The sequence below is a fragment of the Ambystoma mexicanum genome, chromosome 7q, assembly GCF_040938575.1.
Source record: "Ambystoma mexicanum isolate Mex_15411 chromosome 7q, UKY_AmexF1_1, whole genome shotgun sequence".
NCBI classification, from domain to species: domain Eukaryota; kingdom Metazoa; phylum Chordata; class Amphibia; order Caudata; family Ambystomatidae; genus Ambystoma; species Ambystoma mexicanum.
The window spans coordinates 214,351,828-214,496,006 of NC_090941.1; positions in this window are offsets into that span (position 1 = coordinate 214,351,828).

Genomic DNA, 144,179 nt, shown 5'->3' on the forward strand with positions numbered 1-144,179 from the left:
ACGCACAGGCCTAAACATGACACACGAAGGCAGGCGGTAGCGTCCCTGCGCATTACAAAAGTGTGCGGAAACAAAAAACATGTATATACAGCTACAATGAATGTCTCATTCAGTGGCCCCCTAGAATAAATGATGTGTCACACAACGCACAGGCATCCCCGAAAAGCAAGAAAAAGAGATAAGCGACCCCTGTTGCCTACACGCGTGTATAAAAACACATGCAGTACGCTGTTGCAGCCAGGAGCCAGAAAAATACAGATGCGATCAACATGCAGGCTAGTATGCCCGTGAAAAAAAGGGTATGCGACAAACATGGACACCCCCAGTGTGAAAAATAGCATGTGCGACTCACCGTCTGCCTTGCGTGTAGATGAAGAACGCGTAGCCAACACCCACCCGCTGTGAAGTAATCGCGTGTAAAACTCCCTGCGCTCCCCTCGGAATACACGTACCCCGCTCGCGCTAGGCTCATCGTGTGTAAGACTCCCCGCACACCCCTCGGAATACACGTGCCCCGTTCGCGCTAGGCCAATCGCATGTAAAACTCCCTGCGCACCCCTCGGAATACACGTACCCCCCTCGCGCTAGGCCAATCGCGTGTAAAACTTCCCGTGCACCCCCCATATTTGTGCAGGCAGCCCATCCACCGTGGCCATGCCCCGCAGGCAGCCCACTCTACAGGGAGGACTTTTACCATGTTTTACACACGATTGGGCTGGGTACATGTATTTCGGGGGTGCGTGTGGAGTTTTACACGCAATTGGCCTAGCGCGAACGGGGTACCTGTATTTCGAATGGTGCGCGGGGACTTTTACACGCGATTGGCCTAGCGCGAGCGGGGTACGTGTATTCCAAGGGGTGCACAGGGAGTTTTACATGCGTTTTCGTGGTTGGGGGGCTGTATGCTGGTCCACTGGCCTTTGCGCCATGTACTGGATTTGTGCAATGTTTTTGGGGCACGGGGCGGGGCTGGGGACGTAACTGGCACTGCTGCAGGGTCGCTGCGCCACTCTGGGCCACGGCTGCTTATGGATGTATAAATCCATGAATACGCTTTGTGCCTAAATGTGTTTTGGCGCAAACGGCTGGCGCATACTGCCGCACGTGCACGCTGTGCGCCAGCCACGTCGCCACTTGTGCGCCGAGTTCTATGAATTACCCCCAGAATTAGTTGAAAACTTGTTAAAGAGTCAAAGTCTAGGGAGTGGGTCTGAAATACCTGACTCTCTAGCAAATGTGGAAAGTATTGAGGATGATACTATGTCTATTAATGATGAGTTGGAAGAGGAAGATGTGTCTCTTAATGTAGGCCTCCCTGGCCCCTTGCCTGCTCAGCAACCTCAACCCTTGTCCACTGGGACCCCCACAGGTCCTACACTCAGTCCTGAATTCATTGCTCTAGGAAAATGAGGCTTGAACTGGAATTCAAATGTTTAAATGCTCAAACTGAACAAAAACACCTAGAACTTAAGCTCAGAGAAATGGAGTTGAATCATGAACTTGAAATGAAAAGATTGCCTCTTGAAAATGCTTCTCTCCAGAGTCTTCTAGGTCTTCCAGTCCTAAGAGACCCTCTATGCCTAAATAAATTGTGGGCATGTATGAAGTTAAGCTTGACATTTTAGATTGGTTGGCAATGTTTGAATATAACCATGGTATTCAAGGTCTCACAGGGAATTAATTGCTTCCCTGGCTCTTCTCTAGGCTACCCACTGTTGCATCTGATGTTGTGATGGAGTTGGGGGAGGTGGATAGGATGGATTATGAGTGTGTGAAGCTATCTTTAATTGCTACATTCAGGAAGACCCCCTTCCCAGTACCTTAAGAGGTTTAGGACCCTCAGAAAGCATGATGGTACCCCTTGGGCTACCTGGGTATGTGAATGTTTGAAAAACTTAGATGGTTGGATTAAGGTTTGCAGAGTAAACACTTTGAAGGAATGATAAATCTTGTTATGTTGGAGTCTATTTTTGATGTCTGCTCTCCTGAGCACAGACAGCACTTGGCTGATTCTAAGGAGATAGATCCAAAGAAGCTAGCTAAGGCTGCTGACGTGTGGGTTGCCAACAGGGCTACTCACAAGGATTCTGGGGCTACTCAGAAAAAGAATGAGGGGAACCAACCAAAGAAAGACAACAAAGAGAATTCTAATACCTCCAATCGAAAAGAGGGCCACAAACATCAACATAAGGGTAAACCACCAGGGAAACCAAATCAGGCTAGTGCACCATCTGTACCCAAACCAGATGGATGTCAGAACAAACCCCCATTCATGAAAACATTTGGGAAATGTTATGTTTGTGGGTCAACTGACCATGTGAATGGGGATCCCAGATGTAAGGGTAAACCTTCAGGGGTCCACACTGTCTCCTTAGCCTTCTCCCCAGAGGAAGAAGTACCTATGGCAAGTGGAAATTTTCACCTACTGGCTGATGAGCCCATGAGAGTCTCAGCCAGTGTTTCTTTAGTGTCCCTGGGCTTGTGTGAACAACAGAATTTAGATGTCTATAATTCCATCCCAGATAATACTAAAGAGTATTATCAAGATAGTGTTCTTGTGAATGGTCAGGAAACCCCTGCCATCAGAGACACTGGAGCCAGCATAACTGTGTGGATGAATCATTTTTCAATGTGGAGGATGTTGCTAAGGCACCCAGACGCCTCACCAAGTTAGCTGGAGGCCCTGTGCAAATTCTTCCCCCGTTACCAGCTCTCATCCAGTGTAATAATATGACTGTCAAGATACCTGTGAGTGTGCAGAGTGAAGTGCCTGGGAGAGTCCTGTTGGGTAATGACCTTAAAACTCTTGGAGTTGTGTCAAGCACTCCCAGGCCTCCCAGTAAAAGCAAACAGGAGCTCACAAGATCTGCAAGGGAGAGAACCTTGAGAGGCTCTCCAGAGGAGATGATGGAAGAACATATTGCTCCCACTTCACAGGAGTTGCTCACTGCCGTTTCTAGAAAAACAGAGGCAATGGGGAAACTCCACCTGTGAGGCAGAGTGTGAGGTGCAACCTTGTGTGGTTGAACCAGCATTTGAAGAATCATATCTGGAAGAAGACCCTGTCTTAGTTCGAGATCTTGACCCTGTTGAACATCCTGAGCTGCAGTTTTTACTGGCAGAAGGTGGACCCAACAGGGCAGACTTTTAGCAAAGGACAGAGAGAGTGTCCTACTCTTGAAAGTCTTCGACAGCACACTGCTAACCAACTTGATCGGCAAGAAGTTGGAAAGCACAGGTTAAGCTGGGAAGATGGCCTCTTCTACAGTGAACCAACTGAGTCGACCCCTGGGGACTACAAAAGAATTGTAGTGCCCCTTGCCAACAGACTCCAGTTCCTTAAATTAGCCCACTAGATACCTTTGGCTGGTCACTTGAGTTTCAAGAAGACCAAGGAAAGGCTCTCTCTCTACTTCTATTGGCCTAAAATGGGTTCAGAAGTGGACACATTCTGTAGGAGTTGTCACACTTGCCAAACGTCTGGCAAGAGTGGAGCCAACAATGTGGCATCCCTGGTGCCTCTCCCAGTGGTGGGAGTTCCTTTTGAGAGGGTGGAATAGACATTGCCGGTCCCCTTGATCCTCCAACATCTTCAGGGAACAGGTTTATCCTGGTTTTAGTAGACCATGCTACAAGATACCCAGAAGCCATACCTATGAGAACTGTTACTGCTCAGGCTGTGGCTAAGGCTCTACTTGGTATTTTTACCAGAGTAGGGTTTCCTAAGGAAGTGATATCCGACAGGGGATCCAATGTTATGTCCCACTACATGCAAGCCATGTGGAAAAACTTATGTCACTTACAAGTTCTCTACAGCGTACCATCCACATACAAATGGACTGGTAAAGAGGTTTAATCGTACTATGAAGAGCATGATAGGTGCTTTAGAGGAACCCCTTAAGAAAAAGTGGGACCTTCTACGGCCATGCCTTCTCTTTGCATATAGAGAAGTCCCTCAGGAGGGAGTTGGTTACAGTCCCTTTGAGCTTCTCTATGGCCATCCAGTCAGAGGTGTATTGGACCTGATCAAGGAGTGGTTGGAGAGTGCTCCTTCCCCCAAGTCAGTCAGAGTGACTGACTATGCGATAGGTCTCCGGAGGAGAATGTCACACATGATGGCAGAAGCAAGCGATAACTTGAAAGCAGGTCAGGCTCTGGTCAAACATTGGCATGACCAGAATGCCAGCATGGTTGAGTTTACTCAAGACTAGCTTGTACTAGTTTGTTTGTTTGTTTGTTTGTTTGTTTGTTTATTATTTATAATGCGCAATCATACCCTCGGGTAACAGGGCGCAGCAGTTACATGAATATGCAAAGCTTGGTTACAACAGCGAAAATATATACATACATACATACAGGTAAAGCAAGAATTATATCCATAGGTACAGTTAATGGTATAATCCTACATTTTCAGACATAGGATAACGTTGGTCCGGAAGTTGTGGTAGGGGAGGTCCATTCTCAGAGTGGGAGGAAGGAAGTTCCACAGTTTAGCGGATTTCACTGGGAAGCTGTTGCCCCCTATAGTGGAACGATTGAAGTTGGGAATGGAGAGGTAGTCTTTGTATGCTATTCTTATGGGTCTCAGGGAGGTTTGTCTGTGGAATATATTGATCAAGTAAGTGGGGGCAGCGTTGTTAAGGGATTTGTGAGTGAGTGACAAGGTTTTTAGCAGGATTTTGTCGTTGATAGAGAGCCAATTATTCTTTTGGCTGTATGCAGAGATGTGGTCTCGTCTAGAGATGCCTAGTGCCGCGCTGAGGGCGTTATTTTGTAAGGTTTGTATTTTACTGGTAATAGCTTTGGTAGACCCTAGGTAGAGGGCATTGCAGTAGTCCAAGCAAGACAGAATAAGGGCTCTAGCAACGGTTGTGCAACTGGTATCAGATAGAAATGGCTTGGCTGCATGTATCAGTTTACACGTAAAGACAGTAGAGGATGCTAAGGAATTCACCTGTTTCTTAAAAGATAGGTTTGAATCCAGGTAAACACCCAGTGTCTTGACCTCTTGACCTACCTTGATACTGTTACCATCGATTATAAATGAAGAATAGACATGGCCTAGTTTCTTTAAGCTAGAAGGGGTGCCCAGGATGATGAGTTCAGTCTTGTCGTCATTCAGGCATAGTCCGTGAATGGCCATCCATGCCTGGATGATGATGTACACTCTATTCACCAAGGCCAAATCCTTTTCATAATCCCCACAAAGCGGAAGGAGGATCTGAGCATCATCTGCATAATTAGTGTAGGTGATACCAAGATGATCCAGATCATCGAAGAGGGGCTTGGTAAATATATTGTACAGTGTGGGCGAGACACAAGAGCCCTGTGGGACACCGCAGGAGATAGCTATGGGGTCTGCCACTGCTAAAGGCGAGAAGACCCTCATGATTCTGCCATTAAGGAAGTATCTAATCCAGGTGATGGCATTGTTGGAGAAATGAGTGGCTGTGCCAAGGTGAGTGCATAGGATAGTATGGTCAACGAGGTCAAAAGCAGCCGAGAGGTCTAAGAGGAGCAGTAGGGAGGCTTTACCGTTGTCTCTAAGTTCATCGACTTGTGTCTTAAGGTCAATGAGGGCCGTCTCGATCCCATGTTGGGGGCGGAAGCCTGATTGTCTAGCTCCTAAGAGGTGGTGTGCTTCCAAGTGCTTCTGTATTTGTACATAGGCAACCTTGTCCAGAATTTTTAGAAGAAAGGTTACAGTCGAAATCGGTCTATAATTTGTTGCCGTGGATGGGTCAAGGGTGGTTTTTTTAGGAGTGGGAGTACCCAGGATTGTTTGAGGTTGGTGGGGATGGTGCCGGAGGAGAAGGATGCATTGATTAGCTTTGTGATGAAGGGGGAGAGGTTTCAGGCAGCATCCTTGATAAGCTGCGCGGGGCAAACATCACCCTGGCAGTTGGAGGGTTTCAGTGACAGGATGATTCTTTCTACTTCGAGTATGGAGATTTTTTTAAAGTTGAAGCGGGTAGATTCAGTGTCTATAGTACTCTCAATTGGTTTGGGTGGGTGGGGTAATTTAGTGAGGCTCTTTTGCATGAGATTTTGTTTTGTAAAGTAGAAATCTTGTTGGCTAATGCGTTTTGGATCTCTGAGCACCACATTTTATCTTTGGTGCACGTGTCAAGCGCTGCTATAGGAGTCTCTATTTCTTTGAGGATAGAAAATAATTCCTTCATACTAGATTTAGCTTGGGATATGCACAGGTTGAAAGAGATTAGTTTTGCTATGCATATTTCTTTTTGTATAGAAGGCTGAGAGTTTAGTGAATTTAAGTTTATTGGCTGCTGATGGTAGTTTTTTTCCAAATAGCCTTGCAGTTTCTTTTTTGCTGTCTTAGGTTTTTGAGGAATGGTGTAAACCATTTGTTCAGGTTTGTTTTGGGCTTACTTGGTCTGAGTTTGAGGGGGGCAATTAGGTCCAGCGAGTGAGACATAATTTTGTTGTATTCTTCAACCAAGGTTTCAGGATCGGAGTTGTCAGGGAGCGTATTAAGTGTGGGGAGTAAGGTTGGGATAAGTCTCTCCACGGTAATACTCTTTTTATTTCTAGGTAGCGTGGGTGGGGCTCTGATGGCTAGTGGGAGTGGAGGTCTGGTGGTAGAGAGCGTGAAGGACACAAGGTGGTGGTCCGTCCAAGCTAAAGGTGAAATAGCGAGGATATTGGCTAGACAATTGTAGTCGGCCACCCAGTTAAGTATTCTACCTTTGTCGTGTGTAGGTGCATTACTTCTTTGAGTAAATCCTATTTCTGAAAAGGTATTGGAGGTGGTGCTGGCAAGCTGGTCAGTGGGTATTTGAATCCCATGTTGAGGTCCCCAAAAATAAGTACTTGAGTTGAGTTTTTGAGGTTGCTGGAAAAAATGGTATTACTATCCTCATCAAATGTTCTGTTGGGCCAGGGGGGCAGTAGATCAGGTGGATGTTGAGGGTTTGAGCAGTAGTGAGTGGAACTTTAACAGAGATCAATTCACATGAAAGGACATTAATGGGGTAGCTAATCTCATGGAGAGACTACATTTATGAATAATAGCAATTCCCCCTCCTCTGGAATTTGGTCTGTCTTGTCTTAATATGGAGTATCTATCCGTGATTGCTAACATGAACATAAGGCCTGCTGCCGGATGTAGCCATGTCTCTGTGATGGCAAGTAAGTCAAGGTCTTCTCTGAGGATAAGGTCTGCAATTTCCATAGCATGAGCTACTAAAGATCTGGTGTTAATTAGCGCTCCTTTGATCTGTGGGTTTATGGGAGTTATGTGCGGGTGTTGGACTTGTATCTTTTTAGGTTTGTTATGCTTGGGTTGGCTATTTGGGAGTCTGGAATCAGAATTATGGAATGGGTTTGAGTTTAGGTTAGTTTGGTCAGGCTGGGTTGGCAAGGTCTTTACTCTAGATGTAGTAGGCATTGAACGGATTGGAGGTTCATATATTTTGGCTAATCTGGCTCTGAGTCTTGAATTCCTAGCTAGAGTTGGGCAAGGATTGTTTATTAATAGGGGTTGTGTATCATTTATATTTGAAGGTAAGCTAGAGATTGGCGTGTTGAGTGAGTATGTAGAGATGGGTGAGTATGGTAGCATGCTTTAAAGCATGAAATTGCTTATAAGGAACAAGAGACAGGCAGTCTGGCTGGTGGCCAGGGGGAACATGCTAGTTGGCTGGAGGTAGATATTTCTTATGTGGCTAATTAGTCATCCTATCATAAGGATAGGTGATCAATGGAGCGAGCCTGGTCTGCTTAGAAAAGACTAGGTCAAGCAGATATCTACAGGTTGAGACATGCCGGAATACAGGATATCTGTCAGATGCAGGTTGGTAGAGGCAGCAAGCTAATAGGGACTAACCACAAGCTTATGCAACTGGTCAAGTAGTCTCTAGCAAAGCAGTTCCTGCAGGCATAGGACAACAAGGAACACGTTAGGGCCAGCGAGTCATTCAGGTTCTTAGTCGCATGCAAAGACATATGGTCGATAAAAGGGTGATTGCAAGACAGATTAGGGCAGGCAGGCCAGTAGCGGCAGTGGACTCAGGCTAGCTGGCAGTAAGGTCCAACTGGTCAGTATGGTTTCAGGCGATTACAGGTCGGTAAGGTGGAGGCACAGGGGCAAATGCCACATACTAATATACTATTATACCGTGCTAGTGAACTAGTTGATGCAGTTTGCTACCGAAAAACAATAAGGCAGGGTAGGTTCAATACAGTTTGCTACCAAAACACAATAAGGCAGGGTAGGCTAAATGCAGTTTGCTACCAGAAGACAATAGGCAGGGTAGGCTAAATGCAGTTTGCTACCAAAACACAATAAGGCAGGGTAGGCTAAATGCAGTTTGCTACCAAAACACAATATGGCAGGGTAGGTTCAATGCAGTTTGCTACCAAAACACAATAAGGCAGGGTAGGCTCAATGCAGTTTGCTACCAAAACACAATAAGGCAGGGTAGGCTAAATGCAGTTTGCGACCAAAACACAATAAGGCAGGGTAGGCTAAATGCAGTTTGCTACCAAAACACAATAAGGCAGGGTAGGCTAAATGCAGTTTGCTACCAAAACACAATAAGGCAGGGTAGGTTCAATGCAGTTTGCTAGCAAAACACAATACGGCAGGGTAGGCCAAATGCAGTTTGCTACCAAAACACAATAAGGCAGGGTAGGTTCAATGCAGTTTGCTACCAAAACACAATAAGGCAGGGTAGGCTCAATGCAGTTTGCTACCAAAATAAGCATATGCACATATGGTGAGTTAAATCATAGCGATGACTGATGTGCGCGTGGAATAGACATAGTTGTTGTAGATGTGGAGAGTAGTTACAGAGGTTTGTAGTGCTTCCTTCTTGTGGTTGTGAAGTACAAGCACAGATAGAGGGTGTGTGGATCAGATTCAGTCGGATCGTGACTATGGAGTGCGGGATAGCATTATAATAATGTACTTACAGTAGTCAGCAGAGGAGCAAGGGGTCTGCTCGACCGTCCGCGAACCGTCGTGGTCAGGTGCAGTCAGGGCCTTAATCGCGGCCCTTACGAGGACGGCACAGCTTCTGCCTCACAGTCGTGGGTGTGGATGAAAATAGGCGGCTGCAGCCAATCAGCAGCATGCGTAGTCCGATAAGGGCAGTGCGGATGAAAAGGCTATTGCAAGCCTTGCGCCGCCATAGAGCATGTTGCGGCTAATGGCGGATGGCCCAATATGGATTTACCCTGGTGGTTAAAGGGATCAGGCTGCTGTACAAATGCTTCCAATATGAATGAAATGCTCTTACAAGAGCTGGAGGCAAATTGTAGTGTGCAATAATGAAATATATCATTAAACAGGTTTCGATGTTAGCAGCATAGTTATGGTGCCACCAAGGCAGAGGACCTTGCAGGACAAGTGGATAGGACCCTTCAAGGTTGTGGGAAAACTTAGAGAGGTGAACTATCTGGTGGACTTAGGAAGACCTAAGGAGGCTCCCAGAGTCTTTCACACCAACAGTTTAAAGGATTATGTCTCGAGATCGGATGTAGGAGCTTAGCTCCTAGCTTCAGCTCAAGAGGAAGAGGAGAGTGAACCTCTACCTGACCTCCTCAGAGGCCATCCTTTAGATGAACAGATAGAAGGAGTTAATCGCTCTTCTCAGCTGACATCTGAACAACAGGAGGAATGCAACGTTCTATTGAATCAGTTTGCCTCCCTGATTTCACTATCACCAGGCTTGACCCCTTGGGGCCAGCATGAGATTCTCAGTGATGACTGTTTACCTGTCAAAAGCAGGGGTTACAGAATGTCAGAACATGTGAGATCCCTCATCAAAGGAGAAGTCAACAAGAAGCTTAATCATGGGGTTCTAGAGTCCCCTACCAGTCCATGGTCTAGTCCAGTTGTTCTAGTACCAAAGGCAGGATCCAAGGAGTAGAGATTCTTTGTGGACTATAGAGCTCTAAATACAGTCACTAAGACTGATGCCCATCCTTTGCCAAGTACAGAGGAGCTGGTGGATAGACTTAGTTCAGCCAAGTGCCCCAGTACATTTGACCTAACCTCAGGCTATTGGCAAATAGTACTGACAGACCATGCCAAGGAGAAAACTGCATTTTCTACCCCAGCAGGCCTCTACCAGTTTAAGGTAATGCCTTTTGGACTAAAGAATGCACTAACTACATTTCAAAGGATGGTTAATCAAGTTATGAATGGGATGGAGACTTCTGCATGGCATACTTGGATGACATTGTAGTGTTCAACCCTACATGGAAAGAACATATTGATCAACTTGGATATGTTTTGCAGGCTCTTGAGCAGGCCCATCTGACCATAAAGGCAAGTAAATGTCAAACTGGTCAGAGTAAAGTGATCTACCTTGCTCATGAGGTAGGAGGTGATGAGATAAGGCTGTTGCCCAGCTAAGTACAAGCTGTGCAAAACTGGGCCACCCCTACTACTCAAACCCAAGTGAGAGCTTTCCTAGGTCTCACTGGGTACTACAGGAATTTCATAGAGAACTATGGCACCATAGCTTCTCCCTTGAATGTGATCTCCTCTCCAAAATTCCCTAAAACGAGTAGATGGAATGAGGAGTGCACTTAAGCCTTTGAAAGCCTGTGAAAGCCCTTTGTCAAGCTCCAGTCCTAAGAGCTCCTGATTATCACCAACCCTTCATTGTGCAGACAGATGCCTCCAATATAGGTATAGGTGCAGTCCTTAGTCAACTGCATGAGAAAGGTAGGGAGCACCCATTTGCTTCATCAGTAGGAAACTGAAGGAACCAGAAACAAGGTGGGCAACCATAGAGCGTGAATGCTTTGCCATTGTGTGGAGTCTGAAGAAGTTTAGACCATACTTGTATGGATCTACTTTTGTGATTCAAACTGACCACCAACCCTTGAGATGGTTAATGCAATTGAAAGGGGAAAACCCAAAACTGCTAAAATGGTCAATCTGCCTGCAAGGGTTTGATTTTACCATTGAGCACAGATCAGGATGTCACCACCAAAATGCTGATGGTCTCTCTAGGATGTTTATAACCGACTAGAGGTAGAGATTCATCCAGGAGTGGATTAAATCCTCCTGTCCCTTAGTCTGGGGGGGCAAATGTTAGGGAGAATTCTCATAAATGGTTGATTTCCCTTACCTAAAGAGTCCCCCAGCAGCTTTGCTGGATTTCTAGGATTTATTGTTTTCAGCTGGTAAAAGTGTGAGCCTTTTTTCCCACTATTACATGTGTTTTGCTATGTGTATTACTACTTTCTGTGTGATCTTGGGCATTGGACCCTCACCTACTCCATGTGCACCACTTTTTCAGTGTGTTACACAGCACCTTCAGTGCAGTGACACAGGGTTGTCTTTGAGACTTCCCACTGACTCCATTTTTCTGGGGCTGACTACTGTCCCCCAGAAACAGGTAAAGTTGCCATTAACTTGATATAGTTACTTTAAACCACAGACCGAGTACACCCCATCTTACATGGAGTATCGGAAAGGTTTAACTCTTACCCCTTTTTGTCTGTGCCTCTTGGAGCCTTGTTTCGCTCCCTTAACAGTAAGACTTGGCTGGTGGAAATGGCATCTACCCTAACTTTTCTATCGCGGTTATCTTACATAATGTGGTAATGTTTTAGGCTATTATATTAGCCTCGAGCATAAAAGCTGCTTGACCATATATGTTTTATTTTGGCTCCGGCTGGGTTTAGTCGCCATTTCTTTTTGTTATATTCTTTCTCGTGTTTTTCTCTGTGCGCCAAACCGGGGATGACTCCTTTGTTCGCTATCTTTTTGCGGGCTTCTGCACAGAAGTTCTCCTTAAGGCGCTTGATATTCTAGGTAGGCAGGATGTGAGGGAGGGATCTTCGGGCCCCTGCCATGGGTTCCCTTGGTGACCCACGTCGCACTCTTGTATGATTGGCTAAGGGGACTGGCCTTGTCAGGCCAGCCACCCTGCTGTGTGATTGAAAGCCAGGCTGTATGAATGGGGGAAAAATGCATTAAAAACAGGTCTCTGGGACTGGAAGAGCAGAGTCGCAACTGGAATGAAAGAACCAATGAGGAACTGGAAGAAGAGGACCCCTACAACGACTGAACTGCCTGGTGAAGCCTTGCTGCAGGTCCGAATCTCTAAATCCGACGACAGAGAAGATCCTCCAGGAAACTTCTTCCCTTGAGCTGGTGGGACCAACCAGTTTGCCCAAACTACAAGCCAGGACCGCTCCTCTGGTCGAATTCGCAGTACAGAGCTACAGTGGGCCGGATAGCCCGGAATGTCAGACCCTGCTTGGGTTTTAAGGATCGGACCTTTTATTTGTTGTTTGCCGCTGCTGCTGGTTTCGTCCCTGGGTAGTGTAGGACCCTCCAGTCTTCCTACTTCTGATCAGTCCAACAGTTGCTTCAGGAACCGTGAGCCTGCAGGAACTCCCAGGTACGTCTGCCTCAGCTACAGCCCCCTCTCTGTTTTAAGGCACTGTGCAAATCCAGTTGTGCATTTCGCTCAGCTGCGGTGAAAGTGTTTGAAATCTTTCTCCAATCTGAGGGCTTGTCCTTCTCTTCTCTTTGAACTAACTTTTCTACCAACCAACCTCATCCGGAATCTGTGCAACGAACTGTACCGCGAACTACCCTGAACTGTGTGATCTTGAGCAAAAGACTTTTGACCTATTGACTTTGGCCCTTAGCCTTTTCTAGCTGATCTCCTCACTGTAGTCTCTCTTGTTCAACTGCTCAGAATACTTACCTGTTGGTTTTGCCTAGTTTCTAATAACTTTGTCTTTCCCTCCCTTTTAAATTGCTCGAGTGCCATTTTGCTCCCACTTCATTTATGAGCTTAACTTGTCTGGAATTTAAGGGAAGTGGAGTGGCGTATTTATGATTGTGATTTTGATCTTGCTTAGAATAGAGAAATGTTATACAACTGTTGAGTAAATAAATATATATATTCTTTTACTTAGAATCCTTGAGTCAGTGTTTGACTGAATCATAGTAATTGCTGTCCTTTGTGTAACTATTTGTACTGCTCACTTACTCTTGAGATAGGTCTGGCTGCTCCACTACTGCTACCACTATAACTGTGTAGTACAGGCTTGTACCAAAGGTGGAATTGTACTGTCACTTGTAGTCTTAATTGTGTGTAGTGTTCGCAAAGGGTACTTCATATAGTTCTGCCTAACAGGTACCACTTTGAACTTCAGGTGGCAATGCCGTGCCTAAGGTGGGTGGCGGATTGTCATGGTTAAACACACCAGCCCGTTGCTGTGTCTATGTGCAATCCTCAAAAGACCAATCACTCCATTTTTCCCTGTAGCTGCAGTCCTCTCATATGGCCTCATTACAACCCAGGCGTTAAGGGGTTAACGGCGCCGTAAAAGGTGTTGGCGCCGTTAAACCCTTAACGCCTGATTACGAGGTCCCTTTGCGGGTTGCACTTCAACGCCTGCTTTTAGCAGGCGTTAAAAAACCAACCCGCAAAGGGACCTAGGAGCTAATTACGGCACCGTAATTTACGGTGCCGTAATTAGCGCCTTCCCCATTCCCATTGAGCCCTATGGGGCAAAAATGGGAATGGGGAAGGGCCATGGCGGCATGGGGAATTACCGCCCCACCAACCTTGGAATGCGGTGGTAATTCCCCATTCCGCCATGGCGGACTCCGGCATGGACCATGGTGCTAATAGCACCATGGTTTAGCGCCGGAGTCCTAATGAGGCCCATAGTCTTGGATATCACACGTCCATGGACACTCAACGTGCCATTTGACTGTATAAAGCTGTGGCTGCACACAGTACCACTTTGAATCGTGGGTAGGAACGCTGCACAACAGTTGGGTGCTAAATAGTCGCAGGTAAAAACCCCAGTCATTGATCCTCAATGCACCAATCCCTCCCTTTTTTGTATAGCCACGGCTATAAGATATATATATTTTTTTCTATCTGAGCATGCAATATAAATGACAAAAGAGACAGTAGTGATACAGGTACCAATAAAATAAATGACTGCTTATGATGTTATTTAACCCCTTAAGTGCCATGGGTATTTCTCCCAGGGCCAGGGCCTTTTTTGGTGATTTCGGTATGTGGCCATTCAATGGCTTGTCGCTTTTTTGTTACATGAGGTATCTCGGCCAAATTTGGCTCCTTTTTTTCCCACAAGTAGGCTGTCGTAACCCCACCCAGGAATCCTTGGTTGCTGTAGGGGGGTGAGAGAAAATAAGCAAAAAGGGCGAAAATGTTGGGTTTTTTTCAAAAAATGCCAATAAAATGATGTACAAAGAAGCCTGTGGTTGTTTCCTTGTAAGAGCTAGGAACGAATGGTTTGCTGTGCTGAATTCCCCAATTTCCTGGCTTTCAAGAACAGGTTGAGTGGAAATGAAAAAAAAACAATTTTGATGTGGTTATCAACCGTTTTGTGAGAGGTAGGCGATTTTGGCCATTTTTGCCAATTGGACATGCATGGACGGAATGGAAGAAAAGGGTAGGAAAGCCGAATTGGAGGACAGAAAGGCAAGTATTTCTGAAAAGTAGACAAAATTCCAAGTTTTGGAAGGGGTGATTTGCGTAGGTCAGGCAACAACTATGTAGGGGAAACTGCCATAGATTGGGGGAAAAGCGGGAAAATGACCAAAAAAAAAAGGTATGTGTTGGACATCGTTGGCTTGGTACGGCAATGGCTTCTATGAATTTTGAGAAAAGCAATGCTCCGCTACATTCCCCCAACTCTTGCAATTAGGAGAGGAAACATTTTTTGTAGTGTTTTACAAAACAAGCAAAACCACAAGCCAAACACTGAGCCATGGTACACAGGAGTTTTTGCGCTCACGGCCTGAACAGACGCACTTAGCATGTGTAAATCGGGAAAACCAATGTGGTGAGGAACAGCAAGCATACATTTTCTAAAAGAGCATAGGCAGACCTTTTCAAGGGTAGGTGACTTGTGCAGGTTACAAAAGTGTATGGTGGCTAAAGCAGTGACTAAATGTAGGTCACATTTGGGAAATGAAAGGGTTGTGTGACAAAGGCCACCAGCAAATGGGTCAAAACGTTATGAATACCACACAAACAGAACAAATGGCCTACTGTCCCGTGTTCCCACTGGTGTCCCGATGAAAATGGTACCTCACATGTGTGGGTGAACCTACCTGGCCGCCAAGGGAAAAGCCTAAAACACAAGTAACCCCAAGTCTGTTTTCAGACCGGAATTTGAGACGCTCTGCCGACCGGCACAACATACAGATATGGGCCTCGGGTGTCCAAGCCACCAAGAAAAACAGGGACCCCCATGCATTTCCGAAAAGAAGACACCTGTGGGAATCCACAGAGGTATGATTTGTGCAAATCGCCCCAGAAATTATTACCCAGACACCCCTGCAAAGTCTGAAATGTGGGGGAAAAAATGCATTTTCCGCAAATTTTGCTCGGCTCACCCATCGAAACGGGCCCCCAACGAAACATTGGCCTACAGTCCAGCATTCCCACAGGTGCCCCGATGAAAACGGTACCTCACATGTGTGGGTGCACCTACCTGGCCGCCAAGGGGAAAGTCTAAAACACAAGTAACCCCAAGTCTGTTTTCAGACCGGAATTTAAGACGCTCTGCCGACCGGCACAACATACAGATATGGGCCTCGGGTGTCCAAGACACCAGGGAACCCCATGCATTTCCGAAAAGAGGACACCCATGGGAATCCGCAGAGGTATGATATGCCCAAATCGCCCCAGAATTTATTACCCAGACCCCCCGCAAAATCCAAAATGTGGAAAAAAAAATGTATTTTCCGCACATTTTGCTCGGCTCACCCATCGAAACACGCCCCCAACAACACATGGCCTACCGTCCCGCGTTCCCACAGGTGTCCTGATGAAAACAGTACCTCACATGTGTGGGTGCACCTACCTGGCCACCAAGGGGAAAGCCTAAAACACAAGTAACCCCAAGTCTGTTTTCAGACCGGAATTTGAGACGCTCTGTCGACCGGCACAACATACAGATATGGGCCTCGGGTGTCCAAGCCACCGGGGAAAACAGGGAACCCCATGCATTTCCGAAAAGAGGACACCCGTGGGAATCCGCAGAGGTATGATATGCCCAAATCGCCCCAGAATTTATTACTCAGACACCCCTGCAAAGTCCGAAATGTGGGAAAAAAACACATTTTTTTCCGCACATTTCGCTCGGCTCACCCATCGAAACACACCCCCAACAACACATGGCCTACTGTCCCGCGTTCCCACAGGTGTCCCGATGAAAACGGTACCTCACATGTGCGGGTGCACCTACCTGGCCGCAAAGGAATAAGGCTAAACCACTGCTATCCCCCCAAAGGTTTTGGGGAGCCAACCTACAGATTTAGGCCTGGGATGTTGCAGCCACCAAGAAAAACAGGAACCCCCTTACATTTCTGAAAAGAAGACACCTGTGGGAATCCACAGAGGTATGATTTGTGCAAATCGCCCCAGAATTTATTACACAGACACCACCGCAAAGTCCGAAATGTGGGAAAATAAACACATTTTTCGTACATTTCGCTCGGCTCACCCTTCGAAACACGCCCCCAACAACACATGGCCTATTGTTCTGCATTCCCACAGGTGTCCCAATGAAAACGGTACCTCACATGTGTGGATGCACCTACCTGGCCGCCAAGGGGAAAGCCTAAAACACAAGTAACCCCAAGTCTGTTTTCAGACCGGAATTTGAGACGCTCTGCCGACCGGTACAACATACAGATATGGGCCTCGGGTGTCCAAGCCACCAGAGAAAACCGGGAACCCCATGCATTTCCGAATAGAGGACACCGACGGGAATCCGCAGAGGTATGATATGCCCAAATCGCCCCAGAATCGCCCCAGAAAACCCTGCAAAGTCCGAAATGTGGGAAAAAAATGCATTTTGCACACATTTCGCTCGGCTCACCCATCGAAACACCCCCTCAACAACACATGGCCTACTGTCCCGCGTTCCCACAGGTGTCCCGATGAAAATGGTACATCACATGTAGGAAAAGGGTAACCCACTGGTAACCCCAAGACTTTCGCCACTGCCCATTTTGTTCATGTAGGCAACCTACAGATTTGGGCCGAAGCCCGCAAGGAAAACAGGGAACCCCATGCATTTTCCAAAAGAGGACACCAGCGGGAATCCACCAGTTTTTATTAGCCACAATCCCTGACAAAGTGTGATATTTGGTGGGGAAAAAACACAATGTTCACTTTGTCTGGGGTCTGGGTAATACATTCTGGCCCGCTTCGCGCAAGTCAGTCCTCTGTGCATTCCCACGGGTGTCCTCTTTTGGGAAATGCATGGAGTTCCCTGTTTTCCTTGCTGGCTTCGACACCCTAGGCCCAAATCTGGAGGTTGCCCACATGAATAAACTGTGCTGTGGCGAAAGGCTTGGGGTTACCAGCGGGTTACCCTTTTCCTTTTGCGCCCCCGGTAGGTGCACCCACACATGTGAGGTACCTTTTTTGTCGGGATACCTGTGGGAACGCGAGAAGGTTTGATATCTGTTGTTGGCGACGTGTTTCGGTGAGTGGACACAGGGAAATATCTCTGAAATTGGCTGGAAATGCAGACAGTTCTCAGACATTTCTCTCTGGCTACCCACCGAAACACACCGCCAACAACACGTGGCCTACATTCCCGTGTCCCCACACGTGTCCAGATGAAAACGGTACCTCACATGTGACTTTTCCACACAAATCCTAAAATGGCTGTTTGACCTAGAATGGTGACCTACATGGATTAAAGGTCAGGACCTTGCAACGCAGATTTTCTCGCAAGCGACTTTCAAGCAGCTTGGCGTAGGCCAATATTAAATATATTTTCCAAAATAGGAGGCACGATATATTTTCTATTCTGACAAACCCTCCTTTTGGCCTATGCCAAGTGCTAAAAACTCCTCTGGGTCTCCTTGCGAATAATTCCATGCATCAGTATCCATATACCCTGAATCATTATCTGAAATATCTATTGCCGTTAGGTCTTTTACTAATATTTCTTTTAACACATATTCTTTGGAAGTTTTATCTGAGGCATACACCTTATGTCCTATCGAATCTATTGCTTGTGCGCAACATCCCCCTAGCATTGAACACATACCAGGCAGACACTGAATACAGCAACAAAGGCACAACATAATTCCTAAAATAGTTAATAAGACCGAAAGTACCTTCCAACGCCAAGATCGCAAGAAGTCCCAGAACCAAGCGCTGATATCCCAATTTCCCTCGGGAACGTGCACTTCGGAACTAAGAATGTGCAGATTCTGTATTGCCTTGAAGATAGTTGGGGAGGAATCTGGTCCGAAAACACAGCAAGTGGACCCCACTAATTTGCATACTCCAGCCGGCTCAGCTAAAATGACATCTAATGCCATACGATTTTGGAGTGCTACTAATCTTATTGCTTTCTGCTCTAATGTCATATTGTAGAGTATATCTGTGGTCCGGTTGATGGTTCTCTCCAGTACTCTCGCTAGTCTCCTGGTATCCTCTGAATTCGCTATCTGCCCCCAAAATGGCACAATTGATTTCGCTATATCTCCCAAAACTTTTGCTCGGGTGTCACCATTCTCGTCCCGTCGTGGACGAGCTTTTGAAATTTCTATAGTACTTGCTATGAACACCCCAGGTAACAGGATCCCTAAATAACAAGTACCCTGCCAATCCCTGGGCAACCATGGAAATGCTACATTACCGCAAACAAAATAGACAGGTTCATCTACATACAAAGGTCTGTCTTCCCCAGTCAAATTTGCAACGTTGGCACAACCTTTAAAAACTCCCATTGACCGAGTGCCATTCCTCTGTATGCAGAAAGAAACTGAATCGGGGCTATGGTTAACAGTGTAAGAAGGAGGCATGGCATCCTTACTGCCTATCAGAGCCATTTTAAAGGAAATCAAAGATTGAAAGGGATGAGACAGTCTATCAGAAGGCCTAATAGAAGCAACATTCAGTTTACTTCTATTTGCAAAAAGAGAGCATCCCAGGGGAGTCAAAACACGTTTCTCAAAACTATTCAAATTGGTGCCATCAAAGTTCCCTGAGACGCTATCATTCCATCGGCAAAAGAACAGTGCTCTAAGAGAAGCATAGCAAGCAGTTGTCAACGGTAAAGGATGAATATACCAACCTAGCCCCTTATCCCCGTTTTGCGGTAAATGTGAACAGACCCAACAATTGGACCTATTAAAAATGGCATGTGTAGCGTTCATAATAAGTAACAGTGTATTATTAGGATACCTTTGTCTGTGCTGGGAATCTCTAGGAGACAAAGTATGCAAATGCACAAAAGGTGTATGGACAGTGGGTACATTTTTAGTCGGTAGTGAAAACTCTAAAGGATAAGCTTCTTCTAAATACCAGACGCCTACAACAGTGCCTATTATAAAACCAAATATTATTACAAAAATACAGCAATACGTTTTCGGGGCCCAGGCATTTTGTCCATCGTCCCGGTTGGTCACCCCCTTATTTACAAGTCCAATATGAGCAGCGGCGGTCGCAGGCATTGCAGTCTTCAAATGGAAACCCCAAAGTTCGCTGCTGGCGACCCCCCCGGTCGCACGATTTCTGTGTCCTTCCAAAACCCTAGCCAACAGAATCCCCTTTCTCAAATTTGGGCAAACGCAAGCCCTTGATGACACTTTTACTTCCTTGTATGCACAGCCGAACCGTGCCGTATGTATGTCTACTTTCTCGGACGCAAGTGATATCTGGCTGTTCCTGGTACTGATTGATCCAGAAACAATGTGTCGTCACTTCCCGTTGGAAGCAACGTATCAGGAACAGATGAAGAGGCTGAATTTAAAACAGCCGTTTCCGGGTGCAAAATTTGTTGGGAGTGTGGAAACAAAATGGCAGCTTCCCCAAGCCTGTCGGGCTTAAAGATATTCTCCGACTCACTCTCAGTGCTGCTTACTGCTTTGGGATCATCAATTGCAGTATCAGCGAGGGGTACTGCTTCTTCTGTAACGTGTGGCACAGGGAGAGGAAGTTTCTTGATGTGTGACACGTGGATCCAATTCTTTCGGCCAGCTACCCGCACCGCTGTTTGGGTGACCAACAGGACCTGGAATGGCCCACGCCAGCGAGGCGCGAGGCAGGAGGTGTGCTCAAATGATTTAATGAGCACCCAGCTCCCCGGTCGTATGCCGTGGCCCGGGCCTTCGTACTGCACAGGTAAGGCCTCTCGTACCTGGTGGTAAATCAAATACAGGTTTTTAGTCAATTGGCTACAATAATCTGAAAGTAGTACATTTTCAATATTTCTCAAATTTTGACATTTTGGCAAATTCCAGATAGTGGCAGGTCTCCCCATTAACACCTCAAATGGAGTGAGCCCAGTCTTAGTTTGAGGGGTTGTACGCATAGCTAGTAACACGATCGGTAAGGCGTCCGGCCATTTTAGTTTGGTGCCGGCACGCGTCTTAGCGAGCTTGTTCTTGATGATACCGTTGTGTATTTCTACTAGTCTGGCGCTCTGAGGATGTCTGGCCGAATGGAACCGTTTGTCAATTCGTAACGCTGTACATATCTGTAGGATTACAGCGGCGACAAAGTGTGTACCATTGTCCGACCAGATAACTATCGGCAACCGAAACCGGGGAAAGTACTCCTTTAACATAGTTTTCGCAGTGGTCATAGCTGTAGCATCTTTAACAGGGAAAGCCTCAACCCACTTACTAAAGGCACAAATGACTACCAATACATATTTTAAATTGTTGCATCGCTCCATTTTAATGAAATCAAAGTGAATTACTTCAAATGGGATAGAGGGTGGCCCAAAACTTCCCCTCGGGGTTGCTGTCCCCTTTCCCACATTATGTTGTATGCAAATCATACAATTCTGGACGTAGTGCTGAGCAATTTTTGAAATTTTGTCATTTACCCAAACTTTTTCTAACATTTTCGTCATCTGTTGGGCACACACATGCGTAGGACCGTGTGCCATTACAACCATCATCATCACGTAAGCATCGGGAAGTAACCATTTTCCATCCACCGTGTCCACCCAACACCCATCATCATCAAGTTTTCCCTAGCCCTCAGCACACCCCTTAGCTTCTTCTATTGTGGCATCAGCTTGGATATCCCGTACAGACCCCACACCCTCATCCATCACATTAGCATTTTCAGTCTCCCAGGAAACATATATCTCTGTGAAGAGATCAGTGGCAGTTTGTCTAGCTATTTGATCAGTGAAAGCATTCCCTTTTACAATGTTATCTACAATCTTGCGATGTGCTGCACATTTTACAACTGCTAACTGAGTAGGGAGCGCAAGTGCTGAGAGTAGTTGCACTATTAGGGTGCCATGTTGGATCTTGGTACCATGCGAGGTTAGGAATCCTCTTTCCAACCAAAGTCTCCCAAAGTTTTGAACCACCCCAAAGGCATACTGACTATCAGTATATATATTTACTACAAGCCCTTCAGAAAGTTCACAAGCTCGGGTTAATGCTATAATCTCTGTGGCTTGTGCAGAATTATGCATAATTCTCTTAGTTTCCACAACCGTGCTCAAGGTAGTGATTGCATAAGCGGCTGTGGATGTACCATCCAGAAGTTTAAAGAAGGAGCCATCAAAAAACAGCTTTCCTTGCGGATTATCCAAAGGGGTATCTTTCAAATCAATCCTGCCATTTGTTTCTTGTTCGGTCGTATACAAACAATCATGTGAGTCTTCATCGCCGCAAGTAATATCTTGCGGGAAAGGTAGGAGTTCAGCCGGATTAAGGACACAACACCTCTTAATTTGAATGTGAGGGGCAAACAAGATCAATTTATATCTCGTCAACCGTGTGGAAGTGAGGTGTTGCGTTTGAGTTTGGTTCAATAGAACATCTACAGACTGAGGCACCATCAGGGTCAAATCATGGCCTAGGACCATTCCCTCACTCTGCTTTACAGATGCAGCAGCAGCAGCGACAGCGCGCAAACATCTTGGCAAAGCGCATGCTGCAGGATCAAGGTCAGAGGAATAGTAACCGCACGGCCTATTCTTCCCTCCATGCTCCTGCGTTACTACAGCCAAAGCACATCCATCACATTCATGCACAAACAATACGAAGGCCTTTTCATAGTTTGGTTTGCCCAAAACTGGTGCAGAGCATAATGCAGTCTTAAGCAAGTCAAACGATTGCTGGTGTTCCGAGGTCCATGGCAACGGTGAAGAAATGCCCTTCTTCGTCAAGGCCAACATCGGTTTTATCACTAGTGAAAAATGTGGGATCCACAACCTACAGTAAGAAGCCATACCTATCAAGGCCCTAACTTCCTCCTGCGTATTTGGGACAGACATGCCAGAAATGTGTTTTATTCTTTCAGGTGTCAATCTTCTTCCCTCCTTTGACAGGAGATAGCCTAAATAGGTGACCTCCTCACAACAATATTGAAATTTCTTAAGCAAAGCTTTGTGACCATGCTTAGCTAGATGAATAAGTAGTAACACAGTGCCCTCCTTACAGGTACTCTGGAGTCAGCAGCCAGAAGCAAATCGTCAACGTACTGAAGCAAAGTACAGGTAGAGGGCAATTCAAGGCTATCAAGTTGTTCTTTCAAAGCCCTACTATAAATACTAGGACTCTCTGTGTACCCTTGAGGTGCACAAGTAAATGTAAACGAGCGTCCCCCTAAGGTAAATGCGAACGAATATCTACTATCCTTGTGTATAGGAATACTAAAGAACGCATTCTTTAGGTCTACAACACTAAACTAAGTAGCTGTAGCTGGAATCATGGTTAGGATTGTCGTTACATCAGGCACAATTGGAAATTGCGGTGCCACAACTTTATTAATGGCACATAAATCAATTATAAAACGAAATGGAATTACATTATCGCCTTTCTTGGACACGGGTAAAATCGGACTATTACACAAACTTCCTGAAATTTCTTCAATCACACCGCGGTGCACAAAATCGGAAACAATACATTTCAAAGCTTGCTTGCCCTCAACCGAAATTTTATACTGGGGAATGCGAGGCAGCTCAATTCCATGTTTCAAAACTATCTTAACAGGCTCAATCTGCAAAACACCGACATCATTGTCGTCAAGAGCCCACAAGTTCTCTGGTACATCAATGAATTCTGGAGCCAAAGGTCTAGTCAGAAATTGCGAGGCAGAAGATTGCTTCGGTGAAATCGTCAAGCTCACTCCATCAGAAGAACAATAAATCACTGCATTCAATTCTTTTAACAAATTCAACCCCAGCAAGTTTTCCCTGCAATCCGAGGTCAATAGAAAAGGACACTGGTCCGTAAAGGGACCCAAAGAAATAGGTACCGGCATAGAGACCGGACAAACAACTGGTGTACCGGAAAACCCTACAAAAACATTGGTTTGCCCTGACAGTGGAATGTTTGGAACCTGTGAATGATCAATGGAACACTTCTGTGCTCCAGTATCTATCAAAAACGGATGTTTCCTATTTCTCACTATCAACGCAGGGACCTTTCTGATTGACGGGAATAGGTGTAGGTTCCAAACCCTGCTTCGGGCAATCCTAACAAAAACAGAATATTATGAACGGGAAGCTCTTCAGATAAATATGCAGCGGAAGGATGATCGAATTTGTTCCTAGTGTCCGCACACAGAGTCTGATTGTCCTGTGAAAAAGGCTGTTGAGGGTCCTGTGTAAACTGACCTCTACCAGGGCCCCCTACGCCCGGGTGACCTCTGGATCGCCTACCCATATTATTATTCGTCCTCTGTTGAAGGACGGGGCATTGTGCTCGCCAATGACCCTCTCGTCGACAATAAGCACATTGATTAATACTCAGAGGACCCAAGGGCACATTCCCCTGTGGGACATACTGACCTCTACCCTAAGAGTTACCCCCTCTGGGGCCTCTGCCAATTTGCTGCAATAGCACCTTAGTTTTGAAATCACCTTTCCGTTTTTCAATCCTATCTTTTTCATTATTTACACGATTCTCATAGTACTGAGCCATGTGTAGTACTTCTGATTGTGATTTCGCCTGCCAAGTCCTCTCAGAGGACATAATCTGTGACTGGATGTCAGGCAGCAATCCACATACAAATTTGTCCACAAATAATCTTTTCCCAGACTCTGTGCCTAAGTCTTGTCCACTGAAATCTGAAAATACCTGTTCGAACCGATTAAAACAGGCCGTAAGTTTGTCCCAAATAATTCTTTTTTCGGGAATTATGGTTTATAATTTAGCAATAATTCTATCAGGCAGAGTTAATATCACCTGTTGTGGTCTTTCGCCAGCTGGCCTTTCCCCATCGGGCCTAGTTAAATTTGCCCATGTATCTCCCAACCCGGGTACATCGTCAATAGTTCTAACTTGTTTCCATAAATCTATGGGCAGGAGTACTGGAAACAATAAATCAATGTCACCTAAGGTGAACACTGAGGATTGCAAAACAGATTCCATCTCTTTATAGAACCCTGTCGTATTTTTCCTAATATCAGGAATAGACTGTCTAATGGTGTTCACTTCCTGTCGTGAAAACAGGACGTGAACAAACTGTGATACATAATGTGCGGGAATGTCCACAACGGCTATACCTTGAGCAGCATTGGCCGCAACCTCAACCTTCGGGACAAATGTCGGAGGAACCTGTATCATAGGCAACTTAGATGTTGGCTACTCCGAACGCTTATTAAGCAACAGACCCAAGTCAAGCGCTAAAGCAGTCGAAGAAGTGTCAAGTGAAAAAGCTCTTTTATAAATATTCAATAACTCTGTGGGACAACTAATCTTCCTCTTTACACATTCATCCTGCAGGTACTCTACCATTACCTGTATCACTTTCCTCTGCATTTCCAACGTATATTGACTAGATGTGTCATATACCTCAACTGGAGTTATCGATATGTCTGAAATCCATCTAATCGCATCTTTCTTACAAATTCGCATTTCCTCCGATATCGGTTTACGACACGGAAGGTACCGTTTCTGTACATACATACTTTCCTCATCATCATTCTCATTCCGTATCCTTTCTAACTCCTTTCTATACTCAAATAACCTCTCAACATGCTCATTTACCTTCTTCACAGTGTCACTGGAAAGTGCTTAAGTATTTAGATCCCTTAACCCTTGCGGAACATCCGCATTATTCAATCTTCCCCACATTATACATAACTGAATCCCCAAACCTTCAATAAAAACATTTTTCTCAGGAAAATTATCCGTATTAAAAAGTGTGGAAAAAACACTAGCCTGATCATCCTTCTCCATACAATGCTTAGCCCATGCAATTACATCATGTGTCTTCTCCGCTGGTACAGTACTGCGAGTGACAACCTTTGAACCTGCACCATGATCGATTACAAGCGGCCCAAGACCACTTGGAAGAGGGGGGGGCAGGCAAATTCGATGGAGGAGCTATAACTGGTGTGACAAAAAGAGGCGGAGGAGCAGGTGGAGGGACAAAAGCCGGAGGAGTAGGAACAACAGGTTGAGCAGGAAGAGCAGGAATAACAACAGGAAAGGTACAGCAGCGGGAAGAGGAACATACGGAGGTGGCGCAGAGGCACCAGGCCTTCATTAATTTAATATTTTCTCAAAAAACTCATCAGAATCATGACAATCTATGGACGGATAGATTTTCGAAATATCAAGTGAGAAATCCCTTTCCATATTTTTAGCCGATTCAGACTGTTTATCCTGGTCATATAATAACGCTTTTTCGGCAATCGTTTTATGACGGCGCGCATGTTTCTCTCTACTCTTAAGATGTTGTAACACTTCTTTTTTCCAATTCTGCAAAACATCAAATGCTGCAGGTCTAGCCTTTTTCTTTAACAATACTGACTCCAAATATTCAATGCGAGGGATCTCAAAACTACCATTGATTGGCCACTGAAGTTCGGAGGCATGTCTGGTTTGTCTGTGCCAAATATCATTAAATACTATACTTCCAATGCCATGCTTACAGTACATAGTACATGCCGCGATCCCTCCTGTGGTGTGGGACGGCTAAATTCCAAAGATTGTCTATCACTGCGGAATAATGATCTAAAGCAGGTAGACAATTTCCCAGGCATATCTCAAATTCTTGGTGTTACCTGGTCAATAATTGTGTCTGCAGATACAATGCGCCAAAATTCAAATTGCCGGGGTTAAATTAAGAGTCGGGTCACGACTCACCTGGCCAAACCTAAGGAGGACCGATCGGTACTTCTAAGAATCTTACCTAACTAATCTTACCTTGTGTATGGTGATTTCGGCAAATCTGCCCGCCTCGATAAGTGGACCCTCGTCAAGATGCCGTCTCAGATCACAGGCTAGTCGTCCAGGGATCGGATTGTGCAGCGCTGCTGAGGTGTCGCGTCTCATCCAGGGGACCCTTACTTTTTGTCACACCGTCCGATCCCGGTCCGATAGCGTGTGTCAACCTTCAACAATCCAGCATCAATCTTGAGGGTCCCTATTCGGGTGCCAACTGTGAAAACAGAAACAAAATATCGAGGCTGAGTACCCCAAAAGGAAATACACCGAACACGGGTTACAATAGAACATACAAAGTACTTTATTCTCTACTGAATTCAATTGCAAAAACAGTGCAAAGTCAGATAGCTATCGGCCCTCAGTACCACACAACGAACTCCAGCGTGGTTCAGTGTGTTCAGTGAGAGACGGTGTAAATTAGAATTCATTCGCCTTTTATACATTTTGTGGGCACTATGTCCAGCCCCACTTCGGGTTAATATTCCACTTTATACATCACCAATTCTAGGGTTCGTTGCCGGATCCCAAATAACCGCATCTAACTGGTTTGTTTTTATTACATGTAACAATAAGCGGATGCATTAACTGCGTATTCTAAAGTTTCGCATGGCAGGTCTTCTTAAACATTAATACAATGTAGTAAAACAGATGTTCTTTGTTCAACATGTAAATACATTATCATAATATATACTCGTGGATTGGTTTCATTGCGCAAGTAATCTTTTTACACATAGGTCAACGTAGGACGAGGTCTTAGTACATGACCTCAACAAGTAGCCTGCATGCAGATTACACATTATCGATGTACAGAGGTCAAGATGGCCATGTTGTATTTTGCAATGACATCGTCCACCATTTTAGCCCACAGGGTGACTTTTCCACACAAATCCTAAAATGGCGGTTTGACCTAAAATGGCGAGCTACATGGATTAAAGGTCAGGACCTTGCAACGCAGATTTTCTCGCAAGCGACTTTCAAGCAGCTTGCCGTAGGCCAATATTAAATATATTTTCCAAAATAGGAGGCACGATATATTTTCGATTCCGACATGGGGTTCTGGGTAATAAATTCTGGGCCGCTTCGCACAAGTCACACCTCTGCGCATTCCCACAGGTGTCCTCTTTTGGGAAATGCATGGGGTTCGCTGTTTTCCTTGCTGGCTTCGACACCCTAGGCCCAAATCTGTAGGTTGCCCACATGAACAAATTGTGCTGTTGCGAAAGGCTTGGGGTTACCAGCGGGTTACCCTTTTTCTTTTGCGCCCCCAGTAGGTGCACCCACACATGTGAGGTACCTTTTTCATCGGGAGACCTGTGGGAACGCGAGAAGGTATGACATCTGTTGTTGGCGACGTGTTTCGGTGAGTGGACACAGGCAAATGTCTCTGATATTGGCCGAAAATTAAGACAATTCTCAGACATTTCGCTCTGGCCACTCCCCGAAACACACCACCAACAACACATGGCCTACCTTCTCGCGTTCCCACAGGTGTCCCGATGAAAACGGTATCTCACATGTGTGGGTGCACCTACCGGGGGCGCAAAAGGAAAAGGGTAACCCACGGGGAACCGCAAGCCTTTCGCCACTGCCCATTATGTTCATGTGGGCAACCTACAGATTTGGGCCTAGGGTGTCGAAGCCAGCAAGGAAAACTGGGAACCCCATGCATTTTCCAAAAGAGGACACCCGTGGGAACCCACACATGGCCAAATTGGAGGGGTGGCCCATCTCATGTATCCCTCCCCAGGGGGAAATAATGGGGGGGCTGTCCTGCACTCCTCCCTGGCCTCAGGCGTCCTTTCCTAGGAGCGGATATCGGGTCCCAGGGAGGGCTGCATGACATGGCACCCACTCCATTGTGGCTGGGGGGAGGGGGTCAATGCCCCATCCCATTAGAAACTTCCCAGACCCTTTGGGGTGCCCCACAGCCCCCCTAAAAAGCGTTCCACCATTTTCCATTTTTTTCTTTGTTTACGAAACTTGCCTTGGTGCAGAGGGGCACATTGGTGTGCCAATATGGCCCCGGGGTGCCCAAACCTTACTGCCCCACCCACTGGAGGGCCTGATGCCACCATTTTTGGGGGCCCTCTCCCCCCTAACCCCAAATGGCTGGGGAGGACACATCATGCAGCCATCCCTGAGCCTCCTATTAGCAAATGTTGTACTGCAACGGGGGGTGGCACTCTCCCCCCCACCCCAAATGGAGGTCCCCACCTCATGCATCTCTCCCTGGCATCAGATAGGGGAGGCCCCACCTCATGCATCCCTCCCTGGGGTCAGATGCCCCTTCCTAGGAGCAGATATCTGCCCCCAGGGAAGGTTACAAGGGGTGCCCCCCTTTCTACTTCGGTTGGGGGGGGCACCCCCCTTTCAATCAGTAAAAATCCATGGTGGCTAGTGGCAAACTAGAGTAGGGTGGCTCCTTTTTGTATGTTTTTTTAAAACAATTATCTTCTTTTTTTCTTCACAGTCTCAGATGTAAAAACATCTGAAATCACACAGCCAAAGTAGACTCCCAAATACCTAGCGTGCCACTGGCCCTAGGCTTTGGCCATGGACAATGATTTTCCACCAGACATCAGTATACCTATATAAAGAACTTTTAAAAAGAAATAAAATACATACACCCCAAAATGTATAGGTGCAGGCACGAAACTACTTTTATCCGTGGGTATCTGTAGTCCTTTCTAGCCTCGGATATAGCTGTGATTATCGGCAAAATGGATGAAAACAAATAAAATGTGTTCCTGCCCCCCAGGCCTTCACCATGCAGCCCTCTCACCTGTACCAGTAAACCCCAATCCCCAGATTGCCTCCTCACCTCCTCTGCTCTCTCTCTTCCCCCACAATTCATGCTGTTTCTGTGACACAGTTTGCCCTGAGATGTTAGCTATTTAAGGCTATAGCCAAAGCTACAGAAAGCTTTGTGTTGCAAACTCAGTCCCTAGACCTCCCTCAACTCACCAATTTCACTTGGTGACCTCTAGCCACCCTCCACCCCCACCTCTAGCCTCATGCCATTTGCATGTTTTTTACCTGAAATAAGCTTGTTCCTACGTTTAATTCTCCCATATCCTCGGCTATAGCCGCAGATATCTTTCGCATCGAGAGATAAACAGGACGGCTTTCATTTAATTTCTAAAAAAACATGGGTTTTGGGTAAATCCCAGAGATATAGCTACCTATTTTAAAGAAGGGGTACCTCCTTCTCCGTCAAATATTTAAGTAAATACTGCATGGAATAACCCCAAACAACACATGGATCGGGAGTCAACGCTTCATACCCAAGTTGTTTTGGAACTGGTCCAAATCCGTCCAGCGGTTTGGGCTGTGCGCTTTGTCAAAAATTGACCTTGTTTATCTATGGGAAAATGAATGGGAAGTAGACTGCACTTTTGGAAAACACATTTCTTTTTGTCTTCTTCATAACTTTTTACATTTTTTAACAAATCTTAATGACACTTTGCAGTATGGGGGGGCCGGCCGATCCTTAATCACTTTTGAAATTTCAGTTAAATCGTTTACTCGAATCAAAAGCTATTAACAATAGAATTTTGAGGGGTTCCAATGGGAGTCTGATTCACCTTAACTATACGGTGGCTATTGCTGCCCTGTACTTAAAGGTCAACACATTAGTTGCAGGCACATTCAGATGAGAACATAACGCAGCAGAACCCCTGAAATTCAGCTAAAGCCACCGTAACTTTCTGCCCCCTGTTGTGCAGCCTATGACCACAATGATGACATCACAGATCACGGCCACTCTATATTTTAAAACACTTGCAACTCATAGCTCAAAGACGTTCATCAATCACAAGCTGATTTTGTTCTGTTTTGACAGTGGTATTGTTATGTGTAAAAGATTGCATGCTTTGAGAACTCACAATATTTTACGCTATGCGCAATGAGATTACATTATTTGCTATGGCCCACATACTCGGTTTGCTCAAAGCCCCTTGTTTTATGGCCGGTCTCTTGGTGAATGTTGTGATACATCGCATGACCCTAACTAACCACATTTAAGCAGCACCGAAACGGAAAAGAAATGACCAGCTGCAAGAATAACATATGCCGAGGTACTTTCTGTACCCATGGTGAAAATCAAAAGATGTCACCCATGAATATATGCACAGTAAGTGAACATATATCTTAAAGTGAAATAATGTCGTTTATTTGACCTTCCCCTTAGAAGAAAGTGCGTGAGACAAAATAGCATTAAAGTAATGAACAGCAGAAAAATAACCTGAGAGAGGAAATGTTACAATAAATATGCTAGTAAAGTATAAAAGGTGCTCACCTTTTAAACCCAGCAATCTGTAATGAAATATTCCCTGGAAAACGAAATCCCAATACAAAACGAAAAACTGCTTATGGTGGTAATCATCTGCACTGGGAACATGACAACGTGAGTAAAATCTTAGTAGCCAAATACTTGAGCAAGCTTGCCAACCTCAAAAAAACTGGGGGTTGTGTCCGCCCTCTGAAAGAAAGTTATGCTAACCACCCACATGTGTGCTATAATTGTGTCCTGAAAAGCAACCACAATCAGGGGGAAATAACGGCACCAGTGTCCAGGATTGCAAACTCTCTTGCCACATTGTGGGCAAATACTCATGACTTACTTGCCCTCTCATAATTTTCCATCCTCACTCTCATGTTGGCTTTCAACAATACTTAGCATCATTAAGATTACTTGAAAACTACACATAACATAGTGTCACTCAAATATAAAAATACTTATAGAGCTATGTTAGGCAAAAAAGTGTACACTTGTTGCATTATTCGCCCCATCTTGACTGGGAGACTACAAATACCAGAATGCAATTCAGCAAAAGGCAAAAAATAGTATCTGAGTGCAAATCTTTCAAGGATTGACAGTAGCAGGATTTTTAAAAAAATAATGTGGATACCATGTGTTATTAGATATTTAAAACTAGGAAAACACGCAGCATTTGGGACTGTGAACTGTCTCCCATCCATGCAGTAACCAGGACTGACCCTGATTAGCTTTCAAGAGATGAATGATCCAGCCCCTTCAGGCCATGTTGCTCTAACTGATCTTGTAACATGGATTCATTTTATGAGGCAACATGGCCTTATGGGCCTGACCCTTTCCTTGCTTTGAAGCTAAGCATGGTTTGTCCCAATTACTGAATGGACGGGAAAATGACAGTGGCTGCCAAAATATCTGTTTTTATAATTACTGATTGGGAGACTAACAATACCAGAATGCAATTCAGCAAATGGCAAACAGAATTATCTGAGTGTAAAGCCTACAAGGACTAACAGTAGCCCAGTATAAAAAAAAAGAAAAAAGTGGGTTGCCCATCCAAGCAGTAATCGGGACTGACCCTGCTTAGCTTAAAAGCAAGGAAAGGACCTACCCATTTACTAAGTGGTATTGTAACATTGCTCATTAAACATGCAACATGGCTTGGGGGCGTTGGTGACATGATCCCAGTCAGTGAGCATAATTCCCATTCAGGCATGCAGGAGAGACAAGGGGCAACACATCAGTCAGCAGGTCAAAAGTGGGAGCAAGCCTGGCAAACATGGCATTTGCACCATTCAAAGCATATGCTTCCATAGTCTCTCATAGTGCTTACAGTGGTCTCATACACTAAACATGGCCGCCACAAGATCGATTGGTAACCTGCAGCACGCTCTATACATATTGCAGCGGAGCTACTTAAGCCCGGTCTCCGCTGGAGTGCTCATTTCTCATCTGCTTCGCTGACAGTGGCTAACGCTATAGGCGTCTCTGCTCACAAGAGAGAAAATAGAGACATTAGTTTTACAGAAAAAAATAACAGAATTCCATAGTCATAGAAAAGATTTACCGAACAGAAGTTATTTCCGAAGCGGTGCCTCATCAGCAGCATTTGTTCCTAGCCAAAGCATCTTCTGTCAGAAGTTCTCTCACAGCCTCAGCATCTTCCGTCAGACGTTCGCTCGCAGCCTCAGCATCTTCAAGCAGCAGTCTTTGCTTGCAGTCGCAATATCTTCAGTCAGAAGTTTCATCCGCACCCTCTGCATCTTCCGAAGATATTTCTGCAGCTTTCCAAAAAACCTGCAGACAAAAGGTATTTTCATTAACGAACAAACTGAAATAAAACAAAAGAAGTTTAAATAAGTTTACCTACCTGAATGTTCTTCAAGTTTTCACCACACAGTAGTTACCGCTCTCTTCCCTGAAGGCTGCAGTTACTCCATTTAGATGAACTTACGTTTGTTAAACGTTTCTTCATTCTGAGTAACGTTGCAGTCATTCCACAGCCATTAATCTTTCTGAATTTATTGTTTTCAGCTGGTAAAGGTGTGAGCCTTTTCCCCCACTATTACATGTGTTTTGCTATGTGTATTACTACTTTCTGTGTGATCTTGGGCATTGGACCCTCACCTACTCCATGTGCACCACTTTTTCAGTGTGTTACACAGCACCTTCAGTGCAGTGACACAGGGTTGTCTTTGAGACTTCCCACTGACTCCATTTTTCTGGGGCTGACTACTGTACCCCAGAAACAGGTAAAATTGCCATTAACTTGATATAGTTACTTTAAACCACAGACCCAGTACACCCCATCTTACATGGAGTATTGGAAAGGTTTAACTCTTACCCCTTTTTGTCTGTGCCTCTTGGAGCCTTGTTTCGCTCCCTTAACAGTAAGACTTGGCTGGTGGAAATGGTATCTACCCTAACTTTTCTATCGCGGTTATCTTACATAACGTGGTAATGTTTTAGGCTATTATATTAGCCTCGAGCATAAAAGCTGCTTGACCATATATGTTTTATTTTGGTTCCGGCTGGGTTTAGTCGCCATTTCTTTTTGTTATATTCTTTCTCGTGTTTTTCTCTGTGCGCCAAACCGGGGATGACTCCTTTGTTCGCTATCTTTTTGCGGGCTTCTGCACAGAAGTTCTCCTTAACGCGCTTGATATTCTAGGTAGGCAGGATGTGAGGGAGGGATCTTCGGGCCCCTGCCATGGGTTCCCTTGGTGACCCAAGTCGCACTCTTGTATGATTGGCTAAGGGGACTGGCCTTGTCAGGCCAGCCACCCTGCTGTGTGTTTGAAAGCCAGGCTGTATGAATGGGGGAAAAATGCATTAAAAACAGGTCTCTGGGACTGGAAGAGCATAGTCGCAACTGGAATGAAAGAACCAATGAGGAACTGGAAGAAGAGGACCCCTACAACGACTGAACCGCCCGGTGAAGCCTTGCTGCAGGTCTGAATCTCCAAATCCGACGACAGAGAAGATCCTCCAGGAAACATCTTCCCTTGAGCTGGTGGGACCAACCAGTTTGCCCAAACTACAAGCCAGGACCGCTCCTCTGGTCGAATTCGCAGTACAGAGCTACAGTGGGCCGGATAGCCAGGAAGGTCAGACCCTGCTTGGGTTTTAAGGAGCAGACCTTTTATTTGTTGTTTGCCGCTGCTGCTGGTTTCGTCCCTGGGTAGTGTAAGACCCTCCAGTCTTCCTACTTCTGATCAGTCCAACAGTTGCTTCAGGAACCGTGAGCCTGCAGGAACTCCCAGGTACGTCTGCCTCAGCTACAGCCCCCTCTCTGTTTTAAGGCACTGTGCAAATCCAGTTGTGCATTTCGCTCAGCTGCGGTGAAAGTGTTTGAAATCTTTCTCCAATCTGAGGGCTTGTCCTTCTCTTCTCTTTGAACTAACTTTTCTACCAACCAACCTCATCCGGAATCTGTGCAACGAACTGTACCGCGAACTACCCTGAACTGTGTGATCTTGAGCAAAAGACTTTTGACCTATTGACTTTGGCCCTTAGCCTTTTCTAGCTGATCTCCTCACTGTAGTCTCTCTTGTTCAACTGCTCAGAATACTTACCTGTTGGTTTTGCCTAATTTCTAATAACTTTGTCTTTCCCTCCCTTTTAAATTGCTTGAGTGCCATTTTGCTCCCACTTCATTTATGAGCTTAACTTGTCTGGAATTTAAGGGAAGTGGTGGGGCGTATTTATGATTGTGATTTTGATCTTGCTTAGAATAGTGAAATGTTATACAACTGTTGAGTAAATAAATATATATATTCTTTTACTTAGAAACCTTGAGTCAGTGTTTGACTGAATCATAGGGCCTCATTACACGGAAGGCGGTAATGGTTAACGGCCACCGTTAATGGTAAAGGTGGCCGTTAACCATTACCGCCTTACTACGAGGTCCCTTAGCGGGTTGGTGTTTTAACGCCTGCTTTTTGCAGGCGTTAAAAACCAACCCGCTAAGGGACCTCGGAGCTAATTACGGCACCGCAAAATTGCGGTGCCGTAATTAGCGCCTTCCCCATTCCCATAGAGCCCTATGGGGCAGAAATGGGAATGGGGAAGGGCAATGGCGGAAGGGGGATTTACCGCCCCACCAACCTTGGAATGGGGCGGTAAATCCCCTTTCCGCCAAGGCGGTGCCGGTAATTTACCGGCATGGTCCAGGGTGCTAACAGCACCCTGGACCACCGCCTTCCGTGTAATGAGGCCCATAGTAATTGCTGTCCTTTGTGTAACTATTTGTACTGCTCACTTACTCTTGAGATAGGTCTGGCTGCTCCACTACTGCTACCACTATAACTGTGAAGTACAGGCTTGTACCAAAGGTGGAATTGTACTGTCACTTGTAGTCTTAATTGTGTGTAGTGTTCGCAAAGGGTACTTCATATAATTCTGCCTAACAGGTACCACTTTGAACTTCAGGTGGCAATGCCGTGCCTAAGGTGGGTGGCGGATTGTCATGGTTAAACACACCAGCCCGTTGCTGTGTCTATGTGCAATCCTCAAAAGACCAATCACTCCCTTTTTCCCTGTAGCTGCAGTCCTCTCATATGGCCTCATTACAACCCAGGCGTTAAGGGGTTAACGGCGCCGTAAAAGGTGTTGGCGCCGTTAAACCCTTAACGCCTGATTACGAGGTCCCTTTGCGGGTTGCACTTCAACTCCTGCTTTTAGCAGGCGTTAAAAAACCAACCCGCAAAGGGACCTAGGAGCTAATTACGGCACCGTAATTTACGGTGCCGTAATTAGCGCCTTCCCCATTCCCATTGAGCCCTATGGGGCAAAAATGGGAATGGGGAAGGGCCATGGCGGCATGGGGAATTACCGCCCCACCAACCTTGGAATGGGGTGGTAATTCCCCATTCCGCCATGGCGGACTCCGGCATGGACCATGGTGCTAATAGCACCATGGTTTAGCGCCGGAGTCCTAATGAGGCCCATAGTCTTGGATATCACACGTCCATGGACACTCGACGTGCCATTTGACTGTATAAAGCTGTGGCTGCACACAGTACCACTTTGAATCGTGGGTAGGAACGCTGCACAACAGTTGGGTTCTAAATAGTCGCAGGTAAAAACCCCAGTCATTGATCCTCAATGCACCAATCCCTCCCTTTTTTGTATAGCCACGGCTATAAGATATATATATTTTTTTCTATCTGAGCAGGCAATATAAATGACAAAAGAGACAGTAGTGATACAGGTGCCAATAAAATAAATGACTGCTCATGATGTTATTTAACCCCTTAAGTGCCATGGGTATTTCTCCCAGGGCCAGGGCCTTTTTTGGTGATTTCGGTATGTGGCCATTCAATGGCTTGTAGCTTTTTTGTTACATGAGGTATCTCAGCCAAATTTGGCTCCTTTTTTTCCCACAAGTAGGCTGTCGTAACCCCACCCAGGAATCCTAGGTTGCTGTAGGGGGGTGAGAGAAAATAAGCAAAAAGGGCGAAAATGTTGGTTTTTTTCAAAAAATGCCAATAAAATGATGTACAAAGAAGCCTGTGGTTGTTTCCTTGTAAGAGCTAGGAACGAATGGTTTGCTGTGCTGAATTCCCCAATTTCCTGGCTTTCAAGAACAGGTTGAGTGGAAACGAAAAAAAACAATTTTGATGTGGTTATCAACCGTTTTGTGAGAGGTAGGCGATTTTGGCCATTTTTGCCAATTGGACATGCATGGACGGAATGGAAGAAAAGGGTAGGAAAGCCGAATTGGAGTATTGAAGTATTTCTGAAAAGTAGACAAAATTCCAAGTTTTGGAAGGGGTGATTTGCGTAGGTCAGGCAACAACTTTGTAGGGGAAACTGCCATAGATTTTTGGAAAAGCGGGAAAATGACCAAAAAAAAAAGGTATGTGTTGGACATCGTTGGCTTGGTACGGCAATGGCTTCTATGAATTTTGAGAAAAGCAATGCTCCGCTACATTCCCCCAACTCTTGCAATTAGGAGAGGAAACATTTTTTGTAGTGTTTTACAAAACAAGCAAAACCACAAGCCAAACACTGAGCCATGGTACACAGGAGTTTTACGCTCACGGCATGAACAGACGCACTTAGCATGTGTAAATCGGGAAAACCAATGTGGTGAGGAACAGCAAGCATACATTTTCTGAAAGAGCACAGGCAGACCTTTTCAAGGGTAGGTGACTTGTGCAGGTTACAAAAGTGTATGGTGCCTAAAGCAGCGACTAAATGTCACATTTGGGAAATGAAAGGGTTGTGTGACAAAGGCCACCAGCAAATGGGTCAAAACGTTATGAATACCACACAAACAGAACAAATGGCCTACTGTCCCGTGTTCCCACTGGTGTCCCGATGAAAATGGTACCTCACATGTGTGGGTGAACCTACCTGGCCGCCAAGTGAAAAGCCTAAAACACAAGTAACCCCAAGTCTGTTTTCAGACCGGAATTTGAGACGCTCTGCCGACCGGCACAACATACAGATATGGGCCTCGGGTGTCCAAGCCACCAAGAAAAACAGGGACCCCCATGCATTTCCGAAAAGAAGACACCTGTGGGAATCCACAGAGGTATGATTTGTGCAAATCGCCCCAGAAATTATTACCCAGACACCCCTGCAAAGTCTGAAATGTGGAAAAAAAAATGCATTTTCCGCACATTTTGCTCGGCTCACCCATCGAAACACGCCCCCAACAACACATGGCCTACCGTCCCGCGTTCCCACAGGTGTCCTGATGAAAACAGTACCTCACATGTGTGGGTGCACCTACCTGGCCACCAAGGGGAAAGACTAAAACACAAGTAACCCCAAGTCTGTTTTCAGACCGGAATTTGAGACGCTCTGTCGACCGGCACAACATACAGATATGGGCCTCGGGTGTCCAAGCCACCGGGGAAAACAGGGAACCCCATGCATTTCCGAAAATAGGACACCCGTGGGAATCCGCAGAGGTATGATATGCCCAAATCGCCCCAGAATTTATTACTCAGACACCCCTGCAAAGTCCGAAATGTGGGAAAAAAACACATTCTTTTCCGCACATTTCGCTCGGCTCACCCATCGAAACACACCCCCAACAACACATGGCCTACTGTCCCGCGTTCCCACAGGTGTCCCGATGAAAACGGTACCTCACATGTGTGGGTGCACCTACCTGGCCGCGAAGGAATAAGGCTAAACCACTGCTATCCCCCCAAAGGTTTTGGGGAGCCAACCTACAGATTTAGGCCTGGGGTGTTGCAGCCACCAAGAAAAACAGGGACCCCCTTGCATTTCCGAAAAGAAGACACCTGTGGGAATCCACAGAGGTATGATTTGTGCAAATCGCCCCAGAATTTATTACCCAGACACCACCGCAAAGTCCGAAATGTGGGAAAATAAACACATTTTTCGCACATTTCGCTCGGCTCACCCTTCGAAACACGACCCCAACAACACATGGCCTATTGTTATGCGTTCCCACAGGTGTCCCAAGGAAAACGGTACCTCACATGTGTGGATGCACCTACCTGGCCGCCAAGGGGAAAGCCTAAAACACAAGTAACCCCAAGTCTGTTTTCAGACCGGAATTTGAGACGCTCTGCCGACCGGCACAACATACAGATATAGGCCTCGGGTGTCCAAGCCACCAGAGAAAACCAGGAACCCCATGCATTTCCGAATAGAGGACACCGACGGGAATCCGCAGAGGTATGATATGCCCAAATCGCCCCAGAATCGCCCCAGAAAACCCTGCAAAGTCCGAAATGTGGGAAAAAAATGCATTTTGCACACATTTCGCTCGGCTCACCCATCGAAACACCCCACCAACAACACATGGCCTACTGTCCCGCATTCCCACAGGTGTCCCGATGAAAATGGTACATCATATGTAGGAAAAGGGTAACCCACAGGTAACCCCAAGCCTTTCGCCACTGCCCATTTTGTTCATGTAGGCAACCTACAGATTTGGGCCTATGGTGTCGAAGCCCGCAAGGAAAACAGGGAACCCCATGCATTTTCCAAAAGAGGACACCCGCGGGAATCCACCAGTTTTTATTAGCCACAATCCCTGACAAAGTGTGATATTTGGTGGGGAAAAAACACAATGTTCACTTTGTCTGGGGTTCTGGGTAATACATTCTGGCCCGCTTCGCGCAAGTCGGTCCTCTGTGCATTCCCACGGGTGTCCTCTTTTGGGAAATGCATGGAGTTCCCTGTTTTCCTTGCTGGCTTCGACACCCTAGGCCCAAATCTGGAGGTTGCCCACATGAACAAACTGTGCTGTGGCGAAAGGCTTGGGGTTACCAGCGGGTTACCCTTTTCCTTTTGCGCCCCCGGTAGGTGCACCCACACATGTGAGGTACCTTTTTTGTCGGGACACGTGTGGGAACGCGAGAAGGTTTGATATCTGTTGTTGGCGACGTGTTTCGGTGAGTGGACACAGGGAAATATCTCTGAAATTGGCTGGAAATGCAGACAGTTCTCAGACATTTCTCTCTGGCTACCCACCGAAACACACCGCCAACAACACGTGGCCTACATTCCCGCATCCCCACACGTGTCCCGATGAAAACGGTACCTCACATGTGACTTTTCCACACAAATCCTAAAATGGCTGTTTGACCTAGAATGGCGACCTACATGGATTAAAGGTCAGGACCTTGCAACGCAGATTTTCTCGCAAGCGACTTTCAAGCAGCTTGGCGTAGGCCAATATTAAATATATTTTCCAAAATAGGAGGCACGATATATTTTCTATTCTGACAAACCCTCCTTTTGGCCTATGCCAAGTGCTAAAAACTCCTCTGGGTCTCCTTGCGAATAATTCCATGCATCAGTATCCATATACCCTGAATCATTATCTGAAATATCTATTGCCGTTAGGTCTTTTACTAATATTTCTTTTAACACATATTCTTTGGAAGTTTTATCTGAGGCATGCACCTTATGTCCTATCGAATCTATTGCTTGTGCGCAACATCCCCCTAGCATTGAACACATACCAGGCAGACACTGAATACAGCAACAAAGGCACAACATAATTCCTAAAATAGTTAATAAGACCGAAAGTACCTTCCAACACCAAGATCGCAAGAAGTCCCAGAACCAAGCGCTGATATCCCAATTTCCCTCGGGAACGTGCACTTCGGAACTAAGAATGTGCAGATTCTGTATTGCCTTGAAGATAGTTGGGGAGGAATCTGGTCCGAAAACACAGCAAGTGGACCCCACTAATTTGCATACTCCAGCCGGCTCAGCTAAAATGACATCTAATGCCATACGATTTTGGAGTGCTACTAATCTTATTGCTTTCTGCTCTAATGTCATATTGTAGAGTATATCTGTGGTCCGGTTGATGGTTCTCTCCAATACTCTCGCTAGTCTCCTGGTATCCTCTGAATTCGCTATCTGCCCCCAAAATGGCACAATTGATTTTGCTATATCTCCCAAAACTTTTGCTCGGGTGTCACCATTCTCGTCCCGTCGTGGACGAGCTTTTGAAAATTCTATAGTACTTGCTATGAACACCCCAGGTAACAGGATCCCTAAATAACAGGTACCCTGCCAATCCCTGGGCAACCATGGAAATGCTACATTACCGCAAACAAAATAGACAGGTTCATCTACATACAAAGGTCTGTCTTCCCCAGTCAAATTTGCAACGTTGGCACAACCTTTAAAAACTCCCATTGACCGAGTGCCATTCCTCTGTATGCAGAAAGAAACTGAATCGGGGCTATGGTTAACAGTGTAAGAAGGAGGCATGGCATCCTTACTGCCTATCAGAGCCATTTTAAAGGAAATCAAAGATTGAAAGGGATGAGACAGTCTATCAGAAGGCCTAATAGAAGCAACATTCAGTTTACTCCTATTTGCAAAAAGAGAGCATCCCAGGGGAGTCAAAACACGTTTCTCAAAACTATTCAAATTGGTGCCATCAAAGTTCCCTGAGACGCTATCATTCCATCGGCAAAAGAACAGTGCTCTAAGAGAAGCATAGCAAGCAGTTGTCAACAGTAAAGGATGAATATACCAACCTAGCCCCTTATCCCCGTTTTGCGGTAAATGTGAACAGACCCAACAATTGGACCTATTAAAAATGGCATGTGTAGCGTTCATAATAAGTAACAGTGTATTATTATGATACCTTTGTCTGTGCTGGGAATCTCTAGGAGACAAAGTATGCAAATGCACAAAAGGTGTATGGACAGTGGGTAAAGTTTTAGTCGGTAGTGAAAACTCTAAAGGATAAGCTTCTTCTAAATACCAGAGGCCTACAACAGTGCCTATTATAAAACCAAATATTATTACAAAAATACAGCAATACGTTTTCGGGGCCCAGGCATTTTGTCCATCGTCCCGGTTGGTCACCCCCTTATTTACAAGTCCAATATGAGCAGCGGCGGTCGCAGGCATTGCAGTCTTCAAATGGAAACCCCAATGTTCGCTGCTGGCGACCCCCCGGTCGCACGATTTCTGTGTCCTTCCAAAACCCTAGCCAACAGAATCCCCTTTCTCAAATTTGGGCAAACGCAAGCCCTCGATGACACTTTTACTTCCTTGTATGCACAGCCGAACCGTGCCGTATGTATGTCTACTTTCTCGGACGCAAGTGATATCTGGCTGTTCCTGGTACTGATTGATCCGGAAACAATGTGTCGTCACTTCCCGTTGGAAGCAACGTATCAGGAACAGATGAAGAGGCTGAATTTAAAACAGCCGTTTCCGGGTGCAAAATTTGTTGAGAGTGTGGAAACAAAATGGCAGCTTCCCCAAGCCTGTCGGGCTTAAAGATATTCTCCGACTCACTCTCAGTGCTGCTTACTGCTTTGGGATCATCAATTGCAGTATCAGCGAGGGGTACTGCTTCTTCTGTAACGTGTGGCACAGGGAGAGGAAGTTTCTTGATGTGTGACACGTGGATCCAATTCTTTCGGCCAGCTACCCGCACCGCTGTTTGGGTGACCAACAGGACCTGGAATGGCCCACGCCAGCGAGGCACGAGGCAGGAGGTGTGCTCAAATGATTTAATGAGCACCCAGCTCCCCGGTCGTATGCCGTGGCCCGGGCCTTCGTACTGCACAGGTAAGGCCTCTCGTACCTGGTGGTAAATCAAATACAGGTTTTTAGTCAATTGGCTACAATAATCTGAAAGTAGTACATTTTCAATATTTCTCAAATTTCGACATTTTGGCAAATTCCAGATATTGGCAGGTCTCCCCATTACCACCTCAAATGGAGTGAGCCCAGTCTTAGTTTGAGGGGTTGTACGCATAGCTAGTAACACGATCGGTAAGGCGTATGGCCATTTTAGTTTGGTGCCGGCACGCGTCTTATCGAGCTTGTTCTTGATGATACCGTTGTGTATTTCTACTAGTCTGGCGCTCTGAGGATGTCTGGCCGAATGGAACCGTTTGTCAATTCGTAACGCTGTACATATCTGTAGGATTACAGCGGCGACAAAGTGTGTACCATTGTCCGACCAGATAACTATCGGCAACCCGAACCGGGGAAAGTACTCCTTTAACATAGTTTTCGCAGTGGTCATAGCTGTAGCATCTTTAACAGGGAAAGCCTCAACCCACTTACTAAAGGCACAAATGACTACCAATACATATTTTAAATTGTTGCATCGCTCCATTTTAATGAAATCAAAGTGAATTACTTCAAATGGGACAGAGGGTGGCCCAAAACTTCCCCTCGGGGTTGCTGTCCCCTTTCCCACATTATGTTGTAAGCAAATCATACAATTCTGGACGTAGTGCTGAGCAATTTTTGAAATTTTGTCATTTACCCAAACTTTTTCTAACATTTTCGTCATCTGTTGGGCACACACATGCGTAGGACCGTGTGCCATTACAACCATCATCATCACGTAAGCATCGGGAAGTAACCATTTTCCATCCACCGTGTCCACCCAACACCCATCATCATCAAGTTTTCCCTAGCCCTCAGCACACCCCTTAGCTTCTTCTATTGTGGCATCAGCTTGGATATCCCGTACAGACCCCACACCCTCATCCATCACATTAGCATTTTCAGTCTCCCTGGAAACATATATCTCTGTAAAGAGATCAGTGGCAGTTTGTCTAGCTATTTGATCAGTGAAAGCATTCCCTTTTCCAATGTTATCTACAACCTTCGATGTGCTGCACATTTTACAACTGCTAACTGAGTAGGGAGCGCAAGTGCTGAGAGTAGTTGCACTATTAGGGTGCCATGTTGGATCTTGGTACCATGCGAGGTTAGGAATCCTCTTTCCAACCAAAGTCTCCCAAAGTTGTGAACCACCCCAAAGGCATACTGACTATCAGTATATATATTTACTACAAGCCCTTCAGAAAGTTCACAAGCTCGGGTTAATGCTATAATCTCTGTGGCTTGTGCAGAATTATGCGTAATTCTCTTAGTTTCCACAACCGTGCTCAAGGTAGTGATTGCATAAGCGGCTGTGGATGTACCATCCAGAAGTTTAAAGCAGGAGCCATCACAAAACAGCTTTCCTTGCGGATTATCCAAAGGGGTATCTTTCAAATCAATCCTGCCATTTGTTTCTTGTTCGGTCGTATACAAACAATCATGTGAGTCTTCATCGCCGCAAGTAATATCTTGCGGGAAAGGTAGGAGTTCAGCCGGATTAAGGACACAACACCTCTTAATTTGAATGTGAGGGGCAAACAAGATCAATTTATATCTCGTCAACCGTGCGGAAGTGAGGTGTTGCGTTTGAGTTTGGTTCAATAGAACATCTACAGAGTGAGGCACCATCAGGGTCAAATCATGGCCTAGGACCATTCCCTCACTCTGCTTTACAGATGCAGCAGCAGCAGCGACAGCGCACAAACATCTTGGCAAAGCGCATGCTACAGGATCAAGGTCAGAGGAATAGTAACCGCACGGCCTATTCTTCCCTCCATGCTCCTGCGTTACTACAGCCAAAGCACATCCATCACATTCATGCACAAACAATACGAAGGCCTTTTCATAGTTTGGTTTGCCCAAAACTGGTGCAGAGCATAATGCAGTCTTAAGCAAGTCAAACGATTGCTGGTGTTCCGAGGTCCATGGCAACGGTGAAGAAATGCCCTTCTTCGTCAAGGCCAACATCGGTTTTATCACTAGTGAAAAATGTGGGATCCACAACCTACAGTAAGAAGCCATACCTATCAAGGCCCTAACTTCCTCCTGCGTATTTGGGACAGACATGCCAGAAATGTGTTTTATTCTTTCAGGTGTCAATCTTCTTCCCTCCTTTGACAGGAGATAGCCTAAATAGGTGACCTCCTCATAACAATATTGAAATTTCTTAAGCGAAGCTTTGTGACCATGCTTAGCTAGATGAATAAGTAGTAACACAGTGCCCTCCTTACAGGTACTCTGGAGTCAGCAGCCAGAAGCAAATCGTCAACGTACTGAAGCAAAGTACAGGTAGAGGGCAATTCAAGGCTATCAAGTTGTTCTTTCAAAGCCCTACTATAAATACTAGGACTCTCTGTGTACCCTTGAGGTGCACGAGTAAATGTAAACGAGCGTCCCCCTAAGGTAAACGCGAACGAATATCTATTATCCTTGTGTATAGGAATACTAAAGAACGCATTCTTTAGGTCCACAACACTAAAGTAAGTAGCTGTAGCTGGAATCATGGTTAGGATTGTCGTTACATCAGGCACAATTGGAAATTGCGGTGCCACAACTTTATTAATGGCACATAAATCAATTATAAAACGAAATGGAATTACATTATCGCCTTTCTTGTACACGGGTAAAATCGGACTATTACACAAACTTCCTGAAATTTCTTCAATCACACCGCGGTGCACAAAATCGAAAACAATACATTTCAAAGCTTGCTTGCCCTCAACCGAAATTTTATACTGGGGAATGCGTGGCAGCTCAATTCCATGTTTCAAAACTATCTTAACAGGCTCAATCTGCAAAACACCGACATCATTGTCGTCAAGAGCCCACAAGTTCTCTGGTACATCAATGAATTCTGGTGCCAAAGGTCTAGTCAGAAATTGCGAGGAAGAAGATTGCTGCGGTGAAATCGTCAAGCTCACTCCATCAGAAGAACAATAAATCACTGCATTCAATTCTTTTAACAAATTCAACCCCAGCATGTTTTCCCTGCAATCCGAGATCAATAGAAAAGGACACTGGTCCGTAAAGGGACCCAAAGAAATAGGTACCAGCATAGAGACCGGACAAACAACTGGTGTACCGGAAAACCCTACAAAAACATTGGTTTGCCCTGACAGTGGAATGTTTGGAACCTGTGAACGATCAATGGAACACTTCTGTGCTCCAGTATCTATCAAAAACGGATGTTTCCTATTTCTCACTATCAACGCCGGGACCTTTCTGATTGACGGGAATAGGTGTAGGTTCCAAACCCTGCTTCGGGCAATCCTAACGAAACAGAATATTATCAACGGGAAGCTCTTCAGATAAATATGCAGCGGAAGAATGATCAAATTTGTTCCTAGTGTCCGCACACAGAGTCTGATTGTCCTGTGAAAAAGGCTGTTGAGGGTCCTGTGTAAACTGACCTCTACCAGGGCCCCCTACGCCCGGGTGACCTCTGGATCGCCTACCCATATTATTATTCGTCCTCTGTTGAAGGACGGGGCATTGTGCTCGCCAATGACCCTCTCGTCGACAATAAGCACATTGATTAATACTCACAGGACCCAAGGGCACATTCCCCTGTGGGACATACTGACCTCTACCCTAAGAGTTACCCCCTCTGGGGCCTCTGCCAATTTGCTGCAATAGCACCTTAGTTTTGAAATCACCTTTCCGTTTTTCAATCCTATCTTTTTCATTATTTACACGATTCTCATAGTACTGAGCCATGTGTAGTACTTCTGATTGTGATTTCGCCTGCCAAGTGCTCTCAGAGGACATAATCTGTGACTGGATGTCAGGCAGCAATCTACATACAAATTTGTCCACAAATAATCTTTTCCCAGACTCTGTGCCTAAGTCTTGTCCACTGAAATCTGAAAATACCTGTTCGAACCGATTAAAAAACTCGGTAGCACCCTCAGACTTTCTTTGCACACAGGCCGTAAGTTTGTCCCAAATAATTCTTTTTTCGGGAATTATGGTTTATAATTTAGCAATAATTCTATCAGGCAGAGTTAATATCACCTGTTGTGGTCTTTCGCCAGCTGGCCTTTCCCCATCGAGCCTAGTTAAATTTGCCCATGTATCTCCCAACCCGGGTACATCGTCAATAGTTCTAACTTGTTTCCATAAATCTATGGGCAGGAGTACTGGAAACAATAAATCAATGTCACCTAAGGTGAACACTGAGGATTGCAAAACAGATGCAAAACAGATTCATCTCTTTATAGAACCCTGTCGGATTTTTCCTACTATCAGGACTGTCTAATGGTTTTCACTTCCTGTCGTGAAAACAGGACGTGAACAAACTGTGATACATAATGTGCGGGAATGTCCACAACGGCTATACCTTGAGCAGCATTCACCGCAACCTCAACCTTCGGGACAAATGTCGGAGGAACCTGTATCATAGGCAACTTAGATGTTGGCTACTCCGAACGCTTATTAAGCAACAGACCCAAGTCAAGCGCTAAAGCAGTCGAAGAAGTGTCAAGTGAAAAAGCTCTTTTATAAATATTCAATAACTCTGTGGGACAACTAATCTTCCTCTTTACACATTCATCCTGCAGGTACTCTACCATTACCTGTATCACTTTCCTCTGCATTTCCAACGTATATTGACTAGATGTGTCATATACCTCAACTGGAGTTATCGATATGTCTGAAATCCATCTAATCGCATCTTTCTTACAAATTCGCATTTCCTCCGATATCGGTTTACGACACGGAAGGTACCGTTTCTGTACATACATACTTTCCTCATCATCATTCTCATTCCGTATCCTTTCTAACTCCTTTCTATACTCAAATAACCTCTCAACATGCTCATTTACCTTCTTCACAGTGTCACTGGAAAGTGCTTAAGTATTTAGATCCCTTAACCCTTGCGGAACATCCGCATTATTCAATCTTCCCCACATTATACATAACTGAATCCCCAAACCTTCAATAAAAACATTTTTCTCAGGAAAATTATCCGTATTAAAAAGTGTGGAAAAAACACTAGCCTGATCATCCTTCTCCATACAATGCTTAGCCCATGCAATTACATCATGTGTCTTCTCCGCTGGTACAGTACTGCGAGTGACAACCTTTGAACCTGCACCATGATCGATTACAAGCGGCCCAAGACCACTTGGAAGAGGGGGGGGCAGGCAAATTCGATGGAGGAGCTATAACTGGTGTGACAAAAAGAGGCATAGGAGCAGGTGGAGGGACAAAAGCCAGAGGAGTAGGAACAACAGGTTGAGCAGGAAGAGCAGGAATAACAACAGGAAAGGTACAGCAGCGGGAAGAGGAACATACGGAGGTGGCGCAGAGGCACCAGGCCTTCGTTCATTTAATATTTTCTCAACAAGCTCATCAGAATCATGAAGATCTTTGGAAGGATAGATTTTCAAAATATCAAGTGAGAAAACCCTTTCCATATTTTTAGCCGATTCAGACTGTTTATCCTGGTCATATAATAACGCTTTTTCGGCAATCGTTTTATGACGGCGCGCATGTTTCTCTCTACTCTTAAGATGTTGTAACGCTTCTTTTTTCCAATTCTGCAAAACATCAAATGCTGCAGGTCTAGCCTTTTTCTTTAACAATACTGACTCCAAATATTCAATGCGAGGGATCTCAAAACTACTATTGATTGGCCACTGAAGTTCGGAGGCATGTCTGGTTTGTCTGTGCCAAATATCATTAAATACTATACTTCCAATGCCATGCTTACAGTACATAGTACATGCCGCGATCCCTCCTGTGGTGTGGGACGGCTAAATTCCAAAGATTGTCTATCACTGCGGAATAATGACCTAAAGCAGGTAGACAATTTCCCAGGCATATCTCAAATTCTTGGTGTTACCTGGTCAATAATTGTGTCTGCAGATACAATGCGCCAAAATTCAAATTGCCGGGGTTAAATTAAGAGTCGGGTCACGACTCACCTGGCCAAACCTAAGGGGGACCGATCGGTACTTCTAAGAATCTTACCTAACTAATCTTACCTTGTGTATGGTGATTTCGGCAAATCTGCCCGCCTCGATAAGTGGACCCTCGTCAAGATGCCGTCTCAGATCACAGGCTAGTCGTCCAGGGATCGGATTGTGCAGCGCTGCTGAGGTGTCGCGTCTCATCCAGGGGACCCTTACTTTTTGTCACACCGTCCGATCCCGGTCCGATAGCGTGTGTCAACCTTCAACAATCCGGCATCAATCTTGAGGGTCCCTATTCGGGTGCCAACTGTGAAAACAGAAACAAAATATCGAGGCTGAGTACCCCAAAAGGAAATACACCGAACACGGGTTACAATAGAACATACAAAGTACTTTATTCTCTACTGAATTCAATTACAAAAACAGTGCAAAGTCAGATAGCTATCGGCCCTCAGTACCACACAACGAACTCCAGCGTGGTTCAGTGTGTTCAGTGAGAGACGGTGTACATTAGAATTCATTTGCCTTTTATACATTTTGTGGGCACTATGTCCAGCCCCACTTCGGGTTAATATTCCACTTTATACATCATCAATTCTAGGGTTTGTTGCCGGATCCCAAATAACCGCATCTAACTGGTTTGTTTTTATTACATGTAACAATAAGCGTAACATATTCTAAAGTTTCGCATTGCAGGTCTTCTTAAACATTAATACAATGTAGTAAAACAGATGTTCTTTGTTCAACATGTAAATACATTATCATAATATATACTCGTGGATTGGTTTCATTGCGCAAGTAATCTTTTTACACATAGGTCAACGTAGGACGAGGTCTTAGTACATGACCTCAACAAGTAGCCTGCATGCAGATTACACATTATCGATGTACAGAGGTCAAGATGGCCATGTTGTATTTTGCAATGACATCGTCCACCATTTTAGCTCACAGGGTGACTTTTCCACACAAATCCTAAAATGGCGGTTTGACCTAAAATGGCGAGCTACATGGATTAAAGGTCAGGACCTTGCAACGCAGATTTTCTCGCAAGCGACTTTCAAGCAGCTTGGCGTAGGCCAATATTAAATATATTTTCCAAAATAGGAGGCACAATATATTTTCTATTCCGACATGGGGTTCTGGGTAATAAATTCTGGCCCGCTTCGCACAAGTCACACCTCTGCACATTCCCACAGGTGTCCTCTTTTGGGAAATGCATGGGGTTCGCTGTTTTCCTTGCTGGCTTCGACACCCTAGGCCCAAATCTGTAGGTTGCCCACATGAACAAATTGTGCTGTTGCGAAAGCCTTGGGGTTACCAGCGGGTTACCCTTTTTCTTTTGCGCCCCCAGTAGGTGCACCCACACATGTGAGGTACCTTTTTCATCGGGAGACCTGTGGGAATGCGAGAAGGTATGACATCTGTTGTTGGCGACGTGTTTCGGTGAGTGGACACAGGCAAATGTCTCTGAAATTGGGTGAAAATTAAGACAATTCTCAGACATTTCGCTATGGCCACTCCGCGAAACACACCACCAACAACACATGGCCTACCTTCTCGCATTCCCACAGGTGTCCCGATGAAAACAGTATCTCACATGTGTGGGTGCACCTACCGGGGACGCAAAAGGAAAAGGGTAACCCACTGGTAACCGCAAGCCTTTCGCCACTGCCCATTATGTTCATGTGGGCAACCTACAGATTTGGGCCTAGGGTGTCGAAGCCAGCAAGGAAAACTGGGAACCCCATGCATTTTCCAAAAGAGGACACCCGTGGGAACCCACACATGGCCAAATTGGAGGGGTGGCCCATCTCATGTAGCCCTCCCCAGGGGCAAATAATGGGGGGGCTGTCCTGCACTCCTCCCTGGGCTCAGGCGTCCTTTCCTAGGAGCGGATATCGGGTCCCAGGGAGGGCTGCATGACATGGCACCCACTCCATTGTGGCTGGGGGGGAGGGGGTCAATGCCCCATCCCATTAGAAACTTCCCAGACCCTTTGGGGTGCCCCACAGCCCCCCTAAAAAGCGTTCCACCATTTTCCATTTTTTTCTTTGTTTACGAAACTTGCCTTGGTGCAGAGGGGCACATTGGTGTGCCAATATGGCCCCGGGGTGCCCAAACCTTACTGCCCCACCCACTGGGGGGCCTGATGCCACCATTTTTGGGGGCCCTCTCCCCCCTAACTCCAAATGGCTGGGGAGGACACATCATGCAGCCATCCCTGAGCCTCCTATTAGCAAATGTTGTACTGCAACGGGGGGTGGCACTCTCCCCCCCACCCCAAATGGAGGTCCCCACCTCATGCATCTCTCCCTGGCATCAGATAGGGGAGGCCCCACCTCATGCATCCCTCCCTGGGGTCAGATGCCCCTTCCTAGGAGCAGATATCTGCCCCCAGGGAAGGTTACAAGGGGTGCCCCCCTTTCTACTTCGGTTGGGGGGGCACCCCCCTTTCAATCAGTAAAAATCCATGGTGGCTAGTGGCAAACTAGAGTAGGGTGGCTCCTTTTTGTATGTTTTTTTAAAACAATTATCTTCTTTTTTTCTTCACAGTCTCACATGTAAAAACATCTGAAATCACACAGCCAAAATAGACTCCCAAATACCTAGCGTGCCACTTGCCCTAGGCTTTGGCCATGGACAATGATTTTCCACCCGACATCAGTATACCTATATGAAGAACTTTTAAAAAGAAATAAAATACATACACCCCAAAATGTATAGGTGCAGGCACGAAACTACTTTTATCCGTGGGTATCTGTAGTCCTTTCTAGCCTCGGATATAGCTGTGATTATCGGCAAAATGGATGAAAACAAATAAAATGTTTTCCTGCCCCCCAGGCCTTCACCATGCAGCCCTCTCACCTGTACCAGTAAACCCCAATCCCCAGATTGCCTCCTCACCTCCTCTGCTCTCTCTCTTCCCCCACAATTCATGCTGTTTCTGTGACACAGTTTGCCCTGAGATGTTAGCTATTTAAGGCTATAGCCAAAGCTACAGAAAGCTTTGTGTTGCAAACTCAGGCCCTAGACCTCCCTCAACTCACCAATTTCACTTGGTGACCTCTAGCCACCCTCCACTCCCACCTCTAGCCTCATGCCATTTGCATGTTTTTTACCTGAAAATAGCTTGTTCCTACGTTTAATTCTCCCATATCCTCGGCTATAGCTGCAGATATCTTTCGCATCGAGAGATAAACAGGATGGCTTTCATTTAATTTCTAAAAAAACATGGGTTTTGGGTAAATCCCAGAGATATAGCTACCTATTTTAAAGAAGGGGTACCTACTTCTCCGTCAAATATTTAAGTAAATACTGCATGGAATAACCCCAAACAACACATGGATCGGGAGTCAACGCTTCATACCCAAGTTGTTTTGGAACTGGTCCAAATCCGTCCAGCGGTTTGGGCTGTGCGCTTTGTCAAAAATTGACCTTGTTTATCTATGGGAAAATGAATGGGAAGTAGACTGCACTTTTGGAAAACACATTTCTTTTTGTCTTCTTCATAACTTTTTACATTTTTTAACAAATCTTAATGACACTTTGCAGTATGGGGAGGCCGGCCGATCCTTAATCACTTTTGAAATTTCAGTTAAATCGTTTACTCGAATCAAAAGCTATTAACAATAGAATTTTGAGGGGTTCCAATGGGAGTCTGATTCACCTTAACTATACGGTGGCTATTGCTGCCCTGTACTTAAAGGTCAACACATTAGTTGCAGGCACATTCAGGTGAGAACATAACGCAGCAGAACCCCTGAAATTCAGCTAAAGCCACCGTAACTTTCTGCCCCCTGTTGTGCAGCCTATGACCACAATGATGACATCACAGATCACGGCCACTCTATATTTTAAAACACTTGCAACTCATAGCTCAAAGACGTTCATCAATCACAAGCTGATTTTGTTCTGTTTTGACAGTGGTATTGTTATGTGTAAAAGATTGCATGCTTTGAGAACTGTAAGGATATTTGGCGTGTTACAGTACACAGTACAGCAATACTGCACAAGTAGCACAATTTTTTTGCAGCACCACCACCACAAGGGTGCGGTGCATTGCTATATGGGTTAGCAGATTAACAAGGAAAGACAGGCTATTCAGTCAAAAACGATTTTAACATATAAGATGCAAAGCTATTTTTACAGTTAAAAGCACACGTGTTCATTTAAAAATGCACACTATTTTTCACCTGAAATGCCTATATTGCTAGAGACACATTTGAAAATTAACAGCTAACCTATTAACCATTAACCTGACTAATAAAACCTTATTTTAATATAACCCACTAATAAAATGTGTTCTCTACTGCAGAATTAGGCATACTCTGAAAACCATTTAAATGAGTGTGCAGATTTTTTTTCTTCTCTTCTCTGCCTGATTATCCGTGTTGTTGTGCACAGTAACGGCAGGAAGGAGGAAGTCAGATTTGCAACAATTGCAAATGTATAAGCGAAGCTATTGTTGAAGAGTAGGAGGATGAGAGATGATGGATTTCATTGGGACACGTCATAAAGAGGGCTGAGAGGAAAGTTTTAGTGGGCAGTAGCAGGGAAAAAGACAGGCAGACATCTTTCTGCACTACTGGGGAGAAGACCTGGCTGTGGGGTCTTGACTGAATGCAGATTCCTGTGTCCTGCTGCAGTCGACATTGGGGAGAGCTGGAAGAAAAACCTTTCCACTGGCTGAGGCAGTCCTATCTGAAAAAGCTGAGAATTCCAGGCAATGACCCCGGCTTGAGAAGGCAAGCGTTCCTTTTTGCTGGAGTTAAGCCAAGAGAGCCACATTCACAGAGAGAAGCCTCTGAACAGATAAGGTAATTACCTAACTGGGGGAGATGTGTGTGTGCACGGAAATATGCAGTCAGTGTAGAAAAATGAAAGTCCCGTGCGTGTCTTAATCAAGTGCTAATGTTGCAATTTAAGTTCTGTTCTCCGCCACTATAATTGCAGTGTGTCATAGAAAATGCTTTTACTGTACCATTTTATTTATTTCTGTAAAGAATGAGATCATGTCTAAATGCAACTTTTATAATACAGAAAATATTTGAAAACAGACGGGTGGTTTATTTTCTATTTACCATTACAATGCCAATGATGTGGGGAGATTTTTAAACAGTGCAATGGTCATTTTAAGACAGATGTGTGCATGTCAGAATCAGTATGAATAATTGTGAGTGACTGTAGTATAACTTGTTGGAGGTACATGAGCCAACGGGAAGAGAGACTCTCTGAACATAGCTCCCTACCGTATATAAGGTAGTGGAAATTACCACAAGACTACCACATATAGCTCTCTGTCGTAAATAAGTCAGTGAGTTTGCCCATGGTGGCGCACCAACACTATCACTGGAAATTGTGGTATCCCTAGAATGCAGGTCTGAGGTCTCTCTAGTGATCACATGAAAAATCTAAGCGAAGATAAGGGATTCTGGACATTGGGGCCACAAATAAAACAAGGGAATTATGCTCACCAAAATACCACCAACCACGTATACCAAATATGCAGGTCTGGGTGCTGAAATAATGCATGTCCATTGTATTATTGTTGCACATGGCCAAATCTGAATACAAAGAGTGATTATTGCTAAGTTATTTTTCGGCGGTAATAAAATACCGTCAGGCCCCAAATCTCCACAAAATACCCTACATATTTATGGTGCGTTGCAGGCCGGGAAAGTGATCACAGAATACCTACTGGGCGTGGCAAGCGTGTCTCACACTGCCATTTGCACATTAAAGGGAACCCATTTTATAATAGCAGTGTACCACTAAAAACGAATTTCAGAATGTCACAAAGGGAAACCACATTCTCAGATCTAGTGCAATATTTAGAGGCAAAGTTATTTGCACATGGGAATTGGTCTTCGAACAGTACCTTAGAATGGAGTAACCGCATTCAGGGTGAGGTGCAGAAAGAAAAACTAGACAATATTTTTGCAGAAGGCAGCATAATTCAGGTCTGCCTTACAAGATTATTGAATGCAGCCGATAAAAGTGCAGAGAAAGACTGTTTAATACGGCTATGCGGCAAAATATGGTTTATTTTAAACAAGTCCCTGCGAATGCAAGAGAATGATACTCAGCTAATTAACAGGTTAAAGACTGAATTAGATGGGGCAAGTAAAAATCAGGAAATGTTGAGAGCAGAATTGGATGTATGCCAAAAAGACATGCAATTAAAATGCAGAGACTTTGATACTCAGTTATCCAAAAGCAAGAAACAATTTGAAGATAGTGAGCAAGAATTGACACACTTAAAAGCCTTAGTGGATCACATTAGGCAGGATAAAGATGAGGTTGTTTCAGAAATGCAGATTTTACAAAAAGAACATTGCGAAAAAGAAGGTGATCTCCAGAGTGCAGAACAAGAAATGATTAAAATGATCCAAGAAAGAGACAAGAGAAATAAAGAGTTCAATGAATGCCAAATGCAAATGTGCGATATGCAGGAGGCAATTAATAAAATGAGTGATGAAAATAATTATTTGCATGATGAAGCAAACAGACTCCTTAAAAAGTGTAGGGACTTAGAACAGCAAATGTGCATTCCCAGGTCCCAGGAGAGGCGGCAGGGTACCACATTCAATGGAGTGGAGGTGAATTCTAGCTCTGCCCAAAGAGCTAGTGCCCCAGTGACAGGGCCGGTGACTGAACTTGGTTGCAGCGCCCTTGGGGGATTTGATACTCCCATTGGGGGCAGTCACCAATCTCATACACCTGAAAACAGGATTGACTCACAAAATAGTGCAATTCCATGCATTGCAACAAGTAGCCCCATAAAAATAATGAAATCCATTAAAGCCCTGATCAAACCATTTAAAAAGGGAGGTGAATGCTGCATTGAGGATCACTTAGAAGCGGTGCATGACATTTTTAAAGCACTCCAGATACCTAAGGAACAGTACAGACAATATTTTCATTTAACTTTAGATGCCCCGACGGCCAGCATCATAAGGGGATTAAATGAACAGCAGAATATGACATGGCTGGAGTTTGAAAAAGAAATTAGGCGTCATTTTTCTCCTTTTCAGTCATTGCAGGAGGCAAAGAAAGTCGCGTACACTATTACTGCTGGACCTAATACATCACCTCGCCAATTTTTACAAGACTTAAAAAGAGCATTCTCTCGCTTTGATGTATCTTTTGACTCAAATTCCAATGAGTTTAAAACCGCATACTTCTATGGGCTACAGAAAGACATCATATCCCAATTGGTCCGTGAATTTGACCGTGACAAGTCCCTTGAATGGATTGTACATCAAAGCACCAAGCTATATGAGGTACTCTATTGTCAGGGTAGAGAAAGTGATAAAATGAAAGATACTAGGCATAAATCTAAAGAACCCTCAGCCACAGTAATGGAAATCAGGTCAGCCAAAATGTCCCTTGAGTCTGCTCAAAGCCAAGGTAAAAATAATGTGACACCTGAACAAAGGGGTAATCAACAAAGATTGCCATTTCCTGTACCAATGTTCCAATCACATGATCCTAGTAATAGAGAGAGCTACATCAGCCCTAGATATTTAGGAGATAGACCCCGGGTAAGATACCGGTCTGATATGGCAGGTATGAACAATAACCAGAGACAAAATCAAGATCAGAGAAATGATGGTCCCTACCAGTCATTGGGGACACAGAGCAGATTTGATCCCAGCACCATGATATATGGTAATCAGGATAGGCCCCGATATGTGGATCGATTTACTGATAATGGAAATCAATATAGGGGCCAGTACCCACAATCTGAGAGACAGGACATGAGGCAAAACGTGAACTACAGTCCACGCCAGTACGATGATTCCCCACCAAGGGACTATAATCAAAGGATGGGTGCAACCCGCTCCCCTCCACAAATGAATCAAGAGTTCAGAAACCATCCCAACCGGTATCAATCACCTGAGAGGTATCAGAATAGATCCAATCAGGGGGAAAACAACCAATATCGACCTAGGCCACAGAAAGAGGATCCTAGAGAGGTGGAAAGGTTCCAATGCCTTGAGGCCCAAGTGAAAATGTTAGCTGAGCAAATAGGAAAGCTCTATACAGCGCAAAAACAACCTTCCAAAGAGGGGGCTGATGGCCATAGCAATGACCGGGGGGCTTCCGAAAAGTGACTAAGTACTCATGATAACTGCAGTGCCAAAATGACAGATTGCTCTGATATAATTTTGCATGACAACTCTGAGGGGACTAATGGATTAAAAATGAAAGTACCAGTAAATGAAATTGTGATAGAAAGTGTAAATACTTCTAAAAAAGAGGTACGGTTTAACTTAGAGCTAAATAAAACAGTAAAGATTTGCACAAATGAAAAAGAAACATTAGGAATTCCAAAAGAACAAAGGGACAGATTTAAGAAAAATGACTCATGCATGGGGAATACCAGTGAACAGGGAGTAAGTGGGGATGCCATAGCTCCTTCCCTGGGCAAGCAAAACAATGACCAAACACAGACAGAAAAAGGAAATACTCACAAGGAGGGTACAAGTCAATCACCTGAAAAATTCTTTGAGCCACATATTTTTGAAGAGGCTGAAAGGGCTGGTATTACACTAAATGATCACAAATGCACAGAATTAAAAAATGACAAATTGCTGAATGATGTTGTTACACATGTTCAGTTGGAAGGTTGTAATGTGGTCTCTGATGTTACCCAGATGGATGGGCGAACGGTGGCCACACTCCAAAAAACCTCTGAACATGGAGAAATGAATAAAATATCTCGCACAGAAATGGGTAAAAAGGAGGGAAAAATGTCTTTTCATTTACCAATGTGCTTAGCCAAAAGTGAAAAAGACCTGAGAAAGGTGAGCCCTGAAATCAGTAAGAATTCACATTTCTTATGTGTATTAGAGGAAGTTGAGGACAGATATTATGCACCCATCACTGTAGAAGAAAAATGCCACACCTTTGCTATGATTGACACTGGCGCACAGGCCACAATTATGTCCAAGGAGCTGGTAAAGAGTATCAATGAAGGGAGGCCTCCACAGAGTCAGATCACAGTGAAGGCAAATCAAGGCCCAGTGCATAACTTTAATGGGGAGGAGGTGCCCATCATAGGTGTAACTGAGGTTGACATAAAAATAGGAAAGCACAGAATGAAACAAGAGGTATTGATCACATCTATTTGTGAAATTCCATTTCTGATGGGGACAGATTGCCTGAAAAGATTGTCTCCTCTCATAGATGGGGTGAATGGAGTGCTGTGGTCCTTAACCAAAAAACCATTGAGGCCTAAGAAACTAAAATCACAAAACAGCAATATAAAAGAATGTCACACCGTTGCCAAAACAAATGATGCTGTGGAGGTATATCTCCAGAATAGCTGCATACCTAGTGTCACTGTTATATTAATGTGTCAAGACAAAGATCAGAGCGACAATGAAAAACTACCTGTACAAATATACTTGGACCCAAGGAAAGATTGGCAGACTGCTATAGATGAGCACACATTACGTTTTTACTTAAAAGAGAATACATGCAAACAGAATATTGTTCCTAAAACAGATTCAGAAAAACACATTACCACTCTGGCAGAGATACACATGGAAGATGAGCAACCATGGGTTCACGTTGGTATAAATGATTATCTTAAAACAATAAAAGCCACTTTAGCGCTTGAACATGAAAGGAGTTTCATTAATGAGAAATTGTTGCAAAAAATTATGGAGAGGGAAGAAATCCCGAAATTTAGGATTAAAAACCAATATGTTTCTGGGTTGGACAGTCCAGACTTTGAAAACCGAATTACAGGCAGATGCATGCTTAAAATTAGCATTGGGCAGAAAACAATTTACCATAATGTATGGATAGTGAGTGGAGCACAAAATGAATTTTACATGGGCAATGACATCATGCACAGAATGTGTATGGTGTTAGATTTCCTTAATCAAAAAATATGGTCACGCCTAGGTGGGCCGGCGCCTGAATTTGAAGACAAAAGAAGGGCTTATCATTGTGCACAACTAGTTCCTTATGCAGTCGAATTACAGATGAGGAAAAATACTATTGTTCCTGCATTTACAAAACAGTTTGCAATAACACTGAAATGCAAAAATGGACAGCAGATGAAAGGCTCTGATGCATTTGTATGCCTGAATGAATCCATAAAACAGCAAGGCCTGGATTATGAATACATTCCATTGGTAGACATTGGTGAGGGATCTGTAAAAATCATGGTAAATAATAAAGGTTGTCAGGATATTCATTTAGAGGAAAACTCCCCATTAGGAATGGCCATACAAAAATCACATTATACGGCAGATTTAAATAACATGGTGATTGGGAATATTCCTGAAAAATATGTAGATGCCAAGGGCGAGTTGCCAGAACACCTGGACTCTCAGCCCAAAGGAATATTTAAAATTCATTCTGTGTATCCTTATGATTCAAATGAGACAGTGTGCTGCCATCAAGAGGATTGCATAATATTTAATTTAAATGAAAATGAAACAGGAAATCAGCCCATTGAAGTGGAAGCTGATCTGCCAAAATATTTGAAAGTGGCAGCTCTACAAAAAGACACAGCCACACAGTTAGAGGAAAGCGCTGAGATTCCTTTACCAGAAGAGTTTCCAGAATTTTCCAGAATGGTAGAAGAGCAGATCTCCTTAGCGGATGCATGTGACAGCGATGAGGATCGACGCAATCTGAGGGAAATATTTATGGAGTTTAAGGATGTATTTGCAAAAGATGCTTATGATTGTGGTTTAACTGATTTACATGTGGCCACACTACCAGAAGGTTGTAGCAGAAATCCAGTGTTTGTACGCCAGTATAGACTACCGCTGGCATGTTTAGAATCATTGGCAGAGATTATTAAAAATTTGGAATCACGGGGAATAATTAGGCCCATTCATAGCACATCCAATACGCCTATTTTAGGTGTGTTAAAGCCAAATGGTCAATGGCGGCTGTGTGCAGACTTAAGAGAGTTAAATAAAAGAGTACCAGTATCTAGATGGCCACTACCATTCATTGATCAGGGCCTAGCTCAGATACATGGTTCAAATGTATTTACCACGTTAGATCTCACATCTGGATATTGGTGTGTGCCATTGGCAGAGGAGATACAACACCTATTTTCCTTTACATTTGACAGGACTCAATATGCCTGGCTTAGAGCTCCGTTCGGGTACATCAATAGTGGGAGTGAATTTGGCATATTTTTGAGAAAGGCCATGCCAGATGCAGCGGAAAGAGGAACAATAGTTTATGTGGATGATGTCTTGATAAAAAATGAAAACCTTAAAAGCCATTTTGATGAAATAAGACATGTGCTTGGCCAATTGCAGAAAGCAGGCGCCAAAGTATCTTTGCAAAAAGCACAATGGTGCAAGAAAAAAGTGAACTTTCTAGGGCATGAAGTGACTGAACATGGGCTAAATCCACAAAGGAAGAAAATAGAGGCCATACAAAGATTAAAAGATCCTAAAAATGTGAAAGGAGTAAAAAGTTTATTAGGGATGACAGGCTATAACAGAAAGTTCATTGAGAATTATGCAGAAATCACTCAACCATTGACTAAACTGCTTAAACTAAATACTCCCTGGAGATGGGAAAGAGAGCAGTCTGATGCAGTGGCTAGATTGAAGGAATGTCTTGTAAAGGCACCATGTTTAGCATACCCCATAAAGGACAGGGATTTCTTTATAGAAATAGGCTTTTCTGAACATTGTATGTCAGCAGTGTTATCACAAAAACACGATTTGAATCACAAAACCATTGCATATGCAAGTAAGGCATTTTCCCAAGTTGAAATGAAATTTAATGAATGCGAAAAGGCCCTATTAACCACTGTGTGGGCGCTACAACATTTCCGCCCCATTGTTCAGGGAGAAAAGGTGATTATTGAAACAAATCATCAACCTTTGCAATTTTTAGAGAGTAAAAGAATTAGATCAGGCAATCTAGCGCAATCCAGAATCACTTCATGGACGCTGGCATTACAAGGTTTTCCCGTAGAAGTAAGATATGGACAAAATAAAAAGAGCCCAATTGCTCAAGGGTTAGCTGACTTACATGACTGTGCAGCTGAACAAATAACAAATGAAATGGATGTGGAAGCTAGTTTACAGGGATTTGAACAATCACCACACAAAGCTTTTGATGAAAAAACATGCAAGGATTTGCCAACTGTATATGTGGATGGTTGTGCTTTTCACATTGAAAATGACAGTAATAAACAATTAGTGGCAGGAATAGGAAATGTCTGGTTGAAATGTGAAGGCGTTCCTAGTATAGGGATGAGGATTGGAGATAGGAGCAGTCAGGTGGCGGAATTGGCAGCCATCTATAAAGCAATTGCTACTGCAGTTGATAAAAAGTTCAGTGAAATTGTCCTGGTGACTGATTCTGACTATGCACGGAATAGCTTTGTGGAGTATTTGCCTGGTTGGAAAGCAAGAGGCAGGGTTACATACAACAAAAAGCCACTTAAACATGGAAAAATGATACAAGCCATAGACAAATTGGTGTCAGAAAATAATTTAACAATATACTGGAGAAAAATTCGTGGGCATTTAAAAACACCAGGAGAGGATAAGGAGGGAAATGATAAGGCAGACCATCTGGCTAAGATTGGGGCTGTGATGGGAGAATTGCTACCTATTGATTATTTAATGGGTGAAATACAAATTGATGCAGTCACACGTTCTAAAGCACCAAAGGAGGTAGATCAACCAGTGGTGCAGTGGAGTCATGACACGCCAGACCAAGATTTGATTGAGGCACAAAAGAATGATCAAATTTTGGGAATCTATTATAATCATTTGATAGATCCTGAACAAAATCCTTTAACAGAAAATGATTGTATGGGAAAAGAAGAGTTGAGGGTGTTATTAAAGAACAAAACACGAATTAGATTACAGGATGGACTCATGATTAGAGAGTCCATAACAGGGCAAATACAGTGGGTAGTACCCCTTTCATTCAGAGGACTAATGCTACACCATGCACATGATGCCATAACTGCAGGCCATAGGGGTTCACAAAAGACATTAGAAATACTAAAAGATTATGCTTACTGGCCACATATGTCCCAAGATGTGGAATTATATACTAGAGGATGTCTAGTATGCGCCCAATTTAAACCTGCTTCACCAATGCATAGAGCACCATTGATGAAAAGAGGCCTAACTCTCCCATGGTCAGATTTGCAAATAGACTATGTAGGTCCTTTAAAAAGGTCGAGCAGGGGACACCGCTATATTTTGAGTGTGGTATGTTTGATGTCAAAGTGGATTGAGTGCATTCCCGCACCAGATTGTAGTGCGCAAACAGCAGCCACATTGCTGGTGAACCATGTGTTCTCAAGGTTTGGGTTGCCACAAAGAATTGAGTCAGACAGAGGAAGTCATTTCACAAGTACTCTAATGAGTAAGGTATGGCAAATACTAGGTGTGAAAAGGAAACTACATATCGCATATCGGGCGGCGTCTTCAGGTACAGTTGAAAGAAGCAATAGGTCTGTTGTGGATATTTTAAAGAAATTTGTGGCAGAAGCAGGTTCCAGCTGGGATTTGCGTTTACCATTGGTTCTGATGGCAATCAGGTCGACTCCTGCCAAAGCAACAGGTGTTAGCCCCCATGAGGTCTTAACAGGTAGGAAAATGGTGTTACCACAACACCTACTATACAGAACACATGAGCAAACTCTAGTGAGTGCATCCACAGTTCATGAATATATTGATGAACTGAGGAGGCATTTGCAACATGCATTTGCTTTTGTGCAGAGAAATCTGGAAAGAGCTGCTGACAGTGCTAAGTCATATTATGACAAAAAGACATCAGTAAAGGAATACAATGTAGGGGATCAGGTGTACAAGTTTCATTTTGGAAAAAGTAAACAGAAAAATTCTAAATTTCTGGCAGCCTGGCAGGGGCCATTTCGAATTATAGATAAAGTCTCTCCTGTAGTGTATAAAATTTTGAAAAATGAAGGCGAAACAGCAATAGAGCAGTTTGTCCATGTAAATCAAATCAAACCATGCCATCCCAGACATGAGATCAGGCAGCTTGAGCATGTGGAAACGGATAGAGTCCCTTGAGAAAATAAATGGGTGTAATCAGGAGGCAGTGACAAAGAAGTTAAAAAAAAAAAGTTGATTGTTATGATGGCACATAAACACTGTAATATATGTAAAAATATATAATATGAATAAATAAATAAATAAATAAATAAATAAATAAATAAATGCACATATAACGGAAGCTCGTGGTTGGTGTGCAGAGAGAAAGTGTATTAAATATTGAATGCTGTTTTATATATGCTTGTTTTCTTTTAACTTGTGTTTAATTTCAGAAAAAAAAAAAGAAAAGAAATATTTTTACCAAGCATGTTTTATTTTTGGCAAAAGGATGAAGTTAGTATTGTGCTATGTACTTAATCTGTTTATTTTCTATTTTGATTTAGACAATTAACATTATTTGGTCGGAGGTTCCGGGATCAGAGGCCACGGGAGACGATGGAGTCCTGGAGTCCCCTGGATGAAGACCAAAAGATGCCTGCCTCCAGGTGGAGGTGAAGACAAAATAACCGGAATGCCAAAAGAGATGACTACTGTGAATTCAAGATTGCCAAGATGAAAGAGTACTCGAATGAACCGAATAACATCGCTGGTCGGGACATACCAAAAGAGACAAAGCAAAAGTTCCGGCATATGAAGTTCCACGTATTTATTATTTTAATTATTTATTTTAACTTGTTATATTACTTATTTGTTTTAGTTAGTTGTTTTATTTCATTGTTTCTAATTGACTTGGAAAATTTAAACTTAAAGTAATGCCACTTCCACTGAGAAGGCAAATGTGGAACATTTTATGAACTGATGGACTCAGATGAAATGTTGATTGCAAATTTTCATTGATGCACATGAATATTCATTTTGTTGGATTGCTATATTGTAAAAAAAATAGAACAAGTTGTTTTTAGGAATTGGCTTGGATTATAGCCAAGTTCTAAAAACAAAAGGAGGGTATATGTAAGGATATTTGGCGTGTTACAGTACACAGTACAGCAATACTGCACAAGTAGCACAATTTTTTTGCAGCACCACCACCACAAGGGTGCGGTGCATTGCTATATGGGTTAGCAGATTAACAAGGAAAGACAGGCTATTCAGTCAAAAACGATTTTAACATATAAGATGCAAAGCTATTTTTACAGTTAAAAGCACACGTGTTCATTTAAAAATGCACACTATTTTTCACCTGAAATGCCTATATTGCTAGAGACACATTTGAAAATTAACAGCTAACCTATTAACCATTAACCTGACTAATAAAACCTTATTTTAATATAACCCACTAATAAAATGTGTTCTCTACTGCAGAATTAGGCATACTCTGAAAACCATTTAAATGAGTGTGCAGATTTTTTTTCTTCTCTTCTCTGCCTGATTATCCGTGTTGTTGTGCACAGTAACGGCAGGAAGGAGGAAGTCAGATTTGCAACAATTGCAAATGTATAAGCGAAGCTATTGTTGAAGAGTAGGAGGATGAGAGATGATGGATTTCATTGGGACACGTCATAAAGAGGGCTGAGAGGAAAGTTTTAGTGGGCAGTAGCAGGGAAAAAGACAGGCAGACATCTTTCTGCACTACTGGGGAGAAGACCTGGCTGTGGGGTCTTGACTGAATGCAGATTCCTGTGTCCTGCTGCAGTCGACATTGGGGAGAGCTGGAAGAAAAACCTTTCCACTGGCTGAGGCAGTCCTATCTGAAAAAGCTGAGAATTCCAGGCAATGACCCCGGCTTGAGAAGGCAAGCGTTCCTTTTTGCTGGAGTTAAGCCAAGAGAGCCACATTCACAGAGAGAAGCCTCTGAACAGATAAGGTAATTACCTAACTGGGGGAGATGTGTGTGTGCACGGAAATATGCAGTCAGTGTAGAAAAATGAAAGTCCCGTGCGTGTCTTAATCAAGTGCTAATGTTGCAATTTAAGTTCTGTTCTCCGCCACTATAATTGCAGTGTGTCATAGAAAATGCTTTTACTGTACCATTTTATTTATTTCTGTAAAGAATGAGATCATGTCTAAATGCAACTTTTATAATACAGAAAATATTTGAAAACAGACGGGTGGTTTATTTTCTATTTACCATTACAATGCCAATGATGTGGGGAGATTTTTAAACAGTGCAATGGTCATTTTAAGACAGATGTGTGCATGTCAGAATCAGTATGAATAATTGTGAGTGACTGTAGTATAACTTGTTGGAGGTACATGAGCCAACGGGAAGAGAGACTCTCTGAACATAGCTCCCTACCGTATATAAGGTAGTGGAAATTACCACAAGACTACCACATATAGCTCTCTGTCGTAAATAAGTCAGTGAGTTTGCCCATGGTGGCGCACCAACACTATCACTGGAAATTGTGGTATCCCTAGAATGCAGGTCTGAGGTCTCTCTAGTGATCACACGAAAAATCTAAGCGAAGATAAGGGATTCTGGACATTGGGGCCACAAATAAAACAAGGGAATTATGCTCACCAAAATACCACCAACCACGTATACCAAATATGCAGGTCTGGGTGCTGAAATAATGCATGTCCATTGTATTATTGTTGCACATGGCCAAATCTGAATACAAAGAGTGATTATTGCTAAGTTATTTTTCGGCGGTAATAAAATACCGTCAGGCCCCAAATCTCCACAAAATACCCTACAGAACTCACAATATTTTACGCTATGCGCAATGAGATTACATTATTTGCTATGGCCCACATACTCGGTTTGCTCAAAGCCCCTTGTTTTATGGCCGGTCTCTTGGTGAATGTTGTGATACATCGCATGACCCTAACTAACCACATTTAAGCAGCACCGAAACGGAAAAGAAATGACCAGCTGCAAGAATAACATATGCCGAGGTACTTTCTGTACCCATGGCGAAAATCAAAAGATGTCACCCATGAATATATGCACAGTAAGTGAACATATATCTTAAAGTGAAATAATGTCGTTTATTTGACCTTCCCCTTAGAAGAAAGTGCGTGAGACAAAATAGCATTAAAGTAATGAACAGCAGAAAAATAACCTGAGAGAGGAAATGTTACAATAAATATGCTAGTAAAGTATAAAAGGTGCTCACCTTTTAAACCCAGCAATCTGTAATGAAATATTCCCTGGAAAACGAAATCCCAATACAAAACGAAAAACTGCTTATGGTGGTAATCATCTGCACTGGGAACATGACAACGTGAGTAAAATCTTAGTAGCCAAATACTTGAGCAAGCTTGCCAACCTCAAAAAAACTGGGGGTTGTGTCCGCCCTCTGAAAGAAAGTTATGCTAACCACCCACATGTGTGCTATAATTGTGCCCTGAAAAGCAACCACAATCAGGGGGAAATAACGGCACCAGTGTCCAGAATTGCAAACTCTCTTGCCACATTGTGGGCAAATACTCATGACTTACTTGCCCTCTCATAATTTTCCATCCTCACTCTCATGTTGGCTTTCAACAATACTTTGCATCATTAAGATTACTTGAAAACTACACATAACATAGTGTCACTCAAATATAAAAATACTTATAGAGCTATGTTAGGCAAAAATGTGTACACTTGTTGCATTATTCGCCCCATCTTGACTGGGAGACTACAAATACCAGAATGCAATTCAGCAAAAGGCAAAAAATAGTATCTGAGTGCAAATCTTTCAAGGATTGACAGTAGCAGGATTTTTAAAAAAATAATGTGGATGCCATGTGTTATTAGATATTTAAAACTAGGAAAACACGCAGCATTTGGGACTGTGAACTGTCTCCCATCCATGCAGTAACCAGGACTGACCCTGATTAGCTTTCAAGAGATGAATGATCCAGCCCCTTCAGGCCATGTTGCTCTAACTGATCTTGTAACATGGGTTCATTTTATGAGGCAACATGGCCTTATGGGCCTGACCCTTTCCTTGCTTTGAAGCTAAGCATGGTTTGTTCCAATTACTGAATGGACGGGAAAATGACAGTGGCTGCAAAAATAACTGTTTTTATAATTACTGATTGGGAGACTAAAAATACCAGAATGCAATTCAGCAAATGGCAAACAGAATTATCTGAGTGTAAAGCCTACAAGGACTGACAGTAGCCCAGTATAAAAAAAGAAAAAAGTGGGTTGCCCATCCAAGCAGTAATCGGGACTGACCCTGCTTAGCTTAAAAGCAAGGAAAGGACCTACCCATTTACTAAGTGGTATTGTAACATTGCTCATTAAACATGCAACATGGCCTGGGGGGGTTGGTGACATGATCCCAGTCAGTGAGCATAATTCCCATTCAGGCATGCAGGAGAGACAAGGGGCAACACATCAGTCAGCAGGTGGGAGCAAGCCTGGCAAAACATGGCATTTGCACCATTCAAAGCATATGCTTCCATAGTCTCTCATAGTGCTTACAGTGCTTACAGTGGTCTCATACACTAAACATGGCCGCCACAAGATCGATTGGTAACCTGCAGCATGCTCTATACATATTGCAGAGGGAGCTACTTAAGCCCGGTGTCCGCTGGAGTGCTCATTTCTCATCTGCTTCGCTGACAGCGGCTAACGCTACAGGCGTCTCTGCTCACAGAATCTATCAAGAGAGAAAATAGAGACATTAGTTTTACAGAAAAAAATAACAGAATTCCATAGTCATAGAAAAGATTTACCGAACAGAAGTTATTTCCGAAGCGGTGCCTCATCAGCAGCATTTGTTCCTAGCCAAAGCATCTTCTGTCAGAAGTTCTCTCACAGCCTCAGCATCTTCCGTCAGACGTTCGCTCGCAGCCACAGCATCTTCAAGCAGCAGTCTTTGCTTGCAGTCGCAATATCTTCAGTCAGAAGTTTCGTCCGCACCCTCTGCATCTTCCGAAGATATTTCTGCAGCTTTCCAAAAAACCTGCAGACAAAAGGTATTTTCATTAACGAACAAACTGAAATAAAACAAAAGAAGTTTAAATAAGTTTACCTACCTGAATGTTCTTCAAGTTTTCACCACACAGTAGTTACCGCTCTCTTCCCTGAAGGCTGCAGTTACTCCATTTAGATGAACTTACGTTTGTTAAACGTTTCTTCATTCTGAGTAACGTTGCAGTCGTTCCACAGCCATTCATCTTTCTGAATTCCGAGAATCTGCAAGTAAAAGGGAAAATATTAGAAAGAGAGATCTTTCCAACGTAGGAACTTTTCAAGATCTAAAAGACTATAGTATATTCTCCAGATACTTATCCAAAGACCAATTCTGGGTAGGCAAGACATTGTTAAGACAAGAATCCGCAGAACACATCAGCCTTCCAAAGTTCATTGTTTCTTCTTTCCAACGCACCCTATAGAATAGCAGGATGGAGAGCTCCTAAAAAAAAAAACACATGCGTGAAGGGAGGGATCACTAAAGTACACAGTTATACAGTAACCTGTCAGAAAATAGATGTTATAGCAGTTCTATTGTTGTAGTTGTTGTTTACACAGAAAAGGAATCCAAAAAGTGCCCAAGTAACAGGTCCACAGGCTGAGAGGCATTACGCTCCTGAGGAGTCCAGGTAAGCGTTACAGCTGGCCCTTCCTCACCTTGAAGCTAAGAACGGTGTGTTCTGGTTACTGCATGGCCTTTGGACATGGCTAGTGATTTTTTACCCCCAATGTCACTATAGCTGTAAAAATATCTTCCACAACAAAAATTAGCTGCGGGTAATGAACTACACATACCCTTAGATATCTGTAGTCCTTTATATCCTTAAATATCAGTAAAATAACCCACAAAAAAAAATGCTTTCCAGCCTCCCGGCCCTCACCAAGGGCCCCTCTCATTTGTGCCAGCTCCCTTCAACCCCCAGATGGCCTCAGGCCCTCTCCCTTCCCCACCCAACACACACTGTTACTGTGACACAGTTTGCTTTGAGATGTCTGCTATTCGCGGCTATAGCTGAGTTTATGGAAGGTATGTGTTGCAAATTCAGTCCCTAGTCCCCCACCCACTTCCAAATTTCACTTGTTGCCCCCCAGTCACCTCAAGCCTGATGGCATTTGCAAGTTTCTTGACCTGCAAATGGCTTTTTTCCTATGTTTCATTTTCCCATAACCTAGGCTATAACCTCGGCTATCTCTTGCATTGAGAGAAAAACAAGATGGCAGCGTTTTCTTTTCTAAAAACACCCAGTTTTGGCATTTTAACCAAGATATAGCTATCTATTTTGGAGAAGGGGCTACCTTACCTTGTATCTTTTTTTTATCCTATATCCATATTAATATTCTATGTTATATGTTTTGTTTATGTGTAGTAGCGCTCTGAGGCCAATGTGCGAGTTGGCGCTTTTAAATAACAATAATAATAGTACCCACCACAGCAACAGAGATCTAGTCTTTCTCCACTTCCTGTCAATAATACCATCCATTCTTCCCCTCTTGGAACTCATCAACAATTCAAGCCTCACATCGTTCTACTATGCACAAAATGCCCAAATGATCTCCAAGCTTACCATTAATTGTTCAGCAAACAATCCACCAACACTGGTTGTAAACCTTGTACTCATCATGGACAGCACCCTCTCACTGAAAACTACAGTTTCAGGCCATTGCACAACGATTCTTCTACCAAATCCAATGATACAATGCACCATGTATTTGATGACCAGAACCATGCAGTTGTTCATCTTGTACTCTTAAGACTAAACTATGCAAAGAACCTATATACTAACGGTATACTGTCCTTTGATCGCAGGACTTTTCATCGCAGGGTTTTTTACCCCGAAATTATTTTCGAAAAAAAACTTGTTTTTTTGGGGGGGGGGGGTTAAAAAATTTAAAAAATGTGTGTAAGGGAATAAAAAAAATAATAAAGTGGACAGGGGGTTTGGGGGGTAACCCTCCGCCAAAAAAAAGAATAACAATTCAATGGGTTTTTTTTCGAAAAAAAAATTTGCAGTAAAAAACCCTGCGATGAAAAGTCCCGCGATTAAATAACGTAGAACCATACTAACCAGCCTGAATCCTTGTTGAAAAATGTATGTGAGTAAAAAATACCAGCTGCAAAAATTCCTTCTTAGTCTTAGACCCATAAATACATACATACTTTCAGCTCAGCAAATGCTCCACGGTCACAACATAAAATACAAAGTAGAATATACAGTTCTTTGCATCACTCATCATGCATAAGATGTCAGTGGGAAAGTGGCAACCATAAGGAAATGCATACATTACAAACCAACCAGAACTGTATGAGCTAGTATTGCCAGCCTCAATTGAAAATGTCACAGAGGCCGGGTTGTCTCCATATTTTCTCTCAACCAAACTGGCACGCAGATCAAAAAATGAACTCACCTACTTAAATTCCTTGAGAACTTGGCTATTCAACTGAAACACTAACAGAGAATAATTAAAGATGTTACAAAATCCAACCACATTTGACAAACTACAAACATTGACTCCCTTCACATTTCCAGAGACTTATTCCAGTCTGAAAATTCTCTGCTTTCTCTTACCACCATGCTATGTGCCAAAACAGCTTTGGGATATAGACTCTGTTTTGTTAGTTACCCAGACCATTACCTTAAGCCAGAAAGATAAGAACCATTCAGCAGAGTTAAATTCAAAATATTTCAGCACATCTGGAACAATAATTCAGAAGCAAGAAGTGCATTATCTCTAACCGAAGCGACCATCCTTTGCCCCCATTAATTTACTCAAACCTCTTTCTTACCTACTTATGCTACTCACACAATCAACCTGATTTTAAACAAACAAAATCTCAGTAGGTTCCCTGTCAAAATCAGACCACACACATGTGTTTGACTAAGCACAGTACAACTCCTAAAATACGACTCCCTAAAATAAGTTATCCACAAGAGTTGTATTCACATATTTATAGATGTACCACTGGTTGGGCCTTATGTCTCTGAATTTCTCTAAGACTTCTGAGGACTACATATAACTAAGGATGACTCTCCAGTAGTATTCAGCTACCTACTCTACTCTGAATGTATCCTGAATAACTGCACCAGATAAAAATGCACTCAACAATATCCATCCCCATTATAAGGTGGTACATTAAGGCGATTCCAAATGTGCCCTCGTACCACCACTCTGATATGCTCACTAGGGAAAACTTCTCCATTCCTTTGGGTTTGCTAATTCACACTATATAGCTTGGTGTCCCTCTCCTGACTAGCTGACTCACTGGCTAGCAGGATTGTACCTAGCTCAGACCTCATGGCCTGCTTGCTTTGAGAAACCCCTTTATATTTGCATGACATTCTTAGATCTGGCAAAGATGCCACTGTACAAAAAAAGTACTATGCAGTATTTCTAGTGTTGCCTAAACATGTTTTGTTTTGTTTGGCTGACTAAGCTGCAGGCACAGTCTATGCTACATCCAACCGCATGGAACTAGGATGACAAAAAGACTTCTTCTCTTCAGAAGTTCAATTATGAATAGCAAAATGAAAATCCTTCTCAGCCCCTCATTAATAATAAACCAGCAGTGATCTGAATCATAAAAGGCAAACAAGCACAGCATAAACGGTGCCTCTACATCGTCAGAAGGACGGCTATACTCTTCTTGAGGGGATGTGAGTTACCATAGAAATCTACAATGACAGTACTGCGAGACAAAATAAAAAAAAATGTCCAACCAAGGTTCTTTAAAAATAGCAGCAGGGGTCAAGTCCTAACAAAAAAAGTGGGCAGACTCATCAACATACGCAGTGGGATGTGACGTCACCATAGATTAGCATATCAAGGTGAAATATGCACATTTCATTCAACTGACTCAGCAGAACCATACAAATTGCACCAGGTGAATGACATTTCCCTTTCATAAAATCAACACACACAAAAAACCAAGAAAGGATATTTTCTTCTAATAGTGTTTTGAAAACATTAAACGTGTGCATGTTTTAAACTCCAAGAATCAATAACAATGTTTTCCCTGGAACATGCAGTCTCAAAATGTGACATTTCACCTTCAGTTGTTTACTACTTTTCATCAGCTCGTCTGGTGCAGTGGCGCAGTGGTGAAGTGCTCCACCCTGCAAACCTGGCAACTGTGATTTGAGTCCCAAAGACAGCATAATTTCATAAGTGCAAAAAAGGAGGTCAATCATTTTACACATGGACTCTAAAATACCCAGGTGGACGCTGTCTGCCCTCTGAAAAAGTGTACGGGTGCCATCTCCCTGCGTGTACCCTCGACTTGAGCCCTTAATAGGAGTCTCAAGTCAACAAAAAAAAATACTAATAAAAATACAAATACAAAAATACAAATAGCCCAGCCTTGTAAGAGAAGACACACAAATTCAGGCTTTGGAATAAAAGGGGGCAATCTGGATCTGAAGAGATGGGTAGCCAGGAAACACTGATAGCAGCAGTGTTCAGTTTCAATAAATACGTCTTTAAAGAGGTAGGAAGTGAAGTCTTAATGTCACTACAGGCCTTAAAGGTAGGCCAAAAAAACCGAACTAATACAAATAACTTATAGGCTGGTTCTATGGACCCGATAATGTCTTGCCTACCGGGCCAACACATGATATGTTTCAAAACACATGATATGGTTCAAAATGTGGCAACAGCATGTTGTAGAAAGAAGCTTGAGACAGACTCCTAAAAGCTCTCAGCGAACATCACCTTCCCCACACTTACTCCACCATCCACCACCTACTTATGCAAGGAACGCATGCCACCTCTGTACGCAACACAAGTAACTGAACGTCCATGCAAGCTAACTTTGTAACGATTGTAACCTATCAATATGTAACTCCACTCTGCAACTTATGCAAACAATGCATGTTATCTATGTAGCAATATATGTAACTGAATTGCTTGCTAGCTAAATATTGTAACGTTTGTAACCTATCACAATTACAAACAAGGACTGTAACCAACTCTCTTAAGAAAAAAGGCTAGATGCCTCTGGCTTGATGCGCTATACAAGTGATAACATAAATAAATAAATAAGAAGGTAACATCTTGTTCGGTGTAGCTTACAAAAAATTCCAGAAAAGAACCACAGCCCAGAGATGTTCTTCTATTCCTGAATTGCTGTGAGACCAAGTCCAGGGTCTCACATGATAATGCATGCCCTTCTTCTGCCCTGTTGCCAGAGAGCACTTGCAGGACTGCCTCCTTCAGTAGTCAGAGTCCTGGGTAGAAGTGTCTCAGCAGGTAGATAGGCTTGGTCCAAACTGCGGGTCACTCCAAATGTTCCCCTGGATTGGCTGGAGAAATGGCGTCACTGTCCTTGGTATCTTCATAACCATCCCTATGGAGAAGGATTGTTGGGTGGGCTCAATCCCCATTAACATTTCAGCAAAATCCTTCTTTTTCTGAAGCCCAAAGATGATTAAACTAAGGGCACTGGCTCACCCCTTGAATAGGTAAACTGCAACGGTGAATTTGTCCCATTCTTGCCTTTAGCAAGGGTCCAGTCTCAGCTGCTGTGTGCAAAGTCGTATGCCTGGTAATGTCATATCCAGAAGGCTTTTTCTTCTGGAACAGATGAGAGGGTTTCTGAGTAACCTAAAAAAATTAACATGGAAGAAAAACATTTCTGTGTGTTACAGCCCTCAAGGCTACCCTGCATCCTCCCTCTTTCTGGCTGTCACACATCAAAGGGTCTCCAGTAATGACTGCCATGGTAAGATTTCCACATGGCTGACAGAGCTCACTCTTTTAATCCTGGTATGTCTCCCTAACCCATTGGGGCATGCTGGTACCTGGTTAAGGTGACAAAGCTTCCCAGGCATTAACAAGGTGTTTTCGGGCTGCTGTGAAGAGATCCCAGACTGACAAATCCACAATCTTCAACATTTGAATGTGTCACCAGAAAGCATGCTGACAATAAAATGACATCAAATAGCTTTGGCACGCATAACTGTAGCTTTTCAAAGGACACAATATCTAAAACCATATGTTTTTATATGCATTTTTTTCGAACGAAAACTGCCACCATTCCCCTGGTAGTTACAATTTTAAAAATCGTATACTGCTTGTTTACTTTCGAAGGGATTCCTATTTGCATCAAAAAAAGACAATGTAAACTGTAAAATAACTTTGGTTCTATAGATGCCAGTACGGAATACGTTGGAGAACGTCCTCCTGATGTTGCTGTGAATGATTCCTGCAATGTGTCGACCTCTTTCCCTTTAGAAGTAGACTTGGCACTTTCTTAAAGTGAAGCCCCATTTGTGCTAACTTGCTGTCATACCATTTACCAGAGGCCCAGCAACCAGTGCACAGGTTGTGTTTTATATATGGCTGTTGGTATAAGTACAATTATACACCTAACGGCCACCAGGCCCATCTAGTTCAAGCCCATAAACACCAGCTTGTAAAACAGAGAGCGCTGTCTGAAAGTCTGTTTCACAGATTTGACTTTCATGGAAGAATCAATTTACTAGAGCTCGTACGTAAAATTAAAACAAAAACATCTGGCAGAATCTCTCTAGCAGATGGAAATCTGTCACACAGACACTCCTTTTCAGACATTGCAGAGTACAGCAAAGGAAATGGTTTCCTCATAATTGATCATACATTTACAATTGTAGTCAACTAACATAATTACATTGGTGTTCAGAAAGGATGTACACGCTCTTCAGTGCATAAATAAACGCCCTTCCTCGATTTAGCGGTGTAAAATCGCATCACATGTGTGTGGCTCCATAAGGATGTTAACAGTTTTCAAAGAGCATTTTGGACTCTTCTATTTTAGATATGGCATACCCGTCTTTGCATCCAAAGTGTTATTAGCAAAAATCCAGGAATGGTCTGTTGGTTTTACTGCATTGAATTAATATGTAAATACAATCCAACGTGTATATTGTACCTATGCATATATGATTCCACACCATACTTTCAAATTGTAAGGACAGAATCCCTCCCTCTCAATAAACAGACACAGCACAAAAAATACATTTGTAAACTGGGCTGATTTTTTTCCCTTTTTGAAAATAGTTATGTGGGCCTACGAAGATTGGAGGAAGGAATTCCCCATTACATGGTTCCCAGTAGGAGAAATAAAATATGACTGCTGTTTGCCAGAGTCCGTTCCGAGTGTGATTTTCCAGAACAGTGCAAACTGATGGAGATGGAAACTTTAGCCTGAAAATGGGATTCATTTAGATCCGTTGAAATTTTACTTTTTTCAATGGTTCTTGATGAGGAAGCAAGTCCATCCAGAGTTAAAAGAATCAACTAGGGTATGTCGGCCATAGATCTGGGTGGCATCCACATAAGAATGTTATTGTAAATTAAATTGTGTGAAAGTATGAAACAGAGGACGCATATAAATATTGAAGAGAATGGGAGGCAATAACACTGGGGTACTCCAAGGTGAACCGTAAGGAAATCAGTAACAAAAGAACCCAGTTTGACACATTGAACACTGTCCGATAAAAAGGAAGCAAATAATCTAAGGGACTTGCTGGAGAGCTGAGCGACTGAAGTCAGTCTCCCTAGAAAATATACCAAGATCAAAAGGCTGCTGATTGGTTTAGCAAAACTAGCATGCAGATATCACCCCCATCAGCAGCCCTCAAAATATTGTCCGACACTGAGAACAGTGCGGTCTCAGTCCTATGCTTGGGTCTGAAACTTGACTGAAAAGTATCAAGAATATTGTATTCCTCAAAAAAGTTCTGCAACTGTCGAGTAACAACTTTTTCCAGAATCTTACCAACCCACAAAAGGTCTGCAATAGGCCCATAGAATACCAGCAGTGAACAAAGAGACTGGACCTGGATGGCTGCAGCCTTGGCGGGTCGAAGTTCCAATTAATGTCGGGAATCCTTACAAAGAACAAGTAAAAACCTTGGCATCTGGAACACCAGAGGTTTTGCTCATCTATTCAATATGGCTTGGACCTGGATGGATGAATTGGACATCTTGTGCCTAAAGGAAACTTGTTTAGATGTATGCCCGTTGGTAGATCATTTTGAAGTAGTAATTAATCCGGCCATAAAAATAAACAAGGGAAGGTCGATGGCTGGACTGCAGACAATGGTACGGAAGGAATCAGGGTTCCGTATATCTGAATCTTGGAACAAATCTCTGTATATTCAAATAAGTAGACTTGTTTGTGATGGTACCAATAAATGGGAGTTAACCAACATCTATCTAATAAATGAATACTGGCAACATCTGGCAACGGATTCCTAAACAGTAACTGAAACCATAGCCCAGGTCATTGACATCTTAAACGAGCGTTATGAGACACCTAACATCACTAAATGCAGAGATTAAAATATTAACTGCATTGACCGTGATCATGGTACAGTTGGAAACAAAAGAAAAGATTGCGGAGATGAATTATCTGTTAGATGGTTTGAAGAGATGGAAACAAGAGAACTCTATCTGATGAATAGGAATACCACAGGAGATATATCAGCTCAACCCACTTGGGAAAGAGACCATCAACGATCAGTCCTTGATTATTTCTTTTTGTCTTCCAATCTTGCTAAACGTGCCATAAAAATGCAAATCATAGACACACCGCAGAGTGATCATAACCTGGTCACGATAAACTTAGCAAGTACACAACCCATTAAAATTATCAGTAGAAGGCCTGAACTCATGCTCGACTCTATTAGGATTCGACTAAAATTAAGAGAATCGGAAGTGAACACCTTGGTCGACACGCACAGATCCCAAGTTAACAACAGTATGTGAATTTGTTAAAACAATTAACTGTGTGCAACCAAGGGCTGTGAAATCTCGCATTTAAACCAAAACACGTGTTTGATGTCACAATTGCGCACAGGAAAAGAGCACTCGGATAAGAGCTCAAGCAATGTGTACACCTAGAGCTGCCCAAACGACTCATACAAGCAAGAGTTGCTAAACAGAAATATAAGAACTGGTTGAAAGCCCACAAACCGCAGCTTGAACAACAAGATGCCGAAGCCATGCTGACGAGACTTGCAAGCAAAGATGCTCGCGTATTTTGGAGGATCATAAAGGAAGAGTCCTGGTCTGACTCTGCGGTGCAACTCAACATGGTAACTGCAAGTGACTGGGAACAACACTATACTGAGCTCTATGCCAGGAGGGCCATCTAGCTGACTGTGCTGATTTAACAACTGACAAATGGGATCTATCGTTTGATGAACACGATATTTAGGTATCATCAACAGGGCAAGTTCTTCAAGAGTCCCAGGCCCTGATGGTTTGACAAACTTTACCCTTAAACAACATCCGGAAAAATGGGCTGAGCTGTGTGTTCTAATAATTGCCAGGATTGTGAGAGAAAAATCAACTCCAGCATCAAGGAAGTCTGCTACAATTGTCCCAATATTCAAAAAGGGCAACAGGTCGAATCCCAAGGATTACAGACCAATTGCTCTTCTGGACATTTTGGGCAAGGTCTATGCCACACTGCTACAACAGAAATTGTTGGCTTGGATTAAATCTACCGGGAGGTTTGACGTTAGACACATCTGTTTTGTGAAAGGGGTAGGCTGTGGGCTCAACCTTCTCATCCTGAACATCATGAAAATGGAAGCTATAAGGGCAGGAAAATGTGTCTATCTAGCATTCATTGATCTCTCCCATGCGTTCAACAGCATCAACTGTGAGCTCTTATGGGAGAAGATGCGCAAGTGGAACTGTCCTGGTAGCCTGCTGGCGGCAATTAAAGATCTACACACCAATACCAACATAAATATCAGGCTGGATCGGAGAGGCACCCTATCTAATCTAATTAAAACATACTGTGGGGTTAAACAAGGATGCCCTTTGGCCGCTATCGTATTTGACCTCTTTATATCCGACATAGGGGATGAGTTTGATACCATCTCCGGATTCCATCCAAAAATTGGCACTAAAGAAATAAGCTGGATCCTCTATGCGGATGATTTGGTTTTGCTGGACTCTATGCCAATAGGTTTACAGCGATAACTACATTTAACTGAAAAATACATAGCTAAAAATGGCCTAACTATTAACACCAAGAAATCTGAAATCCTGACACTGCAAAATCTGGTAACACACAAATCCACTGCAAGAAAAAAAATATATTAATGGTATTTGGGAAAGGAACAGGTGAGATTGGCCTCAAATACTAGATACTTAGGTATGCAAATCAGTGCCAGCCGTAATGATATGATGTGGGTCAACTCTATTAAAGCCAAATGTCGCCAACTAGCCGTACAGGCAGCAGCCCTACAGAAAAAATATGGGAAGTTCTCTCTGCTGCCAGCCATACGATTTTACAAACAAAAAGCAGTACCTGCGATGCTACATGGTGCGGATTGTACCTTGGGATGTCCTGACGCAATATGGAACACACTGGAAAACATGTTTTGGTCGAAGGTTCTGTGATTGCCTGAAGGGATTCCAACGGTGTGCATAAGACACAAACTAAACTTGACATCCCTAAGTTCGAGAGTATCTTGGAACATGTTGGCTCTCTATCGCAAAATAACCATCAAGCCGACCCTACCCCAATTTGAGATACTGCAGTTTTCAGATGGCCTAGACAAATCCAATATGCTTGCACAGTGGATGATACGATATGAGCAAGTAATGGAACACTACGACTTAGAGATGGAAACGCTTCACACAAACCCAAATAAAGTTAATGAAAAACTTTTTCAACAAGACTGGTATGAAACTGGCGAGCTTAGACGCAAACAAAACTAGATGCTTTTGTCTCCACCAGAAGCCAAAAAACTTAACGAAATCCAGAAATATCAAGTAAAATTTCAGGATAAACGCCGGAGAGACTTATTTCTGAAATTTCGTTTGAATGCATTTAAAACTAAGGAAGTTCTGGCACTTTGGGACAAGGGCTCACCAAAAGATAACAAATGTCATCTATGTAATATCGAAATAGAGCCTATAATGCAGTTGACTCTATATTGTTTTTCATTGCCAGAAGCGAGAACTATTTACTTGGGCAGGGTTCCGGGTGATCATCAAACAATGAGTGTCGACGACTTGTGGGCTCTATGTTTTGAAGACTCAAAAAGAAAACTAACGATCGCATTAACATCTTTCTTAGAATTTATTGTTAAGAGATTTAATAAAAAATCAATTGTCATCTAAGAAATCTTAATTCTATGTAAAGTGAGTAGAACCTCAGATTGTTTTATTTCTGTTTGAGATCACTTGTGATTGTTGTTTTAGCTGAAATAAGTGTGAAATAATTGTTGTGTATATATATATATATATACCTTTTTTAAAAGGTTTGTAACAAACCATATACACATTTTTTTTTAAATTAAAACAAAAAATAAAATACGCCCATAGTTGGCCAATATTTCATGGTCCAGAGTAGATTTCTCCAAAAGAGGCGTGAGGTGTGATTTCTTAGCTCTGTTGGGACAATACCTTGGGCAAGAGATGAATTAATAAAAAAATTAAAAGCTTCACTGAGAGCAGCAGCATGCTGTTTAGCCACAGTGCCAGGAATTGAATCATGAGTTACATTTCAGGGTTTTCTGCAATTTCTCAACAAAAGCTGAATCAACCGGAGAAAATGAAAATGTACAAATTGATGGATCAGGCACAGATAATGTGTCACACACAGACAGGGCCAAACAATTAGCAAGCTCAAGATCAATGTTGTTCCAAGTGGAGTCAATTTTGTCAATGCAAAACACATTAAAATCATTGGCAAGCTGAAGAGTGGGGAAAAGCTGAGAGGCAAAGCATTGTGGGGCAACAAAATTCCTAATAGCCGAGAACAAGGCTTTAAGATTGCTTTCTGAAGAATCAATCTGTTGTTGCAAATACTGAGATTGGGCCAGGATTTTATCTTTCTCATAGATCTTGAGGGCTGACGTAGCCTCAAGGCAAGGAGACTCATCTTTATATTTTAACCATTGCTTTTCCCTCCCAAGATATGCTCTCTTAAGAGCTCGTAATTGATTGTTATACCAACGATTATTCCCATTGATGAGCTTATGAGATTTGAAAGATACTACAGTGTCACAGTTTTATTGGAGTCCATATATAATACTATCCTATGTGGTCACACAATCGGACTTGGAATAAAGTGAGGGCTGTCCATCCAGCAGCATCAAACCTGAAATACAATCAAAATCCTTCCTTGAACAACAAGAATATGATTGTTGCTCCGAGGTTGGAAAGGGGTGGCAGAAGTGACTAAAACGGATAAGAAGAATGCTTAATGGTCAGGCAGTGATCTCCAGAATGAGTTGGCATCTTAAAATTGCAAAATTATGTGTTTGTAGAATGTCCAAAATATGATTGCAATCAGCATCACCAGACACATTACACCAGATATCCAGGTCACTGAGAATGACAAGATTGGAATACAAGATTGGAATACAAAAGAGCTTCCATCCCCAAGTGACTGTGCAGACAATTAAGAAAAGGTCCATAACAGATTAGCCGATAACAGAAAATAAAATGATAGACTTCCACCCAAGTAAATGCAAACACCTGGGAGCCTACATCCCAGTTTAAGGATTGGAAATTCAAAGATTCCATGGAAGCTCTGAAAATTATGGCAACGCCACCACCTTTGTCAGAATCTCTGCTTAGCAATTTAGTATGAAAAAATATCTGGCACTAAAAAATGAAACTAAGTGGAGCAAGAATCGGAACACCATGATTCTGTAAGAAAATAAATATTCAACTTAGGTGACATAATCAACTAATTTAGTACCACAGCATTTTTAATGGCCAATCTAGAATTAATATGTGCTATATTATTTGAGAATGAACTGGATTCCAAGGCAGCAGAGGCTCTCGCAATGCCCAGTTGTCAAATTTGAATCAATGCTCGCAAAGGCCCCATTAGTACACAATCTCAGCGAGAGCAGGAAATCATAAAAATACATCGTAGTAGCATAGGACGAATAATGCAAAAGGAATTGGAGCTGTTAATCTGGCAAATAGCAAAAATATCCAGAGGCGATTGAACAGAAACAAAACCATATATAGCCCACTTACTAAATCAACTAACAGAGTGGCACACCTTGCATCGGATGCCACAAACCGATACAGACAGGCTTGGCACTGATGCTCCAGCGCAGATGCGCCTTAGGAAAGATAAATACGGCAATGGACTACATTGCTTCTGGGAACTGTAGTTGCATCAGCATCAATACGAAACACAGCTTTAAATGGGCAACCAACGGGCTGACACTGCTGTGAAAGGCTGAACAATAAACAGTAAGGCAATAAGTCAGCAAGACAGAACGTTGTTCAATAATTTCACAGGAAAAATTAATAAAACAGAAAAAGAGTTTAAAAACCTTTTAAAAAACATTGTGCTGTGCAAAGTAGCAAGGAGTACCTACAATGGCAGCTGGGTGCGAGCAGGGACCGATTAAACAGCTGCAACTAACCGGCTTGACCCTATCACACCCGAAGAAGCTGAATACGGCAATAGACTACAGTGCTGCTTGGAACTGTAGTTCCATCAGCATCAATACAAAACACAGCTTGAAAGGGGCAACCAACAGGCTGACTCTGCTGTGAAAGGCCGAACAATAAACAGTAAGGCAATAAATCAGCAAGATAGAATGTTATTCAATAATTTCAAAGATAAAATGCGTAAAACAGAAAAACCTTTCATAAAACATTTAACAAAGCAATGTGCTGTGCAAACTAGCAAGGAGTACCTACAATGGCCAGTTGCCTACAGTGGCTAGTTATTCTAGGATAAAGAAAAATAATCTCAAAGGAGGACACTTTGGGTCCCCAGCAACAATGCCCATAAGGAGCTGTGTGATGCAATAGTAAAATACAGATGCATTTAAGAGTTATCGAGGGAAATAGACTCCATAGGATAGGTACAATACAAAGAATAGAGTTCCAAAAGACAGAGGCCAAAAAAATAGAATGTGCAGAAAAAGGCTCCACTCATTCAGGATTTCAGAAAAAGGTCCAGATGGCCAGCAAAAAAATGCAGAGGGTCTCACTAGGAAAGGGAATGAAGCACACAAATGATACATCTCCCTAACACTCGCCCTCCTTCCTCCCCCAGAATAGGGACAGGAGATGTAAATGGAGGAGTGCTTTATTTATTTATTTTATTTCTTGTTTACGCGCCACATGCCCATGGACCTCAGGTCGCACATAAAACACAGAAAACACAAGGAAAACAGACAGGATCAGTGAACCAGGGACGTCAACAGGGCGCTGGTTATTGAATAAATAGATATGTTTTCACCGCCCTCTAAAAGACAGGGAGTACATTTGCTGCTCTTATTGCCAATGGAAGCACATTCCATTCCTTGGGAGCTTGTACTGGAAAGCTGTTACCACCAAACATTGCCAATTTAAACAAGGGACAGAAAGCGATCTACAAAGGTTTCTGACCTGGATAAATACTCAAGACAGATTCCTTGCTTTTTTCTTGCTTTTACATCTACCTACAGTAGAACCAACTTGAATTTCCTAGATATTACTATCTCAGGGAATGAGGCATCGAATGTACTATTTGTCAAACCATACAATAAATCCACTGACAGGTAGATATTGGTCTTCCTTCCCCCTGGAAACAGATTAAACACACAAAATGTAACTCGGCAATGGTAATCTACGCCATCTGGTGTCCATGCCAAAAGGTCTACATTGAAAAAACAGAAAGAAGAGTGACACTACGGATTGGGGAACACAGAGGTTGCCTCAAAAATAGAACCAGCAATGCCCCGATGGTATACCACTGGGTTGAAAACCAACATTTTGCTGATGATATCAAATGGACAGTGCTGTACACATTGTTACCCAGTATGGATTTGAACAGAGATAAATGTACTATGTCTTGCAAGGAGCAACAGTGAGCAACTTTTTCCTCACCAACAGTGCGGTAACTGGTCTAAATGAAAAAATCGACTGGCTCCTAGTATAACACATGTGTATTATACTCTCCCATTCACTAATGGGACTAGTCTGGGAATCTGTACAGCTAGCCTAACTTTTAGGTAGCTGTAGATTATCTTTCTGGCCCCCAGTATTACACCTCGGATAAAACTTAAATGAGGGCTCAGAGGTGACTCAGGAGCATGCGTGCATTAAGCTCATCCACGAAGTGCTAGCTCTCAACAATCGGCCTGTTTCCAATTTACTCGGCTGTGCCGTTACCATTCGAATACAGGATCCAGGGATCACATTCCCCACCGCACTGATGGGAGTGGCCACACCTCTTGTTCTTCTCTAGTACAGCCCACACTCCTATGTGGTCCAATGAAAAGGCACGCCATCACACACCTTGCCTCACTTTAAGGAGAACAGCGTGTCACATGACCGCAATTCTCCGGACCCATGGGCTGTGGAGTTTTCAGCCGTGCAGCACCGCGTACTTTCAACAAGTAAGTCAACAACTTTGTCCCTATCCTGCAGGAATATAACACACGTCCTACCGCCTCTAGACCCATATTTTCTTTAATGTTTGGGCTTCCCAATGCGGTTGAGACTGCAAGTCTCCAGTCTATCCAGGGCGAGCATTTTTGCTCCCATAGACGCACGCCTACAGTTATGGCGTCCATGGCGTTCTGATTCACCATGCAAGTACTGAACCCCCTTGCAAGCCTCTAGAAGGCAATATGCCATGTTTATTAGGGTGCCGTTGAACCTTTACTCTTTGTTTCGTTCCCTCAGCGGCATGTGAATATACCGTCATTTCCAACAGTATCTCCAGCCACACTTTTGGCAACCCCAGCGCCATACCGTGACTCCATAGGACGGTTCTAAACCCACCCGCTCTCCTGCAACAGCACCAGCCTATACTCACGAATGAGTATGACCATAGAAACGTAAGTCTAATGAATGCAAGGATGCATTGTAGCCCTGTGATACCGTTACCATTCTTTGTTAGCCAGCTACACTGATAACCAGATATCAACCCTTGTGACTACAATTTTGTTTCCCTTTTTTTCTTTTCCCAACGCAACTATCAGCTCGACTGGGGAGAACCGTGGTAAACACCCAGCCTAGGCATTCCACTTGACCATGGGCACCTCTCAGCGACAGGACGCCTAATTGCATCCCGCGGTCCCGCACTACAGCATCTTCATATGCTGACCTGTTACCATCAACGGTCAGAGACGCATACTCATTTGCATCAGAGAAAGTGACGGTGCTTTTTGTAAATCCTTTTGAGGATTGGCTTCAAGAAGCTCCTAGTAGCCTTGGTTTCACTATGTTGCATCATTCACTCTTGGCTTTCTCCGGTGGTTTTAAATTAGTAGCTGATCAACACAGACGCGGTTGGTGTATGTGTACTTTCCCTTTCAACTGCTGGATTTTGACACATGAGGTAGTCAGCGGTTGTCTCTATTCGTACTTTGTAAGATCGACCTGTTTCCGCGTTTGCAATGCGTGTGTACACTCCACCAACAATAGCCCAAAGGTTTTTTAGTTTCCCCTGTAGTGGAAGGCACAGTATTAACACCACCATTAGCAATCATATGTTAGTTAAATTACATGATTGTATTAGACATAGGGTAATTTACTCCGTTGTTTTACTGTTTTCAGGTATTCCATGGTGCAATCTAGCGGCCATACTTTGGACACATCACCAACCGGACATTCAGCATCCTGAGGCCATGATGACTCTTTCAGCAACACTCTTATGAGTGTTTATGTCAAAATAATATTGTTCTATTTAGTGACAGGATATTTACCTTGTCGCATGTTTTCAACATTTGGACATCTTCTAAAACAGTGTTCTGTTTGTGAGTTGATGTTGACAGTCCCTGACGAATTTCCATGCGCAATTTTTGCACTTTATTCTGGAAAGAAACATGTTGGAATGATATGTATGTAAGTGGATGAATGAGTAATGGTGAGTTTGTATGGAGTGTTGGATTCAGTTTACATGTGTATTTGCACAGCACATGACACTTTCAAAACACCACTGACATTCTTGAGGCCATCTGACCTAATATGTGTGACCTCTTGTTTTACTGTCTGCAACTTTCCCTTTGCACTGTTCTTTACTGTTTTTTTATTGTCTTTTTACTATTGTCACAATTGTGTATGTCCACCTTGTGTTGAAGCTTTTAAGTGCATTCAAGCACTGCGTTATGATTACCTATATATGTAATTTCGTCTGGGGTACTTTATCGTGAAAACAGTATCTTGCTCCCACCTAACCCTAGTGTGTGTTGCTAAAGGTATACAACCTGAATGAGGGTCGGTTAGTAGTGGGCAGTGCCACTCCCTCAGCTTCTTTTTGTGTGTATTGTTTAAGTTTATGGCAGTCACTGTATGGTAAGGGGTGGGAAGGGGCAGGGAGATCTATGATCAGTTGTTTTGTCAAGTACAAAGGTGCAGTAAGTGTCCAGCACTTGTAGGTTAATGAAATGATGTTGTGTAGTATTCTGTGTTTAACGTGTAGCCAATGTACCCTTCTGGACTCTGTAACATGGTCCTGGCCATGCAGCTCGAAGACTGCACGCAGTGCCCCATTCTGAGCTGCCTGTAGGGATTATATGTTAGCCTGTGTTTTTCCTGATAGCAGGCTGTTGCAATAATCTATTCTTGAGTTTACCAGAGCACAGCCAAGAATAGATCTGTTTTCAAGGGATAAGGAGGGTCTAATTTGGTTCAGCAGTCTTACCACATAACCACATGAGGAGCGCGTGTGGGATACATGACCTTCATGTTCAATTCTGTGTCCAGGTAAACACCCAGTGTTTTGATGCAGTATAATGCTAAAAAAGTGTTCCCTTCGGCATTCACAGCAAGTGGAATCCAGCTCATGATGGTGATATTGTTTTCCTTTATCCTTCTAACAGCTTCCTCATCCTCCATGCTACTGATTTTTGGCTAAAAGGTCCAAGGCTCGGTAGGTGGAAAGTTTCATGGTCAAAACAAGAGGACAGGGCCATGCAAACCAGTGAATTAGTGGCAAAGATCCCACACCTCAGTTACCTGGCACTCCGTGCAGAATTACCACTGCTGCCCGGAGCTTCAAGGGGCCTCAGTTTTTCTTTGCCCATCATGACTATGAACTTAAGGGAGACCACTTGAACTGTTCTGCACTGGGGGACCAGTGTATTAGGGAGGACTTAATGAAAATACAAATGTCTGAAGACCGTTGCCACCTGTTCATTATTTCTTGAATTATCTGAACCCACTCCCATAACAGGAATCACATTTATTAGTTATTAGTCATTGTTGCTTTTGGAAATGTAGCTGTATATTTGCATGGATGTTCTCTCTCAATGGTGCCAGGATAAAGGGATTATAATAACTAGTCATTGACTGCATTTAAGAGACTGCTGATCATGTGTCCAGGCTCTACCTCTCAGCTGCTCCACCTACCACCAGGTTTCACACTTTCCAGGCAGCCAGTTCAAGCTAGACAGCATTGAGGATGCTGCTGGTCACTTAAGCAAGCCTCATTCAAAGCTGCTCTGCCCAACACCAGGTTTTTCACCTTTCAGCAGCTACTTAATGTCTCTTTGCAGACAGTATTGTGGATGCTGCAGGTCAAGTGCCCTGCCCTGACACTCAGCTGCACCGCCCACCACCAGATTCTGTGACTTACTTGCACCTATGTAAGTTCTCCAAGTCACCTGTGAGCAGCCAGCATTGAGAAGGATTCTGGTGACATGAACAGGCACTGCCACCCAGCGGCTCCACCCACCACTAGCTTTTGTGCCTTCCAGGAAGCTACTTAAAGACTCCAGGCCACCTCCAGCCAAACATCATTGAGGATGCTGCTGGTCATGTGACTAGGCCCTGGTGCTCCACCCACAACCTATTTCTCCTGTCCTCCTTAAGCATCCTCATCACCGGCACCCTCAGCAAAGGACAAAGATAAGGTCCTCAACTGTTTGTGCCTGTTGGGGCCTGATTTGGCCACGGGCCAGACCCTCTTTCCTGCATTTCACCCACAAAGTAGTTGCTACTATGAATACCCAACTAATGTCACCATCATCTGTCCCCTCCCTCCAAAGCTATCACCTCCCTTGCTAGGGTTTGAATGGCTAAGCACCCTGGTCAGCCCCAGCAAGCCACACTAGCAAACCACATCAATATACCGTTTGCCTCCATCCAACACACACGCATGGATGGCCAAATAATCTTGTAAATCAACCTCGTGACCCTCTTTATCACCGAAACATGGTTTACCCCATCCTCCCCCTATGTTTTTCACATCCTCCTCTGGCCAGACTACAGCAACCAACATGCTAATGGACCATGAAGAGCAGGAGGTGTGTCAATCATCCACAGGACTGATTGTCCATGTTCCATCATACCCACTCCCAGAGCAAGCTTGTTTAAATCACTTGCCTGTCTGTTCCATTCCCTTTATCTGACATGGAATCCATCACTTTCCAGCTCACCTACAGACCACCTGAATGGAGGGACTCTTTCATCAATGAATCTCCAACTTACTCTCCTCTGCCAAATTAGCAAACACTAATAATGTCTTTCTTGAAGATGTTAATGTCCCTGAGTCTCACGTCCTGTAGCAAAACAAATGAGGTATTGGCTGGAAGGTGTTTACAATTAATATTTACCTCTGGCATTGCTCTGGGCACCCATCCAGACCATCGTTTTTTGCCTGCCAAGCCATTACAAAAGGGAACAAAAAATATGCAAATTAGGATTGGTCCTACCCCAAAAGGGGCAGTCCAGTCCAAACTGCTTTGTCACGTCCATTCTGCATGAGACACCACACATCCCCAGACATGTTTAGCATATTGGGTCTCATTAGTGAGGATCAGCTTGGGTCTCTAATACCAGCATGCATGGAGCACACGTCTGGGCATGCCAGTCCCACTTGGGGTGATTATAGCAAAACAAATGAGGTGATGGTTGGGAGGAATAGTTTATTTTTTTAAAAATGTATTGATTTTGAGTATATTATTGACACAGTAACAAACAGTATAATGCCAGATAAGGCAAATATTTCAACCATTCAGTACAAGCAAATTGAGTACAGTTGACGTTTTCCCACATATCAAAACATTTTCACAAGATCAGCAATACATTATAAACAAAACAAAACAATAACGACTCTAAAAGGGAGTAACCAAATCTTGGATAGTGTACATACTCTGAGGGCAGGCCCATAGCTAGGCAGTGATTTTAAAATGTGGTAAACAGGTTTCAAATAAACCTTTGTGTCCGGTTTGGGCCGGAAATCTCATGTCACAACGAGATACTTTTTCAAATTTTAAAGGCCTTCCCAGATTGTCCCCCTGCCATTAATGCTTCCCACATTAATTTGAAGAAACTGATTCAAGGATTCCCGCATATGTTCCCCAAAAGGAAACATCAGTAATGCATCACGTCGGTATAGGTGACCTAGGCTCTCTGCTCCCCCATGTAACCAGTAGCAGAAAATGGTCAGATATCGATCGCCCATATACTCTGATCAATAAATTCTGTAAGGTTCTCAACCCCAATAAACAAATAATCTATTCTGCTGTGCAACCCATGGCAAGTCAGATAAACTGAATATTCCTTGGTGTTCTGGTGCAGTTCCCACCAAGGGCTAGATTACAGAAGCTTTGCACTGGTGCAAGTGCACATTTTGCATGGTATTAGCACTAGGTCAAAGTTTGCCCTATTTCTAAAAACACTTGCAAATATTAGAAAACCCTTCAACCGTGACAAGTGCATTTGGGCATGTTATAATCAGTAGTGCAAAGGAATAATGCATACCGTCTTTAAGGCATCAGGTCACACAGGGAGGACACGTTAGCCGGGATCGAATGCTTAGGAAAGTAAGAATTCAAAATACACAGCTCATGATGACCCACATAACCGTACACCATCACGTACCTTCCCTCTGTGTCCACCTTAAACTCTAATAATTGGAATGGGACCCCTTTATCTATCCATATGAGTACACCCCTTGCAAACCTAGAATATCTAGAGCCATAAACTGACTCCCCCATCTACCTGCTACCATCTCCTGGTCTGCAGGCAACGACTGGGTTGCCTGCAATAAAGCAATGGCCACCTTCTTTTGACGTAAGTAAGAGCGGTCTCAATTTTTGCGCATGTATGAACCCAAGCCTCTTAAATTCCAAATCATAATTCTAAGTAATACCATACGTGGGATACAGTACCCCCTCAAGTGATCCCAGCTAGCATATGCAGTGCACTCTCTAATTTGCCACTACCCCCCTGTACTCTCACCCCCCCTATCCCCACCCACTCAAACAGACATTCGCTCCCTAGCATGAACCCATCTCGTCCCTTCATTCCCTCACTAGACCCCGCCCAGTGTTCAAGCAACAGTACATCCCAAGCACACCATAACAAACCGCCCTCAAACCTGGCTCCAAAACTAGACCCAAAGGTTTCACACCATGCAGGTCTACCAGCACCTCCAAAACCCTTTTGGGACCATTGAGCACTGGAACAGGAAACCAGCAACAGGCCAGTGTCCAATCCAATTATATCGGGGGATGCAGAGTCCCACCCTATGGTTAGCAATGCCTAGTTGTCACCTCCTTGATTTCTATAATATGCGGGTAGCAAAGCAACCATACCATATGTGGTGTCCTTAACTGCAACTGTTAATGTGTGATGGAAAATACTCTAACTCCCTGACAGAGCAATCTCACCCATGTGTCAGCTCGGCCCACCAAAACAGCTGGATCACATCAAAGTGTCAATTTGAGCCGCAGTAGACATCGCTGGTGATCAGCGTTCCATTCGTAAGCAAGAACTGTTCCTTCAAAAGGGTGAATGGTTCCAACATCGTCCTTAGGTACTAAGAAGTTGCATCTTCATCAGTTTGAGGCATATTAGCTCCTTCAGCCAATATTTCGTTGTGGTCCATCCATTTGTTCACTGCCTCTGGACTATCAAAAAAGTGTGTCTTACCATTGTGCATTACTTTAAGTCTAGCTGGGTACATGAGCTTATATTTAATGCCCATTTGATGCAACCTTGCCTTAGTGGGGACACACGTATTCCTCTTCTGTTGCACGATAGGTTCATAATCGGTATACACAGCAGTCTTGGAATTACCCCTCCAAATGTTTCCCCCGTCCCTGTAGAACTGCAGCACTATCTCTCTGTCCCTGAAGTTCAAAACCTTGGCAATAACAGGATGGGGATACGACCCTGGGGGGTCTCCCCTGAAGGGATTGATGAGCTCTCTCAATCGCAAAACCCTGCAATAGTTTCTCAGTGACCATTTCCTGTAGTAGTAGTGTCTCAATGTAAATGGTTGGGTCTGCACCCTAAATACCTTCTGGCAAGCCAAGTATGCAAATGTTGTTCCTGCATGACCTGCCCTACGTGTCCTCAGCACAGAGTTTCAGTGTGGCTTTTTACGACTCTAAAGTCCTCAGTCTTCCAAATCCACGATTGTTGTAGAAGTCTCCTTCAGGAGTGTTTCGGCACTTGGGACTCTGCCAATGAGCATACGTCTTGTCGCAGGAGTTGTACGTCCACCTACACTTCATCAATCCTGTTTTCCAGTACGGTCCATAAAGCAGCAATAGCTGTCAGAATTTTACCCTCCTGAGAATCTGGAATCGCCTCCGTGCCCATCGCACCCTCCGAGGACACAGTTGGGGTAGAGTCTTGTTGCCTCCCCTGGTTTGTAAAGGAGTCCTTGATCGTGCCCTTGTTTTTCTGTTTGTGGATGGCATGGCAGAGAGAGTGTCTGGGGTGTAGGTCACAACTCCTCGATCAATGTCGTAGATGATGGGGCAAGTGTATTTCTAATGAAGACTGTCACAAAGAAATGTCTGCTCCCTCCCAAACAGTAGCTTATAAAGTGGTGATGTCACAGCAACCACAAAAAGTCCAGTGCAATCTGCCAAGAGAGTGCCACTTATACCGACACAAACTCCAGTCCCACAGGGTCACACAAGGGTAAAGGTGCAAGCAGTTTCCCCCATGGTCGCCCAAATAGGTAACCCAGCTCTATTCTACCTGCAAGCCAGCCAGGCCACTCCCCCACACCACTGCAGGTGATGCCAGAGTAAATGTCAATCAGTGGCTAAACTTCGGATATACATATACCTCTAGGTGTCTGTCCATGTATGCCTACATTTAACTCACAGGTCACAATAATTTGATTCTCCCATTCTGGCAAAGCTAATCTTTAGTTCATGCCCCAGCCAATGCGTGTCCAGCTGCATTGCACACTGCTATGAGTGTAACTTAAAAATTACTCCAGCCGGCACTGTGTTTCTCTCCTGGGGCCCACATATACATCCCTCACCTCGGTCCCCGGCTCCTACCAGGGCTCCCAGCCCACAAAGTAAACAGTGTCCGTGTGGCTAGCCCCCCGCCACAAGAGACCAGCAATTTACAGACTCAATCCAGGGCTTTAGCATCAGTCCGATGCAGCGAATAGGCTGAGGAGCTCCCTCACCGCTGGCACGGGTGTCATTTTACTCTGCAGCAGCCCATTCTTCACTTAGTAATCGCCCAGTCCTGAATGTCCACTGCCTACCTCAAACTTAACCCATCCAATAATTAATGCATCCTCATTGGTCTTCCCCCTAATCAACGGCTCAATGATATGCACATAGAAATATTTAAACTGCAACTCTCAGATTCAGCAACATGTTTAAGCTTCACCATTGATAGCAGTCTATCCTTTTAAAAAAACACATATCCAAACCTCCCTGCCTCCGAATATCCAACCAATGCAAATCCTTCACTGCACATCAGGAACAAAGTGCAGGCCTGTGTGCTCTTGCACATCAATGTAGGAAATGCCCTAACTAAATCAGAATTTACCAGCAAACATAAATAACACTGACCAGCGGAGTCCATGTAAAGCCATGAGGGGAGGGGATTTTACCCTTCAAGCCGTGAACTTTGTTCTTAATTCTCTGGTCAAAGTGTTTGAATTTATGAAAGGGGCATACAAACACACACCGGCATCCTCATGGAGATGGCGAAGGACATTGAACAGTTCAAATTTACTGTTGTGGGACTGAGCAAATTGTACGGTTGTACCCATCTTAAAGAAGCTTGATGAAGGATTCTCAAAACAAAGTGGAGAGCTGATGGGGATACATGATCTTTTAACTGTACTGCTGAAGGAAGACAAGGAGACTAAGAAGTCTCTTGAGTATCTCATACAGCAACATACAAAAGACAAAACCAAGGACCAGGAAATGGACTCTATAACTGAGGGACCCTTACCTACAATAGTTGAAATAGCAGATGAGACCCCCCTTTCTTAGTCAGTTATGGAAGAGTTTTGTCACGTGGCCCAAGCTGCGGATTGCATAATTGAAACACCCATAGCATCATCAGATGAAATAACTGAGGCACCTGTACAGGAATCCACTGACAATACAATACCATGGAGAGACAGCTCACAGCAGACATTTAAGAGACAGAGAAGGGCAAGAGGCAGAAAACAAAGGCTTAGCCTGCCTGCATCCAACTCAGTGGGTTCCAAGGAGAAGAAGTCGAAAAATATGAAGGGGAAAAAAGCAAACAAATCTAAAGTCAACAAGTTTGTGAAGGGGCTCAGTGGACAGGGAAAACTGACTGAGGGAAATGTTGACCATCAGATAGAGGAGTAACAAATCAAACCCCTGGATTCCACAGCCCTGGTTGTAGCCAAACCAAAGAAAAACAGAAAGAAAAAAGCACTTATGATGCCAGAGGAATGCAGTGTGCTCAAAGTCACTATAGGTATCCAGACTGACGCTGGGTGCGGCACGGAAACAAGTCGTAGACCTTTGCACCAACAAGAGGGTCTGAGATCTGTGACAATGGGGAAATTACTCAAATGGGCTCCGATTGTTTTACCTCATCACAAATTGGTTCCAAAAGCAATTCCTCATCAAGACCCTGGTCTAAAAATAGCTCAATTTTTAATATGACAAGGAAAATATGTCATTATCCTCAGGAACACCTGAAATTCAAACTGAATCCCTTAGTGACTAAAATAAGAATGTATCATCGCAAGCAGAATCTGAAAAGCAAGGCCAACCTGAAATAAGCCAGGAAGAAAGGAATCTGGCTATCTCTTCAATGGCGGAACGTCCTAGAAACCTGACTCTGGAGGGGGGCCGCAATATGAACAGCGGGGGGTACAGTCAAGAGATCTTAGCACCCTATGCAGTGCTCAGACTCTGGTTCACATGTGATACCAATACACAAACTAAAAAACCATTGAACAGGGGGACATTACTTTCAATATTTAAAAAGATACCATACCTTTACTTATTCTCTACTAGAGATATTGAGTATGTCGAATTCCCAGAGTCTGGTTTGACAAGTTTTGCAGATTTAGGGTTTGCCTCCCACATTGGTGCAAAAGCCATATTAAATGTTGCTGACAAGTTGCGCCTTTAAGGCTTAGAAGTGCTGGAAACTAGACCTGGCATTGAAGTTGGTGCAGTGGGCACAGGCGGCAAGGAAGGGGTCCTTCTCAAACAAGTGTCTGTACAAAATAAGTGGCAAAAGAGTCAAGATGTGGAATCTAAGGGTGGGGCAGATTTAATGGTGTGGCCAATGCTATCTGATAAAATAATGCAAGTATGCCAGAAATTGGGAGTAAGACAGACCTCTCTTTAGTTGGGAGAATATAAAGATTACCAGTTGGAATACGCAGGCTTCCAGTTCATTCAGGAACAATGAGATGAGAGCTTTGCTATTTGGTGGAAGTGACCTGATATTACTGCAGGTTCCTGGCTAGTGAATATACCTGAAATAGAGGGCTTTAATTTAACAATACAACCAGCAACGTTTGAAGCAAAAGAAAGACCGATGAGAGACCTTTTAATAGCCTGCAGATGGGTTCTATTTGAAGATATAACAATTCTTCCTTGTAAACAAGAAGGTATCCTCGGAGTGAAGGCGGTCACATCCTCAAGCAATGGTCACATAAAGGTTGTAGTTATAAATCTATACTGGAACCCTGCTCATGAAAAATTGGGGTAATTCTTAGACTCAATTTCAAACATCCTTACTGATATTAAGCTCTCCTATCCCGATGCATTTGTTGTGGTAGGGGGAGATTTGAACTCTCAATGTGTCCAAATTATCCAAAGGAATTAGCAAAGAAATAGCAACGAATGGAAGAAGGTGGTTGAATTTCTTCAATGAATGGGATCTTAAGATTTTGAATGGCTCAATAGAGAGGGATCTTCCACCCGCTACTACATGGTGTCGGGGACAATAGAATCAATACTAGATTATAATTTTCTATCTAGGGATCTATTTGAAAGATGTGTATATTTCTCTGTAAAAGAAGGTGGCACGAGTGACCATAAGCGACTTGAAGCTCTTATAACCTGGAATACCCATAAGAAAGTAGTTCAATGGCAAAATTCTGTTGCCGTTAACACCCACAAAAATCGACTAGTAAAATATCCCCCATCATGGAAGTTGGCCATTATAGTGCATATCTTTAAGAAGGGAATCGGAAAAACCAATCCAGTTATCGACCTATAGCGTTATTAGACGCGGAGAGCAAGCTATTTACTGGTCTTGTGCTGAGAGAACTGGAAGCTTGGACAAAGGAGAGTAACATACTCCCAAAGCAACAGACAGGATTCAGACGTGGCCATTCAACATAATTAAATGGTATTATACTGGCTTCCCTGACAAATAATAAAGACAAAACAAATGTAGGCAAGCTTTATGGAGCATTTATAGAGCTATGGAGCGCATTCAATCTTGTTAACCAAGATCAGATATGGTCTAAGCTGGTGAATCGGGGAGCCTTGAAGGGACTTGTGGATATTCTTATAAGTCTTCATGAAGGAAACACAGTGAGAGTTAGACTCAGTTTAGATGGCCACTTGTCAGAATACATCACAGTGAATAGAGGGGTTAGACAAGGCTGGATGGTGGCACCCTTCCTTTTTACCTTCTATCTCGCAGAATTCGGACAGGAGATAGATTCCTCAGCACTGGCCAGTGTTAGGTTGGGCTCGACACCTATTAAGTGGCTCATGTATGCGGACAACATTGTCTTGTTAGACAAGACACCCATTGGTCTGCAAATACTTCTTAGAGCATTAGATCACTACATGAAAGTAAATGACTTTGCTGTTAACCCAGAGAAATCTAGGGTTGTACATTTTGGAGATAAGGGAGCACGAGGAGTTAGATTTCCTTGGTCAATAGGTGATCAATTAATCCCTGTGGTAAACACTCTATATGCGGCTCCAACAATTGGGTTAAGGTTAACGGACACATTGGCCAAGAGTACATAGTTAACATCACAGATGAAAAAGATATCTGGCTTATATTGCAAATTCTCCATTATACCGTTAATTAGATTCTATGTGGCAAAGGTGGTACCAGTCTTACTTTATGGTCTAGAGGCTAAACCATTATTATGGTCCATTGACTGGCAAAAAATTTAAGCTGTGATCTGGAAGCAGGTGTTGGGTCTGCCATAAAGCCTACAAATGGCTACATTGAGGTACGAGTTGGGTTTAAGATCCCTTAAGACGCGAATGTATTGGAAACTGCTTTCTTTGTTTAGGTCAATTGTGGACCCTATGGAAAACACTCTTTTTGGAGATCTTTTAGTCCATTGAAATCTAGACTCTTTGTATACTTTAAGTGATCTTAGAAAAAAAGTAAAGGAGATCCTACTTTATTGTGACCATGATGAACATACACTGATCACAAATCCTATGAAGGTTAAAAAAGCCATTACATTAAGCGACTGGATTACAACAAGTAATAATATGAGGGCTTCTTCTTTCCCTCCCTCATTCTCGAACTATGGTAAAAAAAACAGGGTTATTTGGCTAGATACCTTACAAAGTCAACTGATGTTAAAACTAGGCAGAACTTCCTCAGATTGCGTCTCAACCTGATAAGGACGGGCTTGGTTTTGAGTAAGTGAGGGTGTAGTTGTTGTGACACACACCTTATGTCCTGAATGTATCAATTCTAGAGATCAGACCTTTGAATACATATTGAGGTTTTGCCGGGGGACCTGGGACAGTAGGGTAAAACATCTGGCCACTTTCGTCAGGTCTAGTGACCATCTTTCATCAAATACGTTCTGGAATTATCTCAGGACATGAGACAAAATTAACACTGAGGTTGGTAAGAGTTTTGCAGCAGACCGGGTTTATTGCACATGAATTCTGGTAAATTGCTCTCCTTGAGGAAATCAGACTCTACTTTCTCTCCCCTTTCTCAAATTTGCTCTTATGGGATATTTTATTTGTCTTTTTCTGCTAGTGAATGAATTGTTCAAATTCTCTTTTATTTCTTTGATTATATGCATTGTTCTAAATGTATGACATAATTTGTTTTAAGTGTGGTTGAAATCTGAAGTGAAATGATAGTATTACATGTTTATATTTTGTCATGTTGATATAATGTGTAAAAAAAACATGATTTGGTTATATCACAATAAAAAAATTCATTACAAAAATGATCTGCACATAAAGTCCCATTAGGTACCTTGAAATTATAAAAATTCCTAAATGATGATGTCAATAGAGGGGCATTACTCTTACCCTGTGTGTACCTCTGGAGGGTCCACTAAGTCTGACTTGTACCCTGATAGGACTGAGGTCCTTCCCTGCACCTGCTGACCCCTTTGCTAGTTGTTGACCCACACTTTCTTTCACCACCCTTTCATTGGCATGCTGCTCCTCCTGCCTTTCCAACCTTCCACTCCTTCATTATCCTCCTCCCTTTCATCCTCAAATGTTCCTGATCATTTCATTATCATCACCATCATTGCCCCCACTGCAATAAGCACTAGTGCCAAAAACCAGTCCCACTCTCAATCCCAGCAGCTGCAACATATGCTGGATAAGACAGATTGTCCATGTGCCTAATCAAACCAAACACATTATATACCTCTGCCTCCCACTCTTCGGATATGATATGATATGATGTGGCATTTATAACGTGCCTGTACACAAGTGTTTCTAGGTGCAACAAGACAAGGAGGGGGAAACGAAGGAGGAAAAAATAACGATCTTACTAGGCCTTGTGTAATTCAGATAGCACAAAAGGGAAGGGGAGAAGTGCCAGGGGGATGGGTAAGTCCAGTTAACTCACAAGTGCAGCCAGCGGGTGGCTCATAAGTGCAGACAGAAGGGACTGTAGGGTTGCATATTCAGACCCTTAAGTGCTGGGGAGCCCGGAGGCAGTGCAAGGGCAACTGAACATGCAGGAGCCTGAGCCCGAGTTCAAATGGTGACCAGTGCACAGAGCAGTCAGGTGCATCAGCAGGGGAGAGGAAGAGAGAAAGCGGAAGCAAAAAGGAAGGTCTTGAGCTGCTTCCGGAACCAGGGGTGGTTCTGCTCAAGTTTGAGAGAGGCAGGGAGGCTGTTCCAGAAGGAGGCCCCAGCCAAGGAGATTGATCTGCCCCTCAGAGAGTTGGAGGTGGATGAGCGGAGAGCCCGAGAAGGAAGATGCTTTGGAAGAGAAAGTTTGAGGTAGAGCAGTCCCAGGCCACAGAAAGCCTTGTGGACAATGCAGAGGGTCTTGAAGTTCATCCTTGCAGCCACAGGGAGCCAGTGAAGAGATCTCAGAGCTGAAGAGATACGATCCTTGGGCTTGATGCCAAGGACAAGTCTTGCAGTCATTTTCTGGATATGTTGTAAAGGTCAAATAATAGAGACAGGAAGATTTAGAAATGGGGCTGTTGCAATAGTCCACCCTAGAGAGGACCAGAGCTCTGGAGACAGTGAGCTTCTGGGGGTAAGTGAGAAAAGCAAGCATACTTCTGAGGAGGTGCAGCTGATAGTTTGACTTCTTAGAGATGTCAGAGATGTGAGGAGAGAAGGAGAGGGTGGAGTCAAAGATGACACCAAGGTTCTTAGCCTCACAGCAAGGAGCAGGAAGCCGGCCCAGAGTGGGCCGCCACAGAGAGAGAGGAAGTTGAAAGTGGGTGTCCCAATGAGGAGGATCTCAGTCTTTCTGGCATTAACGCTGAGATAACTGGCGTCACACCATTCCTGAATTGTGGCCAAACAGTCTGGTATGAGAGAAGAAGCAGAGGTGGCTGAGGGGAGCCTGAAAGAGAGATAAGTGTCATCCTCATAACATTGAAAATTGGAGCAGAAAGTAGTGATGTAGTGGTCAAGAGGTGCCAGGTAGTGGTTGAAGAGCCAGGGAGAGAGGTTAGACCCCTGGTAAACACCACAAGTAGAGAGAGAAATAGAAGAGAGGAAAGACCCCAGTTGGATCTAAGCAGGTCTATCGGTGAGAAAGGAGATCAACCAGGCCAGGGCCTGATCAGTAATACCAAGGTTGTCCCAGAGACGATTGAGCAGGATGACATGGTTTACCGTGTCAAAAGCAGTGGATAGATCAATAGATCAAGGAGAGTGAGGACAGAAGGGGGATTAGAGTCAAGATTGGAAAGCAAGTCTTCACAGGTGTTCAGGAGAGAAGTTTCCATGCATCTGGAAGCTCTGAAGCCAGACTGGTGGTCATGGAGGCAACCAACAGATTCAGTATGTAGATTAAGCTGGGAGAAGGCCAGCTTTTCCAAGAGTTTGCCCAGGAAAGGAGTGATGGTGTTCGGGCGATAGTTAGCCAGAGAGGAAGTATCAGCGGAGGGCTTCTTTGATATGATATGATATGGCGTTTATAACGCACCTATACACAAGTGTTTCAAAGTGCTCCCCCTTTAGAAGGGGGAGCACAAGAAAGTTCTTAAGGGGGGAAGGCAAAGTTCCAGTGGCAAAGGAGTGATTGCAGAAATCATCCATGGCTGGAGGAAGAGTGTTGATGTGGTCCTTGATAGTTCTGGATGAGCTGGGGAGAACCTGCTTTGATGAGACGTTTATAGATTGGACTTGTCTAGAAACAACGTTAGGGGAAAGGAGGAGAAAGGAGGAGAAGAGACGGCCTCAGAAGGGCCAGGAGTGGTAGAGGAGGAGGAAGATGAGGTAGAGGAAGAGATGGTGGACAGGTAGTCCTGAGTTTTAGTAGTGAAATTAGAGGCCAAGGCCATGCAGAGCGCCTGGGAGGGAACAGGAGAGTTAGAGACAGCAGCAGGATTGGACAGCTGCTTACAAATTTTGAAAGGTTCAGTCGAGTTGTTAGATGATGCAGAGATCCCGCATGGATGTAGGCTCTCTTCTTAGAGACGACAGAGAGTCTGTACTGCCTTTGGAGCAGGTGGCAGGCCAGTTTGTCAGGGGGTGTGCCTGAGGCCCTCCACTTCCTCTCCGTCGCCCTCCACTTACGTTTGAGGGAGGCGAAGTTGGAATTGTACCAAGAGTTGCACTTGGATTTGGGCTTCAAGCAGATCCACATGACAGGGGCAAGGACATCCAAAGTGTTAGAGATAGAGAGATGAAGGTTAGCAAGGGCTGTGTCAGGGTGTGAGTCAGCCAAAGGAAGAGGTGCAGAAGGAGGACAGAAAATAGTGGCAAAAGCCTCAACTGACACACGCTTCATGGGTCGGATGACCAAGATGGTAAATGGCAGTGCTGGAGTCGGCTTGACCTGCGGGGAAGAGAGAGAGAGGTGGGAAGAAAGAAGAAAGTGATCACTCCAAGAGAGAGGAGTGGTGAGAGAGTTAGCGAAGTGGAGGTCTAAGGAGATCAGAACATCCAGGGTGTGTCCTGAAGAGTGAATCAGGCCAGAACGGAGAATAGAGAGAGAGAGAATCGCAGTGGTTGAGAAAGAGTCCTGAAGAAGGGCTGGTAGCATCCAAGTGGATGTTCAAGTCTCCGAGGAGGAGAAGTTGGGAGGTAGAGGCAAGGAGCGAGGAGGAGATGTCAGCCCAATCAGAGAGGAAGAGGGCGACTTGGCCAGGTGGCCTGTAGATAGTGCCCACATTGAGAGAGAGGCCAGGAGAGAATGAGAGCCTGCTGATAATAGCGCCAGCGTTACCGGCCAACTCGTGATGAGGCCCAATGTCAGGAGCGCGCTATCACCCCCAGTAGATTAGTTTTGGGTATGAGTAGTTTAGTGTCCACCCGATGCACTCCGAGTGCCGACAGTAGAGTCAGCACCTGAGTGAGATGTGGGTATGCCTGAGCTTCGAGTGATCAGATGGGCAATTTTTTGAGACCGTTGGGTGGTGGAAGGGGAGGGGAGTTGGGGTAGTTTTGGGGAAGTCGGCCTACAGTCATACACCGCTAGAAAGGGGTGGAGGGTTGATCAGGAGGGAAGCAACAGGTGAAACCAAAGAGAATGGGTGATCTAAAGTTAATGACATGGAATGCCGAAGGTTTGAATAGTTATATAAAAAGTAATAGAGTAATGACGTATTTGAAAGGTCGAAAGATAGATATAGCCTTACTGCAGGAGACACACCTGACCAAAGACAGACAGGAGACCTTGGCATGAAATTGGGGAGGGGTGACCTTGGGTTCTACTTATTCAGCCTACGCCAATGGGATGTTGATTTGGGTGATACCGACTGTCCCAATCAAAGTGTTGCAGACCTATTAAGACAGACGGCCGAATGATTATATTGTGGAGAATAGTAGAAAATAGAGAAATATGCATAGTTAACACATACACTCCAAATCATGACACAGCAGCATATTTCTGATCCTTGTACACCAAGATAAGCCAGTAAAGGGATGGGGTGTTCATATGAGGTGGAGACTTCAAATGTACGCTGAATCCATTACTAGATCGGTCAGATGAGAAGTTTGGGCAACCAACGCGGCAGCGAAGCCCTTGAATACACTATTACACACCTTCAAGTTGGAAGACATGTGGAGAACGATGCACGGACAGGAACGGGGTACTCTCATTATAATACCCCTACAAATCTTTACACAAGGTTAGACTATGTGATGGTGGGCGGTGAATTGTTAGGAGAGCTTAAATGTGCAGAATATAAATCGAGAGTCTTATCAGACAATGCTCCTCTGGTGTTCACATGGAAAGCTCTCCCCCCAAGAGCCAGGATTCCTCAATGGCAGTACGGAGTTGAGACCCTCAGAGATACTGGGTTTGCAGGAACTTTTAAGGAAGGAAGTGAAAGAGTATTTTCAACATAACACAGGCAGTGGGTACGCTGTGGGAGGCCTTCAAAGTGGTGGTGAGAGCAGCGGCAATCTTACAATCCAGGGATGAAGGATGTTATTTTACAAGAATTGCGAGGTGTGGAGGATAAGTCAGAAAATACAGCACAGACTGGAGACAGGTCCCTAGAAGAGGCATAGGAAGTGACACGATTACAGTAAGAAGGTCAGAAACCCTGTGATAGGTTGGGCAACCTGAGTTACAGGAGATATGTGGAGAGACAGCACATGGAAGGAGACAAGCTGGAGAGATTGTTAGCCTGGCTCTTTAAAAGTGAGAATAAGCGATAACCGATTAGAGCAGTGGTGTGAAGTGGTGGAGAGTTCATTGAGAAACAGAAAGGTGTGAACAGATGCTTCTATGAATATAATAAACGATTATATGAAGAATCCTCTGGATGTGAGGAGGCAGAAATAAGGGAAGCACTGTCGGACGTCAGACTGCACAAGTTGAGTGCAGAAGAACGAGAGAGATTAGAGGTTCCCATTACAGCAGATGAGTTGGAATATGTGATTAGGGAGTTGTTGACGGGTAAAGTTCCGGGGGCAGATGGGCTTTCCAGCAATTTTATAAAGATTATAAGACTGATATTCTAACATCACTGCTAAATGAATGATTGGAAGCGGGCAGATTGCCTGGATCTTTAAGGGAATCGGTGATAGTCCCCCTCCTGAAACCGAATAAAGCAGATACCGACTGTGGCTTGTACAGACCCCTATCATTACTTAATGAATATGGGAAGATACTTACAGCAGTGATGGCACTCAGACTTAGGCCGATTATAGCCAAGCTTGTACAGTCAGACCAGATGGGATATGTCCCCCATAGGAATATCACTAGTAATTTACGCAGATTACGTCATGTGATAGACTGCACCCAAAGGGATACACGACCGCTTGTGGTGGCATCACTGGACACAGTCAAGGCATTTGATTCAGTCAGATGGCCATAGCTGCTGGCAGTGTTGGAAAAGTTTGGTATCGGACCAACATATATTAAATGGGTGAAACTACTATACAGTGAACCAGTGGCTAGGGTGAAAACGGGTGTGATAATTTCAGAACAGTGGCAATTGAAGAAAGGTGTAAGGCAAGGGTGTCCATGGTCTCCGATGCTGTTCATATTGGCGCTAGAACCACTTGCAATCTACCTGCAAGACGAGTATGGGAGGCAGGGATAGAGACACCAGGGGACAACATTTAATATCATTATACGCAGACAATATGTTACTTTACCTGCAACATCCAGAGACTAACTTGCAGTTTGTTTTGGATGTAATGGAAAGTTACGCTGCCTTATCCGGTATAACGATTAACCCGTTAAAGTCGAGTCTGTTTCCGTTGGTGCAATATGTAGGGAAGCAAGAGCACAGACTGCTAGTGCTGCCAATACAATGGGAATTATACACGTTTCGTTATCTCAGAGTGAACATTTATCACAACCCCCAATTGTGACACACACACATAATACAGTTAAGGCACTGCATGGGATTGAAAAGTCCATATCCTTTTGGGCCAGATTACCATTATCTATGATGGGGCGGGCTGTGTTGCTGAAAATGGTGGTACTCCCGAGACTCATTCATTTTTGCAATACCAAGACAGTTCTTCAACAAGCTGCACATCATATGTCGAGACTTTCTGTGGTACAATTCAAGATGCAGAATAGCACTTGGGAAACTTCAGAACACATACAACCTTGGGGGGTAAAACTGCCCAATTTTGAGGTGTATTTTGTTGCTAGCCAGCTGCAATTTGTCACCAGATGGCTGGCAGATAAACAAATACACAAACCAAGATTGCTACAAGCACCATGGGAGCGGTTGTACCTGAAAGAAATTATATGGATAGTAAACTCCTGCACGGTCCACTTACCCAGGTTGAAAAGATTGGGGTGGGTGATGTGTCATACATAGGGCCTGCCAGTTGATGGGGGATGTAACACCATACTCCCCACAGATCCCGCTGGTGGCACTGGATGGAGGGAGTGACCAGTTGCGTTTGAATGTAAGGAAATACTGGGAATCTGATGGAGTAGTGATGGTCGGAGACTTGATCAAGGAGGGGGTGCCTAAAGAGTTTGGGGTTTTGGTGGAGGAGGATGGAGTGAACCTGGTGCAACACCTAACGTACTCCTGGTTACGACGAAGTCTCTGAAGCAGGTGGCCAGAGACTGAAGCTGGGTTGCAACTAATTGAAACAATAGAGTCATTTAATGATGTGTCGGAGGGAGGACACAAAGTCTTAACGAGATACGAGTTGCTAATGTCTAGAGTGGGGAAGGAGTTGGGACAGACGAGGCAACAGTGGGAAGCAGATCTGGGAGGAGCAATGTCAGATGCAATGTGGAACAGAGCTATAGTGTACCACAAGAAGGTGTCTAGGAATTCTAGGCTCCAACAGATACAATTGTACATAACCCACATAGAGTATTTAACCCCGAATAAAATAGCAAAATTTAGTCAAGCAGCGGTACAAGGTTGCCCGAAATGCGGGGAGGTGAATGCAGATATGATTCATATGTTGTGGGCCTGTATAGAAGTGGGCAGATTTCGAGGGGAGGTGGCTCAAGCATTGGCAAAAGCAGGTATCACTCTAGATATAGGATCCCCCTGGCTTTTTAATTAGGTGGCTGTACGAGACCCAAGAGGGCTAAACATGTGAGCAAACTTAAAGACCTAGCGTATATATTAGCAAAGCGCTGGATAGCAATAGGATGGAAGGCACATACGAGACCTTTAGTGCAAATATGGTGGAAAGACCTGGTAAAATGGGCAAATACACAAACTGTGGTGTGGGAAGAAGTAGTGAGAAGAACTGAGGACCAAGGGGGAGAGAGGTTGGAGGCTTGGAGGCAGTTGATTGCAGGGTTGGTCATCTCTTGGCTGGAAAGGGAAGAGCTGGAACACAGTCCAGCAGAGTGAACAAAGTAGACAGAGAAGTTGTTGGAATGCAGTCAATGAAGTGGCAGAATTATGTGACGTTTAGTAGGCCGAGGTAGTGGAGGCGGTGGTGGGTATTGGGGGGGGGGGGTTTAGGAGATGAACAGGCAAGGATAGCGATCTAACATGATGTATACTGTTGTGTGATGTCTGTATGTGGTTGGTTTATATTGAAAACATTTTTTTTTAAAGTTTTTGAGAACAGCACAATACTTCCCAGATTCAACTTACCTGATCAGTCGCAGCAGGTCGACGACTGCAGGCTTTGAGCTACCACGGTGGGCACTGGCAGACACCACTAGAGCTGTGCTTAGCCTCTGGGCCTTTGCTGAGGGGGCTGCCACAGCAAGGGGTCACCGATTTGAAGTGCCTGCCAACCAATAGGAGCATGTGGGATGGAGAGAGGGCCAACAAACAAGTAACCAACCAGGACAAGCAACCAGGAAAAAGGGAGGGGGGAGCGGCCACACACTAACTGCAGTGCGAGAATACAACTTTTACAAATGCACTTTATGTGCCACAGAGCACCTGTCCTCACCCCAGCACCGTAGAAGTTGACACTGGTGTTGCCTGATGATGGTGGGGATGGCCTGTGGAGACAGAGGGATAAAATACATGTTGGTGCATGCTTACCTGCTGGGTGAGCAGGGGTTTGGGTGGTGGGTCCTCCTGGTCAGAACAGGTCCAAACAGGAATTGCCCTTTTCTAAATCTGCCCTTCACTTTGGACACCCGATTGAGAGGTGCCCTTGATCTAAGAGTTAAGAGCAGAAAGGAAGAGGCAGGGATAAGAAGGTGGGTGGTGCTTAGGCCAGGTGACCTAAATCCACTTGCACCTGCTGCCCATCTACAAGAGAGATAGCAGAGAGGAAAACAATGGTTCCATGTGTACCTGATCAAGGTTTCTGCATTCACTGATAGCACATCATCCTCCTACTATGCAACCTTAAAATAACTCAACAAAAAGTTTATCTAACAAAACCAAAAATTAAATGGCTTCCTTCAAAATACTAGCATGAACTGGCTTTATGAAACAAAATGGCTTCTCAAACTAAAAAAGGTCTCCTACAAAAATAACGAAGGATGTATTCAACACATACACATACACACACACACAATCACACAATCCCCCTCATTGGTTTGAAAGCACATGTTGCCTAATCTTCACCAATGGAGATAATTCCTAGCTATACCAATGGAGTCAAAAGGGCCTCCATATTGGTTAATAGCTTTGTAACTCTACCACTTATAATTTTCCATATATGCCCCCCAAAATAAGGGGTGGTAGCGGTGTTCAGGTTCAGTGTCATGTCTTCCATAAATATTTCCAAAGTTGTAATGAGGCCCATAGTGCTAGTCCTCCTTGTGAGAATCAGGAAGGGGGTGGATACTCTTGAATCAACGAATCGGGTGCAGAAATGGCACAAGGGCCATGCGCTGTGAAGGACCCAGCACGAGGTGTGGCGCAGATAAAAACTTGCGCGGCACGTGTATTCATGAATTTCAAGAGGCATTACTAGCCGTCGCAAAAGTAATAAGAAGCTGCGCGAGGAATGCCCCCAACACACGTCCACGCACACCAAAAAGCAAGTGAAAGGACTAACACCGCGCAAGCCTCCATGCCATCCTGGAACAGCATTCAGCACCCCAGTGAAATCGTGCAACAACACCTTGCATTTCCAGGCCGCATCCTAGATAAAACGTGTGCCCTCCCACACAAGCCCAGGCTGTACCTAAGCAAAATCACACGACAACACCTCAAATCCCCTGCCGCACACTAGAGAAGACACATGCCTTCCCACCCAAGCCCAGCCCGTACCCCAGCAAAATCGCATGCCCCCTTGTAAGTGTAGGCTACACCTGTTACAAAAACATAAGTCCCGCCAAAACCCTCAGCACCCACACTGTTCACATACCCTCCTGCACATGAACCACTGTAGTACACACACCACCCCAGACTGCACCCTCCAGAGGAGACACCACCCCCAGCACCCCCACCTGTGACACCTCCTGCAGACAGCCCCCTCCAGAAGGGACACCACCCCCTTGCCCTCTCACCTGTGACAACCCCTGCAGGAAGCCCCCTCCAGAAGGGACACCACCCCCAGGCAGACCACTCCAGAAGGGACACCACCCACAGCAGCCCTCACCTGTGACACCCCCTGCAAGCAGCTACCCCCAAAGGGACACCACCCACAGGCACCCGCCTCCATACTAGACACTACCCCCAGCACCTCTCACCTGTAACAACTACAGGCAGCCCCCTCCAGAAGGGACACCACCCCCAGCAACCCTCACCTGTGATGCCCCCTGTAGGCAGCCTCTTCTACAAGGAACACCACCGCCAGGACTCCTCACCTGTGACAGGTGAGCAGCCCCCTCAAGAAGGGACACCACCCACAAGCAGTCCCCTCCAGACTAGACACCACCCCCCAGGACCCCTCACCTGTGACAACCCCTGCAGGCAGTCCCCTCCAGAAGGGACACCACCCCCATCCCCCCTCACCTGTGACACCACACATAGGCAGCCCCCTCCAGAAGGGACATCACCCCCAGTCCCCCTCACCTGTGACACCCCCTGCAGACAGACCCCTCCAGGGGTTGCCACTCTAGTCAGAAGATGATGGTGCTGATGACATGGCCACCCCTGAGGCAAGTGTGGGTGAGCAAGGTGTTCCTGGAGTCGTGATGTGTAGTCGTGGTGATGGTATGGCACGTTGGGAGTCCGGTGAATCAGCTGAGGTGGTCACAGGGCCAAGGACAGGAGCACTGGCAATGGCTGGACAGCAGGCACTCAAAATGTAGGGCAGGTGTGCAGCAGGCACACACACTGGGCAGGCAGCAGCAGATGGATCAGTAGGAGGCAGCTCAGGGCAGTAGGAGGAAGGTTTAAAGGCTCGTAGGGAGGAGCAGGGGTCTTCTGTTTCTAATGTGTGGGCAGCTGAAAACAGAGTGATGGTTACTTTGCACGTTTGAAATTAGTGCGGGCACATGAAATCGAGGAAAGGCCCTCAGCACATAACTTACTTGACACATGCTACACACTGGTGTTCAGTTCTCCGGATTCAAGTGTATAGAAGAACCCGTAGAAGCAAATCATACCGTACGAGCGATTGGGAGTAGACAGAAAAGTGGATTGCTGCGATTTTTGGGGTGTCACGCAATTCGTTCACTTCTGGGACAGTACAAACTTCTTATTTTGGTGATGGATTTGCCTCAGCGCATACGCACGTCTACTTTTCTATTTTCAGCAGCTAATGGTGAGTCACGTTTGCAATTTTCATACTCTGGGTGCCCCTGCCTATCACGTACGTCCATTCTTACCTACAGTAGTTTCTGGGCTTTGCGTACACAATGTTTGTGTTGCTGGGTAACACTGAGCATCACGTAATGTTTTTTATTTTTACAGAAGCTATCAAGGTTTCGCCTATGCAATTTTCTTTATATTTTTGGGGCGCCTGTGCATTACGCTTCTCATATTTCCATCATGTATACTGTCCCCTCCCTCGAATTACCCAGTACAATTGCTTGGCGTGCTTTTCTTTAGGTAATCATGTGTTGTCACGTATCTGCATGTTGTTCAGCTGTTACTATGCATAGTATTCAATTTAGGGGAAGCATCTCCCAATGGTGTGCATCGTATTCAAGGCAGGTGGGTTCCCTGGACAGGTAAGTGAATGGCATTTGCTGACAATTGTGTGGTGTTTGCATGGGAGTGTGGCACTGTGTGCTCAGTTTGGATTGACTTAGCTTGTGGTCGAACACTACTTCTTAAGGGGGGCATGTTTCACAGGGGGTGCTTCTAATAATGGGTATGGCCAAGTTCTTCAGATGGATTGCTGGGGCCACTGTTCACTGATTATGAAAACTGTGCATTCTAACTGTGTGGGGCTTTCATGGTTGTTTGGGAGTGGGTAGCATGGTCAACTGTTTGTGGCCTGTGGCAGGTGCTGATGTTTGGGCAGGTGTGTGTCTCATGGAACTTTTATCATGTGTAATGAGTGACACTGTCTAGATTATGGATCAACTATTATGGTGTGCAGCAGCAGTTTAAAGCCACAAACATGTTCCTATGTATGAATTTTTGTGGGATGATATGTTGTGTAAAAGCACATTAGGGTTAGTGGTGTTTGTGCTTTCTCATGAATTTCCCATGAATGCTGCACCATGGTGTTTTCAGCTTCTAGTGCAACGCGACTGGGTGGTTGGTACTGTTGCATTTGAATGAATGCAGCATTTAACCATTGGTATGCTGGGACAATGCAGTCTGCATTGACCATGGTCTGGTGGTTAATAGTGTTATTTTAGCATGATTGTATCATTGATTGATGTATCACATTGCTTTGTGTTGTCTGCTTATGTCTTCCATTGTAGCTCCCTCTGTGGGAAGCAGTACATTCTAACATCAAGAATGGTAATGGCAGAGGTGCAAGAGGTGAGTATTTCAGTAATTGCCAACCCATCCACTGTATATTATGCAACAGCTTCTTCACAGTACCTTTGGAATGCGCTTGCATCCCATATGTTTTGCAAATATACATGACTGACTAAACCTACTTGTGACAGGCTCTTCAAACACAACCCTCTGCACCTCCCCCTACCACTCACCCTCATCATTCCTCATTCTCCTCATTCACTCATGTCTCCCCTGGAGTAGTCACCAGAGTTGACAACTCCATGAAGGTGTCTCCCCAACCGGTGTGCTGGTGCTCCTACAGAACCATCAATGGCAACATCTCCTCTCTGGCAACTGTTCTTGCTGATCTCTGCAACCAGTCCATTCCTGTTGGCTAGTTTCCATCCTCCTTCAAGCACTCTCTTGTGCGCACTATGCCATATGCAGAGTCTTCTTGACCAGAAAACTACTGGCACATTTCTTTCAACACCTTCCTGTGGAAACAGCTTGACAAGTTTGCCCTCCCACAAATCGACACCCAAGAGGTGGTTGTTGGGGATGTCCATGGACACCAGTGTGTATTGAAATGGTCTGGAGCCACAGACACTGCTCTACAGAACACACAAGACACATTTGGTAGAATCCCTCTATTCATAATCCCCTGCTGACCTCATCTTCCTTTGTATCCCATCTGCTTTTCACACAGTGAGGCATTCCATCCTTATTAAAATTCTCCATGAGTGACCAGTGGACTTGCTTAGCTCATTCCTAAACAACCATTCAAAATAGACCATTCTGCGTCCTTTCTTGTACCCTACTTCAGCCTCCACCTATGACATCACACAGGTGTCCATTCTTTTGCCATGCATCTTTGACATATACATTTCCCTGCTGCAACGCTTCGTTAACTCATTGTACAACACATTCATGTTCTATGCTGATGACACACTACTCTTCAGCAACGTTCCTACTGACACACTTGCACTCTCATTCACCATGACTACCTTTCAGCCATCCTGCCCCGGTGCACTGGAAATGACCTTAGCTTGTGCGCCATTCAAAAATTAGAGTGTCCCCATTGGCTTCCCTGCAGCCTACTTCTGGCATTGACTCTGTCCTTCCTACATGGCCTCACTCCCTAGACCCTCATCCCAAGGCAGAAATCTTGGATTCATATTTGACTACCCCCTTCAATTCATGCCTCATATTCGTGAGATTGTCAAGAAGACTGACTTTCTGCTCTTGATGCTCAGAGTAACTGTACCCTTCCACACCATCGCACAGAGGTGCACTGTTAAACGTGCTGTGGTACTCTCCAGGCTACACTACTGAAACAGCCTACTCCTCAGTGTTCCATGGTCCACCCTGAGACCCCTACAGCTTACCCAGATTAGGTCTGCAAGACTTGTCATTTGACTCAGGCCCAGGGACCACATCTCTCCTGCAATATAAAGGATTCAGATGCTCACAGACTTAGCACGGATTACATTGTAATCCCTGTATTTCATCCACAGGGCTGTCTGGGCCCTTGTAATGGCTTCAACGCCTACTGATCCAATACTCAACTTTTATACTCCTGCATTCCTCTAACCACTATTCCCTGCATGTGAAGCACTTTGGCATTGAAAGGGCTGTTGGTGGGTCAATTTCCTATGTGTGATGCCTTCTGTATATTAGACTCCCTCTCCCTCTGTGTCTTGAGCATGAACTCCTTAAGTTGCCAATATTCATTAAGTCCTTTCTCTTCTCCACTTCCTTCTCCCACTCTCTTCCGTGCTATTGATGCAGTAGCATGCCTCATGTTCATGGCCCTTATGTGTCCTTGGTGCCCTGACCCTCCACATGTATCATGCCATGTACTGTGTGCATACTGAACTTGCTCACGATCAGCATCACCATGTGACTTAGCACTTCCGTTTCTGTATTGTTTTCTGTCCATTTCACCACAAGATGTTCTCCATACAAGAATCCAAACCTTTTCCCTTAACACCATCGCCTGTACACTTGCACGTTGTGAACACTCAGAGGGATTGTGCGTTTGTCTCCCTTCCCAGTTATTGTCATGATTTCTTGGTAGTATTGATTGTATGATTGCTCTATGTTAGTAAATCGTTGTCTGCATTCACCTGTCCCCAACCTGTTGCCCTGTGTGCACTTGGCAACTTTTGGGGTTATTAGATGAATGCCTAAGCAATGAACAATAAATGTGTTTATTGATGATGTTCTTCCATGACTGCGTGCAGTGCACAGAACCTATACTACTCAGGTGTTGGCCAGCCTTATCAAGACATTGGTAGTCTTCCATGGGTGTGGCATATTTGTTTGGGATACATTATATACATTTGTGATGTTTTCACATTTTCATGCAGCATGGGGAGTGAAGTGTGCATTGTGATGTGACATTATGTAATGAATAGGGATGTGCTGCATGCACATTTGCTGCATGCCATTGAGGGGGACAGGCAGTGTGGATAATGTTGTTGGGTGTGTGTGTGTGTGCATTGAGTGTTTGAATTGCATGCGGGTTGCAGGTGTTTGTGCATGTGTGCAGGGACACATGTTGATGGCTGTATTGGGACTTGTGTTTTGCATGTGTTTGCTGTCACCGAGGGGTGCCCGTGGGTCTTCAAGGATGTTTTTGCATTTATGTGGTACATGAACTATGTTTCATGTTGTTCTTTGTCTGCAGATCCTGACGTCAGGTAATGATGGCTATTTTATGTAATGAAATTTGAGTGTCAACTGCATGGCAAGGGGACAGGTAAGATCTTCTTTTATATTGATTGTTATGGAATGTTACACATTTGACCATTGTGTTAGTTATGCACATCCACCACTGCAGAAGGGTCCACTACAGTGGGTATGGTGCACAGGGATCACGGATCAGGCTATGGCGTGGTTACCCTCCTTTTTTTCTGACCACCCATCCCAGGTGGAACTCAAACCCTTTCCTTCTTCTGTGGCTCTTTCAAACTGTGGCGTTCCCCAGGGATGTAAGCTATCCCCCCAGATTCTTCTATGTGTAGATGGCTGACTTTGCACATTCACCTCTGAATTCCAGTGTTATTTGGATGACACAGAACTTTCTTTCAGGCTACCCTCAGCCGCCTCCTCTTCATCACTCATAGCTGACTGTCTGTCCATGATTCAGTCATGCTGTGCTGCAAACAACCTCTGCCTTAATGCCAGCAGGACTGAGTTCATTTGCATTGAGACCCCTGCTTTCCCACTTTCTCTCTGGCCAGACTCCCTTGGTCCTGCAGCCACAACCACCTGCATGTATATTAAACTTTGAGGTCATCGTCACCTCCTGTCATGGTCATGTAGTCAGGGGCACAGGCATGCAGGGGTCGCATGCACAGGAGACCTGGGTGGACACTGTCCTGGCGCCTTTGGCGCCAGGCTCATGAATAAAAGTAAACAAGAACATCCATTTAACACCAAAAAGCTTTTATTATGGACATAGCACTTCAGATGCATTAACCTTGAACATTCCATGCATTAAGCAGGATGCATTAACCTTGAACATTCCATCCATTAAGCAGCCCCAAGTGTATTATTGGGTGTGGCTGCTAATGGATTGCCTTTGCACATGCTCAGTCTCTAGGAGTAGCAGAGTGTGGCGGTAAAACGGCCCTAATGGCCGTGCCCACGATCTCAGCTATATAAGCTGCCCGATCCTCAAGACAGACGCTTTGCGTTATTCTGCACTTGCAAGACTTACCTTTGAAGATACTGCTTCTTGGACATCCTGCTTCCTGCCAGCATACTTACCAACTGGGGGAAGGTAGTCTTACCTGTACATCTCTTCGGCGAACCAAGTATTCATCTTTACACTTTCTGGAACGCAAAATCTTCATCTTGGCACCGCAGCACGACACGCTCCATCGTCGACAGCAGCTCCTGCAAGGAAAAACAGAAGAGAAGATTAGACATCGAAAAAACAGTCAGTTTAAGGTTGTGCTTCGCCACATTTGTGATGTCATTTTTGATGTCCTGGGTGTTAGTCTTAGCAGTGCACGGTGATGGCATGAGTTATGGTTACTTAGCTTACCAAAACTAGCGAATTTCAGGGGGTTTTTGGTTTTACTTGGAACCATAACATCCCTTTAACAAAGTTTTTTCACTGAATTTCATAGGTTTTTAGTAGCGCAACTTAACCACAATGTCCCTTTAACAAAGCTTTTTCATTGAATTTCATAGGTTTTTATGAGTCCAACTTAACCATAATGTCCATTTAACAAAGTTTTTTCAGTGAATTTCATTGGTTTTTATTAGTGCAACTTAACCATAACGTCCCCTTAACAAAGTTTTTTCATTGAATTTCATATGTTTTTATTAGTGCAACTTAACCATAACGTCCCCTTAACAAAGTTTTTTCATTGAATTTCATAGGTTTTTATTAGTGCAACTTAACCATAACGTCGCCTTAACAAAGTTTTTTCATTGAAATTCACAGGTTTTATTAGTGCAACTTAACCATAATGACTACGAACATCTGACTTTATTGCAGACCTTCCAGAGAGTGCCACATGACCATATGCTGGCGCGCAGCATGATGACGTGTCCGAGAACCCGTACGCACTTCACAATAAGATCTGTGCTTCGTGGATAGTTCGGAAATGCATTTTCTACTGATCTAGGAACTTTCAACTTCAAAATTTCCCTTGCACAGCTCCAACACCTATTCCTACTCATCCATTAACAATCTAGTACACAGTACATACTTTTAGCAAAACTGCTATTTATCTTAACATAGAATCAGCTAGTGCAATCCCTCCTCCCCAAGAGACACCACCACTGCTGTAATCAAGGAGCATGAGAAACACTGCCCCCTACCTTAGAAATCACACACGCGCAACATTCTCCCTGTCCACCTGCCCCTCCATATTAGTGTTTGGTGTTTCTTCCCTCATTTCCCTCCCCACCTTTTGTTCTAAGCTCTCCTGCCAAAAAAAGTATCCACAAACAAAATAAATGTTCTTTAGGAACCACCTTTCACAGTTTAAAAAATAGAACTTAAAAAAAAACGTATAGACTCCATCTACTTTATATTTCTCAGTAAAGTACATAGACTCAATAAGATTTTCCAACATTTCCATTTGCATTTTGTGTTATACTAATGGGAATATTGTGGTGTTCATCCTCCATTCCAGGGACTGGAACGGTGGATACCGGCCCAGCAGCCCAGGTTATCAGCCCAAGCAAAGTGAGGGTGGATAACGAGGTCTCTGGACCATTATCCCCCCATTCCAGCCGCCCTGAAATGGGGGATGAAGGCCATTAGCAGCCTAGATTCCCTAAGCGGGAACCCGGGGCACTAAAAAAGAGGATTTTTCTTCCTACACCAGGACGCCTTTGGCTAATTTAGAATAACTTTACCACAAAGCCAGTCCCAGGTGGACATGGCCACTTTAGTCCTATGTTTAATCCCTTGTGGTCATGGCCAGCAGCCAGATTGTCCGGATCATGACCTTATTCCATGACCCAGACAATCTGGCCACTGCCCATGGCCACAGGCTACCTCTCAGTCACTAAAAGAATACTGCTATTTTTTGTAGCTACATTATGACACTTGTCAAAAAATAAAACACTGGCACATTTCCAAAACCATGCTTGTAGGTCCTTGCCAATGCTCCTTACGCAAGTTTGCTGGAAATCCACCCATGTATTATTTTTTCAAAAGTGTCAAATGTATGCACATACAATCGTCACATAACCTAGCCCCCACTTGACAAAATCCATAAAGACTTTACGAAAACATTTATATCTAGATCTATAATCTTTTTGCAAGCCTTTGTGTAGATTTGTCAAATGGCACCACATTTATAAGCCTTTACAATATTTTGGGACCCCCCCTCTAATTTTTCCCCCTCTTCACAGAATCCCACCAAACTTTGCAAACTCATTCCGGATCAGGTCAGAAATATAATTGCAAAATTACATGCAGTAGCATTAAGTGGCGCCAAATTTATAAGCCATCCGAGAACTGCTTTTCTCCAAACCAGTAATGCAGAGGTGTCCGCGAACTTTCACAGGGCTGTCCGCAAACATCCAAACTGTTTGCGGATTTTTGTGGCAAAAAAAACCCTGTTTTTTTGCTTCTTGCAGCCATATTCCATCCCATCCTGATCACCCCTCACCTCCCCACAGATTATTTGATAAGTTTGACAAGTGCAATGTTGTGTTTTTAAATATGTTTTTACTGCAATGTGCGCGGACAGCAGCAGATGTCGGCGAATCCAAGATGGCAGACGTTTCCAAAAATCTGACGCACATCACGCTCTTCACCATCCAATCAGCAGGCATGTTGCATGTCCGCGGACATGATGCAAGCCCATTAACCAATTGGTGTCCTGTCCGCGGAGCGGACATAGATATCACTAATTTTTTGTGACCTACTTTTTGGTCATTTAAAAAAAAAAATACTAGACACATTTTCACCAAATTTACAAAAGCACACTTTCAGGACCAAGCTGCTGCACCTGCCGCAAATTCGGTGAAAATCTGTCCAGTGGTTTGGGCTGTAGATGTGAACAAAGTTTTTCCCCATTAGGTCTATGGGAAAAAAAGACATTTTGGGACCCCCCCTATAACTTTTCCCCCCTGGACCAAACCTCACTAAACTTTGCAGAAAGATTCAGAGTGGGCCATATACTTTGTTTGCAAAGTTTGGTGAGGATTCGTCCAGAGGGAGCGAAGTTATAAGCCGCCCAAAAAGTGCTCTTCCTATGGGATTAGTAACTTAACCATAACTACACAGCCACTACCGTGGCTGTGTAATATCGGAAATCAAAGCCTCATGGTTACACAGGTTGAAAATAGTGCCTTAATTTCCTATGTTAATGAACTGCAAAGTTCACTTTAATACTCACTTAGGGCTTACTTATTAACCCCCAATGATTATCACGAAGGGCACCACAACTTTTGCGCTGTGGCCCTTGTGGAGCTCATTACATTGTTTGCAATAGAAAGGGCCGAAAAAGGACTGACATCTTTGCAGATCTGAGGGGCCCGATTACAGAAGCATTGCACCAGTGCAAGTGCAATTTAGCACAGTATTAGCACTAGGGCAAGTTTGCCCGTGTACAAAAAACATTTGTCCCACTTTAGAAAACATTGAACAAGTGCACATTTTCATGGCATTAGAACTGGGACAACATTTGCCCTTGGGCAAAAACCTTTCTATCAATTAACTGTTGCCCCACAGCAACGTTTGTCCTAGTGCTAATAAGGAATGGTATTAGCACTAGGAAAAAGTTTGCCCTGGTGCAGAAATGCATTTAAAGCATATTTGTTTTGCACTAGGGCTGTTTATACCATAGTGCGAATGCTATGCAAAACCGTGCTTGCCAACTTTGCCCTACTGGTAATACCGTGCAAATGTAAACTTAAATCAGTGCAACATTTCTGTAATCTGATCTGGCCCCATGTTTACACTTCGTAGCACAAAAAGCCATACATGCCTTCATGCACATTTCATTGTTTGCAAAACAAAGTTCAAACAATGCATGGACATCTGGCAGACCCGGGCTCTTGTGCATATAAGTGCTTGGTAGGGAACATTTCCGCGTGCATCAAAATCAGAATTTGTTAGAGATGCTCCCGAAATTGAAAGGCAGATGCCTGTGCCGGGATTGTGAATTTGGATCTGTGCCCTAACTCTGCTAGTAAAACATTTGAAAATGTAGTGGTTTGCAACATTCATGCTTGATAGTTGTATACTTTGTCAGCATGCCTTTTTACTAACCAATGTTTTTAAAATGCCCCTGTGCATATTGTATGTTTTGGCCGAATAGTAAATATTCTATTTTGTACATCACTAAATTGTCTGAGATTACTGTGTCAACCAGGTTACAAGATCTTTAAAAAAAAATGTTTTTAAAGAAAACAGTGAGTTACTCATCTTGAAAGGGTGACACACTTATTAGGTTAACATATTTCAGTCTTTGCAAGCTTTCAAGAAAAAGCAGTTTCCTCGTTCTCTAGGCATAATTAGTACACCGATTTCAACCGTGCACTAATTTTAGGAGCGCATCTGACTTCAAAAGGGACAATGTGCATCATGCACAAATGTTGCTAATGTTGCAGTGTGTGCTGGTTGTGACGTAGTGCTGATGTGAGACATTAAAGAAGGGGTAATTTGGGATTTAGTTTAGCAAAGTGTAATGTAGGATGCTTACACTAACCTGCCTAAACGATAACAATACTAATATCTAATCTTAAAAAGACTAATAATAGTAATTATTAGTAATTAGACTGGGCTTAGGCAATAGTCCATCCACACTGCAGGCTGTGGGTGCAGGGGCATTCACACTACGATGTTGGTTTAGAAAATAAATGCAAAAATTGAAAGCTGAACTACAGGGTCCTTTGTGGATGTTAGGTTCAGAGCACAATGAGACATCAGATTGTATTCTTGCAAAGACAGCTTCTTTGTTCAAACAGGAAAAAACAGAGAGGATGTCAGGATGCTATGTAGCACAAATACCTGGGCTGGAGAAGAGTGCTGTACAAGGGTAATTGAAGAAGGAAAATCACAAGAACTGGGACGTTACTGGGTGTGGGCTAAAGATGGGCAGTATTTGCCTAGGAGCATTATTCATGCCATCATGATATATGCGGGAATGAGGAAAAAAGCAGTAAAGTTTCTGTAAGAAGATATAGGCAAGGGAGAGGTGAAGAGAGAAAGGCTCATAAACCAGAGGAGGATGAAAGAAAGGGGGCAGCCAGAAAACGATAGAATAGAGGAGCAGAAGAGAGAGTAGAAGAACATTTAAGAAATTGGGTCTGGCTCAGTGGTCGAAGTGAGTGGGAGCGGTCGGGAGCGGTGCTCCTCTACTTTTTTTAAATTCAGTTTTACAGATCCTATACTTTTATTTTAAAAAGAAACCATTCCGGAACGGTTTCGTTTTAAAATAACAGTGTAGGAAGCAGTAGAAACTTGTACTTTCAGTGCAGAGCACTGAGCATTCCCTTAACCAGCAGGAAAAATGTGTTTGGGGGTTTGTATTGTGTGTGGGAGGGGGCAGGGCAATGGGGTTTGCGAGGACCCGGGACAGGCTAGCAGGGAACATAGTTCCACTACTTCTTTTCTTACACTTCGACCACTGGTCTGGCTGCACTGTGTCATGGGAGGACAGGCATGGCTGAATTGGGACTCAGCAGGCAGCTGGGAGTGGGAGAGATTGTGAGGGTGAGACAGAAGGCATCCCTCTTAAAGGATGAATACCCACATCACGGGGCTCTTGGTGAGTAAGAGTTTAAAACAAGAAGAATTAATGAACCAATTAATGACTTATACCCCTGGCCTAATCTGGGAAGTGCCAGATCAGGATAAAACAAATAGAAAGGGACACAAACACATAGGTTCTTAGTTAGCAAAGAGCAGCTTTGTTCTCCCATGCAAAAAGATAGATTAATGAGAAAGGAGTATTCTACAGGAGTGCTAAAGGCTGTCAGTTTTACTTACAAGGTTACAAGTGCTATTGTATGAATAGTTTGCTTGAAAAAAAAGTGATATCATTGCCTGGAGTGGGGGTGTATAAGACACAACGGATAGAGTTGTTTTCTTTCCCAATGGTAAAATGTGAAATTGCATATTGTTTTTTCCTTTCTCTAAGAAGGTGTGGGTACATCTTTTGATTGCTATGACCTTAGCTGAGAAAAGAGGGCAAATGTAATTAATGGCCAGGTTCTTCACATGGACAAGATACTGGAGGGGTGTCTGAGATTGTGTTGCATTACAAACAATATTATTCTCTCCAAAGGCAAGGTGTTCTCTCAGATCCTTTTGCACATACTGAACTGCTTTCTCTGCATATTTTCATGGTTTGCTGAAAGTTTAGAAAGTGCTTCAGGGCATAGCTGTAGACAGCATGTGTGTTTTTATTATTACAAAAGGCACATGCAGGCTGATCATTTCCTAATGCTTTCTCATACCTTGTGCATGCAAATGTCCCATTGTGTGCTGGAGTTTTGAGAGCTCATATAAAGAGCCATGATTATGAAAGCCTGTTTCCTGGTCTATTTTAAGTGTGATTTGTTTACTTGGTGATCAGTATATTCAATGTGAAAATGAGTGTCCCTGGCATTATACCAAGCCTGGTGCCTCCCTAGCCAAGGGTCCTGTATAAAAGAAGTATAATCGTGAGCTAGTTCACCATACTTAAGCAAACGAAAATCAGTGAAATACATATCCCTGCACATGGTGAGAGTGCTTTGGGTATATTTCCCAAGAGTTCACACCTGAATAAGGAACGTTTGCAGGTCCAAAAACTTGGATATCATGTATGCAGTCTGTCTGATACCTGTATCATGCTTTGGAAAGTCTGTACTTTATAAAGAAACTGCTTATATCCTAAAGACATAGCTCTTTCTACTTGTATTAGATTGACTTGCTTGCTCATGCAGATCAACCATCCATCCTTTGCCCAGCACCAGACTTTAACATCTTAAGGGCTAAAGACAAGTATGTTCTTCTGATTTACATTGTAATGTATACTATAACAACACTTAATTCAACATACCTGTCAGAAAACATTTATGTTTTTGCAAATTATTTCTATTGCCTTCAATAGAACTACCGGCTGTTTGCTATCCTGCATTGTTTTTATGTGGCACACATGACCTTAGAGTAAAATGCTGCAGGAGTGCTAGAGGTATCCTTTTTTCTTTTTCATTAGTTGCATGTTTGTTACCTTTTGATTTGTCCAGCATGCGCTAGTGGCAGCAGGTTTTGTTCTGTTGTCTTTTTTTTGGCAAACACGTGTAAACCTGTACTTCTTACTGCATAATGTAATTTCTAGTACAGTATACTAAACATTGCAATGCTATGCTGCTGTTGCCCCGTCCATTGTCCTTCTGTTTCTTTGGCCTTCTTCCTGCCTTTTCAGGTTGGGAAGTGCCATGTAAGGCACTTACTTTGATGGAATCCAGTTTGGATTCTCAGTTAAATTGAAAGTGTTTCTAACTGGGCTGGATATAGGGGGTGGGACTGTCTTGCTCAGTCATTTGAATGGTGCATATCATTGTCATTGGTGAGCTGGAGCATTTCCCACCTGGAATTTGTGATTAGACAGGGGGTCTTTCAGCCATCCATTTGATCATTAACTGGAGCCAGGACCCAGAGCGAAAGAAGTACTGTGCTGAACACCCTTAGATCTGCTGCTGAGAACACCAGAATTGCCAGATCCAAGTACCAGTGAAGCTCTGGCTCACTTGCCATGATGCAAGCAGTCTCTTGCCTGTGCTTCAGCCCTTGGACTGCTGGAACAAAACTTTGCATGAGACGCCTGTTGTCAAAAGTCATCTAAAGCATACCGGGATCAAACCTGTAGGCTCCCAAGCTTTACTAAATGGATATCCATTGCATCGGCAACTGTCTCAATTTGGAGGTTGGGACTCTGCAGGCCACCAAATTGTGTTCCATGACCATTACTCCTGCTGTAGCTGCTCTCCCGAATGAAGAAGAGCCATAATGGACCAAGCTCTTGGAATCTGCCACAAGTCGTGCCTGCCGTCTCCTTGATTGGGTAAACTACATCACCTCCCTGCTGTCTCGTGGAGGGCTACTTTTATTGTGGTACCTTCTGTGGCACTGTCCCATGGTGCCTGGGCCATCCTTCTAGATGACTATTGGAACCATTCCGCTGGAGCATGGAACCGCTGTCTTGCCCAAACCAATCGTGATGCCCCATTTTCCTTCTGCTGCTGTGACCCTTGGACCTCCATCAAATGGATCAAAGGCAAAAGGAATTGTCCCGGTAATTCTGGGTAACCTAGGGTGGTCACTCAGAGAATCCTAGTAAGGGCTGTGATGGTACTTCCGTGAGAACATACTTACCTTTTTTCTCCGTGACTTTCACAAAAGGGTTTGACTGGATGTAAATTCCATGCCATATTTCTCACATGCTCAGTTATGTTTGTTGAAGTTCTGGACAGAGTACTGCCAGGGTAACTCCATGTCTCGTGGGATTGGGAGAGTACCCCTAAAACATTCAGTTTACCTTTTAAACCCCAAAGGTGCTTCATTCTGTAACTGTGTCCAACCTGTTTGCTTTGGTAAAGCTCATTCTAAGTCACCTTTAACAGTTCATGCACCTTAGGCAGGTCCTTACGTGGACTCTGTTACGGAACTAGGCCTGCTTATTTGGTAGAGCATATGTTTCCTGAAAATGGGCAATTTTGTTACCACAATTGTTTTATTTTACTGATTTTTGCTGCTAAAAGCTAAACAGTTCCATTGTAAAGTGTAGGTGATCACAGTGAGCTCTCAAACGATGTACATATGCCTCGCTAGTGTGCTTAAATAAGGAGTGCTTGACTTTTATTGTAATCAATTAGTATATTTGTGCACTCATGTGTGGTTGGTCTTAGTGGAACGCTATATCTTGTGTTAACTGTATCACTACACCACCCCATACCCTGCAAAGTCTTCCTGGCTGCTTAGTCTGCGTTACTTTGAAAGAATTTAGCTATACCCAATTGTCAGTTACCCTGTTCATCAACCATGGTGGCCTCTCAGAACCATCGCCCAGGGCTGGTTCTGAACATCGATCTTCACAATAACATTCATGTAGATGTGGATCCATCCCATGGTTATGTATGGGTTGTGACTCACAACAAACTTTCAGACAAACATATTGGCTTTCACTGTTAAGCTATTAGCTGATTGGCTGAAAGTAGTAAACCTATCAGTTTTGGATCAAACAACGCACACATTTGGAACCAAAGCAGATCTGTGTGAGCGTTGCCAAAGAATTAACATGTTGCTTAAGCAAAGCAGACACGATACCTGCTTTTCCGGTGTGGGTAATGGTTTATATTCCTTCAATCTGTATGGACACATTTAATGGATGTTTATTTGTCTTAAGGAAGGGGCACACATACAGCTCGCACAGATATGAGCATCGCCCTGTCTGCTGCAGAGGAGAGTTTCTATTGTTTCTGGTGGATCCAGAGGTACTGCAGCCGGCTGTTTTAGATGATAATAAATTAAGCTATTCAAAAGTCCCGAAAAAAATGCTACTCTGCCCATTGTATTCAATGCATTATTTCTGGAAGGAGTCTTTTCCTTTGAAAACATGCAGCATGTCCCTGCTCAGTTCTTAAAATAATTCCCTTTTCATTAGTTAATTGAACAATGATAAATGACCACATTTGTGGAAATCCTAGAGCAGATGTAAGTGCTTGATATGGAATGGTGACTGAAAATCTATAAATGAGGAAATGATGATTCCTCCCACACATTGTTATGGCATACTAACTTATAGTCTTTTACTGAGTTTCTGATGATTACAGTTCAAATAACACTATGGACGTGGCCTTACATATGACTTAGTAATGCGGGTAATGTAATATAAAAACGAATGCTTTCACGAATATCTGAAAATATGTTTGGTCTGACTAGAGAGCACTTTAACTCTCTCAGAGAACTATTGCGTGAATGTCTTAAATGGACTGCCCCAAGGTGGACTGGGAACCAAAAGAGACCCTGGAAATAATTTTCAAAGTGGCCCCATATTACACTTTTGGAGCAAGCCCAACTCTTTTCCTATGAGAACATGTCAAAATAAAAAACAAAGGAGGCCCAGGGTGCAGAGACCCACCGGGAGATCTCCAGAGTTCCCTGTAGGCCACTCCTGCCCTGCCTTAGAGTCACGAGCTCAACAACGCTTATAGGGAGTCTCATTGGGAATATGCGTTTTGCTTTACGTTCTGAGTGGCATATTGCCTCCTCAAATGATTACTGGTGCGGTCATTCGCAGAAGTCTGCACCCGTGAGGATCATATGCTGGGGTCAGTCAGTGATTGGTATTTTAGTTAACATTTGCCTGTCACAGCTGAAGAAGGACTTGAGAATTTCATCAAGAAGTTAATAGAATGTGCTCCTTGCCAGCTTATCGTGCCACTAATGAGATTTATTCTATCTCCTATTTAAGAAGTAAAACAGCAAACTCAGCCAACATAATACTGCAAAAATATACTTTCATCTTGAGTATATTCTGAATTAAAGTAATAATAATAATAATTAATAATAATAATAATAATAGCACAAATTAGCCCGGGCCATGTTTACAAAAAATATAACTTTTAAAAAGTGTCTACGTAGATCCATATTTCTTGTGGACCTAATATCCTGATTAGCAGGCACCAATTGAATGTATGCATAAGTACTGTGGCAATTTTATACCATTGGTGAATGCAGTGTTTTTTTACCATCTTTTTTTTAGTACTGTTGCATCAATTATTCTTTGAATGGGAAGAACGAAGATGTTCTTCTTGCTCGTCCCTTCCTTTTGGGAGCCGCACATGTGCCTGTTGAAAGAGTTCTGAAAGGTATTTAGTGACAAGCAGGCAATCACAATGTGACAGACACCCAGCAGCCAAACAACATGTGGAGCGGAAGATCAATGGTGCAGCAGAAAAGTAAGAGCTTCTCACAGTCACCTCACGACAAAAGGTCAGAGCAAGTGAGTGTGCAAAGAATGGTGGTGTACACGCTTCCCATCAGTGCATTTAGGGAGAGGTCAGACAAGATACCAAAGATGGGGATCAGGGTAAAAGCGGAGATTGATTAGGGTACAGTGCTCCTAATAGGATGGATGCAGAAGACAGCCAGGAGAAAGTGAGGGCTGCATATTTGTAAGGCAGTGGTACCCAGGTCCCAAATTATTCCAAAATACTGTTTCAAAAACGTATGGCTAACTAACGTTGCTTACTACTGTACAGTAGGCCCAAAAACTGTATGGAAAAGGCAATCCAAGGAAGCAATCATGGAGTGCACAATTTGCAAGAAAAACAGTGTTTAATACATGTCAATTATGTCTGGGAGGGTCAGTCAGCTCTGTATAACTGAAAACTCATTTGATCCGCCCACACTGAGTGACAGTATTTAAAGACAAAAACCACAAAATAAGAATACATTACAAATATCAAGTACATATTAATCCCACGTTCCCTATTGGCTACCACTTATAGAGAAATCTGAAAACAATATACATCAGGACCCGCCACATTGGTTAGTACACTATCAGTGACCATCCTAAGTGCAACCCCCTGTGAATGACCTAATTCTGCAGTTAGCAGAGAATATTTCATCCTGATTTGCAAAATGTACCATTTACTAAAATGGTATACCCTCATTGGTCAAAACAAATTCATGTAACTCCTGATGTGCAGTCCGACCAAAATGACCCAAACATGTAGTGAGGTCTGCAAATTAGACACAGCAATATCCTGTACCATGCCCTCAGCCAATTTGGCAATCCGAGGCACAGTTTACTTCTGCAGCACTTTTTGAAACTCACATTTTGAAACATGTTGCTATCCCAAGCACATATTCTTCTGGCTATCTCTTGTGTACCAGGTCGCTTCACCGCTTGGAAATACATTTCTCATATGTATACATTCTACCAAGCCATTCTAATACAGACCCATTTGTCCCAACACTCCCTTTGGGGCAGTATGACCATGGACTAGTTCTGATGCTTTTGCAAAACCTACAAACAAGGTTTGTTCACACCAAAATATGTCCTTCGCCAATATTATATTTGATCTATTGTTCAGAACACAAGAACATATTGTACATTTCACTAAAAGCTCCTGAGAACAGCTAGGTCCTGCAACAATAACTAATATGTGTGCTGCACCTCACCCTTCCTCCACAGACCTTGGCGTGCTGAACACTCGCTGCGGAAGCAGGAATAAAGTTGAATTAAATGGAAAGATAGAGGATCAAAACTGCGGCCTAGTGCTATAAGTGACATAAGTGTATGCACGCTGATGGGCATAGTTCAAAATGGCAGCACTCTGGCTAATGTGGCAATATACTTTTATGCTAATGGAAACTAGTAACAATATCTTTGCTGCCCATCATTCCACCTCATTCTCGACAGCCCAGTGTTCTCTAAAATGTGACAAAATGTGACAAAATTAAATAAAACTAAATTCCATTTGAAAATGACCTGAAACGCTGCGCCAGATTACAGAAACACTTACACAAAAAATGAGCAGATCTCCATGCTAATGGAACTTCTGCAGCTTGAATTTACCTACTTGATTAGGGCATTGCACTTGCATCCCCAAACTACCTTCTCAAATGCAACATAGGATAAGCATTTCATTCCCAAGTATCAAACACAGAGAAACACACAGTCAAGAGCAAATCTTGGTATTGCGACAAGTTCCTGCCATTGCTGCAAAAAGGTTTTGCACCCTGCGTGTGTGAACAAATTGCTACTGCTCTGCAGGAATACAAGAATGACTAGATCGTTTTAATCTCATACTCATTAGGCCATAAAGTGGAAAAGGCATACCATGAATGGTAGACCTCCTTTGCTTTTTTAGGTAGCAGTGGTCAAACGTGACCTGTACTATACAAGAGGCGTGGTGGATGGAGACACCAAGGAAGCATCCAAACGATACAATTATTGCGAAATTAAAAGAAAAGCTATGCAATAACGTTTCTAGGATTGCGCTGGGCATTAAAATAGGGATATACACATAATCAGTATATGTCTTCTAAAAAGGTAAGGAATGGAGTCGTAGGGCTTGATTCACATGCATGGGTTATAATGGCACAATCCAATAGGAAAACGCTCTGTGAATTAGGCCCTTAATTGTCATTAGGTTACACAGAACACAGCCGGGTAGACATAACCACTTTGGACACCTTAATATCTTCTTTCTTGTCTTTGTGTCAAATACGGTGGTCAAGCTGACGCGACGTGATTCAGAAACTTGGTGCAATTTAACAAACGGCAACAGCACAGAGCTTGTCGAAGCTTAGCACAGAAAGGTGATGTGTGGGTTACTATAGCATGCAAATGGTCAATGCAGTTTGAAATTGCAGAGAGAGACAAAGGTCACTTATTTTGTTCCTGGGGTGTTGTGAGACTTGTTTCAGCAGGCCAGATTTGTATGGCAAAATGTGTTTACTAGAAGCGAAAAATTGAAAACTCTGGGACATTCACTAAGCAGTTTGAGATTCATCACAGAATGTGAGAGGGGGAATATGGGAGCCATGTAACTAGTGTGTTAAAACAATTTCTCAAATTAATGAGCAACCTTTGTTGTGATGAATGTATATGGAGGTGGAATAGTGCACATGTTATTGCCCACGTTTTATACATGTGTCAAGTCCATCCATGCAGCTACTATGTTTGTAAGGGAATAATAAACAGCAAATCACAAAAAGAAACACCTTTGAAATTTCAGAAAGATAGCTATCCTTTTTTATCTGTTGGCACAGCTAATTATTTTAATTGTATTTATTTTATTTAATGTGATATACTTTTAACATAAAACTTTACACATAATACAATGTACAGAAAAAAACCTAAAATCGACATCATAAATTCATTCAAATATTCAATTATTCACATGATATCAAGTATACATGTCATAATTCAATCATTCCGTTTAAAATTAATTTAATATCCATTACATTCGACCATAAAATGAATAAGACATACAGGACATACAACCACCATATAATTAATCTTTATGAGCTTAATTAAAAATACTTGCAGAAAGACATTTGAAACAATTTGAGATAGCTGAGTAAGACAAAGCATCAAAACTTCAGTATTCTAACGGATAGTAACCATGTTCGAGGTAGCAACTTGATGTTAAGCCCACTTACGCAGAGTAAGGGCCTTTTGCTAAAAATCAAGGTTTGCTATTCCACAGGACTAATACGCTTTTCCTCTATTTTCCATATCCAGTATAACACCATGTGTAGCCCTTTATTTTTGGTGTTAAGACGCCAAAAGAAAAGCTCCTTTATAGTATCCCCTTGGTGCACATATCTGCCCAGATGATACATGTATACTGCCCCAATACTAGGGCACTCAGTTAAAAAATGCTTTGCTGTCTCAAGTTGTGATTTATTAAGACAAATAGGGCAAACCCGCTCAGAAATGTCTAGTATTAATCTTCTCAGCAGGTGAGAGGGGAAAAGGATCAGTTAGGGTTGAGCTTTCTTAAATGTAAATAATACATATGCGAGGAACGTATAACTTTTCAAAAGGTTCAAATGTGAAATATTCACATTCCAGTCCCATAAATCAATATGTCGACTTAATGAGTGCTTCATGCCGCAGGGGTCTCCTCCCCACTTAGGCAGCCATCCAAGTTCTTGGAAAAGGATGCTCATACTGTTACCAAAGAGCAAGCCCCCCACTCGCATTCTACACTCAGTAAGGACCATACTTATCAATAGTGTGTTGGAAGAACCCTTCATCATTTTTACGTACATTAAAGCTTGTTTTTTTAAGACCACTAATTTTAGTTACATAATACCCAGTTCTAGTCTGAGTATATCCATGGGCACACAGTTGGGTAATCCCAATACCTTCCTCCAAAACCTTCCCTCCAGCAATTGGAGCCATTTCAAATCTATTCCCATTAAAAACTCCACACCATATGTTCTGCCGGAACCAGACATTGCATTTACAATTGTCTAGTACCAAACAGGGAGTATCCTCCCCTTTTCTTGTTAAACTGCCAAATGTGTGCCGCCAATCGTGCCGCCTTCATTTTCTGCATCTCAATGCAGGTCTTATATTCCGGGGATGCGTCGATTTCCACCCCCAAATATTCATATACTGGGGCTTATGAAATTTCAATATCCTGTGCATATAACCCAGGTCTAGCCACTTTTTGCAGAGAAATACATCACTGACTTTTTCCCTCTATTAATCAGAGCATTAGAATCTGCAAATGCCCATAGAGCTTCTGCCGAACGCTGGATGCGAAAGTGTGATCTAATATCACTAGGTCATCTGCGTGGGCCCGAATCCTACAGTGTGAATTACAAATGTTAGGTGGGCAGTTATGGTTCGACATCAAAAAAGCTGGAAGAACTGACATTAACTGATAATACAGCACGGGTGCTGTTATGCATCCCTGCTTTACACCTCTGTTCTGCTCTACCTGCTCAGTCAGAGACCCCTGGGCATCCAGTCTCAGAAACACTGTATTATTTTGATGGATCAACTTTAGATAGAACAGATTTTCAGGGGGGCACCACAAAAGCTCCAGCTTATACCACAGTCACTCCCTACATACTGTGTCAAATTACGCATTAAAGTCTATGAACAATGCATATATAGCGTCGGGTTGCTAATGCCATGCACCTGAGTTATCAGAAAATCCATCACTAAGAGTTTATGAGATGTATAATAATCTGGTCTGAACCCACATTGGAATTGATCTAGAATGCCTGTACGCTTCATCCACACCTGCAATTCAATCAGGAGTAGTGACGCACAAAGGTTCCCTGAGCAATCTGGCATCGAGAGGAGACAGTTATTATTAGAATCGGCTCTGTTATCCTTCTTTTAATTGAATTATTTTAATTGAATTGGAGCACCCCTGCAACACTACTATTCCTTTTTAAGGGTGTAAGTTATTTTGAAATACCTATTCACAATTTTGAGCAGCTGTCGGAAATCCAGCAGTGTCAGGTGCAGATAGTTTTTATTGTATCTGCAAAAGTAACCTATGGAGATGGTCTTAACTTTTTTTTAGTTTCTTCTTTCATGTCAAGTAATTATGCTTCCAAATGGAATCCCTAGAATTAACATATTCTTACTAAGTGTAGTGTGTTTTATCGAACACAGATGGAGAGTAAATTGAGAAAGACGCCCCTGAAACAAGTTATGAAGTTTTGAAAATGCAGTGTATAAGGCAGAGTGTTTTCTAATGATTGCTCAGTCATATGTGTAAGGAAGATTTCCCCTTGCCTGTGGAGGTAGATATTATTATTCATTAAAACAGGGCTATTGTTATTGACCACCACTCAGTGTGGCATGACAGGGTTAGGAGACTGACAAGATGGTATCATTTTGGCTATTGACATTTATTACAATGATTGCTCAGTCATATGTGTAAGGAAGATTTCTACTTTACTGTGGAGGTGTTATACTATTATTCATTATCACATGGGGATAGTGTGGCATGATGAAATAAGGAGGCTGACAAGATGGTATCATTTTGGCTATACACATTTATTCAAATAAAGCAAAGAACCTGTTGCTCCCTATTTCTAGAGGGGTTTACCCTACCTCAACACAGAATAACCCGGTTGATCATCAGAATGTAAGACAAAAGAAACCAATATACCATATTCTGTCCAAACCAACTACTCTATCCCTACCACTAACAAAAAACTAAGAAGAAAAGTTTTCAAGGAACGTCTGATCCTAACCACCAGGAGAATGGCTCCCTTCTCCTGGTGAAAAAATTCAGTCTTAGGTTGACTTAACAGTCTCTTGCAATAGGGTCTCATTTACCAAATAAGTCTTTAGAAGTTTCTTTACTTCCTCCCAAGGGTTTGTGAACAACAGAGTTAAGACTTTATAAACCCTTGAAGAGATTACTCCCTGACAGTTCCTGGTTCTTTTGGTATCTTTTGCATAGGTTAGGTTTCTCACTGTGATGAAGGAGTTCTCTCCTGAGACACTCTTGAGATTTATGGTTTCTCGTGTCACCACTGTGATGAGGGAAATTACTCCTGAGGAATTTTTGGCTCTTGGTTTTCTGAGTATCACTACTAGTATGAAGGAGATTACTTCTGAGAAATACTTAACTCTTGAAGGTCTGTGTATCACTACTGCAATAAGGGAGATATTTCCAGAGGAATACTCGACTCTTAAAGCTCTATGTATCACTACTGTGACAATGGAGATCACTCCAGAGGAATACTTGACTTTCGGTTCTTTGGGCATCACTACTTTGATGAGGGAGATCACTGCCAAGGAATACTCTTGGTTCTTTGGGTATCACTACAGTAACAAAGGAGATCCCTTCTGAGAAATACTTGACTGTTGGTACTTTGGGTCTCATTACTGTGATGAGAGAGATCACTCATGAGGAATACTTGACTGTTGGTCTTTGGGTATATCTACTATGCTGAGAGAGATCACACCTGAGGAACACTTCACTCTTTGGGCTCCCTGGACCCCACCGGGCATTCCTGCAACTCCCATTACCTGTATCTTTACTGGGTAGTGCTATTGGTTCTTCCCGGGTCTCAGGTCGCTGTTGTTTCTGCACGTACTGAGCCTGTCTTTCTGCTTTCCTCCTCTTTTGTCTGTGCAGCTAAACAGAGCTGTTTCTGCAGTGGTCTCAGCGTGTTTTATGGACCACATGGTCCATCTCGCAGAGGACAGACCTCTGCTCGATTCTTCCGGCTTCTGCAGCTAGTGAGGCTCACGCCAGCTCACGTCATTTCTTTCAGCCTTTTCTTCAGAGACCAACTGTGTCTCTGTGTTTCAGGCAGCGTAGGTTTGAATTTCCCAGGCCATGCAAGATGTTGCCACCTTCCCTCGCTGCTCTACCTCCTCCCGAACACACTTAGTCATTCCTCCGACTTTACTTTATACTGCTGGGCCTGCCCCAGTGTAGCATCAATGTCTGTTGTCAAACCCTTTGATGTTATCTGCATGCCTCCTAGTGGCCACCTCTTCACAGTTCTTGGGTAATACTTTCTACTGTTTTTCTGTATGTTTCTTTGGGATTTCTTTGTCTCAGTCCTGCTGGTCTTGCAGATGGAATAGTAGAGACTTAACAATAACACAAAGTAGTAGTTTAAGTTTGGAATGGGTGAAAGAGTCAACAGCGCCAAAGCTTCTGGGAGCAAGGGTTTAGAGAAATCTTTCACAGGACAGGAGTCCTTATTCCCATGAGGGGTGTCTCTCTCTATGAGGTCCTCCTGCTTTTTACCACCGCTATTGGGACTTCTCTGTAGCGGTCTTACCTCCATACCCTCATAGAGAAGGGCCTCTCTCTGGGGAGAAGTGATGAGATGCTGCGAATCGTCATATCAGCCAGTCAGAATGTTTAGAGTACAGCCGATAACTACTTGTGTATTGACTGCGTTCTGAATATTCTGTCTTCAAAAGCAGGAAGGTAAACAATAATTCAACTCCCAGGCAGGATTCCATGCTACAAGATACTGTCTCTTTGGGAGGACCTTATTTGCTGCAATACACTATTTAACATATGAAAGAGAAAGCTAAAACATGGGAAAACCCTTTCATATTCTTATAAAGAAATCCTTTACTTTTACATGACACCTAATGTGTGTCGATGTTAAACATGTTTCAGTTCAACCATCTGTCCCTCAAAATGCGTAACTTATTTTGGCAACGCTAATTAAATACTATGAGATAAACCCACATTTAATTGAGTACCTCAATCTATCTATTTTCTTTATTCACTAAGAAAGTAACAGTTTGCACTTCACCACCAAAACTCCAAAATATGTATAGCTATTACTGCTATGTGCTAATAGCTGTATAGACCTCGGGAGAGGTCATTGTTGCCTAGGATAATGACCCTTCCCCTACTTATGACCCTCAGCTTCACCTCAGGCTATAACCTGGTGGCAGGTCATTACCCCGTTATAATGACCCCTGCACTGTATATAAGGCTACACTATTTATTGAGGCATTCCGCTCAGCACAACTTCAAATGTCCTTACTAACGTTCATTGGCAAGAATTTGTAATCTTTTAGCTTTTAAATGCACAGCCACAAATATACAAAAGATGAAGTGCAATTACTTTTATGAACTAGAAGTCACCCTGATGAACGTTTGGGAAGAAATTAGCGAAAGAAACTAAAATACGTGGGGATCTCAGTCATAATTGTGGAATAATGGTTTTAATTAATATATTTTATCTATTTTAAGGAATGTATTTAGGTATGCTGTACATTGAGACATTAACAGATTGAATTGTATTGTATAGCGAAGAAAACATTAGTGGGCATGCACTTTCTTTTTAATAACTAAATTATGATGTTATAAATTGAATTATGAAAGGTGCGCTGATTTGTTTTCTAAAACACCATTTGTTGTTGTGAAAATGTATGCAGCAGGGATGCTGCAAATATTTAACAGTGCCCTCTAAATATATGTACATTTCAAAATGTAGTTAGTGGCCAGTCATGACCTGGGCACCTCTTTCTTTAAAGGTTTCATACAGACCATTCCTAGGTTCACCATTTGGCTCTTATTCTGCCACATTACTCAGGTGCTCACTCAGAATGGAACTTTGCCTGACCAATAAACAATTAACATGCACTAACATATGCCTGAAAAGAGTGAGATAAAGGACACAGAGCACAGGCACATGGGAAATACACACTTTAATGCCTTAACATGTACAATACCATTCGTCAGAGACATATGAGACTCCCTGGTTCACTCAACCAAAACACGTTTCTGGAATTCATATAGCCTAGCTTTGAGAGATCATTTAAATGTTTGGTAGCTCAAATGACCAGAGATTGATTGATTCGATATATTTTGTTAACTGAGTTTAGTGAACAAGATATCGAGATTCAAGATATGGATAAAAAAGAGCATCACCCGAGCCATGTTGTGTTGTTATTTGACTGAGTACAGGACTTCAGCAACACATTTCAGACGGGTGCATGTCACATTATGGTGGATCGAGTGGATCGAAGCGCTTCTGGATCTTAATTAATTAAAACATAGTGGCAGATTTGACCTGTGCAGAGCTATACAGGCCGTTTACTGAGTAGTCATGATTTGCAGTCAGTAGCTTCTTGCACCAAGCTCTTCATCCATAAGGCCCAGTGAAACTAATTCTTGAACAATAATGTAATAGAAATGTGCATTTGAGGAGGGATGAGAACCCCAACTAAAGATAAGCTGCCCAGCCCGCTTGCCTACATATGTGTGATAAGCATGCGTTTGACACGGAGGAAAAACCTGGGTGCTATGATTGCATTTGACAGTAAAAGGACCTCAAAAGAACAATGTTAGAAACAGAAAAAACGAGTTTCCATTTCTTTTTTGGGAAAATACATGCACGTGTCAGTTGTTCCTGACTGCTGCTGTCATGCTTAAAAAGGTATTCATGGTTTGAAAGCGGTCTTGCCCTGCACCACCCTTCACCCTGCACTTGTACTAAACAGGATATTTGTTTTCTGCCGATTTTAAAAATCTTCCCATTTGTGGATTTGGGATGTGCTTCAAAAACACAGACTAGTCCCCTAATTTTCAGAAATGTGCAAAGGGTGTCTAACAAGCCAACTGAGTGCACAAAATTCTGATGTGTGATTCAGAAGGTGTTTGTGGGGTGGGTGATACAGTATTTGACACAAGTGAAGAATATGCGTTAGTGAAACTCATCACTTGTCCTAAACAGGTTTCGAGAGTTGCCCCCAACATCCTCAATCAATTTTTGGCCATCTTATAACTGGTTATTTGACCAAGCTACATTTTTCATGGGGTTACATATTCACCAGATTATGAAGCTGTTTCATACTGATTTAAAATAGTTGTCACTACTTCGACATTGTAGACCAGACTTTATCTGACTTGAGCATGCGAGTCATCATCACAATGTCGGTGTATATCATTGGGTGTGTTTAAGTGCAGACATTCATCAATGTACCAACCTCTATCGACATATAGACACATCTTCCTGTGCCAGCTCACTTGAATGGACAAGCCATTTTATCCACCAACTCTCCTATCCATGCCTCATCTTTCCCACTTTAAACATACCCAACCAATCAGCCCATTCATCCATTTGATCTATTAAACTATCAATCCATGCATCCACTCTATCACCTCTACATTCACTTGCTCACTCACCCATGCTATCAAATATACATACTCTGCAGGGCAGTGACACATGGAATATAGGAGCACACACAGATTTCAATAGAAAAATATTTAAATGTAACTGCAAATATTCGAGATATTTAGACTTTCATGTGCTGACTATAGCCATATGGGGTGTGGAGGAATACTCCTAAGGTGCAATGGCTTAAGTCGAAGTTAGTTTGGTGCTGGGTGGCATGGTTTTGGATAGCATAATATTGGAAGTTAAATATTGAGCATGGTTACAGAACCAACATTTTCAGTTGTAATATCATGCAACACAGGATGCAGCCTTTTCCCCAGTGCACGAAACCTGTTGCATTGAATAATAAGGCCTTCATTAATGTATTTATTTATTTATTTAATTCCACTACTGAAACAAGTGAGGAGAAAGTAACTCTGCCCCATGCTGTTCAAGGCAAATGTATGATTTCTCACTCTGGAACTCCTTACCACCTCATATCAGGATGATTGACTCTCACACATCCTTCCGCAAAGCAATTAAGACTATGTCATTTGTTTGACTTTGCACCTTGAACATGCCCCCATGCATCTCTAATCTCGCATATGTGGCTGCATGTGATCACCAATCAATAGCCAACGTTTCACAAATTGTTTTCTCTGCAAATTACTGTAACTTCCTTGTCTGTATGAGCTTTGCCCTACCAATTGTAATTGTAACTAAGAAACTTACTGTCGGGGCGCCGTTGTTACCCTGAATCAAGCCTACTTACATGTTTCTGTAGTAGTACCTCGAATCCTGCGGGCTTTAGTGTGCTCTACAAATCCAAATAAATAAAATAAAATAAATGATGAGGTATGGGGATTTGTTTTAGCTTGTTTACACATTTGTGGCAATGAATTGTATGGCTTTGAGATGGCAAGTGGATAAAACATGGTATTTTGACTGTAGAGCAGTAATGAGAGTGGGATTTCGAATGACACCTCATAATCCCTTTTTATAATTGGCCTTGTATGTTTTCTGTTTAGTCATTACAGAGCCGCATAATTGAAATAATCAGATATCGCCTTTAAACTGTGTACTGCACTTCTTACTATTAGAATTGTGTCATATGCAATACAGTTGCACGCAATCTCAAAGCATGGTGGGCTGAAGGAACACGTTACGTGAGAGGTTGTACTCATGTTAGTTAAGATTGTTTTGAAACCCTTACCCACTAATGGAAATGTTGTTTTTCTTTTTTAATCAATTTCAGTGCAGTGTTTTTGCCTCTCATATATTGTATCTTTTTTGAGACTCTGAGTGCCGCAGTGCAAATAGATGTCAAAAAGGTGATGGGGGACTTATGCATCTCTTTCTAGCCCAATGATAAAAGTAGCAGTAATTTGATTACTGCTCAATAGAATGGTGGTAACAGATATATCAACAATGCTTTACTGCCACAAAGAGCCCCAGTGAGCCATTGTTCATTCAGTACGCTCCCTGTTTTGCTTGGCATAATACAATTACTTTCAAAACATTTTTCATAAAAGGAATGATTGCTCCATTTTATATGAACCAATTGTTTCCGATTCAACCGATTCAAATCATAGTGACCTTTTGGCTCAAATTAGATTGAGCTGTTTACAACAGCACTCAATTGAAATCAGTCATTTACCGACCCAGCTATATTCCAGTAGAGAGCCATCTCTGTGGAGGCACAATTGGCTTGAGCTGAATTGAACTTTTTTTGCACTGTTTGAACTGAACTATTGGTAGATCATTTTAAGTCTTGCTCACTCAACTCTATTATACTCCATAATCCATGTGTTGTATGCATGTATTTGTCTTCCTTTAAAGTACAGTAATTACAGCCATGTTAGTGTACAAACATGTGAGAGGGCCCCAAAACCATACTTTCTAAAAAAACTTGTTGCTCTATATCTACAAGTACATGGTCAAGGTTTAGACCTTGAGATCGTAAATTGTTACAAAAATTGCAAGACAAAGAGAGATGTGCTCTTTTTCTTAAATACATATTTTTTGTAAAAAAAGAAGGAAACATGCTCATGTACTGGGATATTCTTGAGTTTCTTATAGTTTGTCATATTTAATAGTGACAAACTGAATATCATTTTTGATTTGGAAATTATTTTAAACCAAAAACTGTTGCCATTGCACAATTTACTAAACTATCATCTATGTCCAGGTTACATTGCAGAATTAATTTGTAAGTAAGGAAGGAATCAATGTACATTCTAATCAAGCTGTTTTTGATACAGATTGTTCTACTTGATTTAGGGGTGCATTGGCATATTGTCTTGTACGGAGTATCATATCATTTACTTCTAATGTAATGCTATACTATTGATACAGACTCTGGGCCTGTGATAATTACATTCCCAAGGATACCTATAGCTATATGTCATTCTATACTAGCTAATGTTTTGAAAACAGGTTGGCTTTTGATAGGTGTTCACTGTAGGAGATCACTAAGGATAGCTATATGTTTTTCTCCAAACAGTTCTTCATATGCAGCCTTAAGTATTTACTGCATTTCAATGTGAATGAAGGCTAGCATTTAGTTAGAAACCATGTTTACCTCATCTATTAGGAGAACATTAATTTGATGAAGATTTTTGCTTCCTTCAAATCCTGCCTGTGACACTCATTGTTTACTACTCTAATGTGTTGTAATGCTCCACTGGGAGCAGCAGGAGACAATGTAAAGTGAACTAATTGATGTTGTAAGCATCTAGGACTGTGGCTGCTGTAACAACAAATGGAAGATAAGAAATAAGAATGGTAGGGTAAACCGCTTGTGAGTGCACTTGGCAAATAAAATAATGTTGCTTTTTGATGTGCTGCAGAACTGATGAGACTGGGTCCTGCCCTAAACTAAGTAATAAGTACAAGGATATGAAGTAAAACCAGTGATCTGCGATCACCATGAATTTGAAAATATGAAAAAATGGCCCCGTCATGATTCTTACATTAACACTCAAGATTGAGTATGTGATTGCATATATCATAATACAGTCCTCTGTCTCCTCAGATATAATAGACAGGCAATAATAAAGTATAGTTATACGGCTCAAAAAGGTACTTTTAGTATTCATAGCCACAGGCCAGCTGACATGTTTTTCGACCACTGGTCTTTCTCAATGCGGTAATCAGTATAAAAAATCACTGATATTTAAGTAGTTCCAATAATTGTGTGCCTGCCATTCCTTATAAGGAGCTTTACAGGGTAATTCATAGAAATTAGCGCACAAGTGGCGCACGCGGCTGGCGCACAGTGTGCGCGTGCGAATCTCTGTGCCAGCCGCATGCGCTAAAATCGATTTCCGCACACAGCATATTCATGAATTTTAACTACCAAAACCAGCCGTGACGCACAGTGGCGCAGCGACCCTGTAGCAGCACCAATTACGCCCCCAAGAACACCCTCGCGCAAGGAAAAGCCATCAAAATCCCCAATCCAGCGCAAAGGGCTGCGCTAACCCTGTACCAGTATACAGGGCTGCCACACAGCACACGGCAAGCGAGGAACGTGTATTACTGGGGTTCGCGGGAAGTCTCACACGCGATTTGAGCAGGGTACGTGTATTTCAGGGGTGCGCAGGAAGTTTCACATGCGATAGGCCCTGTGCGAGTGGGGTACATGTATAACTGGGGTTCACGTGAAGTCCTACACGCGATTTAAGCAGGGTACATGTATTTCAGGGGTGCGCGGAAAGTCTCCCATGCGATAGGCCCTGTGCGAGTGGGGTACGTGTATTTCAGGGGTGCACGGGAAGTTTCACATGCGATGGGCCCTGTGCGAGTGGGGTATGTGTAAACTGGGGTTCGCGTGAAGTCTCACACGCGATTTGAGCATGGTAGGTGCATAACTGGGGTTCGCATGAAGTCTCACATGCGATTTGAGCAGGGTACGTGTATAACTGGGGTGCGCAGGAAGTCTCACATGCGATAGGCCCTGTGCAAGTGGGGTATGTGTATTTCAGGGGTGCGCAGGAAGTTTCACACGCGATAGGCCCTGTGCGAGTGGGGTACGTGTATTTCAGGGGTGTGCGGGAAGTCTCACACGCGATAGGCCCTGTGCGAGTGGGGTAAGTGTATTTCAGGGGTGCGCACGAAGTTTCACACGCGATTTGAGCAGGGTACATGTATTTTGGGGGTGCGCGGGAAGTCTCACACGTGATAGGCCCTGTGCGAGTGGAGTAGGTGTATTTCAGGGGTGCGCGGGAAGTTTCACACGCGATAGGCCCTGTGCGAGTGGGGTACGTGTATTTCAGGGGTGCGCAGGAAGTTTCACACGCGATTGGCCCTGTGTGAGTGGGGTATGTGTATAACTTAGGTTCTCGTGAAGTCTCACATGCGATTTGAGCAGGCAACGTGTATAACTGGGGTGCACGGGAAATCTCACACATGATAGGCCCTGTGCATGGGGTAAGTGTATTTCAAGGGTGCGCGGGAAGTTTCACACGCGATTTGAGCAGGGTACGTGTATTTCGGGGGTGCGCGGGAAGTCTCACACTTGATAGGCCCTGTGCGAGTGGGGTACGTGTATTTCAGGGGTGCGCAGGGAGTCCTACACGTGAATTGGAAGTGTGGGTCCTCCCAGGTGTTCCCTCTACACCCTCCATGGCCCCTGCAGGCAGCCCACACCACAGGGGACTACCCCGCACCCCTGGTCATGTCCCGCAGGCAGCCCATCCACCATGGGCATGCCCCCCAGCCAAGCCACATGTCAGCTTGCACCACTGATCACCAACCCATGTCCCCTTGCACCCCCACCCCCCAGCAGTCATGGGCACCTGCCAGCAGGCCCCCACCCATGTCCCACCCATGTCCCCCTGCACCCCCACCCCCCAGCAGTCAGGGGCACCTGCCAGCAGGACCCCACCCATGTCCCCCTGCACCCCCACCCCCCAGCAATCAGGGGCACATGTCAGCAGGCCCCCACCCATGTCCCCCTGCACCCCTATGCCGCAGCAGTCAAGGGCACCTGCCAGCAGGCCCCCACCCATATTCCCCTGCACCCCCACACCCCAGAAGTCAGGGGCACCTGCCAGCAGGCCCCCACCCATGTGCCCCTGCACCCCCACCCCCACCCCCCAGCAGTCAGGAGCACCTGCCAGCAGGCCCCCACCCATGTCCAACCCATGTCTCCCTGCACCCCCGCCCACCAGCAGTGAGGGGCACCGGCCAGCAGACCCCCACTCATGTCCCCCTGCACCCCCGCCCCCCAGCAGTGAGGGGCACCTGCCAGCAGGCCCTCACTCATGTCCCCCAGTACCCCCACCCCCCAGCAGTCAGGGGCACCTGCCAGCAGGCCCCCACCCATGTGCCCCTGCACCCCCACCCCCACCCCCAGCAGTCAGGAGCACCTGCCAGCAGGCCCCCACCCATGTCCAACCCATGTCTCCCTGCACCCCCGCCCACCAGCAGTGAGGGGCACCGGCCAGCAGACCCCCACTCATGTCCCCCTGCACCCCCGCCCCCCAGCAGTGAGGGGCACCTGCCAGCAGGCCCTCACTCATGTCCCCCAGTACCCCCACCCCCCAGCAGTCAGGGGCACCTGCGAGCAGGCCCCCACCCATGTGCCCCCTACACAAAATAATGATGCACAATCATGGCCCACTTCTACACCGAAAATACCACTTCACGCCACCCCATTCTTGAGACGCAATGATTTCCCAATCCACCCCACACTGACATGCCTATCTCAAGACACAAACCAAAAGTCAACTATGTACATCAACACATGTCCGTCACACACATACACTGGTTGGCATTGATTGTGTAAACCCACATTTTCACATGCATCAACCCAATGAGGGAATCCCGCACATGGAACTAAAATTTGAAAATGCATTATGTACATAAATAAATCAATGAAAAGAAAGCATACCAAAATAGCAAAAATGAAATGAAAAGCATGTGCAAAAGATGAGTGAATGAAAATCATAACCAATCCCAAAAAAATTGCAAGAAAAACAGTCCAAACTCTCCCTCCACCAACACAAATCCAAAGAAAAGGAAAAGAAAATCCATTGCTCATGTCCATGATGAAAAAAACAAATTCAAATGAATCCATAGTCCAACTATTTACAGTCCAATGTGGAAAAAAAATAACATTAATCCATGTGCAAACTCCAAAAAAATCTTTCAAATAAATCCATTGTTGGAGTCTGAAAAGGGTCCATGAGCCCAACCAAACAAATTAAACCTATCTAACAAACTACCTAAAAATACAACTATATACAAATTTGTGTGGCATTGTCCATTCACCACAAATAAAAGGAAAACGAAAAGGAAACCTAACTATAAAAACTTTTTACAATGGCAGCGGGCTAGTCCGAAGGCTCACTTCCCGATTTCCTGGGCCAGGGCATCATCGAACTCCTGCTCGATGTCCCGGAGGCGGTCTTCTTCCATGGCCCCGAGGGTTCGCAGGGATGATGACATCTGGACCTCCAGGTCCCTGCGAATTGCTTCAAGGCACTCGTCCACCTCAGAGCCCTACGCATGGAGTTCTCCTCCCTGACCATCGTGAGCCGTGCCTCTTCCGCCCGCTGCCGCTTCGCATCTATAGCATGGCCTAACCGCTGCCACACGGAAGACACTTCCAGTCCTGGGTCCTCCTGCCCTCTGGCCGATGCCTGCCCCTCCGATGTTGAAGGCCCCGAGCCATCATGGCTCCCGCCTTGTTGCTGCTGCTGCTGTGCTTATGCCTGTGCCCTGGTGCTGCCTGCACGTCCTCCTCTGGCTGGGATGGAGTTGTCGAGGTAGCCACCCCTGATGGACATCTGACTCCCGACTGTGGCAGGGATCTTTCCTCCACCAGCCTGGCTGCAGGGTCAGAGGCAGCTCCACAGGGTACCCAGGTGATACATGGGTGGGAAGATGGCATGGAGGACGACTGGCGCTTAGGGGGTTCAGGTGAGGAGGGGGTCGGAACAAGGTCCAGCATACGGAGGAATCCGGCCCTGGTGACCTGTCCCAGTAGGTCAACGCGGCCAATGAGACATTCGAGATCACGTGCAGTGTCCTCACGAAAACACTGCAGGTCACCTCGCATGCCCCGTTGACGCAACGCCATCCTACTCAGGACAGGCTCAACCCGGTCCCGGATAGCCACGACCACAGGGAGAGGAAGGCCATTTGTTGTAAGCAGATCCCTGAAAACGGGTCTGGACTTAGGCATCCCTGCTGGTGCAGGATGATGCAGTCACAGGATCGGGGACAGGATTACACACAGGATTACACACAGGCACCTCCTGTCCCAGCCCCTGCACTGCACCACTAGCACCAGTGGAATCCCCACCTCCAGACCCCGCTTCTGTCCCTTCCACAGCCTCCTCCTCCACCAAACCCCCCACCAACCTGGATGACTCCGTGCCATCTGCCTCCGTCGGACCCTGTGGGGTCTCAGCTGCCCCTTCGGCTGCCGAGGAGTCCAACTCCGACCTCCGCCTCTTGGACCTACCCTCTGCAGCTGCAGCCTGGGACGTGGCACCAGACCCCTCACTCTCTGATGAGATGACAACTTGGGAGGGGAGCCGGGCCTTGCATCTCCAGCTGGCGTTGCGATCCCTGCCGCTGTGCTCCACAGCACCCTCTTTGCCCTCTTCATCTGTTGACGCTGCAGACAGGGAGAGAAAGAACACAGGCATCAGGGCATTGTACAATGGACTGATACACACATGACAGTTGCACATGAGTGGCAGTGTCAAACTTCATACAAGGCATCACTATCCCCAACACACATGTCATTTCAACTCACACACATGAGCAATTCCACAGCCATATCGCACCAGCCAGCACCATCCATACACATACAACAGCATGAGCATCCGAACGTGAGCCTGATGTCACATGAAACATGGGGAGTGCACAACACATGAACACACGCAACCACACTTACATGCATGTGTACATGTCCACCAACTGTCACAGTGATGAGATCGCCATCCATGTGACATCTGGCATTCAGCCTTCTACATGTCAGTGTCACATGCATCCAAGTTGCATCACAGTTGCACACTTCTCAAATACACACACATGCACATGTACACAGTGCAGATACATGCAGCAGGAACCACCATCCATGTGTGACACCACAACCATGCCAACGTACATACACAGAATTTCAAACATGCGTGCTCCCACAGCTGCATTTGGCCTGCATACTTGCCCACACATACACCATCCATTTGTCTCACACATGAGAGGACTCGCATGTGTCAGCATCACCCCCCTGTACATACACATCCATACATGGCCATACAAAAACACATGTGCAACCTGCCCACTACAGGCACACCACGACACGCACAGCGTACAATCAGTATGCATGTACACTTACCGCTCGACTCCAGACGGGTCTGCCTCTCAAGGACCTGGACGTGGAGCGCATATGCGTTCCAAGACCCTCATTTGGTGTTCCGACAGGTGGCCCCGGCACCCCTTTGCATCCGCTGCCTTCAAGAGGCACTGGGCCTTGTTGAGTGTCCTGGACCTGAAGTCCTCCCAGCGCTTCTTGACATGTTGTAAGTCGCGGACTGCCACCCCCTCCGCGTTGATGGCAGTCACAATGTCCATCCAGATCCTGGTCCATCCTTCCTTGTCGGCGCGCAAACTTCCAAAGAGGGCATCATACTGCCCCAGGGCTTGCTCCACCAGGACACCAACTTCGGTGGCAGTGAAGCTGGTCGCCCTCTGCCTCTCTGGATGGGGGTTGCCAGTTGTGCCAGATGATGTTGTGCCCAACATGGCAACCCCAGAGGCAGGAGTGGGTGGGCAACGGGGTCCTGGGGCTGGGCTGTGGAGCGATGGTATACCAGTCGGGAGTCTTCGGTTCCAGCAGGGGTGGTCACAGCAACTGCACACCTGGCTGATGTGCAGGCAGCAAATAGCAGGGCATGTGGGCAGCAGGCAGTCAGGCAGCAGCAGATGGCAGGTGGGAGCATGCTCGGGGATCTGGGGGGGCAGGAATTCGGCCTTCTGGGCAGGAGCGTGGTCTTCCGTGTGTTGTTGTGTGGCCAGCTTGATACAGAGTGATTTGGCACGTGAAAATCTTGCAGGTCTGCGTGTAATTCGAGGAAAGGCACTTAGCGTGTAAGCCCGTCAGCACACGTACGCGGTTTCATTGGACCAAAGGCCCTTAGCGTAAGCGTGTCTGTGACGTGACTCGCGTGGGTGTTTCTCTCACAGCACGTGATGACAGAGCCCACGTTGAAAAACTGCACGTCCGAGTGTCATCGCGTGTAATTGGAGGAAAGGGCCCACGTACACGCGTATGTGACATGTACGTGTGGGCCGGTTTAAAAGCTACGTGTAGGATGTCATTTCCTTGTATGTGCTTTTCGTGGAGAGCGAGTGGGTGAAATCTGTACTTCTTGTCAGTTCACACGCGATTACTTCACAGGGTTTCTAGTTCGTACTCCCTGTTACCTCTGACAGCTTTCATTTTTCTTCATTTTTTGGGCCTGTTTCCTCAAACAGTATTAATTTCTCCTTTTGTCCTGTCTCCTCAGACAGCGTACAATTCTTCTTTTGGCGAGGGTGTTGCCAACGCGCACACGCGCTTCTTTTTCACATTCTTTTTCCAGGCAGACGGTGAGTCGCGCACGTATTTACCAACTGTGCTTGCCCCGTGTGTCGCGTACCCCTTCAGAGGTCATTGTAGGCTGCATGTATTAAGCGTATGCTTATTTTTGTATTTCTGGGTGCCACAGCGTAGTGCGGTTTCATTTTTCCGCGCACGTGGTCTATGAGGGGTTGCGTGCATGTCAGTTTTTGTTTTTGGGGTGCCTGTGCATTGCTTGACCCGTCATCTTCCCCCAGGGGTCACAGACAGCCTTGTTAGAGCACCAGGGTACGAATTCCAATTAGTACCCTATCTCTTTGACCCCCAATTGCCCAGGACAATAGTTTACTGCTCCTCCCATACGCAAAACAACATCAGTGCCATGGTTGGGAGGCGACCAAGCGGTAAGGGAGGCAAAGGTGGCTGACCTTCAAAAGGTGGATGTGGTGGGCATGGTAGGGGACGTGGCCGGGTTTTGCAGGGTGCCCCTATAACCCCATGTGTGGAGGACCTATCAGGGACACCCATGCCCCCCCCCATGGTTGAGGGAAACGTGGCTGAGACCATCCCAGCTCAGCCCTTGTTGGACCAGCCCATTGTGGCACCTGACCAGGCAAAGGATGACTCCCAGGTTGAATTCCAGGTCAGCAAGTCTAGGCCACATGTGGTGGTGCAAGTTGTTGTCACCAAGCAACGTGGATCTGGGGCAGCTATGTCATCTGCTGCCCCAAGTAGGCAGGGTGGGGAGGCTGCAGGGGCAGCTGCAACTCCATCCGCCCCAGCTCTGACTCTCCCAGCCAGGACAGTGTTGGTCCAGGTCCATCAAACTGACGTTCCCCCTGCCAACAACACCTTGCAACCAATGTCTGAACCAAGACCTATGTCCATTGTGCATTCCCACACTCCTACTACCCAGTCCACTGGTGCTTCTGCCCCTACTGACCAGAGTGGCGTAAGCCACTCTGGCTCCGCTCCACCTTCAAAAAAGAGTAATAAGGGTGCTCTGGCACAACAGGCTGAGACCCCAGACACGGCTACACACTCCGGCAAGTCAGGGAAGCCTAGCTTTAATGACCCGGAACTTGATGCACTTGTGACCTATGTGTCAGCAGATAGCCGGGAAATGTTGGTGACTCCAGGGTGCAAGACCACACCTGGTCAACGTAGGGCACACTGGCAGACCATCATGGACCGCATAAGTGCCCTTGGATTTGTGAGGCGCACAGCTGATGATTGCTACAAGCGGTGGAATGACCTGAAACGCAGAGCAAAGAACAAGCTGGCCTCAAATGATGCCGCTACTCTGGTGACTGGCGGTGGATCTCCACCAGAGGACAACAAACTCACTGAACATGAGTCTGTTGCTGGGGCCTTCGTCACAGAGGAACAGATCCAAGGTGTGGGATAACTACCTGATTACGACGCATTGTCCGGTGAGTGCCCATGCATGTGTGTGTAATCCATGTGTATGTTGTTTGGGTGACGGGTTCTGATTGAGTGCCAGGTAAGGGTGTGTGTGGCTGAGTGGTATGGGTCACCCATGTGCTTCATCCAAAACATTCAGCGGCCTTGGATTTGGGTGTGACAGTATCCCTTCTGCCCACAGTAGTAATTTAGCGCAACATTACGGCAGTTGCCCTTGAAGTGGCATCTTGCAACAACATTGTTTGTATTTTTCAGTGTTCGTTCAGGCTGATTGTTTCAATTCTCCCACTTTTCTATGCATTCCTCAGCCCTATTGTCACATATGTGACATGCTTCTGTCATTGATGAAGCCCACATTGGCCCACATGTGTTACCTTGTTAGGTGAATGATTTGACCATTCAGGCTGATTGAGTATTGGCCTGATCACATACATTTTTGGGGCCTGTTTGAATGTGGAACATGATTGTTGTTTTCTGTCATGTGGAAGTGCACAACCATTGATGTGTACATCGGCCTGCAATCACTGTATTTTTGTACACTGGATGAGTTGCAGTGTGTGGCACATGCGTTTTTTGTCACACTATGTAGCATTTTCCATCTCATCATGTCCATGTCACATGGATGGCTGACAGTACTCATTCACTGACATATGGATGTACTTGTGGAATGTACCATGGCTATGGTACATGCCATCTGTGTGATGGCATGTGTTATGTATGTGTATTGGACATGCCACTCACAGGCCAATGTGTGATGGCAGTGCTACCCAGCATGCAGCAAATTTGTTGCTCTTCCATCTTGGTGTCATCGGTGTCTGCCTTTTGCATCCCCTTCAAACTCAGTGACAGTCCATGCATGGGGGGGTTATAGTCATGTGGGACATGTGTAAATCATGTACTGGTTCTGTAGCTTGTCAGGCCTATTTGTGTGCTATGGTGCTAATGCCTGTTTCCATTGTTTGTCTTTCATGTTTTTGCAGGGGATGACACACTTGATGCTGTTGAGGTTGAGGAGATGGTGCAGACCCAGGAGGATTCTCAGGCACGACCGGGCACCAGTGGAGGATGTGGTGTGGTGGTGGGTGAGAACCCAATCTTGCTGCAGACCATTCTGTCCAGGGGTGTCTCTGGGTGCACCTGCCCAGACCTCTATTCAGGTGCTGATTCAGATGATGAGACCTATGTGCCGTCGCAGGTAAGTGTTTCTGGCAGGGATTCTGTTCTGTCCAACCCACCTGCACCAGGGGTAGAACCCTCTATGGGGATGTCAGTGTTGGTAAATCCGCCTTTGGCAGATACGGATGCAGGGTCACACTCCACAACATCTGATCCTGTTCCTGGGCCAGCAAATCAGAGGGGGAATGCATTCCTGCAGCCTCAGGCAGTGCCGGCACAGCAAGGCGCAGATCACCTTGCCCCAAACAGGTGTGGTGCCTGCCGACGCGGTGGCCGTATGCCACCAGGCAATACCGTATGGGAACAATCCATGTACGGTATGGCAACCCAACAGGCCGCATCAGTTGAGATGATGGCTCAAGCAATGGAGAGGGTGGCCACTTCCATTGCCCCCCCTGAAAGGCAGATGGAGCTACTACAACAGGCAACAGACTCCATTTTCCAATCACATAGGGAAGACATGTTGGCGTCCAACAGGGACCGACGGGCGGCACTGGAGACTCTGCGCCAATCCATCTCAATAGAGTCCCAGGCCCACAGGGAAGCCTTGAGGGAAGAACTCCATAACCTCTTCATGACCTTGAGGCTTCCACTAATTTCAGGATAGAACAGCAGTTGGAGCAGCTCACACATTTGCTCTCAGCTGAGATGCAGGCAACACGTGAGGAGATCCGGACATCACAGGAGGCCATGCGTGCAGAAATGCATGCAACCCATGAGGTGGTGCATGGGGATCTCCACACTTTAATCCTCCAGAATCAGACCTTCAACACCCGCA